We start from the raw sequence: 144179 nt of genomic DNA, 5'->3' as shown, positions 1-144179 counted from the left end.
TCTTCCATTCCAAGAAAGTTCAGGAGCAGTAAATCATAAAATGCCACTGACTATCTGATGACAACCAATACTCCGAATCAGACGTTATAGGTTAAAATTTTGCAGACTAATGTTTGAGGAGGAAAATGAAAAAAGTCTGAAATGGGGTCACATGTTATTGGGTAAAGCAAGACTCTCTAAGCCTCCCCATGGAAGAAAATGAGAGCTTAGTAAAGATGCTTCTGCATCAAGTTAGGAATTGCGGACCTGAGAGGAGATTTTCAAAGAAAAAAAAAAGAAAGAAAAAAAGAGGAAACAGGAAACATTTGTTGTACTGTGTGCCTGGAACTCTGAACAATTTTTCCAGTGAAGTATCATTTGATCCACAATTACAAAAAACCTCATTACTAGCTTTAGAAGAAGTTCTAATACTTTTTCTTTCTTTTAAATGAAGATCAATGAAAAATATATTATTGAAATGTTCAACTTCAACATTCAGATTCAACACAAAAACTAATAAAAATGTAACATACCATAAAGACACATTAATTTTGTCTAAGCGTTATAAATAATTTGAAAGTTGGGAAATGAGCTATATAGAATTTATATTCAACAACTTTTGCTATGTAACAAAGCCAAAAGCTCAGTGGCTTAAAAACAGCAACTACTCATGTAGCAAAAGATTCTACAGTCAATAATCAGGGTTGGGTTTACTTTGGTATTTCTTTTGGTCTAACTGGCTGATGTTGGTGGGGCTTGCTTTTGTGCATCTATTATTGGTTGGTGACCAAAATGGCTATTTTATGATGGTTTAACAAGGACAGTGGGATCTTTCTTTGTGTAGTCTCTCAAACTCTAGCAGCTCACCCTGAGTTAGTTAGATGGCCACAGAATTTCAAGATCAGCAAAAGTAGAAATGGCAGAGCTTCTTGGTGTCCAGGGTCAAAGCTAATATAATAACACTTCCGATATATTCTGATGGCCAAATAGGTCACAAGACAAGCTCAGATTCTACCCTTAGAGTAACTGATTCCATATCTTCCTGGGACAAGCTGTAAAATACAGTGGCCAAATTTGCTATCAAGCAGAAAATCAAATACCAGTTTTAAGATTACTTGTTACTGTTTATAATTTCAAGTCTTACTTTATAAAATATTTATTTTAAAAGGAATGAGTTTATGAAGCCTATAGATGAACTAAACTATTAAAGTTATCAGCTGAATCATGTGCATTTACTTCTTCTTCCTTGGGCAGCTCTGGTGGCACAGCGGTTTAGCACCACCTGCAGCCCAGGGTGTGATCCTGGAGACCTGGGATTGAGTTCCATAATGGGCATCCTGCGTGGGGCCTGCTTCTCTCTCTGCCTGTGTCTCTGCCTCTCTCTCTCTCTCTCTCTCTCTCTCATGAATAAATAAATAAAATCTAAAATAAATAAATAAATAAATAAATAAATAAATAAATAAATACTTATTCCTCTTCCTATTATGTGAATTAATATGTTATCCTTATTTTTTAAGGTAATTTCAAATTGGGCTACCTATTCCTTGTAGCAAAAATAACCTAGCTGAAATGTGAAGACACAGTTTTTATTTGAAAGTTGATTAATTCAAAACTAAAATTCAAATACATCTGGATCTTTGGCTATAGTCCAATCATTTTGTAAAGTAATGGGGATTAAAAGATGAGTAAAAAAGGCACAGGAGAAATATCTCCATTCAAAAAGCTCATACACAAGAAAGACAAAGACAGTGTTTAACGCCTGAGATATGGTTTATCAATGGGGAGACAACATCTCCACAGAGGAAATGAAGTTTGAGCAAACCATCAGAAAATAACTTAGAAAGTATTTTCTAAGAAATCAAGAAAGAAGGGGGTAAGGAAATGGGAAAGGAATAAAGGGGTATTTTAGGCAAAGGGAAACCATATGTAAAGGGAAATGTATATAAATGAATTTGTTATTTTCTGAGAACTACCAGTTGTCCACTTCTTACAGTTAACTCAGGGAGTGGATAGTAAAATGGAAGATGATATGACAGGAAATGTCCAGAGATATACGGGAAGGTCAAGGTAATTACTACTGACTAATGATTTGTAGATATCAAGTTCCATGATCCCATCCAAACAATAATTTTCTTAGAGAGTATCAGTTGCTCTTCACTTTGTGTGTATATGTGTTTTGTTTTGTTTTTGCTTTTGTTTTGGGCAAGGGCATTAGCTATCTCTCCAGGTACTGTTCTTACAATGTAATAGTTGTTCTAGGTGAGAAAGCAGTCGTTCACTAGAAATAATATCACAGTCACCACTTCAGATGTTTCTGGTTAAGTCTTGATGAGCTAAAATCTTATGCTAATTATATGGCATGTGCAGTTGTACATAACATAGTGAGGTTCGGTTTGAAAACAATCTGTGGTTTGTTATGATAGGTCAAAAGAACTGAAGTAGCAGTTATTAATTATATGCTTATTTAACAGAGCATTTTACAGTAGCAGATTCAGTCAGTTGTTTTTCTAATTAGTTCCCATGATGGACTGTCTTCAATCTATTTCTTTTGCTTTGATTTTCCCAAAATTGATATGTAGATACAACCACTCTTCACTGAAAGCAAATGCTTTTAAAGATATTATAAAATTATTAATGATTTTACTGTTCATTCTCTTTAATTAAAATTTTAGGAGTTGGGAAACTCACCAGAATTTTCCCTTTACATTATATTTGTTAATAATTTCTGTAATTTAAATATGCCTTTTTAAACTGTCAACTACTCTTTAGCATATTTATCTGAAATTGAAAAATACATAGATATCCTCAACAGACAAAATAATATATTAGCATAGTATATTTGAAATAAAGAGCTATTCATCAGGTTAAGTAATGAAAGGAGACATCTAAGCTAGAACTTTATGTTTATTTTAAATTACTTATAGAATTCTTTTTAAGAATGCCTAAGCTGAAAGAATCTGAAAAACAGCACAAGAAGTAACATTGCAAAGTCAATTAGTATTGGCTCATGGCCCAAATACTTTTACTTACTTAAGCAATGCTTATCTACATTTTATGTGCATTTATAAATTAAATTATGAGATATAAGAAATAAAGTGTGTATATTAATACAGTAAGAATTTCTACCTAAGTAAAGCCAGAAAAAAATTTCCCATTGGTAAAATTTATTTTTTATTTAGGTAATCTCTATACCCAACATCAGTTTTGAACTCATAATCCTGAGATCAGGTGTCACAGGACTTTATGATTGAACCAGCCAGGCACCTACCCACTGGTAAAATTTAAAAATACACATATATTTTCTTTAGATTCCAGATAATTAGTAATGAAGACTGAATTATATAGAGCATTTTAGTATATCAACTACTTTATCAATGTGTATCAACTAAGATAAGTAATAAATGATGCAGGTATTCAAATATTATAAGTAAAAGTTTAAAAGGATATGAGTAATGTTAATTTCTGTAAACTGATTATAAAGCAGAAGGCATCACTGCACACATTAAAATAAATGTAAGCCAATGTGAACTAAGGTGGACCATATGAGAAACGTGGTGGAAATTGGATAGTTTTTTTTTTTTTTTTGCTTATATAATGACAGAAGGATGTCTCATTTTTGATCCGGAAAAGAGATTTTAGTTTATTAATTGACACTTGCAGCTGTGTAAATGATCTCTTTTGCTCTGAATTAACATCTCCAGCCTAGCATTTTAAAATGGTTCTTGGGTTTGGTGCATAATTAGCATTTTTGAAGCCTACTTTGAGGAAGGGGATGGGGTGAATATCTATATGCTGGAGAGGAGGAAAAGACAAATGCTGCACCATTGCTGTCACTTGGACAACCCAATATGGATTCAATTAAAATCAGAGATGGCAGAAACCAGGTAACTATGTCATTTCTTTATTTTTTATTCCCAGAGATAGAAATAAGCTGCCTTTAATTTTTCAAGTTCTCAGAATTTCTGACTTCACCCCCACCCCAATCAGACACAACTAAATAATACAATAGACTAAACTGTTTCATAAAATTCTTTAGAATTAAATTTCTGAGTGTATTTGTGAGAAGAGGAAAGGAGGAAGGACAAGGGAGGAGGTGGTGGAGAGTGGAAGGAGGAAAAGGAAAAACTAGCCACTGCCAGCTATTCAGAGCAGCTTTTCATCAAAATTCTTCTTTTGTAAAACTTTCTTTATCCCAAGGCTTCCTCTGTTTCAGGAGCACTTCATACAATCTTTAATTCTTGCACAAGGACATTGAATCTTATTTTGTTGTTTACTCTTTCTTCTATGATGAGCTTTTGAAGGCCAAGGCTGAGCTCCGGTCATGACCATAGGCACAGTATGTAGCACAGAGAATGGCATCCGCAGGTGTTGGGTAACTGTGTGGGATGGATGGAAAGTCTGAGTGGAGGCTGCATGCCCTAGTGCTCAGCCGCGTCCTTCACTGCAGGGGTGTTCCCTCTCATTCCTGGGGGATCTTTCTAGTTCCTCTCTCATTTGGATATCAGGAGTTGTTACAAAGCTCTATACCTGGAAACATTTGTTCCCCGAATGAAAAAGTTGCTGTAAAACACAACCTAACTTCTGGAGCCCCTTCTTCCTCTTCAGGAAGTCAGACTACTGCTGGAGCTTTCCATCCCCTTCTCATGCCCTCAACTCCTGGGTGTCCATGGCCAATGATGACTCTGAAGAACCACTGGTTACAACTGAAGTTGGCTGTTGATAGGAAGTTCTAAGCCCAAGGAGGTACTTTGAGGTTGGAGTCAGGAAAGCATCAGGATCATGCTGTAAGCTTTTGCATGTATCTCTTATAATCTCTAAAACCCACTTTGCACAATGGGAGTGCATAACCCCACTTATTCACCTGTGGTTTCCTCATGTCTTTGATTTTATTTTGGGGCTGATCAGATTGTTTGTTTTCAGTATGCTACCTAAAATTCTTTCCCTCTCCAGAGAAGAAGAAACTGACCTTGAGGAGGTCACAGTACAAGTCATACCTAGAAGCCTGAGGCTAATCTGTGGCAGAATTCTGATCTGAACTGTCTGTAAATTCAGTGCTTACTCTACTGCCTGAGACTTCTAGTCCCCATTCTGCTGACAATCATTTTACCTACATGGGTTTGGTCATGTGAAATAACTTCTCTGCCTGTTCTATAAAAAAGAAGATGACAACTAGGTGATTTCTGAGGCACTGCTTCTCAAATTTTACATGAACAGAGGTCACCTTGGGATTTCATTAAAATGAGATTCTTATTTAGTAGGTCAGGGGTAGGGCCTGAGGCTCTGTATTCCTTGCAAGTTTCTAAGTGATGCTAATGCACTTGGTCCCTAGACCACAGTTCCAGCAGCAAGAATTCTTTTCTAAGAATTTCTGATTCTAGAGAGAATGGTCACTGTAGAGAGAGGAATAAAACTATCTTCTACCTACTGATCTTCCAAGTAACATTAGATATACTCTAAGCCTAAGGAACTGAAGGAGAAGAGAGAAGCCGATCAGATGCATTGTAACAGGACTGATGTACTGATGAGCAGTTCTATATCCTTAAAAGCAACTGCTATATGGGCAACAAGCTCTCATGCATGTCTTACAGCTCCCTGAATGAAATTCCAAAGACCATCTGTCTGAGACACCACTGGGATGACTTTCCATCTGTACTTAGTCTTTCCCTGCTTTGCAGTAATCACCCAGCAGCCAAAAAGCTCCAGAATCTTTAAAGACAGACACCCACACGACTCATCTCCCAAAGATTGATGATAGCAGGCAATTGAGCTAATGCTACACAACACAACATAGTATAAAGATATCATTCTAATTCAGAGCAGGGTTTGTTTGGTTTTGGGGTAATTGCTGACACACTTGGCACAGGGGAATGATGGCTATTTTTGCACATCTGCTAGAAAAAGTAAGTTTCATACACTTTTCCCTGTTTAAAAAATTCCTGTCAGCAGTACCTATAAATCACAGTATTGTGAGAGAGAAAGGGAGACAGAGTGTACAGAGGGAGTTGAAAAGAAGAACTTGGTGTTACAGACCACTGTGCCAACAAGTTCTCCGTTAACCACCACATTAGAGCAGCCACTGGGGCTGGGGCTAGAATTAAACGCAAACCACTTGAAAGCTGGGATATGAAGCAGAACCATCTTATGTTATTAAGATGTTTTGCTCCAATCTAATATTTTGAATTTTGAATTTTGCATTAGACATTAACTTATCAGTGCTTCAGGGAAGTAATGTATGAGAAAATGCCGATGCTGAGGCTGGAGGACTGTCCTATTCTGCATGTATTTTTTTTTTTTTCTTTCCTGCACATATTCTTGGTACATGGCTGCTAAATCAACAAATTACTTTTTCCTTTTTTATTGCCAGTAATCTCCTAGTCCTGAAAGTTATCATGTTTTTAAGGGCGATCCTTTTCAAAATGTCAGCAATAAAAAAAAAAAAATGCTGCTGTCTTAATTCATCTTTCCATTTTGATCTTATTTATCTTACACAAAAGAAAATACTGGTGGATGTGTTTTTGTTCCTCAAATGAAAGACCACATAAATTATTTTAATTTACATGGGAACTGTAGACCAGAGGAACTTGCCTCAGCTGGTAGTTTTTAGTATTGGGACATTTTAAGAGAGAAGAAACGGCTTCTTTGCACATCTTTTTTCTCCTCACATCCTTAGTCTTCCAAGGTAGACCTACCTCAGGCGGAAATCAGGGTCAGTATATATTTAAGAAATAGGAAGCTGGGAGTTGAGAGAAACCATTCAGCAAATATTTATATCAATTGTTAATGTAATTATTACCATATTTAAAAAAAAAAACATAGTTCTGCCAGAGTTGAAAACTTACCAATAATAAAGTTTTGAGTAGATCTTCTTACCATTCTTTTCTGAGGTGCCTGCCTGGCTTTTGACTTGTCTGTTTAGAGAATTTTCTTTTACTCTGCTGTCAGAAATTACTATAGCAAAGAAAGGTTGCCTGGGATATACTAGTTTTGTTTTCAAATGAATTCCATGAAAGGCATCTCCCCAATGACTGGCTTCTAAATGGATCCTTTGGAATGTAATCAGGAGACATAATAATGTCCATCTATACTGTTCCCCCACCATTTTATTGAGATAACCACTACTTATCTCGTAGTACAGCCAAGCATGAAATGGATACAGGGAATCATTGGATACACCTTGTCTTTAATTAGAGGATGACATAGAAGCCAAGAATTTCAGGATGTTTTAAGAAATAGCTATTTTGCTCTTCCAACTTGGGTGAATATATATGATAAACAGTTTTTTTAAGCTAAGAATAAGGCAGCTTGGGTGGCTCAGTGGTTCAGTGCCACCTTCAGCCCAGGGCATGATCCTGGAGACCTGGGATTGAGTCCCACCTTGGGTTCCCTGCATGGAGCCTGCTTTTCCCTCTGCCTGTGTCTCTGCCTCTCTCTCTCTCCCTCTCTGTGTCTCACGTGAATAAATAAATAAAATCTTTAATAAATAAATAAATAAATAAATAAATAACAATGAGCAACAGACATATCTTTTCTTTTCTTTTTATTTCCCTCCTGGATTTAGAAGCCTTACATTCAACAAAATGCAGATTTACAGTAGTGCTTTTCAATATTTCATTTAAAAGAAATTCTAATATAAGCCCCCACATAGCTGCAGAACTATTTAAAGTTCTAAACTTTTCTGGCATCATGATTAATAATTTGCTACCCTTGTATTTGATTTAAAAAAATCGATATTTTTAATTTATAAATATTAAATATTTATTTAAATATTAAAAAAATTTAAACCATAGGATTATACATGCTAATTTCTACTACAGGAGGCAATTACTATATGTAAAATATTAAAAGCATACCAATGAAATGAAATCTACCAAAAGCTTGAGGAAATCCTGAAATCAATAGAACAGAACATTAAAGATCCAAGGAAAACAAATCTCTGTATAGGGCCTTGCTGTAGTTTTTACATTATTCCAAAAGGTTTCTTTCCCTTCTTCCAAATTATGGGAAAGACAAAGCACTTGTGTTGTATGGATTGGGCATAGGAACAGATAGATCAGGGTGAGTGATTTCAAAAACTACAAGGCTCTGTCTCCATCCTCTGTTTTACTATCTGTATCCATTAGTCATTCCTCAATGCTTTACTATCCTATTATGAGAGGAAGATCCTTTGAAACCACCCTAAGAGAGGAAATATTTGGCATACAACTACCACTAGAAGGGGAATGTACAGTTATAGTCATCCTAAAATGGAAAGGACTGATACAGAACATTTCTAAGTAAGCTTGAATGAGTTAAAAAAAAAAGTGAGATGACAATAATTGTATAATAAAAATGTTGGAGCTTAATGAAACCTTAATTGGGTTATTTATTTTAGGAGCTGTTAAACAGGAAATACTAAAAACAATTTATTTAAATCAGAGCAGTAATTGATGAATGAGTCTCTAACTCAGTGAGTGGTTTTCAACATTATTTTGTGTGGTGCCTTGGGGCTCTTCAAGTGTGCTTTAGGAGGAACCACAGGCCTGTTTGGGCCGGTGTTCAGTGTCTCTTGCCTTTAGTTAAAACAAAGAAGTTTTGCTTCCAGCTATTCAAGACATTGTGTTGAAATTATATTTAATTTAAAAAATGATCTGTGGCCATTCTAGTCTAGATGATGTTGTATTCATGCTTTAAAAAAATCCTCTCTGGGATACCTGGGTAGCTCAGTGGGTTAAGCATCTGCCTTTGGCTCAGGTCATGATCTCAGGGTCCTAGGATCAAGCCTTAGGTCAGGCTCCCTGATCAGTGGGGGAGTCTGCATCTCCCTCTGCAACTCCCCTACACTTATATTCTCTCATTTTTTTCTCAGAAAACACCTCTATGATCTAAAACAAGCAGCTAGATAGGTTTTGTATCTGTTTATTCTCTATGGGGATTGGACATATTTATATGAAACTGTGCTTAGTATGTTCTTCCTGGGAACCCAGTTGGGTGGTACTTCCCAGCCTCTGTTGAAAAAAAAAAAAGTCACCATCTGATCAAGTTCTGTCAAATGCACACCACTTCCAATGAAGTGAAAGGTTTTTAAGGTTCAGCTTAAAAAATCCTATCACTTGTGACTCTCTTCCTTCACCTGGTAGCTAGTATCATTACCCAAAGTGACCCTAGAAACTAAAGATTTAAAGTGGCAAGTCTTCCACTGACACAGGTCTCCAAATAACTGAATGAGGCAGAGAAAGCCTCATCCCTGTTGCCAATAATACTTTCTGTGAGCAAGAAGTAAATGTATTTTGCAGTCATTGATGTTTTAGAGTTTCTGTTATAATAACAAGCATCATCTTAAATCACATATATAATTTGAAACATTTCTGCAAAAACCCTATAACAAACATCTACCTAACTGTGAAACTTTATAAGAATTCTGATTAAAGTCAAGAAGAATCCAAGGATGCTTTCTATGACCGCTGATATTTAAAGCTTTTTATTGTAAGCCCCAGCCAATGAAATAAAACAAGTCAAAGAAATAAAAATTATGCTTGAACAAGGCAAAAATGCCATCTATGTGCAGAAGAGCATTATTCTCAACATGAAAACTTCAATGTAGAAAGTATACAAATTAACAAAGGTAATGAAAACATCCAGTAAATTTTTCAGATTGATATAAAAATTGGTAGATTGAACTTCCAACACTGTGAAAGAATACATTTCTGTTGTGTTAAGCAACCCATTTGCAGGATTTTTGTTAGAGTAACCCTGGGAAAGTCATACCTACCTTGTCATCCTACCAACTCTGTGACAATCTGGGAAAGGAGAAAGTTTCTCTGTTGACTGACTAAAAGACTATGCTTAACACAGATCATATTGAGAAAATTTTCCTTCCATATCAATCTTTTAGATCCTCTAGGCTCTGGGAGTCGTCAGGAGACTACGATGGAAAATGCTCCAGTAAAAGAGATGCAAACCATGTCTTTGATTCAACTCTGTTATTCTGCAAAGAAGTGAAGACAAGGTGTGCAAGTAAGAAGAAGGAAGAATTGAAGTGAATCTTGCCTTCCTTTCAATAACTAAGTGTGTCACTGGAGACACATTTCAAGACTTGGAAAACCTTAGTACTATTTTATACTATTTTTCATTGTTTTAACTCATAACAGCAAAGGAGCTACATAAGTGGAAACTGTCAATCAACTAAAAAACAGTGATTGTCTCCATAGTAACCTTCACTGTCCCAATAAGTCATCATGCTTGTAAAAGTGAGGAGCTGGTGATGAGTAACAAGATCTTGCTATGTCTCAAGGAATTTTGATTTCTCAACAAGGCCAGATAGGTGGAAGGTGGATTATTCACTCAATTGAGCCCTAAGACCTCAAGGAGCAAGAGGAGGTAACATTCAATTTTATGCTGACTTACACTGATTCTCAAGGCCTAGCATTTGCATGATAGGTTCAAAATATTCCTCCAGTAATTTATAAACCATGCCATGACATATTAAATTATTCCCTAAAGTGTGATCAGCATGAGATACATTAAGAACTACAAACATAATGGTGTAAAAAATTATTAATCTCAGAATTGAAGACTATGGTTCTTTAACCTGGTTTCCTGTAAGAATTGCCTTGGAAGCCTGTTAAAAGCTTGTATTCTTTGGCCTTTCCCAGACTTAGAGTTTCAGATCCATGTGTTTTTAATGAATTTCCCATGTGTACCTGCTGCAACCATCATTGCATGGATCACCGTGTGAAAATCAAGAATTTAAAGCACGGAAAGTACTTTTGTAGTGTCATAGTACCATCTTCCCTCATTCATACAGTCTTCCCAGGTCATGTAAGTAAGGCTGTAAAAAGACTCTACAGCCATTGACTATAGTATATAGAGTGCAAGGCTAGGTGTTTTGTTGGGTTATCTCATTAATACTCAGAACAATTTTATGAAAGAGGGAGTAGCATTAGCCTTATTATAGAGTCAAGGGAAATGAGACATAGGCTATATAAAAGAATAGTGAAGTACAAAACAAGTAAGAGTTGGAACTGACATCCAAATCCAAAGCACATAATCTTTTCATAATTACCTCTAACTTCTTGGCCAGAGTAGAGAGTTCTTATGAATGAAAATGGATAAGGAAAAAGAAGAGGACAATTGTCTTCAATATAATCGGGGAATGATGGTAAAGAGTCTCTCCCCCACTGCAGGATATTAAAATATAATAATGTCTAATTTTAAGAACAAAATAAATATTGTATAAGGCTGTATGGTTTCCAGAGTGTCCACATAAAACATTTTATTAGATCCTTCCAACAAACTTCTGTGATAGGTAGGACAGATATTAACTACATTATAGATGAGAATAGGATGGCTCTCCCCCCTGCCCCAGAAAAAAAAAAAAAAAAAAAGACATTTTAAGATCACATTGACAGTGAAAACCTTTTTTTTTGTTTGTTTGTTCTTTCTCTTTTCCATGGATCCATAATATTTCCTTATTTTTCTCTGAGGAACCCATGCCTTTCTTCTTCATCAGTTACTTCAACCTCATCAAGTGTGAAGTTTGGTTTTCAGAAGCCAACACACTAGTGGAAAAGGCTTATAGTGACTGTAATAAGAACACAGATAATGGGTGTTTGATTGAGATTTGAGCTGCAGCTCTGCCTTTTAACAGCTCTATGAAAGGCTCAGCTTTACTCCCCTGTAAAATAGACATGAAACTAATATCCCACATATTAGGCAGTTGTTAGATGTATGTAAATCAGCCATCCCAGTGCCCTAAAATCATGTTTAGTAATGTCTGTCCTAGGATAGTCATCACTGTCACTGCAATTATGATGGACCTGCCCATGGACCTGCAAACAGCACGGTTGGTGGAAGGAAGATATTAGGAACCCAGGGGGTGCTATGACACAGAATCTTGAGCAGAGAGGGGGGCACCTACCATTCTCTTTTCTTTGGAAAGACAGGCTGTCATCATTCCAAGAATGGAACAGGGCCATTTGTGGGGGGCACTGAGGGTTTTTTATAGAAGTTTGGAAAGATGCCCTTTGAATACCTTTGTTCAAGGAGGCTTGAGTAACTCTGGGGCTTGCACTGCCTTTTGCTTTGTTCCTCACTTTGCGGCTCTACTGACCTAAAGCTGAGGATGAGGGCTGAGAAGCTGGGATGGAGGCTGGCTGCTTAGGGCTCATCCCAGCTTAAAAAGAAACTGATAGATGAGAGCTTTAGCTTCTTTCAAATTGTTGTAGCTTGATTCACCAGGGTAGGCAAGGATGCAGGACTGCAGGGCCACAGCTCCAACTAGGAAAACAAATTATACACTTTACTCAAACAACTTGATCTCATTATGCTTGGGCATAGAATGGGGGGAAAAACTTGACCTTAGCTCAGTGCTTTTCTTTGGTCAATGATAGGCTTTTGCTTCTTTACCTTTTAATAGCCTTTAAGAGAGTGTTTTGGTCTTGCTTTACAGTAGAGCCAACTGAGGCTCAAAGAGTTTAACTAAAGCTCTGAAGGAGTTGCAACAAATAATTATTGACTAGCATTAAAATCCATGTCTGCTTACCTGTGAAGCAACTATTTTAACTCTACTATGCTGCCTAGTATTTTGTTTGTTATAAGCCTGCTGTCTTAAATTTTCATTCACTAAAATGGAAATATAATATACAGAGCTAGAAGGATATTTTAAGCAGTGTGTCTATCCCAAAATGAAGGACTGCTTATTGTTATTCTTCAAGGGTTGAAGTATTTTGCTTCTTTCCCATTTTGATTTCAAGAATTGAGGGGACTCTCAGCAATTAGCCCCTGAAGACTTGCATATGGGCTGTGAATGGGACTCCTCCCACACTTACATGCTCCCTTTCCCTGGGGATTCAAAAGCAATGCAACAAAGTCAAGGAGAACAATGACAGGGTACACAAAGCCACCTATTTTGATTGATCTGTCTCTTTCTTCCTTCTCACTGCCAACTCCCTCTCCATACAATGCTTTACTACACACTGCATCTATAATTCCCTGCCACATAAAAATTAGTCAGGACATAATGAATTTTAGGCACAAAAGCATCTAATCCTCACAGCATCCCAGAGCCTTTACAGGGGCAATGACAGAATGTATAAAAAGGAAAATTAGCATAGCTCTTTGCTAGTCATCAGAAGCAAAGCTCATGTCCCAGGCACACATCAGAGACCCCACTTTAAATTTTTAAATTGCTTGTAGCTTTCTACCTCAAGATTTCAAAGTGGTATGACCTGAAGCTTTGAATTTAGCATAATTCCAACAAGTCAGGCTTATTGAAGAATAAATGAAAATTCTGTGCATGAGGATGACAGTGGTTCCCCTTATGAGTTTATGTACTTCTTAATTGTACTCTGGCTTTCTGTTCATGCCACTGGGTGGTCCGTGTCACCTTTGCTTAGAACTTTCCCTTCCTTCCATTCTAAACGTGCTTGATACCCAAAGGAAAAAAAATCTGGGTTTATTTAAAATTGGCTTTAGTGCTTGCATGCCTTGTATTTAAGACATTAAAATCAGGAAATTAGATAGATGCCTGCCAGCCAAGGCAATTACTTCCAGCCATTACACTTCAAGACCAAATTATTTTACTTCTTGAAACAGTTTCTCTTAATTGTTTCATGTTTTACACAGGGACATTAAGCTCAAATAGGCACTTTTTGGGGGCTTTATTGACAATGTATAGTTTGAGTTATGGGTTGTTGACAGTCTTTTTGGCAATCTTATAATTCACAATTTCTTTTCTTTCTTTCATTCGTAATTTAGTGGTGCCAGGGTCTTACCTAAAGTTTGTTTATTCTTTACAGTTGCTTCAATAAATACATATTTTAAAAATTTACAACTTGCATCTAATGGACTCAAGAATTTTCTGCTCCTGATCTTTCCTACAGCTGTGTTTTCTGATATAGTAGCCACTACTCACATGTCATTATTTAAATAATTTACTATTATTAATATTAAGCAGAATTAGAATATCACTTCCTCAGTAATACTGGCCATATATCAAGTGCTCAGTGCAGTGTGACTAGTAGCTATTTTGAATTGTCAAGATAAAGAACATTTCCATGATCATTGTACAATGTTCTGTTGTACAATACTGCTTCCAGAGTCCCTTCCAAATAATGAAGCAACAGTTTCTTCACAGAGTTATAATAGAGAGCCACCAGAATAAACCACCAAACCAAACAAAACAAAACTCTAAGCAACCTTACACTGAAGCAAGTTCATGAAACACTCATTCACTGAACTATGGGATATGGTATTTAATGGAGTTTGGGTTTGAATGTAAGCTTTGTTTATCACTGGCATTCCAATGGCCCTCCACATGTTTATTTGCATGAGGGATGATGTGGGATAGCCCATGGCAAATGACACTTGAATACATTGAGTTGAGGTCTCCAGATGCCAGCTCCTGAGGAGAGAGACTGTTATTCATAACAAGTGGAAGTTAGAATTTATAAAACCCCGAGGCACAGGGAACATACCTCTGGGACCTTAGAACAAAATAAAACTGATGGAAGCAGAGATTCCTTCCCAGTGTGCTGTTGGCACAGGGGCAGTTGGATGGATATTTGTATGAGAGACCATTGGAAACAATGGTATCCAATGAGGGAATACAGTGTCCCTTGGAACAGTTGGGTCACCATGGGGCATTGGCAACAGCCCCTGGAAAGACCTGATAAAGTAGCACCAGAGCTTCTCAGGGAACACAAAGTAAAAGACAGGTATCTAGCAGAGAGAGGGGTAACCTTGTAAAGAGTGGAAGTTGTGATGTCATACAAAAAACTGCTGAGCACCTCTCAGTGCTTAGTAGTACAAAAAAAAAATAGGATGATATATTTTAGTTTTCACCAGAGAAGGAATATGGCTTAATACATGCATTAATATTCAAATATATAGTTCCTGGTGAGGTTGAAATGAACAATAATTTAACATATTAATTTGGGGTAACATTACACTAAATTGCAAAGAGTACAATGTTCTTATTTATGTGTATGGTTGTACAATAAAGCACTGATAGGGGATGAATAACTGTTCAATGAACAATTCCCCTTCTTCTTGCTTCCATATTTTGTCTTTGAGCTACCTGGACATATAAATACCAGTGATTAATATTCTTCAACAATGGTAGGCTGAGGTGAGCTTTCTTAACTAACTCCAAACACCTGAGGGAATTAAGGAAACAGATGGAATTTGGGGATTTACAAGTACACTTGTGAACCAAAACTGTGGCTCACTCAGTGGTCAGTGACACATTATGTCCAAATATTGACCCTCTCTTCCCACTGTCCTGCTATATTATTCATTACAAGAAACCTGAGTAAACACTGGGGATTGAAATTAAAGAATTCAGTACAAGTCTGAGTCAAATAGAAAGGAAGTTAATTTCTTCCCTGATGTCCCTGAATTAAAGAATTTTTTTTTCTTTTTCCCTTTCTTTGGCATAAGGCAGTTTATGCCCTGCTCAGAAGCTGGGGCTTTTGTCTAGCTATCACCAATTACCATGTGGCTTAGGTCAAAAATCTCAGTGTTCTTACAGTTAACATGCAAATAGCAATCCTTATCTTACATGTGAAAATGTGAATGGCTAACGAGGAAAAAGAACCAAGCAGCAGATGGTATTTACTGAACATGTGCTAGGTATCAAGTACTTTTACCAAAGTACTTCTTTCCATACTTTTTTTTTTTTTTTTTTTTTTTTTTTTTAGAGAGAGAGAGAGAGAGAGGTTGGAACATGTGCATGCCAGCAGCAGGGGAGGGGCAGAAGGAGAGGAAGAGAGAGCATCTTAGGCAGCCTCCATGCTCAGCTCTACCCATGACCTTGAGGTCATGGCCTAAGCCGAAATCAAGAGTCAGATTCTTAACTGACTGAGCCACCGAGGCACCCCTACTACTTTTTTCTTAATAATCTGTGATGTGATGTGATTAAAACTTATAGTATCAGCCCTCCCAAGAATTCGGACACTCTCCTTAGCTTGGGGGACTGTAAAACAGGAGAGAGGCATTATTCACTCTATCAAAATCTAGAGTTTGGGGGGTCAATTAGGCCTTTCCTTTGTTTGCTCTTTGGAAGTTAAGGCACAGCCAGTAGGCAGCTATGTACCTAGATTTGTCCACCTACCTATAAATTTGATTCTTGAGGGAGTTACTCAAGGTTACAGCGACTATTTACAGTAGCTGTGGCAGAGCATTTGCAATAACATCTCATCTACCACTGAACAAAGACTTGCTGTGGTAGGATTGTGGTTGCACTTGGTTCTTTGGTCTCTGCTTATTTTTCCCCCATCTTTCTAAGGCTTCTGGGACTCCTCTAGTATCTTACCAATAAATTAACCTCCTGTTTAACTTAGCTAAAGTAGTTTTTATTTTTTCTTTCTGTCACCAACAACTTGATTGGTCCAATAGGAATTATCACCTATATTTTAAGAATAAGGAAACCAAGAACCCTTTAGGGAGACATGTTCACCATTGCCACTGATGTACCCACTCAGAGTTGTATAAGTGGTAGGTAGATCCATGTCTCCCCAGACTGAGTATCCTTTCAAATATACTCTGACCTTTCTTTCCTTCTTCCTCCTGTTTCACCCTTGTTCTTCTCCTAGGCTCTTCTCACCATTTCTCCTTTCCATACAAATAATTTTTAAACAGAGTAATGGACTCACATTTTATTTTTAAACAATCTGGTATTCATCTCAGTATGTGTTGGCTAAAGCTAATTCCAGATTAATATTTAGAGGCTCATAAATCCCCATTAGCTGTAGAGTATCATTCCAGGCATCTCCTGACATGAAGCAAAATATGTATTCACCTGTCCCATAAATGATCCCAAATCTTTAGCTACAATCTTCATAGGCAATCCTCACCAACAGGAGGCTCGTTGCCCACTGTCTTATAAGCATGTACTGCTCAGATAACACAATGTAATAATGAAGTATTGCTTAGCATAAATATAAAGATCAGGAACGGCGTGAAATCTTCGATCAGTTGATTCTGACTTTATTGCACATCTTTCTGAAGAGTAAAGGAGTCACTAAATATCTAATCTTGAAATAGAATGAATGTGGAAGCACTTTTAGTAACCAGATTACAAGTATTTGAAAGAAATAGGAAAACTCCAAGTGTGGGGATTGCATTATATCTGGAAAGCAAGACTCTCCTGGGCTTTATAACACAATGTGTAAAACAGGCAGAAAATACACATTCATCTGACAGCTGCTAGAGAGATGTCCAAAAAAAATGTGATGTGTCAACATATATTCACCTTTTAGCAAAGGTGTGAAGCAAAAGGGAACTATTGTGAAAGCTTGTCAGAATAGGAAGGGTTAGGGGCTGGAGTGTTTGTCACTCAGCCTCGCTACTATTACTAAATGGCAGGTAAAGAAAATAGTCTCATGCCTGTCTGAATGGGAACAGAAAAAATTATAAAGATGCTGAACAAGCAGAATTTTGATTGCAGGGAGTAAACGTGGATAAAATCCAAGGCCAGCTGTTGAACAGTGTATACTAATGCCTCCTGGGCATGAATAAATGAAGAGAGGCCAGGCTAACCCAAGTGAGGTAGGATACTCAGCTTCCATGCAGCTAAAGTGGTAAGAAAAATAAATTGCCTTTTCCTGTTGCATCAGAATGAGAAAAAAAAGTTTTTTTCCTATGATTTCACAGTGGAAGGCAAGAAGTCAGACCTCTCAGATGGTCTATGGCTCTACAGAGAACTCAATGCTCAGGTCAATATTTTTTGGAACCAGTTTCTGACTAAGATTCTCATGACAATGCCTATTGCCACTCTTCGAAAAAACTAGAAGAGATTCGGTACATATCCATCCAGTAATCTCTCAGCTTATTCCCTTTACTGGATACTGTATCACAAGAGCTTCAAGACTTCAGGTGCCCAAGATTTACTCATAGAACTTGTTAAAATGTAGATTTCAAGGCCAGAATGGGGTCCAGGAAATTACATTTTAGCAGGTACCACAGGATATTCCCACTACTGCCATTGTTGAATCCAGGCAGCTTTGAGGCTAAAGGGATCAGCTTTTCTACTTTTATTTTCCACCACTGCAACTGGCCTCCAAGGGAGTTGCTGTCCATAGCCCATCTGTTCAGGTCTCAGGCCACCAGGCACTTCTACTGACTTTTCTCACCTCCTCTCCAAGTAATGCTGCTGGAGCAGAGGCTTAGGCACTGCAAATCTTTCACTGAGTATCCCTGCCTCATAAGGTTATTCATGGAATAGTAATTTTCAAGCTAGCCTCAGAGGACCCAATTCCTGGTGCCTGTGCACCAGCTGGTGGCCAAACAAGCCTGCTTAGCAGCCTTCGGTTGAGAACAGACATTATCCTGGACTGTGAGTATCGGGTTCTTTAAGCCACTTCTTATCCTCTCTTTGTTTTAGACTTGACCCAAAGTACTTTATAGCTACCTTGGGTAGTGGCCTTTCTTCCATGTCAACTGCTATGATCAAGATACTGCCAAACTTGTTTCTGCTTTCCTCTTCAAATCTCCAAGACTGCTAATGTGTTATATATATCCTGATGTAAAGCATCTCTACATGTAAGAAAACATTTTGTTTCCCTAGGGGCTTACACTTTCCAGCTCAGCACTTCAAAAAAAAAAAAATGAGCCTTTTCCTCTCCATTTAAAAAAAATCTTGGGGCAAGTCTAGGATTGGGCAAACATGAATCATATGTCCATTTACTGGGAGAAGGAAAAGTATCTTTAACCAGGCAAAGAACAGTTGTAGAAATATCATCAGGAGTGAATTCTCATCTCAGATACCGTAATGGTGATTTCTGACAAGACTCACAGGATTCTCTGTCGAGACTAGATACTTCTCCTGCCCTTGCTGCTTCCTTTTTCCTCTCTTGTCTGCATTGGCTAAACATGGGTGCTATAGTTGACTGGGTACTTTTAGGGGAAAAGCTAGATGTTTCTCAAATACTTTTCTCTTTCTAGATTATGGTTAAAAATACATTAACTAAATACATTAATGCTTCTATGTGGCAAGCAGTGTAGATTAGCTGACCTAATTTTCACACTCAGTAGGAGAGGATGTTTTTGAGCATTTATGAAAAATAAACCAGCTGAGAGATTAAATAACTTGCCAACAGAAACATAGCTAATAAGCAGTGAATCTAAGATGTGAACTCTGTTCTTAATTTCAAATCCAATGCTCTTTCCACTACTATGCAGTTGTTTTCTATATGTGTAACACAAACACTCAAGTATAACTCCTCAAGAATAAAAAAGCTATACCCACGTCATTCAATGCATGGAAAGCTTTAATCTCAGATGTACTACATTCTCTTTGCACCTGTCCCTATATATGAAAGATATTGTTGCCATCATCCTCTACTAAACACCTATTAGGTGCTCAATTTGTATACCTCCTCCTCAGGGAAGCCTCCTTTTATCTCCCGGGACTAAGTTAGTTATCCTAACATACTTCACTCAGTGCTTTCAAACAGACTTTAAAAAGATTGCTTTAAAAGAAATTCAGAAATGCTTATATTGTTACGGTTATAAACACAGACCTACCAGATAAATGAAAACAACAACAACAACAACAAAAAAAAACTCTTAATAAAATTTAAATGTATTCTTATGGCTTTGGGTAACTTTTCCAGTGGTAGACCTACACATTGAATTAAATCGCTGCCATAAAACGAACTAGGGGTGGTGGAAGGGGAGGTAGGCGGGGGGTGGGGGTGACTGGGTGATGGGCACTGAGGTGGGCACTTGAGGGGATGAGCACTGGGTGTTATTCTATATGTTGGCAAATTGAACACCAATAAAAAATAAATTTATAAAAAAATATAAATCGCTGCCATATCTCAAGCCTCATAAAGTTGAAGAATGTGTGCTCTGGAGACCCGTTCAGTGACTTAAACAGTAACACTTGTGATGTCAATGGCATTGACACTGAAAATGAATGTGAGAATGAAAAGTAGCAGTTGAAAATTAACATCTATCACATGTTCAACACATGGAATATGTTGAAGTATAGATATGTCAGTAGGTTGGTAAATCTTACACCCTATGTAAATATTTGGATACCTTAGTTACATCATCCAAACACTATATGTTTGAGTTAGCCAAAAATAATGGCTTTTAGTGTTTATATTTTATCATGAGGGTATTAAAGCATTCCCCTAAATTAGGTGATATCTTTTATTTGTACATATGTGTGCTTTTGACAGTCTCAAGGAAAGAATCAGGGGCATCTGGGTGGTACAGTCAGTTAAGTCTCCAACTCTTCTTTCAACTCACATCATGATCTCAGGGTGGTGAGATAGAGCTCCTCCGTGGGCTCCATGCTCAACCCAGAGTCTGTTTGAGATTCTCTCTCCCCCTCTGCCCCTCCCACTTGTGCTCTCTCTCTCTCTCTCTAAAATAAATAAATAAAATTTTAAAAAGATTTTTTTTTAAAAAGGGAAGAATCAGTTCTCAAACTCCTTGCCTCCCTTTATCTCAGGAAAATATAATGAGAGCAAATCAAAACAAGATGAATGATGGAGAGCTCACTGTGTTGATTTATTAATCATCTTATGTCCATTATTCTATTTTATTCTCAGAACAACCCTAGGATATAGGTACTGTAATTATCACTATTCTGAAGATAAGAAAACTGAAACACTGAGTAAATAACTTGATGTAGGTCCCAACACCAGTAAATAAAGAGATGGGACTAGGGTCCACATCTTTCTAACTATAGAACCAAAGATCATTTCTAGTGTACTGTGTTATTATGTCATTTATGAATGTACAAGTCCTGAGAGCATCCTGGAAATTTCAACTAAACTGAGATACTTTGAAAATCTGACCTTAAGATCAAGTTTGTGAAACTAAAAGGTCTAGGGTTATCCACCAAATTTCCAATTGACTAAACATTCTATTGGCATTTGAAATTTCCTTGATGGGACACCTGGGTGGCTCAGTGGTTAAGCATCTGCCTTCAGCTCAGGGTATGATCCTAGGGTCCTGGGATCAAGTCCCACATCAGGCTCCCTGCATGGAGCCTGCTACTCCCTCTGCCTATGTCTCTGCTTCTCTCTCTCTCCATGTCTCTCATGAATGAATAAATAAAACCTTTTTTTTAAAAAAAAAAAAAAAAAGAAATTTCCTTGACATTTAAAACTATGTCTTGTTGTATCACTAGGCTTTCTCACTCACAAAGCTACTTTACACATCCATTTAAAATTTAGATGCTAATAACCAACATGTTCTTCTAATACAGTGATGGGTATGAGCCTTCAAGGACATATCAAAATTGCTTAGCCATCTGGAACCAATTTTTTTTGGTAGAATATTCCTTTCCGCAAAGAGACCTAATATGGAATAGCTCTTTCACTTGCCAAATGTGGTATCCTAAAATAAAGAGATGCAATTTCCCAAATAGAATTATGCCGGATAATTGTCAATTGCTAGCCTTAATTTGTCGATGGATTATATATACTCATTAACCAGTTCTCTTATTTATCCCCAGCCTATTTATTTTTAATGGAGGGAAAGGGTTAACCAAACAAGTTAGTAAGCTTCTCTTGCTCTTTTAATAGCAAGCAAAACTCCTCTAATTTTGGCCTCCTTGCAGCAATCTGTTACCTGTTTCTGTGAAGAAAAAGATTTAAGATTGGATTTCACACACTCAGAGATCCTGCATATTTCAAACTAAGTAATATGGGAAAGTAAACATCAAATCTGAGTTCTAGAAAATCCCGTGTGAGTATCTGAGCAAATATGAACACAATGCCATTCTAGATAACATACTGTTATCTTAGCATTCTGTTGTCATGAAATTCTACAGAGTATATTATACTCTCCTTTATAAGGAAGATGTTTATTTTTGATGTGGCTATCATTTAGTATGTAATTATGAATCTAAGTATTTTAAAATACTTAGACAAGATTACTCTCTTTTCAACCTTCTGAGTCTATATGAGTGTAGAGAAGGGGGCAGAATAAGTTTGTAATGCTTTAGGTGGAGATCTGTATGGCATGTTGGAAACTGATATTCACATCTTATGGTTGAATGGCACTCATGTTCTGTGACTAACCATCAGCTAGGTTTTGTGATTGGGTTTCATTATGCCCATACTGTCCAAAATTGTAAGTTTTACATTAATAAATACAATGCTTCTAGGGTCTACATTAAGAATGTGGGAAAATAAATTATATCATTTGTTTTACTACAAAATCCTTGTGCAAGGTGCCATTTTAAGAGCTATTATCTCCATCAGAAGATAAAGGAGATAATTAAGAAGAAAATAATTTTTCAAGAGCCTGTACTGGGGCAGCCCCGGTAGCGCAGCGGTTTAGTGCCGCCTGCAGTCCGGGGCGTGATCTGGAGATCCTGGATCGAGTCCCACGTCAGGCTTTCTGCATGGAGCCTGCTTCTCCCTCTGCCTGTGTCTCTGCCTCTCTCTCTCTCTCTCTCTCTCTCTCTCTCTCTCTGCATCTCTATGAATAAATAAATAAAATCTTTAAAAAAAATAAATTCCTTAAGAGCCTGTACTGAGAGAAATATAACAACTATGTTGGCTATTGTTTTTTGTTTTTTTTTTTTTTTTATCAGATCACACATCTTCAAATCTATTGAATCATGAGTGCTTGAAGGAGCCCCGAGTTTATGTTCAACTCCTGTTGCTATCACTGGCTTATGACAATTTAACTTTTCTAAGTTGACTTCTTCATTTGTAATATAGGATAATGATATCTCTATAATATAATTGGTGTATAAATTAAATGAGATAGCTTGGGAAAGGGTCTGTGCATAGGGCAAAGAGTCAACAAATGTTGAGTTATATGAAAAACCAGGATTTACTATTTTTACCTTGTGAGACATAACCTTCCTAAAATGCAAATAGGCAAGTGCCCTGTTTATGCAACAAACAAACAAGGACTTGCAGGAAGAGCTATCAATATCCTATAAGCAGTTTGAACGTATCATCATCATATCAGGGAGACATTAGATCAGGACTTCTGTGCCTTCTTGTCCCTTATCTCCTCAAAAAAGCCCTGCTATATGCTAAAGCAGTACCAATTCTTCCCTGACAAAATTAGTCTAAGGGACCAGAGCCACTTGCAGTAAATCTCACTAGTGAGACATTGTGACACTCTATTCTTCTCAAGCCCCACCCTTCCTCTCCAAGCTTTGCCTGAACCACGTAAGAAAAGCCTACGCAACACATGTCAAGCAAGCCACTGGATACTGATGGCTCAGAGTTGACCACAGGACAGAGACACAACACTGACTAGCATGTGAGAGGAAAGACAATCTTACAGATTAACATGCCAATGAAAATAAGTCCTCTACTTGTGATAAGCACCAAATGTTGTATATAAGTGATGAATCACTGAATTCTATGCTAGAAACTAATATTACATTGCATGTTAACTAACTGGAATTTAAATTTAAAAGTTAGAGGAAAAAATAAATCTTCATGCAAAGGTTAATCATTGATTAATAACAGCTGTGATTATAGTTATACCAAAGCCCAGGGTACTAAACAAGACTTTCACAGTGTATTTTACAGATATTTTTATTTGCATTAGTGTCTTGAATGATGGTCATCTTCCAATCTTAGAGTCCACCTCATATCACACCCTAACAAAGACTTGTGCACAAGTGAGGATGTAGGGTCAGTAGGATCATAGAGGGAGAGAACACAGTAAAGGGTTTTGCAATGAGCAGCTGACCATGACAGGGCTCCATCCCACTGGGAAACCAGTTAGGAACTGGGTAGGACACATTTCAGAATTGTCCTACAAAGAGCTGAGGAAGCAGGAATCTGGGTATTTATCTACCAAGGACTGTCACTCATTTGATGATGGTTTCCTCTGGAGGCAGTATTCAATTCAGCATTTTCAAGGTTGCTCTACCTTGGTATAGTCAACTCCTGGGGAGCTAGAGAAGGGACTAGGGACTATAAGACATATGTGTGCTTAAGGTAGAAAATGGTCATGGTGATTAATGCAGATGAACACAGGGCCAAGGGCATATATGTCTGCTACAAACACTGTATCTCAAAATATTTGAGGCAATATGATCACACATAGCCCTGTGAGAGTGCATGTGTATACATGTGCACATATGTATGTATTTTTATGATAAACACAGCTTAATGAGATAGGAGTGGTCTATGCCTCCCTTCCCTCATAGCCTATTTAATGCCCACTCATCCTTTACACCTCATTCTAATTGTCTCTTATTCAGAAAAGCCTTTCCCTATAACTAGATCAAATTTATCTTTCTTTTTGCATCCATAGAAAAATCTATTTTTCTATAGTAGTGGCACTAATTAGAATTGTACTTTTATAATGAGTTGCATGATAATTTTATTAACATTTTTCTTTCTCGTGAGGCTCTGAGTTCCTTGAAGTCAGGAACCAATGCCTACCAGAGGTCCTCATCCTTAGAATATACTAATTGAATACATAGCAAATGGATGACCCTTTTATTTTTTTTATTTTTTTAAGATTTTATTTATTTATTCATGATAGACATAGAGAGAGAGAGAGACAGAGACAGAGACAGAGACACAGGAAGAGGAAGAAGCAGGCTCCATGCCGGGAGCCCAATGCAAGACACAATCCTGGGACCCCAGGATCACGCCCTGGGCCAAAGTCAGGTGCTGAACCACTGAGCCACCCAGGGATCCCCATGACCTTTTTAAAGAGAATGTAACTTGAAGGAAATAAGGATCTGTAAGGAATTATAAATGATGCAGGAAGTACCACAATGGTAATTACAAATTTCTGTGAGAGCGTAGAGAAAGGAGACATATTCTTTCTAGCATGGAAAAAAGATAGTATTAACAGATTAGGTATTGAAGGGGAAGTGATTTGTAACTGGGCATGAAGTAGGACAACAATATCTTTAGGAGAATAAGGGAGAAAGTACGTTTTAGGAGAGAATCACGAAGGCATTAAGTCCACACTGTAATGGACCAGGGACTTTCATTAAACATATTGTTGAATATTTTGTACTTAGAATTTGCATTTATATGGTCTATCCGGGATCCCTGGGTGGCGCAGCGGTTTGGCGCCTGCCTTTGGCCCAGGGCGCGATCCTGGAGACCCGGGATCGAGTCCCACGTCGGGCTCCCGGTGCATGGAGCCTGCTTCTCCCTCTGCCTGTGTCTCTGCCTCTCTCTCTCTCTCTCTGTGACTATCATAAATAAAAAATATATATATATGGTCTATCCATACATGCATCATGTTACTGAGCCAAAGCAAATCTTGAATTATGTGTAGTTTTTAAATGACATCATAACTGTGAAAACCATCATGGAAGTGATTATCAACCAGTTTTTACCAATCCCATTAAGTGGAACACATTGCTGGGGGTCAGAATTCCCAGATCAGCTATGTAGTAAAGATTACTGTTTAATGTAACACTGTATGTTAACTATATTGGAATTAAAATTTTAAAAAGACTAAAGAGCTCCATGCCCAGGCTTGTTTAATCATGAAGCAGTTATGAAAAAGATTTTCAAAAAGGGGTGTATTCAGTAACTACTTTTATTCATATTGTTGAGAATCTTCAAAAATCATTTTCAATATGATCTAATCCTTGGATAAAGTTATTAGCTTACTGGATACAAGCAAATGAAAAAATAAATAAGTTGGACTATATCTTTGTGATTTCTGCCTGTGTTTAAATTTTCTAAGTTGCTAGGGCACCTGGGTGGCTCAGTGGTTAAGCATCTACCTTCTGCTCAGGTCATCCTAGGGTCCTAGGATCAAGCCCTGCATCAGGCTCCTTGCTCGAAAGTGAGCCTGCTTCTCCCTCTGCCCCTCTCCCCAGCTCATGCTCTCACTCTCTCAAATAAATAAATAAAATATTTTAATTAATTAATTTTCCAAATTGCTAAGAAAACAAGAAAAAACTTAATATGCCTCTCTTCTCCTTGAAACCAATGTGCTATTCTTTATATAAGAGACTGCTATTCAGTCCTGGTAATCTTGAGTAGTTATACCAAGAGAGTAAAAAATCTATCCATTCAGTCATCCTCTTGCCTTGATGACTGGCATTGTAAGTTCCAACATGGATGGTTGGCAAAGAACTATGTTCTTGGGCAGAAAACAGAACTAATAGGATTATTTCACCTGGGATCTGAACTGAAGGCTAGAAGAGAAGAAGAATAAATCATCTGAATGGTTTGACTATATAATGCATTATATTTTCCATCAAGGTATCTAAAATAAACCTGCAAGATAAATAAAAACAACTAATTGGTCTTGCAAAAACAGCCTTAAGACTATTCCCCTCATTTCTCTTTTCTACTAGATTATCACTCTTATATACTACTTATATGAAAATTCTATGGTTGGTCCTGCCTGGACAGGGTAGAAAATGCTTGAAATGCAAAACATGTTAGGAAGTACCAGAGCTGAGATTCAGACCCAGGTCTTGCCTCAAAGACCACCTTCTTTGTCCATTGAATTTAGACTATTGAACTTATTATCAGCATACTTTACCATCTTGAGTATAACCATTTGTCGTTTTGCTCACACAGTCATTTATATAAGCCTGAAGGATTTATATTGACTACTAAGGGTAATGTGCTCAAAAACTAGTATTACTAGCTTGGCATTTTAAATTATATAACATGATTGCTTATAGGAAATGCATTCCTTTTTATAGACTTATGATGCCTGCTGTGTCATGCAATTAAAAGTTCCAGAAAAGCATTCTCAGCATGTCAAATTCCTGAGGCTGATTTATAGGATTACAGCTTTTCCCCTTTGTGATTCAATTAAAGAATTTTACATTGAGCTATTATAGGGTTTAGACTCTGATCATAGATGGATGCTGAACTATTAGATTAGCATGTGATCTGATTATAAATAAACTGAATTTCTCGTTTGCAAGGGATCATAATTAAAGCTGCAGTAAAAATGGCATAAGAAGCAATTAGAAAGACCTATGTGATAGACTTCAATGGTAAAAGTGGGTAATACCAGACTGCAGTTGTTGGACTCCATAGATAAATATAAAAATGTAGACCCATGATATATGCTTTGGATTTTAATCCAGAGGTTGTATTATTATTTTTCAACTTTATTGAAGTATTACTTAATATACAGAATTCTCAGGGGTAGAACTTGACCAGGTCAATGATATGACACAAATCTTTCTCTTTTGTAGCAGCTCCCCCTTACCTATTTCACTTTCCACAGTTTCTGTTACCTGTGGTCATCTATGGTCTGGAAGCAGATAATCTTCCTGATGGGTTATCAGAAGGTCAATAAAAGCCTAAACACTACATCACACATCTATATCATTCACCTCACTTCATCTCATCAGTAAGCATTTTATCATCTCACCTCAGCACAAGGATGAGTATAGTACAATAGGTATTTTGAGAGAGGGAGATCACATTCACATCACTTTCATTACAGTATATTGTTATAATTGTTCTATTTCATTATTATTGCTAGCTTCTTACTGTGCCTATTTTGTCAATTAAACCTTATCACAGGTATGTATGTATAGAAAATGTCATAGTATATACAGGGTTTGGTACTATCTGTGGTTGCAGGCATCCAGTAAGGGTCTTAACCCTTGTAGATAAGGATCTGGAGAAAACCCAAACAAATTCTAGTTTCCAATTCTCTAATACTTAAACCTAGTCTCACATTAGCTTGAAAATTCTATTCAGTATTGCCAAGTAAAAGCACCTTAAATGATAATATATTTCTCCTTACAAATAGTCATAATAGTTTCAGACATGTCAAAAAAGGAAAAAGAAAGAGAATCACTGGCAGTAGCATCTGAGTTTGGTTAGTGGTTTATTTCAGAAGGAAATAGGTTTCTTTTTTTTGATGTTTAGTTTCATTTTTTTATATTTGATGGTGAAAAGAATTAATTCTAAATTGAATGATGTTGACTGGGCATTAAAAAATAGTGCCTACTCAAAAAAAAAAATATAGCACTTACTCTTCATGAGAGGAAGAGGGCAAAGGCAGTTGAGCATGAAGACCAAATAAATCTTTAAATGATGCAATAAAAGAAAGATAACTTAGAAATGATGTGTTTGCCATGGCCCATAGAGATGTCAAGTTCCCACCTGTGGAGATGGATAAATGTCTGCTTAATAGAGAAATATAATTTTGAAAGAATAGTGGTCCAGACCACTTACGAAAGCAACAAATGAGTGATCTACTGATAACGTAAAGGTGACACTCTTCAGTCTTTGAGGATGCTATTAGGCTGAATGTATTTCCATCAGGAGAGGATATTGCCTCATTTCAGTGTTTCATTTTCCCTTGCCTAGGCTATTGTAATCGCTTCCTAACTGGTATTTCTGACTCCTCATCTTACCACCCTCTCCAATCTATTTTTTCTGCCATCAACATAATCTTCTTAATACTCAAATCTTAAGCCATTTCCATGCTTGAAAACACTTCATAGACTCACTTCCATCCACAGAATAAAATCCAGATGGATTATCATCATAGAAAATGCATTCTGTTACCTGGCCCTCCATTACCTTTCTGGCCTCCTCACTCACCATCCTACACCTCATTAACTATGCTCTGACCATACTGAATTATTTGAGGTTCTCTTGTATGATCCATGTTTTTTACTTTCATGCTTTAGTTCATGAAATCCTCTCAGTCTGATATAAGCCTATTATGCCTAGAAGGCACTTACATATTTTTAAAGCATAGCTCCCAATGAGGCCTCTGATTTTCAATCTTATATTTAAGTGACTCTACATTTTTGTCAGATTATACTCCCCAAATCATAGAACTTTTACTACATATTCAAACTCATTGGCTTACATACATGTTGGTTCATTTCTGTATGGTGGACTAGAAATTCCATTAAAATGGCATTCTATTTTATTTATCTTCGATGTCTGGTATAAACCAAAGTTGCACATGCCCCATGAAACCTTAAATGCTTTAATTTATTAGTGTACTTAGTTGAATTTAGCTAAGTGTGAGGAGTTTAAAATATTTTATACAGATTTAGGTTTTGCCTCTTTAGTTAGGTCTAGATTGGCAGCTTAATACTAACTCAAAGTTTTCTAAATAACAAAAATACTCATTCTATTTTTTGTTTCTAGTGAAATGATGCTACAGAGAGATGACACATGTTCGTGAGGAAGTTTTATACATGGTAAAAATGCTTATTCCATCACTATGGAGAAGGTTACACTAGTGAAGAATGAGACTATACCTTCATTAAAATGAAGAGACTAGATATATAGACATCGCCCTGGACAGGGCTGAGAAACAAATGTTGAAAAAAAAAGTGGAACTATGATGTAAAACACATATGATATGCATATATATCTATGTCTATACATCTATACATGTTTGTATGTGCATCTATTGTATATATGAATGTGTGTATATATACATATATATAGAGAGAGAGAGAAGGAGGGGGAGAGAGGAAGTCAGTCCTCAATCCTCACTTTTCTAGATTTTGTATTGGTTAATTCACCTACTAGCTAAAAATCAATACTCACGGTGCTTTAATGGTTATTTACAAACACATGCAACACATCATTTGAGTTCCCAACTGACATGTTTTCAGCTGAGGTCAAACAAGACTCTGTCCTGTTGTTTCAGCTCCCATCCTGGACGTAAGCATCCTTCTTAGAGTATATTTGGTGCCATGTTTTTTACATCTTTATGCTTTCTTTTTTTCCTGGTGTTTTTATAGTTTTAATGGTCCCCAAGTGTGGTACTAACGTGCTGTCTAGTGTTCCTAAACATAAGAAGGCTATGATATGCTTCATGGAGAAAACACATGTTAGATAAATTCTGTTCAGGCATGAGTAATGGCACTGTGGGCTATGAGGTCAATATTAGTGAATTAACCATATATATATATATTTTATTTTATTTTATAAATTTATTTTTATTGGTGTTCAATTTGCCAACTTACAGAATAACACCCAGTGCTCATCCCGTCAAGTGACCCCTCAGTGCCCATCACCCAGTGACCCCCACCCCCCACTCACCTGCCCTTCCACCAACCCTACTTTGTTTCCCAGAGTTAGGAGTCTTTCATGTTCTGTCTCCCTTTCTGATATTTCCCACTCATTTTTCTCCTTTCCCCTTTATTCCCTTTCACTATTTTTTATATACCCCAAATGAATGAGACCATATAATATTTGTCCATCTCCAATTGACTTATTTCACTCAGCATAATACCCTCCAGTTCCATCCATGTCAAAGCAAATGGTGGGTATTTGTCATTTCTAATGGCTGAGTAATATTCCATTGTATACATAAACCACATCTTCTTTATCCAATCATCTTTCGATGGACACTGAGGCTCCTTCCACAGTTTGGCTATTGTGGACATTGCTGCTAGAAACATCAGTGTGCAGGTGTGCCGGCATTTCATTGCATCTGTATCTTTGGGGTAAATCCCCAAAAGTGCAATTGCTGGGTCCTAGGGCAGATCTATTTTTAACTCTTTGAGGAACCTCCACACAGTTTTCCAGAGTGGTTGCACCAGTTCACATTCCCACCAACAGTGCAGGAGGGTTCCCTTTTCTCCACATCCTCTCCAACATTTGTGGTTTCCTTCTTTGTTAATTTTCCCCATTCTCACTGGTGTGAGGTGGTATCTCATTGTGGTTTTGATTTGTGTTTCCCTGATGGCCAGTGATGCGGAGCATTTTCTCATGTGCTTGTTGGCCATGTCTATGTCTTCCTCTGTGAGATTTCTGTTCATGTCTTTTGCCCATTTCATGATTGGATTGTTTGTTTCTTTGCTGTTGAGTTTAATAAGTTCTTTATAGATCTTGGAAACTAGCCCTTTATCTGATAGGTCATTTGCAAATATCTTCTCCCATTCTATAGGTTGTCTTTGAGTTTTGTTGACGGTATCCTTTGCTGTGCAAAAGCTTATCTTGATGAAGTCCCAATAGTTCATTTTTGCTTTTCTCTTGCCTTCATTGATGAATCTTGCAAGAAGTTACTGTGGCCAAGTTCAAAAAGGGTGTTGCCTGTGTTGTCCTCTAGGATTTTGATGGAATATTGTCTCACATTAAGATCTTCCAACCATTTTGAGTTTATCTTTATGTATGGTGAAAGAGAGTGGTCTAGTTTCATTCTTCTGCATGTGGCTGTCCAGTTTTCCCAGCACCATTTATTGAAGAGACTGTCTTTTTTCCAGTGGATACTCTTCCCTCCTTTGTCGACTATTAGTTGGCCATAAAGTTGAGGGTCCACTTCTGGATTCTCTATTCTGTTCCATTGATCTATGTGTCTGTTTTTGTGCCAGTACCACACTGTCTTGATGACCACAGCTTTGTAGTACAACCTGAAATCTGGCATTGTGATGGCCCCAGCTCTGGTTTTCTTTTTTAATATTCCCCTGGCTATTCGGGGTCTTTTCTGATTCCACACAAATCTTAAAATAATTTGTGCCAAATCTCTGAAAAAAGTCCATGGTATTTTGATAGGGATTGCATTAAACGTGTAAATTGCCCTGGGTAACATTGACATTTTCACAATATTAATTCTGCCAATCCATGAGCATGGAATATTTTTCCATATCTTTGTGTCTTCCTCAATTTCTTTCAGAAGTGTTCTATAGTTTTTAGGGTATAGATCCTTTACCTCTTTGGTTAGGTTTATTCCTAGGTATCTTATGCTTTTGGGTGCAATTGTAAATGGGATTGACTCCTTAATTTCTCTTTCTTCAGTCTCATTGTTAAGGTAGAGAAATGCCACTGACTTCTGGACATTGATTTTGTATCCTGCCACACTGCCAAATTGCTGTATGAGTTCTAGCAATCTTGGGGTGGAGGCTTTTGGGTTTTCTATGTAGAGTATCATGTCATCAGTGAAGAGGGAGAGTTTGACTTCTCCTTTGCCAATTTGAATGCCTTTAATGTCTTTTTGTTGCCTGATGGCTGAGGCTAGGACTTCTAGTACTATGTTGAATAGTAGTAGTGAGAGTGGACATCCCTGTCTTGTTCCTGATCTTAGGGGAAATGGTCCCAGTGCTTCCCCATTGAGAATGATATTTGCTGTGGGCTTTTCGTAGATGGCTTTTAAGATGTTGAGGAATGTTCCCTCTATCCCTACACTCTGAAGAGTTTTGATCAGGAATGGATGCTGTATCTTGTCAAATGCTTTCTCTGCATCTAATGAGAGGATCATATAGTTCTTCTTTTTTCTCTTGCTGATATGATGAATCACATTGATTGGTTTACGAATGTTGAACCAGCCTTGCATCCCGGGGATAAATCCTACTTGGTCATGATGAATAATCTTCTTAATGTACTGTTGTATCCTATTGGCTAGTATCTTGTTGAGAATTTTTGCATCCATGTTCATCAGGGATATTGGTCTATAATTCTCCGTTTTGGTGGGGTCTTTGGTTTTGGAATTAAGGTGATGCTGGCCTCATAGAACGAATTTGGAAGTACTCCATCTCTTTCTATCTTTCCAAACAGCTTTAGGAGAATAGGTATGGTTTCTTCTTTAAACGTTTGATAGAATTCCCCAGGGAAGCCATCTGGCTCTGGACTTTTGTGTCTTGGGAGGTTTTTGATGACTGCTTCAATTTCCTCCCTGGTTATTGGCCTGTTCAGGTTTTCTATTTCTTCTAGTTTCAGTTTTGGTAGTTTGTGGCTTTCCAGGAATGCGTCCATTTCTCTAGATTGCCTAATTTATTGGCGTATAGCTGTTCATAATATGTTTTTAAAATCGTTTGTATTTCCTTGGTGTTGGTAGTGATCTCTCCTTTCTCATTCATGATTTTATTAATTTGAGTCTTCTCTCTCTTCTTTTTAATAAGGCTGGCTAATGGTTTATCTATCTTATTAATTCTTTCAAAGAACCCACTCCTGGTTTTGTTGATCTGTTCCACAGTTCTTCTGGTCTCGATTTCATTGAGTTCTGCTGGAATCTTTCTTAATTCTCTTCTTCTGCTGGGTGTAGGATCTATTTGCTGTTTTTTCTCTAGCTCCTTTATGTGTAAGGTTAGCTTTTGTATTTGAGTTCTTTCCGGTTTTTGGATGGATGCTTGTATTGCGATATATTTCCCCCTCAGGACTGCTTTTGCTGCATCCCAAAGATTTTGAACGGTTGTATCTTCATTCTCATTAGTTTCCATGAATCTTTTTAATTCTTCCTTAATTTCCTGGTTGACCCTTTCATCTTTTAGCAGGATGGTCCTTCCAAACTTCTTATTGTGATTTAGTTTGAAGTCCTTCCAAACTTCTTATTGTGATTTAGTTCTAATTTCAAGGCATTATGGTCTGAGAATACACAGGGGACAATTCCAATCTTTTGGTATCGGTTCAGACCTGATTTGTGACCTACTATGTGGTCTATTCTGGAGAAAGTTCCATGTGCACTTGAGAAGAATGTGTATTCAGTTGAGTTTGGATGTAAAGTTCTGTAGCTATCTGTGAAATCCATCTGGTCCAGTGTATCATTTAAAGCTCTTGTTTCTTTGGAGATCTTGTGTTTAGAATACCTATCGAGTGTAGAAAGCGCCAGATTGAAGTCACCAAGTATAAGTGTATTATTATCTAAGTATGTCTTAACTTTGGTTATTAATTGATATATTTGACAGCTCCCACATTCAGGGCATATACATTGATGATTGTTAAGTCCTCTTCCTGGATAGATCCTTTAAGTATGATATAGTGTCCCTCTTCATCTCTCACTACAGTCTTCGGGGTAAATTTTAGTTTATCTGATATGAGGATGGCTACCCCTGCTTTCTTTTGAGGCTCATTTGAATGGTAAATGGTTCTCCAACCTTTTATTTTCAGGCTGTAGGTGTCCTTCTGTCTAAGATGAGTCTCTTGTAGACAGCAAATAGATGGGTCCTGCTTTTTTATCCAGTCTGACACCCTGTGACTTTTGATGGGGTCATTAAGCCCATTCATGTTCAGAGTTACCATTGAAAGATATGAGTTTAGTGTCATCATGATACCTATTCAGCCCCTGTTTTTGTGGATTGTTACATTGGACTTCTTCTTAAAGAGGAATTTTAAGAGTTCCCCTTAAAATTTCTTGCAAAGCTGCTTTGGTGGTCACATATTCTTTCAGTTCCTGCCTGTCTTGGAAGCTCTTTTTCTCTCCTTCTATTCTGAATGAAAGCCTTGCTGGATAAGGTATTCTTGGCTGCATGTTCTTCTCATTTAGGACCCTGAATATATCCTTCCAGCCCTTTCTGGCCTGCCTTCCAGGTCTCTGTGGAGAGGTCTGCTGTTAATCTAATATTTCTCCCTTTATGGAGATTTCTTGTCTCTTGCTGCTTTAAGGATCTTCTCTTTATCTTTGGAATTTGCAAGCTTCACTATTAAATGTCTAGGTGTTGAGCGGTTTTTATTGATTTTGGGGGGGGGGGATCTCTCTATTTCCTGGATCTGAATGCCTGTTTCCCTTCCTAGATTAGGAAAGTTTTCAGCTAGGATTTGTTCAAATACATATTCTGGCCCTCTGTCCCTTTTGGCGCCCTCAGGAACCCCAATTAAACGTAGATTTTTCTTTCTCAGGCTGTCACTTATATCCCTTAATCTATCCTCATGATCTTTTGTCTCTTTTTTCCTCAGTTTCCCTCTTTGCCATCAACTTGTCTCTCACTCGTTCTTCCACCTCGTTAACCCTCGTTGTTAGGACCTCTAGTTTGGATTGCATCTCATTTAATTGATTTTTAATTTCTGCCTGATTAGATCTAAATTCTGCAGCCATGAAGTCTCTTGAGTCCTTTATGCTTTTTTTCTAGAGCCACCAGTAGCTGCATAATAGTGCTTCTGAATTGGCTTTCTAAATTTGGATTGTAATCCAGATTTTGTAACTCTGTGGGAGAGAGGACTGTTTCTGATTCTTTCTTTTGAGGTGAGGTTTTCCTTCTAGTCATTTTTCTCAGTGCAGAATGGCCAAAAACAAGCTGTATTGGGAAAAGGAGAAAAAGAGAGAAGAGAAAGAAGAAAAGGAAAAAAAAAGGAAAAGAAAAGAAAAAGGAGGAAAAAAAGGAGAAGAAAAGAAAAAAAGAAAAAAGTGTGTGTGTTGGGGAAGCAAACAGAAATCAAAAAACAAAAAACAAGGGGGAGTATCCTCTGATTCTGTATACTGTAAATCCCCTGACTACCCCTGGAACTTTCCAGTGCTGCTTGGTCAATAATTGATTTTTCCCCTGTCGGTCTAGCTGGTCTTCTGGGGGAGGGGCCTGCTGTGCTGATTTTCAGGTGTGAGCCTTTGGGGGAGCTGCTCTGCCCCCAGCCTGGTGCAGGGCTCAGTGGGGGTTGTTTACCCCGTGAGGCCCCAGGAGGAACAACCGCAGTGGCGGCGGCCAGCTCTGGAGCCCTGGAGTCAGCCCCCGCAGTAACTACGGAGCTCTCCGTCTGCAGGGCCTGGAGGCTCCGGGGCGGGGCCGCTGATCTCCTCAAGCTCGGGGCAGGAACGTCCTCGCTGTCCTGGGCCCTCCCGGCCTCTGCCTGTGGGGCGGGCGGGGGCGGATCCTGGGCTGTGCCCCGGCGCCCTGTGCTCCGGAGCCTGTGCTGTTGTTGGATTAGTGCTCCCGGCGGCGCAGCCCCCTCCGGGCAGCCGCCCCGAGCTCCGCGGAGCCGCCCCGAGCCCCTCCGAGCTGCTCCCGGAGCCGTGCAGCCCCCTCCGCACGGAGCCTCTTCCTCTGCCAGAGCCGCCGCCCGAGCCCCTCCGAGCTGCTCCCGGTCCAGCTGTGCCACTGCAGCCCTTCAGGGAGCTCGGCGCGCTCTCCCCGGGGGGCAGGTGTCTGTTACTGTCCCAGGGAGCCCGAGGGCATCCCCACCCTCCTGGGTCCTGCTCCACCTCCCCGCGAGCCCCTTTCCGCCCGGGAAGGTCGGTGCAGCTCCTGCGTCTCCGGGACGGGGCTCTCCTGTCCTGGGGACACTCGCCCCGGCCTCAGCCCGGCTCCTCGCGGGGCCCCTCCCCCTTGGATGCCTTTTGTTTATTTCTTTTTCCCCGTCTTCCTACCTTGATAGAAGCGTGAACTCTTCTTACTGTAGCATTCCAGCTGTTCTCTCTTTAAATCTCAGGCCAAATTCATAGGTTTTCAGGAATTTTGGTGAGGACAGGTGACTTGGGGACCCTACTCTTCCGCCATCTTGCCCCACCTCCAAATTAACCATATATATTAAAGTACCTTTATTTATTTTTTAAAGATTTTATTTATTTATATGAGAGAGAGAGAGAGAGAGGCAGAGACACAGGCCGAGGGAGAAGCAGGCTCCATGCAGGGAGCCCGATGTGGGACTCCATCCCGGCTCTCCAGAATCAGGCCCTGGGCTGAAGGCAGCGCTAAACAGCTGAGCCACCCGGGCTTCCCAACAAAGTACCTTTAAACAGAAACACACATAAAACAAGGTAAGTATTGATTTGTTGACAGAAATACTTCACTCTCCAGAGTTAGGCTCATGAAAACCTGAGTAAGGAGAATCAGCCATAGAAAACAATACTTACAAAAATTTCAAAACAATTCAAAAACAATTTATAGCATAAATGGATACAAATCTACCTAGAAATTATATAAAATTGTTTGCTGGCTATACAGTGAATTAATGATACAGTTGCCCCTAATAAACAGAGAAAGCAAATGGAACTGGAGAGGGAAAAATGATTTAAATTTTACATGTAAAGTGCCATCATTTTACTTATAAAGGATTGTACCCCCCACAAAAAGATAAATGGTTGATTAGTTCTGTTCCCACTCTCCAAGTGCAGACCCTCATCCTTTGTTTTGTTTTTTTTGTGTGTGTGTGTTTTGGCCTGGACAAAAGCACTTGCATTCTGCTTTATTAAGTCATTCATTTCTTAATATTTCATAATATTGACCATCTTTAATCTGACAGTCAAGAGCACACAGATTTAATCCCCATTGCATCTTAGCCAAATATCAGCCTCCTAAAGCTTTTCTTGTACTCCAAGGACACTGGTTAATTGTTGCTCTTGTGATGTGACTTGTACTTTCCTCTCATGTGTCATCTATAATGCCCTGCCTAATCAAATACTACCTGTTCCTCAAAACTTGGTATAATCATCCCCTCTCCCACACTCCATCCTGGTTTTGTAGCTAGTATTATGGCTCACTTTTGGTTAGTTCTTTTCTATCATTCACATTCTTTTATGAATCTATCTTCCTGTGAAAGTCGATAAGGCCCTTGAAGGCGAAGACCATGATCTCTTCCAGTAAAACTTCTAATTTGATAATTGTATTTCTGAAAACATCTACAGAAATTAAATATGTCAAAACTGAACAACTGGTTTATATGTTGTAAGGCAATTCCATTCCCAGAAAAGTAATTTTCTGTTAATTTCCAAAATTATTTCTAATAATTTGGACATAATCTTTGATAATATATTTTGCTTGTATATTTTGCATTTCCTCTATAAATTGAACTATCTATATTGACACTATAAGTGTCACTATCATAAACACCCAAGTGAAACTAAAGATTTGCTGCTTTTGTCCCTGGTGGAATAAGAGTTGGTTTTATAAGGAGGCCCTTTTCTTTGTATCCTTCTTACCATCTTACCCGATGCAGCAAGTATTGGATTTATCACTTTACTCCTTCTCTGAACTTCTTTCATATCCTTTTCCAAAAGATTAAGGACTCATTTCATCTTATTGGTGAGGTGTGGATACTATGCCAAAAATGGCAATATCTATAGGCTTTTCCTCTTGCATCTTCTGTCCTAATTGGTCATAGTTAAGCAATGGTTTGCCAGATTGCCAACTGGTAACAATGTGGGAAGTCTACTTTGCAGACCCAACTTTTCTCATGGGTGGGTTTTAAGATCTAGATGAAGAGAGATATCAAGAGGTATAAATTTTGTATCACCAAAAAAATCTGCATTCTCTAATCCAACTTTAGCAAGATTGAGATGCCCTGGACTTTGGACATTATTGAGAATCTAGCAATATCATAAATGATGCTGACCCTATACCTTTATATGCTTCTTGAATCTTGGTCTACTGTCATTGGAGGGTAATACATGGGTATACACCTGCCTCAAATCCTAAAACCTAATATTTATCATGCTAGAAAGTGTCTAAAGGCTTGACTATGGAATAAGATAGTCCTGAGTTCAAATTACTGTTCTGACACTAATAATGCTATGTTTTATTTCTTCATCTATCCATGGGGAAATTGATCTGACCTATTTTAAAGGTTATGAGGATTAAATAAGATAACTCATTTAGAATACTGTACTGCCTTTAATAATTTTTAGGTGTTTGTATTATCCTCATTGATTTGTTCTTTTGATAGTTACAGATGATGCTCTGACACTAAGGACTGAGATAAAGACTAGACCAAATCTCTTCCATACTAATCCAGTGGAAGATAGACTATAACTATACAGAGGTAAACATATTCATTATTTTTTTTAAGTTCATTGCTAAAATATTTATTGGACACCTAAGTGTTCTTACGTGCCAGGTTCTAAGTATTGGGGGCACAGCAGTGAGCAAAAACAGACAAAATATACTATCTAAGTCTAAAGATAATAAATAAGGAAAATAAACCAAATGCACACACACATATATAATATTACTCTGATAAATAAAAACAAAGTTGGGGAATAGAGAATGAAAAGTAGAGAGAGGGAGAAGGGAACACTTAGATTGTGCTATTGAGGCGTATGACCCATCAAGTACTCCAAAGCTGGCATGATCCTGAAGTACTTGAGGGACAGAAAGAAGCTCATGTAGATAGAGTATTAGAGTGAGAGCACTCTGATATTAGAGATGTAGGCAGAAGCCAAATCAGGTCAGGACTTGGAAGCCTAAATAAGAGTTTTATTTGTAGCTTAATGAAGAACCATTGGGAATTTATAATGAAGGAGTTGATGAGATCTGATCAAGCTTTGAAAACAACAACAACAAAACAAAACCATACCAAAATCTCATGGGTCTGAGAATAGATCATTGAGATAAGAATAAGTTATCAGAATCAGTATCAGTCAGGAGGTTGCTAAGTCCAGATAGAAGGGGATAGTGGTTTCTGCTGGGAAACAGTAAAGATGGACAAAATGCTAGAGGCACATTAGAGGTGAAAAATTACTTGAGTAAGGGCATGACCTTGATGCAAAAGTCTAGGTGGCATCTGTTCCATGTTCTTGATTGGACTTGCTATGGCTCCACATTTTATCATAGCTTCTGGAAAGATTTTAAACATCACTGGGTCTAATGGGATATATGTGCAGAGGGTAAAGGCCCCAGATTGTGACTTCAATCATCTAGAAAGGGGTCCCTTGTTTTGAACCCTTAAAACTGACAGAGGTTAACTGGGCACATATGTCTCCAGTGCTAGGCCCATGTCTTAATAAGGGATATGTAGACAGAGAAAAAAGTCAAGGAATTTCTATACCATCAAGTCCAAGGGACGCTCAAAAAAATGAATCTACCTAAAAATACATCTGTTGAGTCATCAAGCAGGTTCTTTCCCATCTTCATATTCATGAGAATCCTTCTTCCACATTACAAAGCAAAGATATACCTCTTGGTGACAGAACATGAGAGACTCCTAACTGCGAAACAAACGAGGGGTAGTGGAAGGGGAGGTGGGTGGGGGATGGGCTGACTGGGTGATGGGCACTGAGTGGGGCACTTGACGGGATGAGCACTGGGTGTTATACTATATGTTGGCAGATCGAGCTCCAATAAAAAAAATATACAAAAAAAAAAGACATACCTTTCAGTCATCCTAAAGCTCACCATAGTTCTTTATTTGAGGAGCACTAAACAAAGGGGCAATTTCAAATATCGGTATCTGGGACTTTTTTTTTTTTTTTTTTAATCTAGGCACTAGAAACCTGTAGAAGTTTTCCCTGTACGTATTTCCGCTAAAATACAAAGGCAGCATCATAAATGGGATCTCTCTGGGTTTGGGATTATATGAATTCACATATAGAGTGGGGAATAAGAGCAGTGAGTTTTTACTAAGCAATCTCAAGTCTTGCTTTCTCCAGAGTAAGGTAAAAAAAATGAATCTTTTTCCAGGGGATTGTTCTATTTACTTCAAAGCTGTTCATGGCATGAAAGATTTGGACTGTCATCTGAGAATCCATATGGTGGATGAAAAGGGAGTGTAGATTAGGCTGTGAGGACAATGTCCATCTCAATGACAATTGGAGACTGCTTGGCCCCACCCAGTGTCCCTCAGAGACATCCACGACTCTGCAGCTTGTGGTCTTCTGCCCAGGACCTGGAGAGTGGAGCAGCCTCTGCCTAGAACATGCCAGATTAAGGTAATTTTGAACTTTTCTGCTGTGGACTCCTGGCAATTTTTTGAAGCTTATGGACCTTTCCCAGAATGTTTCACTTCTTTCCTTTCTCTCTTCTGTCTCTCCTTCCTTCTTCCTCTTTTTCCTCAGATTCAGAATTCTGAAGTGACGTGGTATTACCTGGCAACATATTGGTTTGAGAATGCCTGATAGGGTCTATTAGCTCTGAACTAGGTTAAAAGAGGTTAAATATTTAGGACCATGTAGACACCAAGTCAGAATGATTACTCAACTAATTAGGATGATACCAATCATTAGGTAAGATGTGAGAAGCAATTAAATATCTGTTTTGTATGAACTTTTTCCATATATTGAACAAACTAAGATTGTATTTCCAAAGTTTTGATGAAAATATAAGTTAAAGCATTTGGTAATATAAGAACTGTTTATCAAAAATATTTTATTGGGATGTCTTTTGAAATTAATAACTTCACAGTTTTCTTAAAATTTTCTGACTATATTGGTTTGAAATAAGGTGCCTCTAGGTGAAAGAGTCAAAGGTATAATCAGTAGTCATTTTACCATTCTAAATTCTTTGTATTTCCAAAATTCAGGAAATGAGTTATTTTAATGACCTAGTTTTTTTTTTTTTTTTAAACTATCCTTTTTGTAAGCAATGGGGTTTCTAATTATTTGCTGTTAATAAAATTGAAGGAGGACATAATTGTGTTGCCTGTTGACATATAATTAAGAATAATTTCTGATAAGATATCACCATTTGGTCTTTTTTATTTTGAGGGGTTTATATTTCAAAAGAATTTTTGAAAAATTGATTGACATTACAATAAAGAAATTCTTTCTCCCATTCCAATATACTTGTCCATATGAATGTTTTTCTGCACAAACGTCTAAAAATTACCAAAGACATAAGATTTTGAATCTTGTCTCATTTTTGCAGTAGGTGATTTTCTTCCAAGGATATTTAAACTCATCAGAAAGAAATGGCCTATTTATTTCATTAGGAGATTACTTTCTAAAAAAAAAAATTATGCAATACATTTTTAGTAACTTGTCAAAGTCCCTAATATATTTGTGTCATTTTGTTCAATTCTTTGTTAATTACAATTGTTAGGAGGACTCAACATAGAAGGAATTATTTAATGCTTAGAGTCTTATGATAACAGAGAATTAAAAAAATTTACTAAGATTTTTGTAGCAGAAAAGAGTGAGAGTGTGATCAATAAAATCATTCAGGCATAAAAGATGATATATCAGGATGCAACTCTGTGTAAGAAGAAGAATGCAAACGCAAGTTCAAGATGGGTAAGGAGAGATGTAAAATTTATGGGTACTAAAGGAAACCTTTTTTAATGTATTTTTTATAAATTGCTGATGGTGGGGATCAAGTTACCATAGTATTTTGATTCCATAAGCTACATTTTAAAAGAAGCATATAATTCTTTTACTTTTGAAATGTCAATATTTATAACTTACTAGGAAGTGTATCATTTGCAAATTTTAAAACTCATGATGAAACTACTCAAATTTATCAGGGTAAGTGAGCAAAAAAGAGAAAACATGTATGTTGAAGGTCACTGGTCTTTGCCACCTCCAAAATCTAGAGTTCTGTGTAGGTACTCCACCTTCTTCTTAAAGAGTGGACAAGGTACAATAGCTTTTGAGGAATATATCCTTCATGTTTGAGGACATATTGTAACATGTTTAAAAACAGTAGATTTGCTGGAAATTCCATGAGGTGGTATGTTTTCCAAAGACATATATTTTAATTGTAGGCATATGTATCTGACTAAGACATCTAAGGTATGATACCTTCTGGTCTTTAGTTCATTACCTGATAGTTTTAATATAGTGGAGAGAATGCCTTCCTGGGGTTGATGATAGTGTCACAGTCCCTGTTGTCTAGATTGTGATAGAAAAAGAAGACAACTGATAAATTCCTGGAGTCATGATTTCAATAGTATTGTTCTACTGAAATAGGTTCTGCCTGGGTGAAAATTAACTCTAAAATTAGGAAAAAGTTCACGTGCCAGATCAATAATTTCATATTAAGTTCTAAGAGTGTTATTCATTTGCTCCATTAGGGCAATCATATATGGAACACTCATTTCAATTGAAGCCATCACCTGATTAAGTTCTCTATAATCCTATTATTTTGAAGAACTGTCAATCATATGCACTTGAAAAACAGAAAATAAATGAGAATTTAGAATCATCATTTCTGTATCATTCAACTCTAAGATACTTTTGCAATTGCATCAAAGTTGAAATATTTCTTCTGATTTATTGTTTATATAAGGAGGAAAATCCAGTGACTTCCATTTGCCATAATTGCTATATTACCCTTATCCTAAGTTCATGCAGCTAGATTTCTGTCAGTTACCAAGACTTTTTCGTATTACCATATACACAAGATCTGGTGAAGTGGCCAGAGTCCTCTCACCCTATCATTAAGGTGAGCACAAGCAAGAGCTTTATCACCAAGTCCTTCTACACCCCCATTCTGACTGATACACTGCTATGGTATTTTGAGTCTCAATTAGTGTTCTGCCATTTCGTGGATTCAACAGTTTCCTTTCAGTGAAGAGTTAACCAAGCCAATGGCCATGAAGAAATTTAAAAGGCTCTGAGATACACATTAAATCATGACTAGAAGTTGGCTCCACAGCTCTGTAACTCAAATTGGCCCTTTGTTCTCAGGATTTGTGAATTATTGACTTTATTTCTGGTGAATCCTTGATAGGTTAACAAGAGAGATCTCTTGATGCCAGACCATTCCCTAGACCCAGATTATCACATTCATACTGCTTTTACAATGACTACCTACTTTGTTAATGGCATTTCACTATTAGCACTTGGGGACAAAATCCCAGCCTCATTCCACTCAACTGGAGATCAGAAATCCTAAATCTTTCATAGACATTTCTGTCCTACAGATATCAGGATTTCAAAGATTGTGGTTAATTGTTTCACTTGATCGAAAGGAAAGGAGGTTTGGAACTGGTCATGAGACACGGTGGGATGCTGAATATTCTGAGATCTAATCCAGCATATCTATTACCTGTAAGCCTTGGATCCCTTATCTTCTGTCTCTCAAAGGCTTTCTGGTCATTGTTTGGTTCCACTTGTGCTGCAAATCCAGAAAGTGTTTTAATGACTGACAAATGCGCAAAGGCACACGAAATGCAGAACCTCTGGTGAGAGCACATGTATCAATTCAGTCCGATCCCAAATTTTTTTGTCCTCTCTTTGATTTCTACCTGGAAAATCCATGTCCATATATTTAATCCAAATTGTTGACAGAATATATTGAAAAAATCCTTTATTCTTTTTTCTTAAGATTTTATTTATTTATTCATGAGACACACACACACACACACACACACACACACACAGAGGCAGAGACACAGGAAGAGGGAGAAGCAGGCTCCATGCAGAGAACCTGACATGGGACTTGATCCCGGGTCTCCAGGATCACATCCCTGGTTGAAGACAGTGCTAAACTGCTAAGCCACCTGGGCTGCCCCCTCTAATTTATTCTAAACACTATCTTTTCTACTTCACTCATGTCTTCATCCAGTCATTCAGGCCATGTTGTGTTCTAATTATAATTTCCTTGTGAGAAACAATGAGTGATAGCAATATGGGAAGAATTATTAACTTTCTTCCACTAAATATGGGTGATGTTTCAATGTGGCTGGGTCATTCCTTGACTTGGTAAGTTCTATGGATTCTTCCAGATAGCCTTCTTCCAATTGTTGGGACCTCACTATTTTGTGATAAATGCCTTAAAATATTCATATGATCAATGAATATAGGCAACATAGCAGACTTAGTTGTGATATAAAATAAAACAGAAGTTTGGAATTTCATAGAATTCATTTCTATATATTCCCCACATATCATCCTCAGTGTGTACATGGATCCAACTAATTATATGATCAGTTAAATCATTTTCCTATTGCCTCTGCTGCTAATTTCCCATCTGGGAATCTAGGTTGGCAGTAGATGTTGTCTCACCACTTCTGCCTTATGTCAATCCAATAACCAATTTCATATACCCACATATCCCTGAGCATCTGTTCTCAGAAATCCAATCAACAGAAAACAACTCTGAAACACACGCGAAAAAGGATAGCTCACAGCATCCACGAAAGAGCTAGACTGTCAAACCACAAGGTGAGATAAATATGCACTTAGTCAGTTGGGTTAATACAACAACTGTGAGTAGATTTGTCTTTTCTATGTGTAGGTCTGTATACCTCCTGACAACCTTGGGGGTCTCAGGCAACTATTTCAGTTTATTTTTCAACTGGTTTGCTATATTTGTGATTTATTCTGGGGGCAAACAGGAAATGGGGGTGCATTCTGAGAATAAAGGATTTATACAACAGTTCCCATCTCTCTAATTTCTCTGCTGACTACACCATGGTTGAGTTCTTCTTTGCCCTCTTTCCTCTCATCTTTAAATTATTCTGGAGCTCTTCTGAAAAACAATCAATTTCTTTTTGATGGACTCTTCTTTAACTTGAATAGGATTTCAAGGTAGTCAGGTGTGTGCTTTGTCTCCTTTTCTTTCTATCTTCAAGAAATTCTCTACCATTTCATTTGTCATTGGGACCTGTTCTGACTTTGCAGCACAGTTATGGATTCATTTTGTATATTTCTTCTGTTATTTCAATGGAGTATTGTTAATTAATAAATGTATTATTTGCCATCTTAAATTAGATATTAAGAGCAAAAGTGTGTGTGTGTGTGTATGAGAGAGAGAGAGAGAGAGAGAGAGAGAGAGAGAACTTTGAATCTTGCTTAGTTGCTAAGAAATGAGATCACACTTCATATATGTGACAACTGTGGTTGGTTAATCTTTTCTCCTATTTTGAAGATTCTAAAAGCAAGGATAATAATCCCAAACACCTTTCACCTCAACAAGAATAGATTTATTAGATTTGTCAGAAAAGGATTAAATTAGGGCAATAAGACTATTATTATCAGCCCCAGGAAATCTTTGCTGAAGAAAACTTCTCATAATTACTTATAACTAAAAACTAGAAACCAATTAACTGGGCTACACAGGTCCATGTCCAGGAGACAGGTAGTACCTCTGTGTGGATGTTTGAGAGCTCTGAAAGAGACTATGTGATATGCAAGACAGCACTAAATGTAAGTGAGAGACACAGCTGAAAAAATAGAGACATTCATGTTAAAAAATGCTTTATAATGGAAGGAAGGTAGTTTACAGGGAGGGGGGATTATTTATTTTTAATAAATTTATTTTTTATTGGTGTTCAATTTGCCAACATACAGAATAACACCCAGTGCTCATCCCGTCTAGTGCCCACCTCAGTGCCCACCACCCAGTCACCCCCACCCCCCACCCACCTCCCCTTCCACCACCCCTAGTTCGTTTCCCAGAGTTAGGAGTCTTTCATGTTCTGTCTCCCTTTCTGATATTTCTCACTTATATTTTCTCCTTTGGGAGGGGGAATTATTAAAGCAAGAAACAAAACTATTGGGTTTTTGAAAAGGAGTGTTACAAAGGAGAGAAAAAAAGGTAAAATGTGCTTATTTCAGAGTGATCACTTCCATAACAGACTCTGTTGGGGATGCTATTTGTGGGTACAAGGCATGGGACATGGTGAAAAACTGAAGGTGGAGAATGAACAACTTGTTGAGGAGGTTTAAGTGTGAATAGGAAGAAAGAGAATAATGGCTTGTGGAAGGCAGGGTGCCAAGGGAGGTATAATTTTTTTTCTAACTTAAACTTTAATTGTTACGTAAAAGAGGAGAGATTGACTGGACTGGAAAACCAAAGACTTCCTGGTTTGTTTTGATGATCAGGGCTGGATACATTTTGGAAAGAATTATAAGACATCCAGGTGATACATTCTAAGAAAGAGACACAGAAGTTTCTACCAACTAACATAAGTTTACCAAAAACAGATCCAATTCTCTGTAGGTCCTTTTTGAAAGTTTTACTAAATCGAAGTAAAAATAGTTCAATGTCACTGGCATAGCAAAAAGCTATTAGGGAAATAATACTCACTAAAAACCAAGTAGGTAGGCAGCCCAGGTGGCTCAGCAGTTTAGTGCCTGCCTTTGGCCCAGGGCGTGATCCTGGAGAACTGGGATCGAGTCCCACATCAGGCTCCCTGCATGGAGCCTGCTTCTCCCTCTGCCTGTGTCTCTGCCTCTCTCTCTCTCTCCCTGTGTCTGTCATGAATAAATAAAATCTTAAAAAACAAAAACAAAAACAGGTAGGTGCCAGGAGCCATGACAAGCACTGTCATCTTACTGAGGGATGCATTTCATATTGCCAAGGATTTAAGATTAGGGGTATTTTAAAATTCCTTCTACATTTAAGATTTTATGGTTTTCTGTTTACCATGAACCTGTGTTTCACAAAAATGTACTTTAAACTTAAAATTAGCCATAGTCATTAACTAATTAATCATTATTTGTCAGAACACAGGTTCACCTGAGAGCATTGTGCTGTGTACACATTTACTACAGTATGCATTTATTTTTAATAAAAGTTTAACAGTTCAGAGCTTCAAATGAAAGCAAAATAAATGTGATTAGGTTGCTACACTTATTCCTAGTTCTTCACCAATTCCTCATGATTTTTTTTCTTTTCATGATTTTTATTTTTAATAAAACTCACATTTAAAAGAACTTATTTTAAAGCTCTAAAGCAGAACTCCTTATAGGTTTGAAATTCCTATTAAAGTTTTAAAGCCACATTCTGCTAATTTACACCTCCACATTGACATGAGGTAGCTGAGAAGAGGTAAAGAGGGTAAGGGGAAGGTAACTGATATTACTTTGTTAAGCTGTTAATATATGATCATCCCTTTTTTATTCCAGCTTTGAGATAGAATTGACATAATACTGTATGTTTAAATTATAAAATGTGATGACTTGATACATGTGTATGAAGTGAAATGTTTATCACAATAAGTAGTTAATACATCCTTTATTTCAATTAACTGTTGCTGTTATAATGAGAACGGTAAAGATCTACTCCCATAGCAACTTGCAAGTATGCAATATTGTCAACTGTAATCACCCTGCTATGCCTTAGATTCCTGGAATTTATCCATCTCACAGCTGAAAGTTCATACCCTTTGAACCCCATTTCCCCCATCCCCAAGCCCCTGGTTAATGACCTTTTTTAGATTCCACATATATGTGATATCATATGGTATTTGTCTTTCTCTGACTTACTACACTTAGCATGATGCCCTCAAGGTCCATTCATATTGTCACAAATGGCAGGATTTTCTTCTTTTTTATTGTTGAAATATTATATAACTATATCTATAAATATCTATCTAGATATCTCCCATATCATCTTCTTCATCCATTCATCCATAGACCAATACTTGGGTTGTTTCTGTTTCTTGGCTATTGTGAATAATACAGCAATGAACATGGGAGTGTAGATATCTCTTCGAAATAGTGATTTCAGGGGCACTTGGGTGGCTCAGTGGTTGAGTGTCTGCCTTTGGCTGAGGTCGTGATCCTGGGGTCCTAGGATCGAGTCCCACATCAGGCTCCCCGGAGGGAGCCTGCTTTTCTCTCTGCCTGTGTCTCTGCCCCTCTCTGTGTGTCTCTCACTAACAAATAAATAAAATCTTAAAAAAAATAGTGACTTCATTTCCTTTGGGTACCATACCCAGAAGTGGGATTTCTGGATCATATGGTAGTTCTATTTTTAATTCTTTTAGGAGACTTCACACTGTTTTCCATAGTTACTGTATCAATTTACATTTCCACCAACAGTGCACAAGGGTTCCCTTTTCTCCATATCTCTGGCAACATTTGCTATCTCTAGCTTTTTTGATAAACAACATCATACCAGGTGTGAAGTGATATCTAATTGTTGTTCTGATTTGCATTTCCCTAATGATTGGAGATGTTGAGCATCTTTTCATAAGCTTGTTGGCCATTTGCAGGCCTTCTTTTGAAAAAAGTCTATTCACCTTCTTTACCCATTTTTCAATCAAATTGCTATTTCACTATTGAATTCTAGGAGTTCTTTATATATTTTTTATTTTAATCCCTGATTTGATATGTGGTTTGCAAATGTTTTCTCCCATCCCCCGGTTTTTTCTTTTGTTGTACAGAAGCTTTTTAATTTGATGTAATATCATTTGTTTTTGCTTTTGTTGCTCAAGTTTAGGGTCATAACCAAAACAAAACACAACAAAACAAAACACAAAAACAAAACAAAACAAAACAAATCCCATTGCCAAGTTCAGTATCAAGGAGCTTTTTCCCTATGTTGAAATGAATGGGTTTAGGTTTTACAGTTTCATGTTGCTGAAGTTTAAGTGACTCTTAAGCTCCCACACAGCAATGAATGCATGCCTGTGTGTAGCTAATTGTTGAACATCCCAAGGGGATGGAGGGCCTCCTACTTTGCCACCTTTACAAATGTCTTGGTCTGAAACATTCTTATTACTTTTTAAATGAGAACTGCATTAGGAAGCTATCTACTTTATTATTATTTTTTTAAATTCTTATTTTAGAGAGAGAGAGAGAGAGAGAGAGAGAGAGAGAGAGAACATGCCAGGTGAAGGAAAGGCAGAGGGAGCAGCAGACTCCCTGCTGAGGGCAGTCTGTGGGGCTCTATCCCAGGACTCTGGGATCATGCCCTGAGCCGAAGGCAGACACTTAACCCATTGAGCCACCTAACACCCAGGAGGCTGTATACTTAGTTTCTCAATTAATGGTCTATTGACATAATACAGAAGCAATGAAACTTGAAGTGCAAATTGATGTCAATCACTGACATAGATCCTCTTATCTACCCTTTACTGGGTCTAGTGAAGAAGCACAGAAGCATAGAAAGGGATGTTAGGAGCAAGTAAGCAAGAGCCATACCATTGGTTTTCCTTGTTGCCATTCATGGTAAGGAAAAATAATTTCAGGTGAATTCCATGTTCTCTCACAAGTATTGAGAGGTTTACATGGGTGGTAGATTTATCAGTGAATTTATATTTCCTTAAAACTTCTGGTTAATCTAATTGCTGTGCATCTGTGTATGTGTGTATTGAATGATTTGAATTGGAGAATATGGTCCTAGTAAATGCTTAGTAATATATGTGGAGTTCCTAGATAGTGTCATAGAAATGGATAGCTACACTGATTTACAAGGATATATTTTAAGTTGATTGTGATTGATAAGTGATTCTTACAGAAATGGTTGAATTGTAATAATGGATGATATTAAACAATGAGACATTTAATATTGTGACAGCCAATATTTTAACACAGAGAACTAATACTACCTACAGCAGTGCCAGACTCTGGGCTTGTGGCTTTATGTTTATACTTCCATAAACCTCATAACAACCCTGGAAAGATGGTCATGGTATTATTTTTATGGGATTAATTTCTGAAGCACAGATTATTTAAGTGTTATTTTTCAATATTATTTGCCTAGTTAAAAAAAAAATGTGTGCCCTGGTTTGAACCCTGAAATCAAGCTTCAAACTTCACACTTTTTTTTTTTTTTCATTTTTCAAGGCTATCAATACTTGCACTTTGCCCACATTGGGGAGGAATGATACACATCATAATTGTGAAAGTGACATCTACCACTCTGTGGTTCTGAATCATTGCTGATGCCAAAGCCTTTATTCTTATTCCTTTCAAATATTTACAAGATAATAAAGGCACAGGTCTGTTCATCAGAATTCTTTGTCTGAGATATGCAGACTGAATGATACGTAAATATGAAATGCTTGTATCTTGGTGATTTCCTTTTTTTTAATTTAATATTTCTTTTTTTAAATTTATTTATGATAGTCACACAGAGAGAAAGAGAGAGGCAGAGACACAGGCAGAGGGAGAAGCAGGCTCCATGCACCGGGAGCCTGACGTGGGATTCGATCCCGGGTCTCCAGGATCGCGCCCTGGGCCAAAGGCAGGCGCCAAACCGCTGCGCCACCAAGGGATCCCCTCTTGGTGATTTCCTAACCTCAGTTCTTAGCTACATTGTTATTGTTGACTTGTTCTTAGTGATTTTTAGAGCTGGTTACTTCTAAATCTCTCTCATATACTAATAGTTATAATAACCAACATTTTTTGAGCATTTACCAAACCAGGCACCATTTTAAGTTCTTATTGATTTGATTAATCATCATACAAACTCTAGGAGTTCATGGTTTGAGGTGAATGAAGCACATCACCAGTGTTGCCTATACAGAATCTTAACCAATGCACTTTTGCTCTTTCCCCTGAACTCCTCCGCCCTGTGTATGCAGAAGCATACTAATGATACTACTGGGAACCCACTGGAGTGGGATGCTATTTATTCTTTAGATATGTTAGTTTGCATAAGGTTAGGTGAGGGATGCATATTTACTATAATTTTAGGGTTCTAATTGTATCAATTTTTTCTATTATCAAACAGCTCAAGCACACATTAAATAATATACTTACCCACTACCAATAATTATTTCACATTATTCACCTATAATCTCACTTTTAATTAAAGGAACAGTGTTTTATAGATAAAGCCAAAGCCCCATCCCTCCAATCGATTTTCCAGCCTTTTGCCTCCACAGATAACTATTCTTGCTTGTATATATCATCCCACATATACTTTTATACTTTTATTGCATAGGCATGTATTTTAAAACTTGATATAAATTATGTCATAACATTACTGTCATTTTGCAATTTGCTTTATCACCAGAATTCTAGTTCTAAACTTTCCTATTTTTACATAGAGCTGAGACTTTTTAATCACAGAAAAGTGTTCTATTATAAATAAATCATAGTGTACTTATTTATTCCCTTACTGAAAAAGTTCTATCACCAACAACACCTTGCCTTTAAACATTACTGCAGTAAATATCCCTGGACACATGCTCAAAAAGGTCTCTAGGGAAGGCAGAAAGAAATAGAATTGATCATAAAATATGCATGTATTCCTTTTGTAGAGATTTTCTCAGTTTTTGTCCAAAGTGGTAGTACCAACTTATACCCCCATCAGCAATGTAGAACAATCTCAATATCTACTTGTTATTGTGAACACTTTTAATCAAATGTTAATTTTAACAGTACCGTGTATATGAAATGCTATGATTTTAGTATGCAATTTCCTGATTAAGAAAAACATTGGGTATCTTTCCATTTCTTTCTTAGTAATTCAACATTGTTTCTAGGTAAGTTATACATTTACCTATGTGACCAGTTAGTTTCTACTGACTGGATCATTTATTTTTCCTCTCTGTTACATATATTCTGTTTACAAGTCATCTGTTGTATGTTTCACTAGTAATGTCTCTCTCCACTTTATTTATGGTGTTCTTTAACATATAAGATATATTAATTTTAAATGTCCCTTATAAAAGCTTTCATTTATGTTTTTGAATTTTTGTAATATGTCAAAATCCTATCAATTATCAAGTACCCATTCTCATGCCTTACTCCTTTACTTCTTATTAGACTTCTTATCTGTTTGTACTGACCATTTTCTTAGTATTTTAAACTTTTCAAGCTATTAATGCCTAAAAATCTAAGTTTCTCCTTATTCTTCAAAAGAGTCTTTGATTTTTTTTCTCTTTACAATTCTATATGCATTTTAGGATCCACTTGTCAAGTTTTATTTAAACATAACTTTATTGGGATTGTTATCTCAATTACTTTATAATCATAGTAATTGGAGGTCAAAAAACATCTTTAGGATATTGAGTATTTCTATCCATAAACAAGATACTTCTTTTGATTTATTTACAGTTTCTATATAAAGTAGTTTTTTAAGTATAACTAGTTTTTGATGTACAACAGTGTTTAACAGTTTTATACATTATACAGTGCTCACTGTTATGTGAAGTAATTTTATCAAAACATTTGAAGATATAAATATACAATTGAATAAATTAACAACCCAGCTAAAAAGCAGTCATTGCTAACTAAAATGAATTTAAGATATAAGGGCAAATAATTTATTGGTGGGCACTGAGGTGGGCACTTGACGGGATGAGCACTGGGTGTTATTCTGCATGTTGGCAAATTGAACACCAATAAAAAATAAATTTATTATTTAAAAAAAACTAAACAGATTTTTAAAACCAGAAAACAGTTGTTAAGCTCTCCTTGTGGCTTACAAAAGCTTTTACAGTATATACAGATAGTGGGAAATGCTTATTTTTGACCACTTTGATTGCAGAGCAACTCCATTAATATAGAAGACATAATTTATTTAATTTATTTTTAAAATATTTTATTTATTAATTCATGGAGAGACACAGAGAGAGAGAGAGAGAGAGAGAGACTGAGAGAGAGGCAGACACACAGGCAGAGGGAGAAGCAGGCTCCATGCAGGGAACCCAATATGGGACTCGATCCCAGGTCTCCAGGATCACGCCCTGGGCTGAGGGCAGGCATTAAACCACTGAGCCACCCAGGGATCCCAGGAGACATAATTTAAAAATTCAAGAAGACTGTGTCAAAGAAGGGCAGTCATTATATGGAATAAAATAAGTCATAAATTTAAAGCAAAACTCAAAAATAATTAAACGCAATAAAACTACTAAAAAAGACAAAAATATTTCAATCCATTCCTGGAATGAAAGGCTTCAAATAGTCATTTTTGACTATTTCATTATTGTGACCAGTTGGTCATACTGACTAAATGTTTTCCATGGTTTCATCTGGTTCATTTTCTTGTTCATGTCTCACACTGTAAATTTCTTTACATATCTGTCTCCTGGAGACATCTGTCTCCTACACATATTGCTCTGTGCTTCTTTCTTCTCATGTAAATTTATATTACTGCCTTCCCTTTCAAATATTTCCAAATATTGCCCCTTTTGGGACCCCCATTCCATGATAAACACAATCCCATGCATTCTCAACTTTTGACTAACAAGTGCATATTATTAAAACATGCCTTTTACCTGAAGACATAATTTTCATTGTAATACATTTCATCTGCTACTACTTCCAATCCTTCCAGCACATTGTTATTTTTATTCTACTTTGTACACCAGCCTCCCCCTTTTTAATGAGATATAATTGATGTATGACATTATATCACCAAGTAGGTGAAAGAACTATATACTGAAAACCATAAGATATTTATGAAAGAAATTGAAGACACACGTAAATGGAAAGATATCCTATGCTAGTGGAATGGGAGAATACTGTTAAAATGTCCATTCTATCCAAAGCAATCTACAGATTTAATTATCAAAATTTCAAAGGCATTTTTCACAGAAATACAACAATCCTAAAATATGCATAGAACCACAAAAGACCCTGATTAGCCAAAGCAAGTTGGAGAAAGAACACAGCTGGAGGCAATCGTGCTTCCTGATTTCAAACTACATTATAAAGCTATACTAATCAAAATACTATGGTATTGGCATAAAAACAAACACAGAGATATTAATGGAACAGAATAGAGAGCCCAGAAGTAAACCCACACATATATTGTCAATTAACTTATGACCAAGGAATCAAGAATATAAGATGGCGAAAAGATGGTCTCTTCACAAGATGGTGCTAGATAAACTGGTCAGCCATACGAAAATAACGAAAATAGGCCACTCTCTTACACCATACACAAAAACCAACTCAAAATCAACGAAAGACTTGAATGTAAGGCCAGAAACCATAAAACTCCTAAAAGAAAACATTAGGCACTGAGCTCCTTGACATCAGTCTTGGTGATGATTTTTTTAAATCTAATACCAAACCCAAGTAATAAAACCAAAAATAAACAAGTGAACTATATCAAACTAAAAAGCTTCCGAACAGCAAAGAAAACCATCAACAAAGTGAAAAGGCAGCCTACTGAATAGGAGAAAATATTTTCAAGTCGTATGTTTAACAAGGGATTAATATCCAAAAAATATTTTTAAAAACACACATATAACTCAATAGCAAAAACAATTTGATTGAAAAACAGGCAGAGGATCTTCTATTTTCTCTCAGTCTGTTAGGATCCTTTTATATTCCCTTTTTCTCCAACCAGGCTAAAATTAGAAGTCCATCACTTTACTCTCTTGCCAATATTCCCAGATTTTAAACCTATTGTGCTTCATTCAGATACACCTTACAAAGTTTTCAGGTCAGTATCAATTTTCAGCTTGGAATTCACTTGCTTTCTTTTTTGCTACCCTCACACTCCTTGAATACCTGGGAAAATCATGTTCTTCAACCTCAGGTCCTCACACAACTCAGAATTCAACCACAGAGTCACAATTAGCCCTTTTCCCAAAATAGCAGTTTTTATAAACCTTTTCCAGTATCTTTAAAACTCCAATGCTATCCTCTCCACTTTGAGCATATAACTTTGTGACCCATTTTACTCATATATGTAATGTATAATAAACATTCACCATTACACCAGTTTCAAGTGTACAATATAGCAATTCAACATCTTCATACATTGTGAAATGATCACTACAGTAAATCCAGTTAATATTAATTAAATATTAAATATTTTAATTAATTAATTAATTATGCGGTATATGCTGGGCACCACCATTCTGGGCACCACATCCTAAAGGTCCATTTATTCCATAACTGGAAATCTGTACCCTGCAAGTCCCCCACCCCGTATTATGCCTGGGTTTCAACATCTTTAACTTACCTGCATTTTACTTTTTCTCTTTTCTATGTCAGTGAAGAGGTAGCTTCATTTTCCTAATCCAGTGGTTCTCAAACCTAATGTGCATCAGAAAAGACCTGACGCTCAATAAAACAGTGATTTATTGGTCCTACACCCAACAATTCTGAATTAGTAGGTCTTGGGGTCTTGGGTCCTGAGACTTTAAGAAGCCCCAGCTGACGCTGAAGCTGCTTCTCTAGAGACCACTGCTCTAAGGTAATTCTTCACTAGAATTATCCCTTTTTGCCCCTTCAGGGATGTTTCTTCAATCTTTTCCAATAATTCCCAAACTTTCCTTTACTGGCTTCTTCCCATTGTCATGCACATATCCTCAAGTAACTTATAAAAAAAAAATTCATGCTTATACTCCTTTAAAGTTATCTTCCCACCACCTCCTTCTTTTTGCAACTACATTTTCTGAACAAATTCTTTATATTTATTACCAATATTTTAATCTACTTATCCCACTACTAAAAGCAGGTTAGTATGTAAAGCAGTAAGTAAAGCGTGACACACCCACTCTTTGCTGACGTTACCAAAGAATTACTTAGTAGAAAATCCAGTGGGCACATTTCAGTTCTCACAGTCACCGGAGTATTGGCACTTACCCAATTCCTTCTCAAAAAACTTGGCTTTAACTTTTCTGATTTTCCTCCTGCCTTTTTTCCCCCATTCTGATTAATCTTCTTTTGGAATCAGCCACTGCCATTGCTTCACTGTCTATTTTGTAAGGCATTCCATGTTTTTTGTTGTTGTTGTTGTTTTAAGATTTTATTTATTTATTTGAGACACAGAGAGTCAGAGACACAGGCAGAGGAAGAAGCAGGCTTCATTCAGGGAGCCGGATGCAGGACTGGATCCTGTGACCCGGGGGACCACGCCCAGAGCCAAAGACGGCGCTCAACCGCTGAGCCACCCAGGCATATGGCATTCCATGGTTTTCAATTGCTATTGACATGCTGAAGTCTCAAAATCCAGGCTGGATCTGTCTCTTTACTGCAGGATGCCAATGGGATCAGTGTGATTGCTTTTCCTTAAAGGGATATATAGGACTGTACTCTCACGGGTGGAGGGAAACTCCTCTCAGAGAAATAGGGGAAGAAGGTATGGGGTCTTGAAAAAGATAGGTTTGTGGATCTGGGAAGATGAGATTTCATTTAGTCAAACTGAAGTGGGAAGGAGAACACAGTAGTGGGTAGGAACATGAAATTATAATTTTTGAAACAATTTTACATGATTTTTTTTTAAGAATCTGAGGCAGAAAATGTTAAATTATTAATGTTTATCAATCTGGCTTTGTAATTTTCTACTGTCTTGCCTTAGTTCATAGATGCACATGAGAATGTTGATGACTGGGCTTCATTTGAGGGTAAGGTTTTTGAAAATCAGGTTCAAGAAAATAAGCAAGTGACAGAGTAAATGAAACTATTTACAGTAGGGTGACTATAATTTTGAGTCATAGATTCTAAGCTGAGCAAAAGGGAAGGATATACAAGAGAAGATCAAGGAATAGAGAGAAAATATCAAATAAGCTTGATGCCCTTATGAATGTAATAATTATTGCTTTGGGCTGCTTGGGCAACTCAGAAGACAGAGGGTTGTGGTTAAGGACTAAGTGACTTCATGACTTCAGGTAGTTTACATGTGCTAGGAAAGGACCTTTAAAGTATGTTAGGATGTAGGAAAATGCAGTTGAAGACGGCATCTGGGAGCTCGATGCCAGGTGTCACATTCTCATCAAACAAACCTAGAATGATGACAGAAGTTGCAGAAGATATAAAACTGTGAATGAAATGCTAACATGTTCAATAAATGAGGTGCAGGCATGGTGGTAAACAGGTCTGCAGATGATTACTATTAAGAGACAAGTGGGTTAAAACTAGATGAGTCTCAAATGAACAAGGTTTTTGCTCAGGTGAGAGTATTTAACTGGAAACAGCAATTGGGAGTTTGGGGAACTCTGACTTTACTTCTAGGTCTATATATATATATATATATATATATATATATATATATATATATATATATATATATAAAATCCCAACTTAACTTCATGGAAGGAAAGTGGTATCTTCTGAAAACTCTAGGTTTAAGTCATATCATGATGGAAGGAAACTTTGAAGGAAGATGAGATACAAAGGATTATATGATTGTTGGCTGTAATGATGCCAGCAGAAGAATTTGGGAGGGAAGTTTTAGTTAATAAAGGGAATATAAAGAATAGTTTGGGAATGGGAATTGGGGAATTTAGGATATAATAGATAACAAAAGAGATGTGTATTTTTGGCATAATTCACAGGGACATAAGACGTGGTGGATATAATACTGATGGGATCTTATAGCAGAGACAGTATTAGATATAAGGTTTTAGTGATTTACTGCAGGTAGGTCTGGATTTTTTACCCCATCTGGCTCTTGCTACAGGCTTTATGCAAGACATGCATGAAAGAAAGCTTCCTTCTATATACTCTTGTTCTCAGCCCCATCAAATTCCATTATTTTTTTCACCTTGTTTCCATGGAAATGCAGTTTACAACGTGTTATAATAATAAAGCTCACATGTATTCCATATCATTCTAAATTTCTTCCAGCTGGTATTCTAACCACTTCTAGCAAGAAAGTTGCTGTGGTTTATTTTATAAGGGACTGCTTGTTTCATTTTCTACTGTGCCTGAGATAACCCCCAAGACAATAAATTCCAATAGGTTGAAATATTTCCAAATTCAGGTAGCCAGTATATTCACTTAAACATAGAAAGTTGAGTGATATTTTTTTCCAAGTTCAGAAATTTTCCAAATTCCATATGACATAATATTCAATTTAAGATATTAACCAGCCTATAAAGCTATCATCTTTGATAGGTCTATATTTTCATATACCCATTAAAATAATTATACTAAAGCCAAAGTATTAAAAATGTGATTAACTATACAGAAGATTCATAAATTTGAAGTCTGTACATGATTTAGTATGGCTTGCAGAATGATCAAGGAATTGAGCACTATACATATCAAGTATGAAAAAGCACAGACAGGGGGTTGAAATGATGTGTTTTCAGTAAAGCCAACTAGTTAAATGGGTTGTTCTCTCGGGTATTATAATTCACTTGTCCTTTTGTGCTTCTCAATATAGTTCTCTTATTTTCTTTCCTTCCATCCCTCATTTTTCTCTCAATTTTCCTGATTCTTTGCCTTCTTGATTATGTATTTCAATTTGAGTGGAAGACTGTTTCAAAAACATTTCAATTATACCTTCTGGTCAAATCTGTCAGTTGCAGTAAAGGCTAAATTCTGGCTAATTTGACAATACTCAAATACACAAAGTGTAGAAATAAAAAAAAAATAAAAAAAAAAAACAAAGTGTAGAAATAGTAAAACTTCATAGAAAGCCAGATTATAGAATTGAGTTTGCCTATGGAACCTATTTGATGGAAAAGAAGCATTTATTATAAGTGAGAGTGTGAAAGGTGATAGTGAGAAGTCAATGCTTGTTGAAGCATATCTAAGATAGCTTTTGATCATCATTGGAGAAAGATTTGTGGACATGACAGGATCTCTTTGGATCCTGGTTGAAGAGAAGTTTGGAAAGAACAAGCTAGTGGGGAGGGCTGTACTTACAGGTTACTGAATGAATGGATAATTAAATGACTGATGGACTAAATGACTTTGAAGTGCCCCAAATATTCAAGGCACTGACGAGGTACATTGCCACATCATCATTTCATGCCTCGGGTGATCCTCACCAAAACCTTGTAAATCAGTGATACCCTGATTCATTAAAAACAAAGCAACAAAAAACCCATAAGCTCAGAAAGGGTTTACATGCTGCCTATATCACAAAATTAGAAAGAAGTATAACTGAGATTCACCTAGGTCCTCTGATTTCTATTCTAAATGTTTCCTTTCTTTACCAAGACAGCAAGGCATGAGGGACAAGTTCAGACATGATAAGCTACTAGTTCAAAATAGGTTTTCTTTGCAGAGATGAAAAACAAGAATATTCAATACCTAAGCATAAAAAGTAAATAATGAAACTGGATGAATTAAAAAGTAAAAATTAAAGATAAAGCACCAATTTGAGGCTTCCATGGCAAAATATATCCTTTTTCTTACTAAATGGCATATTCTCTTTTACACATATATAAGCCTTATATATTATAATTAGTATTTATAGAATTGCTTTAAATCAAGCTATATTTTGTTAGGAGCATTTTTAGTTGAACTGGGTTCTTTCATTTCTATCCTTTTCATTGATCCATACCTGAGAGCATTTCTCCAGAATGTTCTACAGAAACTATGTTGCTAGATTTACTCTGGGGAAAAACAAGGTTTATGGACAGATAAATTTGAGGATCACTATTTATTTATAATCTTTCTTATTTTTTTAAATTTTTATTTATTTATGATAGTCACCCAGAGAGAGAGAGAGAGAGAGAGAAAGAGGCAGAGACACAGGCAGAGGGAGAAGCAGGCTCCATGCACCGGGAGCCCGATGTGGGATTCGATCCCGGGTCTCCAGGATCGCGCCCTGGGCCAAAGGCAGGCGCTAAACCGCTGCGCCACCCAGGGATCCCATAATCTTTCTTATTTTTATAGATTCACAATGCACAGCAGCATAGCATAACTGCAAAATCCTGCATTAATGTCACGTTTAATTCTGTTTAAATCAGTCAAGTATATTAGATCATAGAATCCTTCATTATTTCCTTTTTAACTGTAATAATTATAAACATCACAGCCAGTTTTCCACAGAAACAATTTCAGAAATGCAAGGTTGACAAACTAATCATATGATATCCATTACTATGATATATTCATAGTTATCATTAGGCAAAGGGACATATGGCAACTAAGTGTTGTAGGATCTATGATACCACTTAAACAGAAAAGAAAGGTTTGAAAGAGAAGTAGATTGCAAATTTACATGTGACTCAAGAGCCCTGATCAGATGGTCCCTATAAATGTGAGGCTGGTTACTCCCACAAGCACTAAGATATTTATCATGCTACCTACATTGCTCTGGGGAGAAAGGATACTGCCTTTGCAAATTCAGCAATATCATCATAGCCTCCCTTTCCCAGTCTCATTTCCCTTCCTGTAAGAATCAAACACTTAATATTCACACATTCTGTAAGCATTCATTGAGGTTTTTTGTTTTGTTTTGTTTTTAGATTTTATTTATTTATTATTGGGAGACACACAGAGAGAGGCAGAGACATAGGCAGAGGGAGAAGCAGGCTCCCTTTGGAGAGCTCGACACAGGACTCGATCCCAGGACCCCAGGATCATGACAGGAGCCAAAGGCAGATGCTCAACCACTGAGCCACCCAGGTGCCCCACTCACTGAGTTTCTATTAGTTAAATGGCATATTCTAACTACTGGAGACACCAACAGAATAGCATTAATTCCCCACCTTTGTAAACCCCACAATCTAGTAGAAGAGAGACAAGGCTGCCAAAGCTTTCAGTGTAATGTGATAAATGCTGTGTAGGGGTAAGTATAGGCAGAGGATTATTGGTGAAGGACATCTAATCCATCCTGGTTACATCAGGACAAATTTCTAAGTGCTGCTTGTTCAGTAGCAAATGATGAGTTACATGCAGCAAACAGATGAGAGAAACTAAAAGTTTCCAGATATAGACCAATTCATAAGAAATAGTATACAGGCACAAAAAAAGCACAGTGCATTTAGCAAAAGGCAAGATATGGAAATGTATGTTTCTGTGCATGTGGGCTATGTGGGATTCAGTAATGTGGCTACAGAATTGGGTATGGATCAGATTACCCAACATCTTCTACACGAAATTAAGAAGCTGGGAGCTGTTACTAAAGACTTCAATAAACTACAAAAGCTTTTAAGCATTAGAGATCATATAGTAGCAATATAGACAAAAGACAAATGAAAGACTGGAGATCATTACAGAAATCTTGGTAAGAAGAGATAAAGAACCCAACCGAGGTAGTGATATAGATACATACATACATACATACATAGGCACTGAAGTAGACGCTATAGAAAATTAAATTGCCTAACTTTTCAGCTTCCCCAGTAGGCCACCTGTGGGAAAGCACAGTGCATTCTACATAGTATACTTGGATTTTAAAGAGGGTTAATAATAATAACTGAAAATTTAAAGCTTACACCTAGCTATAATGCTATATTTAGACACAAAAGTATTATATTATTGTATCAAGCACACTCCACTGATAATTATTCATTTTACTTTTCTGATAGCTGACCCAAATTTGTGTGTGTGTGTGTGTGTGTGTGTGTATAAATGGCAGGCAATGAGAGACATCAGGTAAATTTTAACCTACTTTTTAGGTTAAAAGTATACATCTGATATTAATTCCATTTCAAAACTGCCATGGCTCTTTTTATTGTTGAAAGGTAGAGTCTGATAACACTAACAATATGCTAGGAAACTAACATTTATTAGTTTTTTATTGTGTACCAGTCACTATTATAAATCATGCCTGCATTTTTTGGTAGCTGCTACTAAGTAAGAAGTGATAGATTTGGAAGGTGTACAAATAATTCATCCCTTAAATATTAAGGAAATACAGATCATCATTTTCTGTCCAAAAAAGAAATCTCTGACTCCCTACATGTATAGAAAGGAGAAAAGTCTGTTGTAACTACATTTTTTTTTTTGTCTTGGAGCATTTGCATGTTTTCTTTTGTAAAACAGTCTTCTCCTTCACCTTTTCTTATTTGATATTTATGATTAATGTGTTTTAAGCTACATGTCATCTATTGATACTGGGTATTGGTGAAAGAACCATGATGATCTAAGTAAAACCCTTGGTGTCAAGATGTTAGTGCCAAATAAATCTCTTAGGTGGTTTTCAGAGAGATAAATGTATTGATACTGTATACCACAAGGAGAAAGAACTGTTAAGAAGATAAAATCCAAGTGTTCTGCCCAAGGACAAATGTCTCCAAATTGTGAGGGAAGGTTTTATTTAGAGTCTCATTTTCTTACTTCTAATAATGTCACTGCCTCTTATGGGGCTGGGATTGTTATACTGACATAAAAGAAGGCTGGGTCTGGAAAATATAAGATAGAGAAAGGCCATAAGCTTATAACTTAGTCCAAATTTATTTTGTCAAGCTGACCTTGAAACTACTGATTATTTCTAAAGTATTTATGTCGATCACTATTCTAAAACCAGAGGCCTTAACGATCAAGAGAGAAGTAAGTCTCAATCCCAACAAAAATACAAAGTTTGATGTTAGAGTTGTCTCTTTCCTTGTCAATTATACTAATATATAAATAGGTTATAGATGATCATTTTAAGAGGAAATTGTCATAAAAATGGTCTGGACTAGGACTGTCTAGCAAAGTTTGCTTATCACCATGAATGTTTAAAGAGAATTCAGGACATTTCATCATACCAGGATATTTTAGAGATGGAAGGAAGCACTGCCTTTGCTCCTCAAAAGCCTATAATCTATTATTTAAAATGTTTCTGAAATTTTTGTGAAGATAAAGCCACAAGGAAGGGGGAAATATACTAAAAACTTCATGCATACATTCAAAGACACATTACTGATATTCTTTTCTCTAAGTACATTCATGTGATATTTTTCTACTGACAATATTTCTATACTTAGTAAAAGAATTTAACAGGCCAAATCATGGCCTATCTTTGACTAACCATTTTAAAGACATATGTACGTAATTTTTTAAAAGGACTATTATAATGATTTCATATCCATGATGAAAAATACTTCAAGCAATTTGTTCTGCTCATTTTATGTATTATATGAATGAATCTTAGATTTGTGATATAATTCTATTTACAAGATAGCTTCTTTAAGGACTTTAGCTATAGTTATGTGGTGTGGGTAGAAAAATAAGCTGGAGTGTTTATTAATAATACAGATTTCCAGCTTCATCCCCAGAGAGTCTGATTCGTCAGGTCTGGGCTGAATCTTAGGAGCATATATTTTTAACAAACTCTTCACATGGTTCTGATACAAGTATTTCTTGATACACACCTTGAAAAACATGATCTAATGAGATAAATTACTTACTCTCTTCTGAGCTCCAGAAGACCAATGTTAATAAGATACTTCGAAGTTGGTTGATAATAGGAGATTTGTTCACCTCAAGTTTTATGTGATTAAAACAATCAAAGAGGCAAGGGACAAAAGAAGTCAAGATCAAAAAGACCAGACCAGAATTCTGCTGAAGCGGTGACTTAAAGTGAAAATGATAGAGAAGAGGGAAGCCAAGGTCTGAGTATGTTGAATGGTCTAGAGTTAGAAAATACATGAAACTGGGAAATTTGGGAAATCACATCACAAATAAGATACACATGAAGAGCATCTGTGTTTATGCAGTTAGTATGTCTTCAAAGAAAATACAGCAGACACAAGAGAAGTGTGTTGGAACTCTGTTATTTTGTCAGTGGTTTTGGCCCTGGTGGTAAATGGTGGTAATAAGGGGTGGTGCTCTCTGAATGGTGATAGAACATTAATGAGTTTGCATGAAAGGAAATGCTGAACAAATGCTACTATAGACAGAACAGTTAGGCACTTATTATTTTTATGATATTTGAAATAAGTGGATATATAAAATAGTATTGAATAGTTTTTTTGAAAGGAAAGATTCTAGTGAAATTCTGATAAGCCAGAGAAGAGTTTCATCTATAGGCAACATTTAACAGCTGCAACATGGCTTGGATGAACAGAGAGCAAGAGTATTTCTATCTTATTTTGCCTACATTAAACTTTAAAAATATGCTTTCAACCATTTTGTGACATTTATTTATTTATTTCCCTGAACTTGGTAAGCAGCTCCAAGCTGGAGCTGGAAAGCATGCCTTTCTGGGCATTTCTATTTTTTTGCAATATATTTCTAATATATTTCTAATGTGGAGGTGCCTTGTTTGAGAATTGATAAAGTCCTCTGAATACACATGACACATGACATTGCATACTTTTTTCAGACTCTCAATACTTTTCATTGTATAATAAATACAATTTCATTTATTTTAGTTTAAACATATTTACAAAGTCCTTTCATGTTCTAGGAACTTTTCTAAGGTGTTACAAACACTAACACATTTCATCCTTATAACCTCCCCCTGTATTAAGTACTTCTATTTTCCCATGTTTTATAGATGAGAAACTCAAGCACAGTGAGGTTACCTAACTCTTAAGATCACAGATGTCAATCTGTAAAACTTGATTTAGCCTCAAGTACAATGGTTCCAGCATCCATACTCTCAACTACATTACTGCCCTGCCTCTCCACCCTTGATAATATGGTAGTTTTCAGTATTAGCAGAAGTTCATTGAAGAAGGTAGAGATTAACAGATAAGAATTGTGCTTGACAGCAGAATGTTTGTGAATCTTCCTGGAGGGAGATCTTACTTCTCACCCTCTTAAAGGTAGGCATGACCATAAGAATTGCTTTGATCAATAAAATGTGAACAGAAATGGGAAATGTCACTTCTGAGCATAAATATTTAAAGCTTGTATTCAATTCTGCACCCTCCCTTTACTTTCTGCGATGATCTAGAAAGCATGTACTTGGTAAAAAATAACATAAGATCAAAGTAACTTAGAATATGGAGCCACCATATAGTGTATAATTGCCCTGGAAAGGGAATACTAAGCCACTGAGATTGTGGAATTATTTCTCCTTATGGCATAACAGACTAGTACTTCTCAACCAGGAGTGATTTTGACACCCAAAGAATATTTGACAATGTCTAGAGATAGTTTTGATTGCCAACAACTGGGGAAAGGATTAATATTGGCATATACTGGGCAAAGGCTAGGGATGTGCCACCAGACATCCTATATTGAACAGTATAGGCCCCACAATAAAAAAGCATCAGGTCCAAATAGTGCTTTATGATCGAGAAACCTGATCAAGCATATTCTAACACACATTATTGCCTCAAAGTAAGCATGAGAATGTGTGAAGTAGCTATAATAAAGCTGTGATGATCACTCACATTATAAGGTGACTATACTTTAAGCCACACATACCATTTCCCCCCTACAAGTAGCAACCAAGTACAGCTTACCCATATAACCTTCCCAAACCTTCCTTCATAAACAAACATTATTCATCTTTACTCAGAAAACTCCTGCCTATGTGCTTTCCATCAAAATCCTCTGAGTTTGTTTTTCAAAGCAGTCTGGCTCTTAAGAGACCTTGCACAAATGCAAATTACCAGTCACCAGCACAAACATTCTAGGTTAAGTAAAGTTGGCAGCCATGGGAGATACATTTTTCTCCTGTGACTGACTGTTGTCAATTACAATTAGGAAGGTAAATTGTCTGTGTTTGGAAAAAAGATTTTTTTAAGGGAAACCTATCAATTGCTGTCTGGCATCTGAGATTTATTCTTATTTCCACTGTTTCTAAAGAAGCTGCCTAATGCCTGTGCTATAGAAACCAATGGTTCATTGAAAATGGAAAGAATTGAGCCACTCTCTTTGGGACCAACCCAAAGGAAATGTTCTTGACGTAGCATCTATTGAATTATACCCAGAAGACTGCTATGAAATTCTGCTTCTACAGCTTCAAAAAACTAAATCTCTGGGATTTTCAGATATCAAGAACAGGTTTTGGCAAACTTTTTCTGATAAGGACCATGTAGTAAATATTTTAGATTTTTTTTATAAATTTATTTTTTATTGGTGTTCAATTTGTCAACATATAGAATAATACCCAGTGCTCATCCCGTCAAGTGCCCACCTCAGTGCCCGTCATCCAGTCACCCCCACCCCCCGCCGACCTCCCCTTCCACCACCCCTAGTTCATTTCCCAGAGTTAGGAGTCTTTCATGTTCTGAATATTTTAGATTTTTGTAGGCTGCACAGTTTTTGCTGGAATCACTCAACACTGCTGTTTTAGCATAAAAGTAGCCAAAGAAAATGGATAAACTAATGGTTGCAGATGTGTTGCAACACTTTAATTTGCAAAATTAGGTGATAGGTTAGATTTGGCCTATCAATGGTAGTTTGCTGACTCTTGTTTTAGAGAATATTATCCTAGAGGTGATCGTCTGTCTAAACTTCTTGACAACTGCCAAGTCTAAGCAGAAGATGTGAAAAAAAAAGGAACAAATGTTCACCTGATTTCTATTATGTGTCAGGAGCTGTGCCAGGGATGTTACTAAGCATCTTACAATCCACAGGACAACCCTGTACAATAGAGAATTATCTAGGGATGCCTGGGTAGCTCAGTGGTTGAGCATCTGCCTTCAGCCCAGGGCGTGATCCTGGAGTCCCAGAATCAAGTCCCACATCGGGCTGCCTGCATGGAACCTGTTTCTCTTTCTGCTCACGTCTCTGCCTCTCTCTCTTAAAAAAAGAGAGAGAGGATTATCTAGATAAAAACATCAGTATTGGTGATGTTGAAACTCTACACCTTGCTACAGAATGTGGTCCAAAATCTGGCAGCATCATTGTCAACTGACAGTGTGTTAAAAATGGAGAATCTCAAGCTCTATCAAGATTTCTGAACCATTTTAATTAGACCCTTGGTGATGTCTGTACACAATGAAGTTTGGTACACACTGTTCCCACCTGGCATAAATAACATGAGCCCCTAGAAGACAGTAACATTATTAGGAAAATGAGCATCAGGAAGGTCCAAAACTTGCTCAAGTTCACCTAACTGGTTTGAGATAGGAACTTGAAGCCATCTTTCTGACTTCAGAAATTACATTCTGTCTATTGTGCCAAATTGCCTCCATGACCAATATCTAAAAAAAAAAACAAAAACAAAAACAAAAAAACACAAAACAAAAGCTATCTTTAAATCATTGAAATCTCCACTAGAGTTTAGGAAGTATATATTTGATATTTCATGTGTACTTTTACATTTACATTTAATGATTTTACATATATTAATGTGTACCTACTGTAGGTGCCATAACCTTTTCCAATAAAGAGAAATGAAGATATTGCTTTCATGGGGAAAATCTCCCTGACACTTCAGGAACCAAGTATGATTATTTGTGTAACAACTGAATACAGAAAACTCCAGATGCTATCTGTTAACAAGAAGTGGAAAGATCAAAGTCAGAGTCAGATGGATTGAAGTTCAAATTCTAACTTCATGGCATTGACCAAATTATGTAACTGAGTTGGGATGACCCGTTGTGTAGTGTTGTTATAAAAACACAATTAGGTAACAGTGATTAGACATCACTTTCTGAATGTCTCATGTGGACTGAATTGCTCTCTCATGAAGGAAAATAATGATTTGAAAGACTCCCTTAAAATAGTATAGCAACTTCTCCCAGAAAGAGTTTTATATTAAAAGGCAACACTCTACCTGAGCCCTCCTTGCACCTGTCCTATTCAGTGGAAAATACAATAGCAATGCTTGTATCTAATGAATAACTTTGTTGTGCAAGGAAGATCTGTTTAAAGTCACCATCTATCTTGCAACAGGACTTGGAACATAGTTCACAATGTCACAAGATATGGTGTAGAGAACAGATTTTATCGAAGAACTTTATAAAACCAGCATTAACAAAAAGAGGGAAATGATTCCTTATATGCCTGAATAGCTGGGGAGAGAAATTCTAGAACCAAAGTATTCTATTGGTTATGTCAAGAATAAATCATTTTGGGAAGAGGAGAAGTTGCTTTCTTTTCTCATGGAAAAAAAGTGAAGACACATTTGTCAGTTAAGAAAAAAACACCATGTAGGTTTCAGCAGTCTGGGTTTAGATGCTAGCTTTTTACAAGAACTGTATAGTAAAGCCAGACAAATTCAGGAGACCTTTGGGCCTGAAGAATATTGAAGCTCCTTCAGCCAGAGAAAGTTATTTTTTCCTGGGAGGTGTTTAGTTCAGATATGCACCCACCCCCAGCCAGATGGACAGGGGCCTTCAGGTCCCTGATACCTCATTGTCCAAGATCCCCATGGGAGTCACCAAAGGCAATTTAGAGAACCCTGTTTGTTGTAACACAGACATAATTTCAAGCATCAGACATAACATCTGAACTAATATTGTTGCACAATCTAACTTCCAAAATCTTTCAACACCATGAAACAGCAAATATTTCCTTCACTGCCACATACTACTCTTCAGAGTGTTCATGAATGAGCACTTGTAATCTGCAGAAGGGCCACTTATGAATCTACTCAGGTGTTACCATGCACTTCCTTTGCAAAATAAAATGAAGTAGTGTTTGTTCACTTATTCATTCATGTAAAAGCCAAATATCTTCCCAAATATTTGTAGTGCCAGACATAGTGATATACACTGGGGATATAAAGATAAAACATCTCCTGACTATGAAATTAGAAATTTAGCATGCATAACTTGTAAATTTCTTTAGAGGTCAAAATGAGCATGAATTAAAGCATTGTTTTAAAAAATCAATAGAGCAGAGACCCTATCAAAGAATATAAGCATAATATATACTAACATTTTTTTGCATATTTAGCTAACTTAAATAAGTTTTGGATGCACATGGTGACCTTAAAAATAGGTAGAACAGGATATACCTTCTATTAGCTATCTTTCCATTTCCCTCTTCTAAGAATACAAAATATGTACTATCTATAAATTTCGTTAAATCAATCATAAATATGTTAACCACTGAACGGAACATGCCGTCAGTAATACTGTACTTTTAATTAGTTTTAAATGTTGGATTACCAAGGACCTTATTAATATAGATTAATTTCTGGCAGAATAAATTCTACTACTTTGTGTCAACCATTAGTTCATTTTTTCAACAAACAGAATATTACCAGTTGCCTTGGTCTTTTTAGAGACCTATTTTGGAAGTCCTTCAGTGTTACTTTGAAGTTCTCACTCACAGTAGCGTGGTGGCTGAGTAGGCCATGCTTTCAATCTGGGGAAAGAAAATAAACCTACGATTCTATTGAAACCATGACCCACTTAGCTCACGTTCAAGGAGCTGGTTAAGTTGAAAGAAAAAAATAGTCCAGGGATGAAAATCTAAATTTGAAAAAAAATTAATTTTTTTAAAAGTTTAAAAATGTTTCTTAAATACATGCAACCCTCGTTTAAAAATCACATTCTTTTCTGCTTACTTCCTTCATTTCTGCAGCTTCCTGGTGCCTTGTTCTTCATGACTTCCCCTCCCATCCCTGCTCCAAATATCTGTAACTAGCCCTAGCCTTATCTCTCTCTTGCTTTCTCTTTTTTTCCTGCTACTCTATGATAATTTTATTTCCCTTTTCCCACTTTTCAATGTTTTTTGCCCCCTCCCCTTGCTTAAAAAAAAATTAAAGACTATTATGGCAATGATAGAAAGCTTCTGATATGGGAATGGGAGAATGGGAGGCTAGGAAACAAAAGAGGTCAAGTTGAGCCTAGTTTGGAGGCCAAAGAAAAAGAAAGACTGGGGGCATTCATATGAATTTTCTTGTTCCATAATAAAATGTGCAGTTTTGAAGACTCTTAGAAATGCTTTAATTTGAATAAAGATTTTGGAATAGCATTGGGTAAATGTTGGGTAGCATTTAAATATTGTGAGTCTGGTTTAGCCACTAATAACATTATGCAGTTACTGCTTCCCAGTTCAATGCCAGTTAGCCTTAATGTTTCCCAATTCAAATTAAATGATTTTTACTTGGACTTTTGCTATCATAAGGCTTTGTACTACCCAAGCTACAGGGTACTTCTCTAATCCAAATGGCTAGACTTAATCATGCCTATGACGAGAAAACAACATTGAAAATGGAGCATGGAATAGGTTTGTCTTGAAATACATTTAACTCTACGCTCAGATACAGAGGTGGTCTGACCATCAATGCAGGCTGGACTGAGTTGGCCTCAGATGGCCTTTGTTTCTGAAAGCTGGCAAACTGGCTACCTACTATGCTTTCTCTCTGCTGGTTAAAAGCATTTCAGTGGCCTAGGACTACTATGATTTTACTGACCAGGCAGTAGTTTATCATTGGATAATGTTTATCTTTAGCTATAAGATCTTCAGGAAATCTTAGTACACAGCTCTTTTAGTATACACACATGCTTCCTGGGTGCAGGCTTACTCTCACTCTTGACCAGGAGTGACTTCATTTCCTCCCTATGCCTCCTGATACCTAGACTTGGTCAAGACCCGCCTTCTTCCAGTCTGGAGCCTAACCTACTTTCTTATGTCAGGATATATAACACTTCTTGCTTTGGAAAACTCCACCATATTTCTGGTGTATGAAATAATCTTCATACATACCCGTCACTCCTGAATGCTCAATATTACTCCATCTTTGAATTCTTGAGGATTATCTTAATTCCTAGGACAACAGTAGGTATTCAATAAATATTGGTTGAGCCAAGTAGAACTGAATTATAAAGAAGATGGCAGTCCATGGAAGCACTTCATACCTTGTTAGCTAATAAGAAAGAGACATCATTTTCTAGCATTTCCCCCTCCACAATACTTTATAGACTTTGTGGAGTAGGAGATACAAATGCTATGAACTATAATCAAAGTGGTGAGTGCTGTAATGCAGATTTAAATCTATAAACAATGTTCACTGAACACGGTAGAGAATGATTCATATTGGGAAGTAGAATAGAAAAGGACACTGGCAACACTTGGTCTTGAAGTTGGAGCTGCCTTTTGTTAGGGTAAAAGGGCCAGCTATGGAGCACATGGAAAGAGTGTGTTTGGAGAGAAGCAGCAGTTTGAACATGTTAATGGCCCTACTGGAAGGAGAAAACAACCTCAAAGTGCTGCTGTCTGGATTGAAGAAGCTAACATGCACAGAAGACACTTTATGGCAACTCAGAGCAGGAGCTTGGTAATTGTTGAATGAACCTGTGTTACATGACTTGTGTTGCCTCCTCCCTACTGCCTCCCTTTTCTGGAGGTTAAGCTCTCAGTAGTAAACAAAGGGCCAGTGAAGTTTTCTATATACCCGGCTTTTAAAAACCTGGCCAACGCCGAATCCCAGTAAAACCAAAAAAGGAATGGCAGATCACAGAGGCTTCTTTTAAAGAACACAGGGTTTGAAGCTGGTGATTGAATCAGAATACAACAAATGGTTGAAAACTAGAGTACTGGAATAACTAGAGTTCTTACAAAAAGAAAGAGATTCAGTCATACAGCAAGCAATAGATTAAAAAAAAATAAGATTTTGGAGAAGGAATTTTTACTTAGTATGTATATGTTGACTCAAAGCAGAATATATTTTTCAGGCCAGATATTTAAGGTGCACTATTCAAAGGCAGCTAATAAGAGAAATTTTATTTTATTCTTTAGCTTCTTAGCCCATGGACTTTAAAGGATATAGAGCACATTGATGTTTTGGGTCAAGAGACTCTAAATATGTTGTTCAAACGCTTTATTATATGTTGTTCCTATGTACATTTTATTGAGATAATTAAATATTCAGTGAGAAGAGAGTATAGTTATTATAGACCACTTACCATCTAAAATTATATATCAGAATGAACAGATCATACTGCTGAGATCATCTAGTTAGCTCTCCTAATCCTGACGCCTTTAAAGACCCAGAGTACATGCAGGAGGTAGAGTTCATCTCTTTTTAGCCAGTTTACATTATTCCACTCAGTGTCCTTGGAAAATAAATGTACCCTTTTTATGTGGATTTAAATGTGCACTCAGAATAGAAAATTGCATGTGTATTCTGTGGAAACAAATAGCATTCTGCAGTTAAATACACTTCTTTGTTACTATGCTCCCCACATAAGTACAAACATTCATTTTGTTTTAAAAATGTCCCTCCATAAATGGCTTTTTTTTTTTTTTTTACCTGCAGTGTAGTCACAGGGAAGAACCAGAGTGAAAGGCTTTCCACACAAAATGTTTTTTATTCAAAGGCAATAAGGTATATATGTGGCTATTTTGCCAAACTGTTTTACGAGACTTCTGTTTTTATCCCAGCTCCATGAACTTCACAGAAATACTTTGCTTGGTGCAGAGAAAATTCCGATTTCATGCTTGGAAGAATTTTATCAAATATTTATGAACACAAAATGGTTATTCCTGCTCTACACGTGCATATCATTAATACACATACACACGTGCACACACACACTTTCAGTACTCCCATGTCCTGATGGAGATAAGCAGCTGAAAACTATTTCACATGAATTATCCAAGAGGACATTTTTTGTACAATAAATGCAACCTTTGCACTCTATTCCTTTCAAACTCAAGATGGACATTTAGTTTATAGCTACAGGTATCCCATAAATAAAATAAGATTAAAATGAGTGCATGGTACCAGTCAAATATTTTCTGCTTAACCATCTGGTTAAGCAACTAGTTAATGAGGGGTCAAAGCCTTGCAGGTTCATATGACTAAAACTCATGCCGGTTCAATTGTTGATGCAATAAATGGCTGAAAGCATGAGGAAATTGTGATGTTTGGGTAAGAACAAGGAATTAAAAATATATGAATGTATGTACACATGACTATCATGCCCTACTCATGCTTGCCACATCAATGTCCTTAAAATGCAGTCTGGACAACCTCAGTCACAGTGTCAAGTAGGAACTTGAAAATTCAAGTCCTGGTATTCTATCACAAACCAACTGAATGAGAAGCTCTGGGTGTAGAGCCCGGCCACCTGTGTTACACTAAACCCTTCAGGTAATGGTAGGAAATCCTAAAGTTCTAGAACTACTGCTTTCTTAGAGGGCACTGAAGATAGTTTCTCTTTTTTATATATTTTTTAATCGAAGTTTTTTTTTGCCAACATATAGTATAACTGGGAAAATTGGACAGCCATGTACAGAAGAATGAAACTAGACCATTCTCTTACACCATACACAAAGATAAACTCAAAATGGATGAAAGATCTAAATGTGAGACAAGAATCCATCAAAATCCTAGAGGAGAACACAGGCAACACCCTTTTTGAACTTGGCCACAGCAACTTCTTATATCTATGAAGGCAAGGGTAACAAAAGGGAAACAAAAGCAAAAATGAACTATTGGGACTTAAGATAAAAAGCGTCTGCACAGCAAAAGAAACAGTCAATGAAGATAGTTTCTGTACAAGTCAATCCTTCAAGGCCTTCTTGTAATTACCTCCTTAAAAATTACTTGACCAGTGCCTCAGTGGCTGAGTCAGTTAAGTGTCCAAATCTCCTGGTTTCAGCCCCACATTGGGCTCCCTACAAAGCAGGGAATCTGCTCCTCTCTCTTCCCCTCCCCCCTGCTCATGCTCTTTCTCTCAAAAAAATAAATGAAATCTTTAGGAAAAAAATCACTTGAACCCAAATCCCTGCTTAGGATCTGCTTTGAAGATAATCCAAATTAAGACAATGCACTTACATTGTGTCAACACATACACACACACATGCATACACACACACAGGCATGATAGTCCTAATAACATGCAGAGTTGTTTTGAAATAAAATGTATTTTTCATGTTTGTTTTTCTTACTTAAATCTGAGTCCTGTAAGGACAAAGCATATCAGGTATAATTCATCTTTCTATCTCCTGGACCTAGGAAAGTGCCTGGCAAATAACAGCTCTTCAAAGAATGTTTGTGAAATTAATATATAAATGGATAAAATTGATAGCTTTTAAAATATTTAATTAATATTGATGATTATAAGTATATCAAAGGTCACAACTGAACCAAAAAATGCTTAGAGTTGCCAGTAAACAGCTCTAGGCATTCTAACACAGTAAAAACCAATAAGAAATATATATATCATCATAATGCCATTGAAGAATATGTAAACTATTTCTGAGAATCGACAGTGAACTGTGAGTGTATTGGGACTCCTGTCTTCTGAGTTCAAGTTATGTATTTCTGTGTTTGACAGAAATGCTGTTTTGTATTCATACTGGAACATTTGTTGCTGAAAATGTAAGTGTTTGAAGTATTTATAAAGTTATTTTTCACATAGGAACTGAGATTTCAAGGTTAGAACCATTTATCCCCATGGAGAGAAGATATAAATGAAAACATTACCAAAACTCACAGTGTGGATGAAGGTCATGGCAACATTGCTGTGTCAAATAAAGAAAAAAAAATAACTTGAAATTATTTTGTGTAAATGGGAATGTCCCCATTGTGAGAAGCTAGTTATTTCTGCAGTACAGTCTGTGTGGCACAAATCTCCATTCACTACTTGCTAGTTTTGATTTTTATAACACTTTAAATGGGTACAGTAATTTATAGCTGGTGCCCAGAATATCTCTCTTAGAGAGAGATACGTCTTACGAAGAAAAGTATTATTATCTATATTTCTTCTCTTGCATTAATTTTCTTTTGGTTATTGCAAACATTAAAGGGAAATATATGGGCAGTGTAATTATCATACTTAATACTTTCCAGAAATACTGTATATTGAATTTGAAATAGGCTAGGGAGCTTATTAGGCAATTGCTAAAACTTGCAGAGCTCCACCACATCTATTTTTTCTAAAGTATATAAAATCAACTGAAACTGAATTCTTTTTAGTAAAACTTGGGACAGTCTAAGTCTCCTTCATTCCAAAGATAATATCCTAGGCTCTGATTTAGAGTTGTTTTGTGGAGAATGAACAGAAAGAGGCTAGTAAGGTTCCCTATTTGGAACTTAATAAATTTATTAAATTTAATTCCTCATTCTTTCTCCTGTGTCTCCAGTTGTTTGTATCACTCCTCATCCCTTTTTATTCATTTTTCTTGCACACCTATTAGAATGCATGTCTCTGTGCTGCTTTGATATCCTCCATTGTTCTACTTGCAGAGAGGTTTTCATCTTATCCTAGATCCTGGAAATTACCTTGCCCTTGTATTTTACCCTCTTGTTTATTTTTTTAAATTTAGCTTAATCTTAAATTCCAGTATACTTAGCATACAGTGATGTATTAGTTTCAGATATACAACATAGTGATTCAACAATTCCATCACCCAGTGCTCAAAAATATGGAATGCTTCAGGAATTTGTGTGTTATCTTTGCTCAGAGGCCATGCTAATCCTCTCTATAACATTACAATTTAAGTATATGTTCTGCCAAATGAGAACTTAACCTTTTGTTTGAAAAGCTACAGGCAAGTGGCTATGAGAATACAGCTTTAATCTTCTCACCTTAAAAACAACAACAAAGTGGTAATAACATGAGTTAAAGAATATGTTAACTAACCTTACTGTAGTAAAAATTTATCAACATATACATGTATCAAATCATCACAGCCTACACCTTAAACTTACTAGTGTTTTGTATCAATTATATCTCAAAGCCGAAAAAGTCACTTTAAGTCAAACTTTTGAACGAAAGCTTTCTCTTTTTTTTCTTTTTAAGATTTTATTTATTTATTCATGACAGACACACAGAGAGAGGCAGAGACATAGGCAGAGGGAGAAGCAGGCTCCCCCCAGGGAACCTGATCTGGGACTTGATCTGAGTCCTGGGATCATGACCTGAGCCAAAGGCAGATGCTCAACCACTGAACAACCCAGGTGCACCTTAAGTCAGACTTTTAAAAACAAACAAATAAACAAATAGCTAATTGGATTGCAATCTCCCATTTCCTTGTTGGTGAGACTTCTAAACAAGATTAGGAATTTGTTTATATTTATTTTCTCTGATAGCCATGGCAACTCATTCATTTTTCATAAATATTATACAAAAACAAGAACATTTTCATAATTAAGAGGTAAGAAAATGAATCACACAGAGAATCTACATAAGCTCTTCCCTTCAATGATAGAGTTCTACAACAAATATTTTTGCAAGGAGGGAAAAAACAGGTGGCAATTTTTTCACTTCATATTTGCTGGCTCACTCATTGGGGAGTATTTAGAATACTTTGGTTTGTCAATTGGAAAATTAAATTTTTCCAATTTAGCATTTGCTGTAAAAGATCATATTTTGGGCCCAAAACTGAGCTGTAAGTTTTGAAGAGATACATGCTCTGAATTATTTTTCTTCTTTGACATGGAATGACTGAGAAAACTTACACCAAAGGATTGCAGTTAAGCCAAATGAAATTTGTCCTCCCCTGGAAAAGAAATGATGTGGGAAAAACACTTCTCCTTTAATTTGCAGCAAGTACTGTAAATTAAAAAGGAAGATCTCAGTGTGAGGTTGCTGGTATTCTGTTGTAAAAAGTAAAAAGAAAGAAAGAAAAAAAAAAAACATCCCATCAGGTCTTTTGGATGAGTGGAAAAAAAAATGGGACAATGAAATGTGTGTAAAACTTACAAAGTGCTTTTGGAAGTTGGAGATCACAGATTTTACAGGTGAATATCAAGATAGTAGAAAATAAATCTCAGTAGACTGGCAGGTGAGCTTAATGAAGTAACAGATGATGAATCAATATTTATCAACTTAATTATCAGTTAATGAACCTTTTGATTGAGAATCACCAGCCAGATGAAGTAATGGCAGACAGATATGTCAAGTTCAGAGTAGTGGGAATATCAGCATTAGAATAAAAGTGTCTCTACTACCTGTAGAGATACAAACAGGGACATAAAGCATTGTGAAAAGGCTTTGTACTCTATAAAATGATTTTTATAAGAATTAGTTGGCCATGGTATAATTGTTGTTTTGTTTTGTTTTCCTTTGTTTCAGTCCTTCTTTTGGTAAAGACATAAGACATTTTTTTTTTTTTTTTTTTAAGACATAAGACCTTGATAGACATTGCTAATTTAAGATCTTTGGACAGGGTGTTTTGTTTTTGTTTTATTTTGTGTTGCTGTTGTTATTTGGTGAGTGTGCCCAGTCTCTGGAGGAAGTGGGAAGCATAACTACAAAACTACTTTATTCGGGTTATATCTAAAATAAAATCAATGGGAACTTCCGAATAATTTGTTAGGAAGTGACCAAATATTACTGTGTGTGGTAAACTTATATAAACTTCTTCACAGAACTGGAAGAGATAACCAATATATGGTAAAATGCTGAATGACTTAAATAAATTAAGCAAAGCAGTCCAAACAATTTTGAACTAAAAGTTCACTTATACAACAACCAAATAATTGTCTTGATAATATTTGCTTAATCTAAATTACTATTTAATCATCCTTTACTGAAATTTCACTCATGTAAATACAAAACAGCATAGCATACAAGAAACCAACAGGACTGCAAATGGCTGAAAGGATCTGGGTAACCTAAAATTTGAACAAGAAGCTTTCAGAGAATTTTAGAGATATTCCCACTACCTAATATTCCCTTGGTCATGCCCACTTGTGAATGGATCCCACGTTTAGAAAAATCTTGCTTGCCAAACTACATTGTTCAGGGAATATTTAATTTGTTTCTCCTTTTTATTAATAGAAAACAAGTAACAAATATCTGAGATAACCAGTTTTCCTATAGTGAATAGGTACAATTCTACCCCAAAGCAAAGGAACCCAACATTTTAATTAGTCGGTACAGCTGGATCTTGAATAAAGGTACAATTTTCATTAGTGTTTTGGACATTTTCAAAATTTCTTAAAGCCCCATATCCAATTACTCTTGCTCTAGGAAATTTAGGGTCTCAGATACCCTCAGCTGTAAAGAGATCTTTGGACCCCAGAGAACAATTAATAAGTAACAATAGTTGCAACAACAGTAAAGCCCAGCCAAAATCCTTAATTAGGTTTTTATTGAACTCCAGAATACAATTTATTTTTCTAATAAACAGAGTACATTTTAATATGTTTGGCATTTTATTGTTCTACTTACCTTTCAGTTGTGCAATTTTATTTTATTAAGCTATGATATTTTTAGCCTCTAACACAGTTACCTCCCTACCTAAAGTACATCCCCAGAAGCAATTACTTCTTTAATTAGCCTTGACTCATTAATCTCTGCCTCTAACACTTTGATATCAAGTGGAGGGGGACTTCCCACCCACTTGTACAGTATAATACACACATCACAATAAATTTCTCTTGATTTCTTCACCTTAGTTAATCTTTAAAAATTTTAATAGAATTTATTTAGAAAATTTAGTTTCATAGTAAATAGAGCACACAGTACAGAGATTTCCCATAAAACCACTACCCCCCACACACATGCACAGCCACCGCCCCATTATCAATATCCCCCAACAGAATGTACATTTGTTACAATTGACAAATCTACATTGATCTGCATTGCAGCATCATAATCACTCATAGTTTATATTAGGATTCACTCTTGGTGCTGTACATTCTGAGGATTTGGACAAATTATATAGTGACATGTATCTACTATTATAGCATCATACAGAGTAGTTTCATGACCCTAGAAATCCTCTATGCCTCACTATTCACCCCTTTTGTCCCCATAACTCCTGGCAATTCCTTAACTTTTCTACATAGTTTGCCTTTTCATGTAGGATATCATGTAGTTGAAATAATATGGTCTGTAGCCTTTTCGATGGGCTTCTTTCACTTTTAGTAATATGCATTTAAGTTTCCTCCATAACATTACAGCTCCTGATAGTTGTTTTTGTTATTGTTTGTTTATTTTTAGTGCTGAATAGTATCCCATTGTCTGGATGTATCACAGGGTTTTATACATTCACCTAATGAAGGATATTTTGGTTGCTTTTAAGTTTGCCAATTATGAATAAAGCTACTATAAACATCAATGTGCAGGCCATTTAGATGACCATACTATATGACTCATATCTATATCTATGCCTATATCTATACCTTTATCTACATCTCTATCTATCTATCTATCTATCTATCTATCTATCTATCTATCATCTATCTATATGTGATCTTCATCCTCTGTCCCCAGCTCACAAATCCCAATACCCTTGAAATTTCCTGAGCTGATATGAGCAATGAGAGCATCTTTTGTTATAATATTTAGTCTTTTATCATTAGTTCCTGAAAATGCTTCAAAGCCATAATGGCGAAATAGATGTCTTCTAATTCATAACAAGCATGTTTCAACCACAAGTGAGCTTATATTAATGAGATGATTTTTGGAAATGCCTTTAAGATGGGAGCTGTTGCCAGGTGAACCAACCTTGAAGAGGGTTAGAACTTTCAGGCCTATCCCCTGATTTCTGAAAGGGTAGAAGGGCTGGAGGTTGAATCAATCACCAATGGCCAGTGATTTAATCAATAATGCGCATATAATGAAGCCTCCTTAGAAAAACCAAAAAGAGGGATCCCTGGGTGGCTCAGCAGTTTAGTGCCTGCCTTTGGCCCAGGGTTTGATCCTGGAGACCTGGGATCAAGTCCCATATCAGGCCCCCTGCATGGAGCCTGCTTCTCCCTCTGCCTGTGTCTCTGCCTCTCTCTCTGTCTCTCATGAATAAATAAATAAAATCTTAAAAAAACAAAACAAAACAAAACAAAACAAAAGGAGGGTGTTCAGAGAGCTTCTGGGTTGGGAAACAAGAAAATTACCCATGGCACCATACCAGGCCCCAAACTCTGCAAGGACAGAAATTATTTTGTTCAGGAATTTGACCTATATACTTCTTCAACTGGCTACTGATTTGTATTCTTTAATGTCCTTTGTAATAAACTGGTAATCTAGTGGATTTCCTGAGATCTGTGGGCTTCATTAGCTAATTCATTAAACCCACGCTGAGGGTTGTGGAAACCTTCAATCTGTATAGCTTGTCGGTTTGAAGCACAGGTAACAACCTAGGCTTGCAACTGGTACCTGAGGTAGAAAAGCAGTCTTTTAAGACTGAGCCCTTAACTAGTGGACTCTGATGCTATCTCCTGGCAGGCTTAGGGTACAGAACTCTCAGGTGAAAAAATAATAGTCCTATTGTTAATTGTATTTATGAGAGAGAAAGAGAACATGGGCGAGGGGCAGGGGTAGAGGGAGAGGGGAGAAGCAGACTCCCTCCTGAGCAGGGAGTCCAATGGGGGCTTCATCCCAGGACCCTGAAATCATGACCTAAGCTAACAACAGATAGTTAAGCAACTGAGCCACTCAGGCACCCCTCTATTTTTTTTTTTTAAGGAATCTCCATACTTTTTTTCCATAATAGTTGTAAAAATTTACATTTCTACCACTTGGTGCACAAGGATTCCCCCTTTCACCATATCCTTGCCAAAACGTATCTTGTGCCTTTTTGATACTAACCATTCTAACAGATAAGAAGAGGTGAATGTTTTTGAGTTTTATGAGTTTCTCTGATGACTACTGATATTGAGCATCTTTTCAAATCTGGGGGAAATTTATATGGGCTCTTTGGAGAAAAGACTATTCAGTTCCTCTGGCATTTTTATTTTTATTTTTAAAGATTTTAGAGATGGTGGGGCAAGGTGGCAGAGGAGTGGGGTCCCTGTCCCCACCAACTTACCTAGATAACTTTCAAGTCATTCTGAAAACCTACAAATTCAACCTGAGATTTAAAGAGAGGACAGCTGGAATGCTACAGAGAGAAGAGTTTTCACTTCTAACAAGGTAGGATAAATAAAAGATAAAAAATAATCCAGTAGGGGAGAGGCCCCACGAGGAGCCAGGCTAAGGCCAGGCAGCAGTGAGAACCTCTCAGAGCAGGAAAGCCCAGCCCTGGGGAAGCAGGAACTTTAAAAATCTGCACTGGACTGAAAGGCACTCAGCAGGAAATGAAGATACAACCGTTCAAAATATTTGGGATGCAGCAAAAGCAGTCCTGAGAGGGAAATACATTGCAATACAAGCATCCTTCAAAAAATTGGAAAAAACTAAAATACACAAGCTAACCTTGCAAGTAAAGGAACTGGAGAAAGAACAGCAATTACAACCTACTCCAAGTAGAAGAAGAGAGTTAATAAAGATTTGAGCAGAACTCAATGAAATAGACACCAGAAGAATTGTAGAACAGATCAACAAAACCAGGATTTGGTTCTTTGAAAGAATTAATAAGATAGATAAACCATTAGCCAGTCTTATTAAAAACAACAGAGAAAATATTCAAATTAGAATCACAGATGAAAAAGGAGAGATCACAACCAATACCAAGGAAATACAAACGATTTTAAAAACATATTATGGGCATCTATATGTGAATAAATTAGGCAATCTAGAAGAAATGGATGCATTTCTGGAAAACCACAAACTACCAAAACTGGAACAGGAAGAAATAGAAAACCTGAACAGGCCAATAACCAGGGAGGAAATTGAAGCAGTCATCCAAAACCTCCCAAGACACAAAAGTCCAGGGCCAAATAGCTTCTCAGGGGAGTTCTATCAAACATTTAAAGAAGAAACAATACCTATTCTACTAAAGCTGTTCTGAAAGATAGAAAGGGATGGAATACTTCCAAACTCATTCTATGAGATCAGCATCACCTTAATTCCAAAACCAAAGACCCCACCAAAAAAGAGAATTATAGACAAATATCCCTGATGAACACAGATGCAAAAATTCTCAACAAGAGACTAGCCAATAGGATCCAACAGTACATTAAGAAGATTATTCACCATGACCAAGTGGGATTTATCCCCGGGATGCAAGGCTGGTTCAACACTGGTATAACAATCAACATGATAGATCATATCAACAAGAGAAAAAACAAGAACCATATGATCCTCTCAATAGATACAGAGAAAGCATTTGACAAAATACAGCATCCGTTCCTGATCAAAACTCTTCAGAGTGTAGGGATAGGGGGAACATTCCTCAGCATCTTAAAAGCCATCTACGAAAAGCCCACAGCAAATATTCTCAATGGGTAAACACTGGGAGTCTTTCCCCTAAGATCAGGAACATGACAGGGATGTCCACTCTCACCACTGCTATTCAACATAGTACTGGAAGTCCTAGCCTCAGCAATCAGGCAACAAAAAGAAATAAAAGGCATTCAAATTGACAAAGAAGAAGTCAAACTCTCCCTCTTTGCAGATGATATGATACTCTACATAGAAAACCCAAAAGACTCCACCCCAAGATTGCTAGAACTCATACAGCAATTCGGCAGTGTTGCAGGACACAAAATCAACACCCAGAAATCAGTGGCATTTCTCTACACTAACAATGAGACTTAAGAAATAGAAATTAAGGAGTCAATCCCATTTACAGTTGCACCCAAAAGTATAAGATACCTAGGAATAAACCTAACCAAAGAGGTAAAGGATCTATACCCTAAAAACTATAGAACACTTCTGAAAGAAATTGAGGAAGACACAAAGAGATGGAAAAATATCCATGCTCATGGATTGGAAGAATTAATATTGTGAAAATGTCAATGTTACCCAGGGAATTTACACGGTTAATGCAATCCCTATCAAAATACCATGGACTTTCTTCAGAGATTTGGAACAAATCATCTTAAGATTTGTGTGGAATCAGAAAAAAACCTGAATAGCCAGGGGAATATTAAAAAAGAAAACCAGAGCTGGGGGCATCACAATGCCAGATTTCAGGTTGTACTACAAAGCTGTGGTCATCAAGACAGTGTGGTACTGGCACAAAAACAGACACATAGATCAATGGAACAGAATAGAGAACCCAGAAATGGGCCCTCAACTCTATGGTCAACTAATATTTGATAAAGGAGGAAAGACTATCCACTGGAAAAATACAGTCTCTTCAGTAAATAGTGCTGGGAAAATTGGACAGCCACATGCAGAAGAATGAAACTAGACCATTCTCTTCCACTATACACAAAGATAAACTCAAAATGGATGAAAGATCTAAATGTGAGACAAGAATCCATCAAAATCCTAGAGGAGAGCACAGGTGACACCCTTTTTGAACTTGGCCACAGCAACTTCATGCAAGATACATCTATGAAGGCAAGGGAAACAAAGCAAAAATGAACTATTGGGACTTAAGATAAAAATCTTCTGCACAGGAAAAGAAACAATCAGCAAAACTAAAAGACAACCTACAGAATGGGAGAAGATATTTGCAAATGACATATCAGATAAAGGGCTAGTATGGAAGATCTATAAAGAACTTATTTTGTTTTAAAGATTTTATTTATTCATAGAGACACAGAGATAGAGAGAGGCAGAGACACAGGCAGAGGGAGAAGCAGGCTCCATGCAAGGAGTCCAACATGGGACTCAACCTCGGGTCTCCAGGATCATGCCCTGGACTGAAGGTGGCGCTAATTCGCTGAGCCATACGGGCTGCCCTATAGAGAACTTACTAACTCAACAGCAAAGGAACAAACAATCCAATCATGAAATGGGCAAAAGACATGAACAGAAATTTCACCAAAGAAGACATAGACATGGCCAAAAAGCACATGAGAAAATGCCCCGCATCACTTGCCATCAGGGAAATACAAATCAAAACCACAGTAAGATAACACCTCACACCAATGAGAATGGTGAAAATTAACAAGACAGGAAACAACAAATGTTGGAGAAGATGTGGAGAAAGGGGAACCCTCCTGCACTGTTGGTGGCAATGTGAACTGGTGCAGCCACTCTGGAAAAATGTGTGGAGGTTCCTCAGAGCTAAAAATAGAACTACCCTACAACCCAGCAGTTGCACTGCTGGGGATTTACCCCAAAGATACAGATGCAGTGAAAGAGCAGGATACCTGCACCCCAATGTTTATAGCAGCAATGTCCACAATAGCCAAACTATGGAAGGAGCCTCAGTGTCCATCGAAAGATGAATGGATAAAGAAGATGTGGTTTATGTATACAATGGCATATTAGCCATTAGAAATGACGAATACCCACCATTTTATTCAAGGTGGATGGAGCTGGAGGGTATTATGCTGAGTGAAGTAAGTCAATCGGAGAAGGACAAACATTATATGGTCTCATTCATTTGGGGAATATAAAAAATAGTGAAAGGAAATAAAGGGGAAAGGAGAGAAAATGAGTGGGAAATATCAGTGAGGGTGACAGAACATGAGAGACACCTAACTCTCAGAAACGAACAAGGAGTAGTGGAAAGGGAGGTGGGCAGGGGGATGGGGCGACCGGGTGATGGGCACTGAGGGGGGCACCTGACGGGATGAGCACTGGGTGTTATGCTATATGTTGGCAAATTGAACTCCAATAAAAAAAAATACAAAAAAGAAAGAAAGAAAGAGAGAGAGAAAGAAATAAAAAAAGAAAGAATGAAAGAAAAAAGAAAAAGAAAGAAAGAAAAAAGATTTTATTAATTTGAGAGACAAAGAACATAAGTAGGGGGTGGGGAAGGGTGGAGGGGCAGAGGAGAGGGACAAGTAGTCTGCTCAGCAGGTAGTCTGATGCAGGGCTTGATCCAAGGACCCCAGGGATCATGATCTCAGCCAAAGGCAGATACTTAATGGACTGAGCCACCCAGAAGCCCCTCCTCTGGCATTTTTAAAATCAGATTATTTTTATTTCCTTTTTGAGTTGTATTATATGTTTTGGAGATTAAACCCTTACCAGGTATATGATTTTTAAATATTTTCTCCCATTCACCGAGCATTTTTTTCCATTTTGTTGCTTCTTTTGCTTTTTAGTTTGATGTAATCTCATTTATTTATTTTAGCTTTACTTTCCTTGGCTTTTCATGTCATATCCAAAAAGTCATTCCAATACTAACATCAAAAACCTTTTTCCTTTTTTAATTCTCTACGTTTTGCAGTTTCAGGTCTTTAATCCATTTCAAATTAATTTTGAGTCACATGGAAATCCCTGGGTGGCTCAGAAGTCTAGCACATGACTTTGGCCCCAGGGCATGATTCTGGAGATCCGAGATTGAGTTCCACATCAGGATCCCTGCATACAGCCTACTTCTCCCTCGGCCTGTGTCTCCACCTCTCTGTCTCTCTGTATCTCTCATAAATAAATAAATGAAATCTTAAAAACAATTTTTTTGAGTTGTATAATGTAGGAATTCAATTTCATTTTTTTGCAAGTGATTTTCCAGTTTTTCCTATGCCATTTATGGAAAAGATCATTCTTTGCACTTAGCACTCTTGTCATACATTTATTTCTAAGCTCTCCATTCTGTTCCATTGGTGATCTATATGTCTGTTTTTATGCTAGTACAATAGTGTTTCAAAGAGTATAGTTTTGTAATATTGTTTGAAATGAGGAAGTGTGATGCCTCCCACTTTTTCTTCAAAATTTTTTTTAAATTTATCTGTTTGAGAGAGAGAGGGAGAGAGAGAGAGAGAGCTGGAGCACAGAGGGAGAGGGAGAAGCAGACTCCCAGCTGAGCAAAGAGCCCTACTCAGGGCTTGATCCTAGGACCCTGAGATCATGACCTAAGCAGAAGGCAGATGTCACCCAAGGGCCCCATCTCCCACTTTTTCTTACATTCATGATTGCTTTGTCTATTCAGAGACATACTTTTGTGTACTCCCAGACATATTTTGGCTTTTTTTTTTTTTTTTTGTGACAAATGCCATTGGAACTTTTGATAAGAATTTACAGACAGCTTTGTGTAGTACAGATATTTTTACATTATCTTCCAATCTGTGAACACAGGGTATATTTCCATTTATTTTTGTGTTCTTTATTTTTTTCATCAAAATATTACAGTTTTCAGCGTACAGATCTTTTATCTCCTTGGGTAAATTTATTCCTAAGCATTTTTTTGATGCTATTATAAGTAGAATTGCTTTCTTTTTTCTTTTCCAGATATTTAATTGTTAGTGTTTAGGAATACAACTAATTTTTGTATGTTGCTTTTGAATTCTGCAGTTTTACTTAATTTATTAGTTATAACAGTTATATGGTGGATTTCTATGCATAAGATTATATCTCAAACAAAGAGAATTTTACTTCTTCCTTTACAATTTTATTTCTTTTTCTTGCTAATTGCTCTGGCTAGGTCTTCCAGTACAATGTTGAACGGGAGAGGTGTGAGTGAGGATCCTTTTCTTTTTTCTGATCTTAAAGAAAAAAAATGTTTAACCTCTCACTATTAAGTATGATGTTAGCAGTGAACTTGTTATACATGGCCTTTATTATGTTGAAATACATTCCTCTGCAGTTTGTTGAGCATTGTTTCATGAAAGGAAATTGAATTTTATGTGAATAAATATCACATTTATTGATTTGTGTGTGTTGAGCCATCCTTGCATCCCAGCAATAAATATCACTTGGTCATAGCATATGATCCTTTTATTTTGTTGATTTTGGTTGGCTAATATTTTGTTGAGAATTTTAGTAATTATGTTCATCAAGTTTATTGACTGGTAGTTTTCTTTTCTTGTTCTGTCTTTGCCTGACTTTGATTATCAAGATAATGCTGCCCTCTTAAGTGAGTTTGGGAGTGTTCATGCCTTTTCAGTTTTTTAGATAAGTTTGAGAACTGGTGTTAATTCATTAAATTTTCAGGGGCATCTGTGTGGCTCAGTAATTGAGTGTCTGCCTTTAGCTCAGGTGATGATTCTGGGGTCCTGGGATTGAGTCCCACATCAGGCTCCCCATAGGGAGCCTGCTTCTCTCTCTGCCTATGTCTCTGCCTCTCTCTGCGTGTCTCTCACGAAAAAATAAAATCAATAATAATAATAATAATAATAATAATTCATTAAATTTTCAGTAGAATTCATCAGTGAAGTCATCTGGCCCTGGACTTTTCTTTATTAGGAGGTTTCTTATTATGATTCAATTTCCTTAGTTATTATTGGCCTGTTCAGATTTGCTACTTTATGATTCAATCTTGGTTGGGTGTATGATTCTAGGAATTTATATATTTCCTTTGGTTTATCCAATTTGTTGTCTTATAATTGTTTATAGAAGTCTCTTACGATTATTGTATTTCTGTGGTATTATAATTCCCCTTCTTTCATTTTTGATTTTGAGTTTTCTCTTTTTTCTTAGTTATTATAGGTAAGGTTTGTTAATTTCTGTATCTTCAATAAAATCAACTTTTAGTTTCATTAAGTTTTTAAATTCTCTGGTCTTTGTTTTTTTGAGCCTGATCTTTGTTATTTTGTATGCTAAATTGGGCTTAGTTTCTTCTTGTCTTTTTTAGTTTAAAAAACTTGTGAGAAGTTAGGTTGTTTATTTGAGATCTTTGTTTCCTGATATAGACATTTATTGTGATAAAATACCCTTTTACATTAGCTTTTGCTGCATCTACAGGTCTTGTGGTGTTGACCTTCCATTTTCATTTCTCTTAACATATTTGGACTTTTCCAGTTTTCCTCCTGTTATTGATATCTAGTTTTATACAATTGTGGCTGGAAAATATCCTTAGTATTATTTCAAACTTCTTAAATTTGCTAAGCCTTGTTTTGTGACCTATCATATAATCTATCCTGGAGAACGTCCCATGTGTGTTTGAGAAAAATGTGTATTCTGCCTCTGCTGGATGGAAATGTTCTGTTTGTATCTGTTAGGTCAATTTAGTTTAAAGTATAGTTCAAGTCAAACATTTCCTTATTGATTTACTGTCTGGGTGAGTTAACCATTGTTGAAGGTGAGGTATTGAAGTCAGAAAAATGATAGGCCAACAAGATCTCTCTTGGCCCTGAGCTGTACCACCTTGGAGGAGGATTGATGTGGGTAAAGTCAAACTTTCCCTTTTACCTTCTCCAGTGCATCCAAACTCATACATTTTTGTTCCAACACTGTGCTGGAGCTTTTCCATTGGAAACCTGGACTTCATCAAAGACTCTCTGGTCCATAGGTGATTGTCTAAGACAGGGTTCTCCAGGGACTCCTGAGCCATAGCTGAATGGGGCTGAAGCCAGTTCACAGGCCACTCTACGGTCCACAGCCAAGACCAAGGTCTTTATGGCTATTACTAAACGCCCGAGTGGGTGAGAGTCCTCATGGGTCCCTTGGCATGTGCTCTCGAATCTCATAGCACCCAAAGAGGTACAATTATATGTGAATAGATGCCAAATTTTTGTCACTGGAAGGGGGACATGAATGAGTCTTGTTTAACCATGTTAAACACAATATCTCTGATATCACGAATCTCCATTTCTTTAGTTCTTTCATTTTATTCATGAGGGTTGTGCTGTTTCCCTCATAGAGATCCTATACATATTTTATCTTTGGGTGTGCTAATGTAAATGATACTGTATTTTTAATTTCTAATTTCAGTTATTTCCTAGTATATTAAAAAAAATTGCCCTTTGTATATTAACCCTGTATCCTGCAACCTTGGTATAATATGCTATTAGTTCTAGGATTTTTTTTTTTTTTTGTCAATTCTAACAGATTTTCTACACAGATAGTCAATGTCATATGTGAACAAAGAGTTTTATTTCTTCCTTCCCAACATGTATACTATTATTTTCTTGTCTTGTTACAACAGTGAATTCCAGTACAGTGTTGGAAAGGAGTGGTGATTCTTAGGTTTTTCCCAAATGAACGGCGGAGAAATTAAAAAAAAAAAAATGGCAGAGCCAGGCAGTAGGTTTGATAGTGCTTAATGGGGAGTGCTCCTGGGCTAGGTTCTGTGACTCAGAGGAGCTTGAGTCAGGGAAGTCCTGCCCAGGCAAACCGCAGGGGGTGCTATAAAGAGTTTTCGGTGGGAAGATGGGGGCAGGGTGCATTCCGATTAGGGCAAGTGTTACAGGTCTTTGTAAGCTAAGTTAGGGTAGGGAGATAAGGTGGTGTTGGCGGGGGTGGGGGGGGTGGGGGGGGTGGGGGGGGTGGGGGGGGTTGGGTGGGGGGAGATGGTGGTAGGGTGGCATTCCAGTTAGGGCAAGGGTTACAGGTCTTTGTCTGCTAAGTTAGGGTAGGGCAGCAAGGCGGCCTTATTGGAAGGCTGCTGGCCTGGGGTTGCTGTTTTGAGGTCCCCAGTCTTGCCAGCCCAACAGTGATAGGGAACATTCTTTTTTTGTTCCTGATCTTAGGCAAAAAGTTCTGAGTTTCTTGCCATTAAATATAATGTTAGCTGTTGATTTTGTATAGATATTAATTATCAAACTGAGTAAGTTTCTGTCTGTACTTTCTAAGATAATGTTTTAAGCATTATTCCTGTGATTTGTGGCATGATAAATAGGGTGCTCTTGCTAGAAAAAGAGAAAGAGACAAAGGGAGATCTCATTATATCTCTTGGGTGCTTGATTCTTTCTCTTAACCCATTATTAATTACTACCATAACACTTTATATGTTTCCTGTAAGGGATTTGACACCTTGTTGCATATATATATATATATATATATATATATATATATATATATATATATTATTTGTCCTCAATATCTCATGCAGAATTTTACCACAGTTGGTATGCAGAACATTTTGTTTTTTTTTTTGAGGACTTATTCCTACCTAATAACTGAGTGAAATGATAAAGTCTAATAACAAAATATACAGTAGAGAATTGACGATTGTATCACTGATGGTTGTAGTAGGCTATTTTCCCAATTATTGTTGTTCTATATTTGCAGGAAAAAGCTGATCATATATTGGCAGCCTCTAGTAATTTATTACTTCTGAAACTTGTTCACAGTGAACCAAGTTATCTCAATAATAATTCCAATAGCTCTTACATAGCTTGAGCCAGAGAATCAAATAATTCACTTATGCTCTTTGGAGTTAATTTTTTATTTATACTAGTAGGAAGTATACCAAAGAGAAAAATAATTCTCCATTTTTGCAGTTTCGCACGAGTTCACATCAAGGTTCTCAACAAAGCACTAAGAGATACATCATTCTATCACTAGATTGTTGCTATCTTTTTAGCCAATAAGAATGCTACTCAGATACCTGATGAATAATAAAACATAAATGTTATATCATTTATGGCCACTAAGGACTGTGGTATTATTATTTCAATTTGCAAAGTGTGGAAACTTAAAAACAGAGAAGTTAGCTGAATATTTGATAGTTTCACAGTTTATTACTGAAGTAAGTATAATAAATATAAAATGAGCTTGGTTCTCCCCTTCTTTCTGTTCAAGTGGCAAACATAGTGGCATAAACCTATTAAAGACTTTCCTCCAAAATTTTACGGCAGCAGGGCCTCATTAATGATTAAAGAATTATCAAGTAGAATACTTAATCATCTTGGATAGTAATATTCCTTAACATACATATATAGGAAATTCCAGGTAAGAGCTAGAACTTAGATAAATATTGTTAGTGAAAGCATGCTGACATTAATTTCCCCCAGTCACCCAAGGTATGAAGTGAAAAAAGGTTTATAGCTAATCAACTGAGGTTTATAAGGCTAACTCTATCATACTAATTTCTTTCTAAACAATATTTACAAACTGTTTGTATCAGTTAACATGTCCCAGAAAATTAGGATTATCTCATGGAAGATTTTTGTAGCCTGTTAATTAAAAAATATTGTGTGTGTATGTGTGTGTGTTTCCTTAAATCAAAGAGGTGGAACAGAATAGTCTAATGATAAAGAAAAATAGTATGATGTAGAGACAAATCTAGTTTTAAATCTTGACTCTTCCATATGCTTGCTGCATGACTTTGGGTAAATTCTTTAATTCATCTGAGAATCAACTTTATAGTTTCAAAATGGGTTTCATATAGTTCTTAACTCACAGGATTATTGCGAGAATTAAATTAATCTAATAAGTTGCTCAGCAGAGTGCCTGATACATCATCAATATGGAGTGAATGTTACATAGAATCATTACCAAAATCACAGTATCAACAACATCAAAATTACCTAGTAATAAACTTAAGAAATACAGAGCTCACCTTACATCCCAAAACTCAACAGAAGGACACAAAGGAAAATTTTAAGACATGAAGAGAGGAACCATATTCCTACAAGGAAAGTCTCAATAGTGTAGAGTTGTGGGTTATCCCCAAACTCATTTAAAATCTATCAACATTATTTCATTTTATAGATATCAAAATTCCTTTTAAATTTTATCATAAAAATGAGTTCTCTTCCTATAAAATCATCCAAGATAATCATTAGAAATTTCAGCTCATTAGGGCTGCTATAATACCATGGACTGAGTGTATTATAAATAATCAAATATTATTTCTCATAGTTGTGGAGGACAGAAAATCCAAGATCAAGCACTGGCAGATATGGTGTCTGGTGAAGACCACTTCCTGGATGGCTGTCTTTTTACAATGCTCTTACATGCTGCAAAGAGCAAGAGAGTTTCTTGAGTCTCTTTTATCAGAATGACATAAAATTATAATAATGTAAGAATCACATGCATGAGTGCTTCACCTTCATAATCTGAATCAGTTCATTGAAAGCCCCACCTCCTAATACCATCATCATACGAGTTAGGATTTCAATATATGAATTTCAAGAGGACATAAACACTTAGACCATAGCATAAATGTAATAAAAATGTTGTGTAACTGGTGGATTAAATAAGAACTTTGTTTCAGAGTACACAGTGTAAGGGAAGAGTGGCCCCAGGGATAGCAAGAAGCATAGGATAGGACCTATTCCTGGCAGAGGGCCCAACACTGATCATTCACATTTATACCTCTCAGGTCCCTATTGAAAATACTCTGAATTCAATGGATAAAAGTCCTTGAAACCTCTACAGGCTTATGCTTCCTCCTAGACCCATAAACCTTTCATGATCTCTTCTCCACTTTTCTACTCCTTTCCAAGACTGAAGAAATACTTTCTTTAATCAGAATAGTGGGGGAGAGGTTTGGTAAAGGTTTGTGGGAAGGCCTGTTTTCCACCCACATGTTCCCCCAAACAGTTGTGTTGTCCCTGGTCTTTAAATATTTAAACATTTTGAAATTAAAAGTAAAAGCTTACCAGGCTCTTTCAAGATTCATGCTGTTACATTCCTTTTTCAGGATAAGGAGCACAGAACAGATCATCTTCTCAAAGAGGAATGGAAACAAAGAAGGAAGAAAGAATCAGAAAAATGACTAATATATAAACAACATTCAACCACAAAAAATATGTGTTATTAACAGCTCTCTTTTCATTAATTACTGGAAAGTACATAGTAACCATTCCAAAGGGTTCAAAGATCCACAGCTGCAGAATTTCCTTGCTGTACCTAGAGACCAGGCAGCTGTTTGTGTTTCAGATAGCTAGGAATCACTCTTTTCTCATTTCTCCACTTTTACTTGCTTTTCTCTCTCCTTCTGTGTTTTCGCTGGTGTCCTCTCCCCTGGGGGCACTATGCAACACTTTATTATTTTTTTTTTTTAGATTTTATTTATTTATTTTATTCGTAAAAGAGAGAGAGAGACCGGCAGAGACACATGCAGAGGGAGAAGCAGGCTCCACGCAGGGAGCCCATCTCAGGACTCAATCTCAGCACTCCAGGATCACGCCCTGGGCCAAAGGCAGGTGCTCAACTGCTGAGCCACCCAGGGATCCCCAACATTTTTTTTTAAAAGGCAGAAATTCTAAAAACAGAACAAAACCATACAAAAACAAAATAACAACTCCCCCCCCCCCAAATCGTCCCCCACCAACCCCCCCAAAAAACTGTAGTAGGATTCTCTGGGAAAAAATAATACAAAGAAATTCTAAAATAAAATTAAATAAATAAAATAAAATATAAATTATTCTCCATAACATATATACACATATATGGAACACTCACTGATGGAATAGTAAGCCAGATATTTTTATATTTAAAACTCTCAACAACTCTTTAAAGTAAAATGAATAGCCTTGTTTTTCAGAAGAGGGAAAAATGTCTGTGAGGTTAAATGCATTGGGCCCTTTTAAGCCAGCGATTCAGCTGTTAAGTGACATGATCAGCATTTCTCTGTAGACCTTTCTGTCCTCAAATCCCACACTTCTGAGGGAATGGTGTGCTTCCACTCACTAACATTCACTACTTCATAATTTTGCATAAAGTTTCCTGCTTGTGGAAACACTTTGACAAGGTCTCTGAGTCTTCAGTTCTCAATTTTAATAGAATAAAAAGTCTTCTGACAGCCTCCAAGACAGCTGCTTTTCTACAATGGAGGCAACTTGGTGCTCTCCTCCCAGTCTTGTCATACAGAGTGGTTTCCAGATCTCTGTTACGGTTTTTCCCTTCAACAGACTTGGGCTGCATGTCCTTTTCAAGGATGTGTGTGTGTGTGTGTGTGTGTGTGTGTATGTGCACATGCACACAAGGATGCAGAAATCAGTTGGCAAACAGAGAAAGGATATTGATTGGCAGACAGTGAGGATCAATAATTGAAACTGGATTATCTGGCATCAAACACACCCCATCTGCCATGTCTCTCTTTTACATCCCTACTATTGCTACTTTTACCTTCTAATGCTGTTGTGGCATTCTGTTAATTTCCTTATGTCATTGTGTCTAAATTAAGATGTATGTTGGAAAATGGGAAGCTATTGTATTACAAGTTCAATTGCTGATATTTTCTTCCTTTGACAAATCCCGATTTGCTTTCCAGCACTGTCACGTATGTTCTGGTTTGGTTTTTCTTCTTTCCATTTTCTCACTTTAAAATGAGCAATAGTCTTTTTTCCATCAGAGTATTGATTTTGCTTTTAAAAAGACCTCCCTGTTCCATTATCCCTCCTGATCAATTCGGACCATTTTGCATGAGAATGTTTTCCTTTTTCTTACCATACAAAATGTCTTTGTTCTTATTTCACTTTCCTCTATATGTCATTTGTGGAGCTTTTAATTATATCCCCTGAGTTTATTTTGAAAGGTGTTGGTTTGGTTTAAAAAAAAAAAAATCAGGCCACTTGACAATTTCAATTTCTTTTTTTGATGTGAGATTTTGTTTATTTATTGGACACATATTTGTTGTACCAGGCCTCATAGACAGTGCTGAGGTTAAAAGAATTAAAGCGAAATTAAAAATATTGAATATTATTACAATTAATGTATGTTAAGTTGTCACCAAAGCCAGGCAGTATACAGAAGGGCTTTGTGACTTTTAAAGTAATAAAATAGACATTTATTGAGTGTTTACATCCTAGGGAATTGCTGTGTTGTTCATATGAATATCATATATCATTCTCAAAAACACTCTATGATGTAGCTACTGCATTTTATTCCCATTTTCAAATGAGACACTAAGGCAAAGGAGAAACTAAATGACTTGCTCAGAGATGGTACGTGACAGAGTCAGGATTCCAAGCCTCTTAACCACTACACTTTTCTCTAGGTATTGTAGTATTATTATTGCCATTGTGTATTTTTGCTTTACAATCTAAAAAGCAAGTAATAGATCAAAATCCACCAGAAGAAAACACTCAAATTTTCATTGACCTACAGAGTTTACCTGTGGAAAGTTCAATCCATCTTCCCCAGGATCTACTTAACTAGTCAAGACCAAAAAAAAAAAAAAAATCCTCAAGGACATTAATTTGCTACTGCTTTGCTCCACCTCATAGCTCTTTTAACATATCACAGTCACCAGGTTTTGGATAAGCTGCTGTACTAAAGGATTCAAAGGAGGAGTAAAAGGCTCAGTTTTTACCCCCTCCTTTTTTCTTTCTAATTTTGCCTTAAAGTGGTATATCTTTATTATTCTTTAATAATACTTGGTTTTAGAAATTCCTCCTGCCCCATATCTCACACTATGCTAGGTACAAGGACCACTATAATAACTATGACTTTGTAACCTGTACTAGCTAACATTTTAATATTTTTTAATTTGCCTTTGAAGTAGTTCTCACTGCAGTCTTTCAAACCCTATTATTAGACAAGTTACTTGATGATAGGGAATCTTCCTGTCTTTCACCAATATCCTTCAATGTCTTTTTCAGAGTAGGAACTTAGGAAATGTTTGTTTAAATGAATTGAAAGAAATTGACCTCCAGTAATGGCTAATAGTTCACAAAAATTACTATTATATATTCCTTAAAGTGTACTTTTGTGCAGAGGTTTGAGGATCTGGGCAGATAGTTGACAAATGTAGCCCTACATAGATTCATTCAGGTTTCTTATCATGTCTTCCTAGTCAAAAAATTTTTTTCTAATACTTTTTAATTGAATTTACATATCACAAAATGCACATATTTTAAGTGCAGAGTTCATTAAGTAAAAGCTTAACATATATATCACCTCAACTATGGTTTACAATGTTTCCATGATCCTAGAAACTTTGTGCCTCTTTATTTAGTCAATCTGCTCCCCTGACCAGAAGCATTCATTGATCCAATTTCTGTCTTCATGAATTTATTTTACCTATTGTAAACTTCACATAAATGCAATTCTACAACATGTACTCTTTTGAGTAAGACTTTCTAACTCAGCATTATAATTTTGAAATTTATTAGTGCTGCCATATGTTTCAATAGTTGTTCCTTTCACTGCTAAGTAGCATTACATTGCATTATATCACATTGAACTACAATGTGTTTATTAATTTCCAGTGTTTATGAACATTCCAGTTGTTTCCAGGTTTTCACATGATTTATAAATCTCTTCTGACGTTTCTAGTATCAATCTTTAAGGGGACATACATTATCATTTTCTCTTGGGTAGGGGCATGGGAATGGAATTGCTGAGTCATAGTGTAGTTACATGTTTCATTTTAAAGAAAAAAATATAACTGCCAAATAGTTTTTCAAAGGGTTGTAATACTTTACGCTACCATCAACAACAGATGAGAGTTCTGGTTATTTCACAGTCTCTCTAAAATTTAATATTGCCAGTTTTTGAAAACCATTTTTGTGGGTTTGTATTTCACTAATGACTAATAGCAGTGTATGTCATTTATATTATACTGGTTCTTCCCATATCTTCTTTTGTAAAGTACCCACTCAATTTTTTCCTTGATATTTGTCCATAGTATTGATTTGTAGGTGTCTTCACATATTCCCCCCATATATTCTTTGCAGATATATGTATTGCATTTTTTTTTCTTCCAGTCTGTGGCTTGCCTTTTTATTTTCTAAATAAACTTTGAAGAAGAGAAGTTTTTCATTCTGATGAATTATTATTTTTTTACACAATATATACAGCATATCAAATTACAAATTATGGGAAAATTGAAAACAAAATAATTAAAAACAAACCAAGGACAAGGCTTGTAGCTACCTGATGCTATAAGACCTGTATATGATATCAGAACTAGGACACACATTTAAGTTTCCTATAAACCAAAACAAAGAGAAAATATTAAAAAGCTCTATTAGATAAGGGAAGATACAAGGTAAGTGGAATCATTCTTGGAATTGAATCTTATAGGAAATTCCTCCCAATGGGTGGTCATAAAGGATACCGTAGCACTGTCGTAGGGAGTATTTTAACATTCTTTTAACTAAATGGAGTAACCAAGTGAACCCCCTCTCTGTTTTCTCCACTTTTTTTTTTCTTGCTTCATAAAGTCTTTGAAGGCTGGCCTCCTTGAGTTCCCTCTCCTGGACTTTCTTGCACTTTGACAGAAACCAACAAAAAAGCAAAGGCAGAGTAGAAATAGTTCAGAGTCCTGATTTACTCTCCTCCCACCATGCAGGGCCTATGGTTCCAGCAGCAACTATATTCCTTAACTTCAGGCAAGAGCTCCTGTGGTAGCCTTCTCCCATACCTATAGCTCTTCCATGGTTCTGGTAACAACATTTTCTCCCTTACTCCTCCATATCCAGTCATGTATTGCTATCCTTTGTTGGTTCTTTTAATCCTTGCCCACTATAAAGTTCCTTCCCAGGATCTCTTCCATAAAATCTTTGGAATTACCTTTTTTTTTTTTTTCCTGCCAGGAATAATAGCTAGTCTATACAGTTCCTTCTTGTAATGTCCTTCAATGTAGGAATTGAACCAGAATGCCAAGGATAATTTATCAAAAACAATTCCACAATGTTGTGCATGAATCTCTGGTTGTTTTCAATAATCCACGAATAAAATTTACACTATCTCTAAAAAAATGGATCAACTCCTGTTTTTCAGAATAAAATACTAATATTCTAAGATGTACAAGCAATGCATCAGAGGTTCAGAAACCACAGAACAAGAAAACCCTATCCAAAACACTGTTTTCTCTCAACCATATATTTGTTTTTTTTTTTTTAATTTTTGTGTTTTGTCACATACATGTCGAAACAGAAGCTATTTGTATATTTTCATGTTGGCACAACACTGAAGTTATCTTTTCATGTTGGTTTTTGTTGTTCTACTTCACAGAGGGTCACTGGAAATATTTGTGGGTTTACGTTATCTGGAAATTGATGAACATTTTGACGATAAATGTGCAGGATTTGAGACTCCTATGGCCAACAGATAGAAATGATTAGTTTCTTAGGAAGTCTAATAAGACTGAAAAGAGGCAAATATTCTTAAATTTCAACTACTTGAATATTTAAGTCTCATTCAGATGAGATGTGTATATTATTTATTAGAGCAATGTCTTAGAGCTGATTCAGTATATCTACAGATCTGCAGTTCAATGTGGCATTTTGGTCATTAATTTTCTCTGCCTGCTGACTCCTTCATGACACTGTTTCCTAAGGAAATCAGTCCTTTGGCCTCACCTTGGACTGGAAACCTTGATAAGAGCATGAGAACAACCTTCTTGGAGATATTGTTAGTTTGCTTGAGTATTTTTTCTGCTCATTTTCCTCCTTTTCTCTCTTAAATGAGTTTCTCATGAGTAATAGTTATGCAACTGAATATCTATCATAAAATATTGGTGTATCATTGCCAACCTCTTTTAATACTTGGATTAGTTTTCTAGGGCTGTGGTAATAAAGTATCATAAATTGAGTGTCTTAAACAATAGGAACTTATTGTCTCACAGTTCTGGAGTCTAGAAGTCCATGTTGCCTCTGAAGGCACTAGGGAAGAATGTGCTCCAGGTATCTCCGTGACTGTGATGTTTAAGTCCAATCACAGAATGTTCTTCTTATGTGTCCACATTTCCTCATTTTGTAAGGACAACAGTCATCTTAGATTAAGGGCCCACCCTATTCCATTCTGATCCTAACTAATATCTTTGCAACAACCCTATTCCTGACTTCAACACACGAATTTGGGGAGAACACAATTCAACCCCAAACATTAGTGCACTAATTAAAATAATTTTCTTTATACTATCTGTTCAGATGCCTCCTGTGCACTGTTAAAATCCTATTTGTATTTCATTTGTATTTGTTAGTTTTGAATGACTGTATTGTGATTCCTTTTTTTAAATCAATGTTCCATAATAGAAATATAATTTTAATAAGATAATTTAGAATTATTTAAATATTTGATAATAGTATCTTTTGAAAATATATGACTAGAAATAGAGATATCAGGGTTTGAGTAGCATAGAATAGTTACCTTCAACTTGCCTCAAGAAGCAATTAGCTGTATCAAGCACATTGTTTATGTACATGGTGAATCAATTTCTACTATCTTAAGTTCCTATTGAAGAATAATTTGATGCTATGGGAAGATCCAGCAAGTCTTTTAAGCCATTAGGTTACTAGAAATAATTTAATAATTCAGTGTACTAAATGGCATCTGCCAGGTTTGAAAGAGTGTCTGATATCACCCCTAAGGTGTGTTAGCTATATTCTTTTTGGAAACTACCAAGGATTTGGCTGTCTTTGAAGAAAATTTTGAACATAAATTGGAAAACACAATTCCATGATCCTTTTGATCATACTATTATAAAATTCATGATAATATGAGACTTTCTGGGAAAAATAAAGGAAAAGAGTACAAGCTATTCATTACAATCTCTTCCCTTTTGATTTATTTTAATGAGTTAGTTGAAGCAATTGTTGCCTAGTTGTTGTTGCTGTTTTACAAGCACATCTTAAAAGAATGGTCACTTTATTGACTTTGTTTTAGAAAAATGATAAATGCTCATTTGAAAAGAATCCCAGCAAATACAGAAGTGAGAGGGAAAGAAAAGAAAAAGAAAAAAAAGAAAAGAAAAGAAAAGAAAAAAGAAATGATAATAGGAAGGACATACATAGATAAATAAATGAAATTAATATAACACTGTATGTGTGTATGTTAAATACACTGTAATTAAAATAAAAATAAATAAGATATAGAGAAAAAGCCATTATACTTAGTGACTGATTAGATAAATTCATAAGAAAGAATGAATGAACTAACGAATGAAATAAAGAAAGAGCAAAGCAAAAGCCAGTGCTAAGCCCTAGACAGACATCATTTCTTTCCATTTTGGAGAGGTCAATGATTTGTCATCATAGCAATAGATGCTTACTCTCTAGTTACAGCTTTATCTCCCCCGCTTGTGGCAAATCTGCAGGCATTATCATTTGTGGGTTTGAAGCATGCCTGATTTGTTGACATCCGATATTGCTGATCATTAGATCACTCACTTTATGGTAAAGAAATAGGAGTAAAAGCTTCATTCTCATAAAAATCACTGCTATTCCCATATGCCTCATTATCCAAAAAGGGACAGCTTGATAGAATAGTAAAATGGTGTGCTAAAGGATTGACCAGGGTGCCATCTTGGAGGCAAGACTCCATGAGGTTAGGATGCCATCCCACAAGATGGGATATATATTTTTATCAACAGGGCTAGAAGGTAACTTCTAAACCTGAATTCTTATTCTAGGAAGCAAGACATACAGGTGATACTGACATCATCACCACTATACCTATAATCCATTTAAGTACTTTTTTGCTTTCTATACCAACAAAGTTGTTCTGGGTGGGCTAGAAACCCTAGTCTCATGATAGAAGCACAGTTCTATTAAATTAGGAGCTAACACCTGGCCTTTTGGACTCTTTCCTGGCCATTTTAGACTGTTCAAACAACAGAGATGTAGGAGTTGGGTGATTTATTCGAGTACTTTGGAGAATTTGGATGCCATCACACAGTAAGAGACTATGGCTGGAATCCCAAGGAAACACTGGATTATCTGTTACTCTCCTGCCCACTAGTTCTGGACAGTGGAAAATTACAACAATCTAGATTCCAAAGACCTAGGACCTAGATTCCCCAGTTATATGGTCTGAATATTTGTGCCCCCCCCCCATTATATGCTGAAACCTAATTCCCAATATGAATGGTGTTTGGAAGTGGGGTCTCTATGAAGTAATTAGGTCATGAGGGCAGAGCTTCATGGGTGGAATTGATGCCATTATAAAATATACCCCAGGGAGATTCCATGTCCCTTCTACCACATGAGGACACAGTGAGAACATCCCTCTATGAACCAGGAGGCAGGCCCTCAGTAGATACAGAATCTGCTGGCACCCTGATCTTGGATGTCCCAGACTCCAGAATTGTGAGAAATACATTTCTGATGTTATTAAGCCACCCAGCTTGTGCTATTTTGTTAAAACAGCATAAACAGACTAAGGCAACAGTATTGAAAATCTGGTCAAGAATCTGTCTAGCAGGGATGCTATCAGAGTAGCATGGGAAGTAGTAGGGAAGCCATGAAATGGGTGATTGGAGAAGGAAAGCTGATGATCAAATTAAGCCCTGGCAACAGATAATAGACGAGATACAGAAGTCAGGACTGTAATAGCTATATTTTAGGTTAATATTTTTGCTTCTCTCTTTGCTCAATTATTTAAAAGGCACTAATAATGAGAAAAGACTTTTAGTTTCTATTGGAACTATGAAAGAATTGACACCATTCTGTGATAATAAATGATGAGACTTTGGCTACTCTTATCCGGACAAAAGACAAGAGTAGATGCTAAAGTCAAACAGATGGACTGAGATGGACATTTTCTGTCGGTCTTTCCAGACCCTGTCTTCTCCACTCTTTTTTGGTCCTGGAAGGCTCATTTGTCTGGACAGTATCAATGAGCTTCCTTCACTCTGCTTCCATGTTGGTTCAGCCAACAGAAAACAGCAGCAGAATCTCAAGGGGAGTAGACATGCAAGGTTAGGACCTATACTTCTAACTTTCTGATAGAAAGGTTGTGTCCCTCTTCTGAAAGCCACACTCCTATCAGGCAGCCATCCTTTGCGATACTCCTTCCCTCTTCTTACCCCTTTAGGTCATGAGGGGCAATATCTTCCCCTTTTCTTCTCCTCTCCATGGCTAGCCCCTATCCTTGTGGGCTTTCCCTAACTTTGCTCATATTTTTGTAAATAATGTCTTTTTTAAAAGATTTTATTTATTTATGAGAGAGAGAGAGACAGGCAGAGACACAGGCAGAGGGAGAAACAAGCTTTCTGAGGAGAGCCTGATGTGGAACTCGATCCCAGGACCCCAGGATCACACCCTGAGCCAAAGGCAGACGCTCAACTGCTGAGCCACCCAAGAATCCTGTAAATAATGTCTTTTATTAAATTCTTCTCAATTACCTTCATTCTACCACGCCTTCTGTTTCTTGCCAGGATCCCCCCACAGATGCAATATGTGAGTTATGAAAGACCTGAAATTTCATCTTTCCTGTCTGTTCTCTTTGCATTTCTAACATAATCTGTCTAGGAAGAAAGGTTTGTGCATTTGTGTTATGTTTACATGGCAAACAGAATATTTATGTCCCATTTATATTTGAGAGTACTTGTCTTCTATATAATTCTGTAAATACAAATAAGAAATAAGGGAGTGGTTTTCAGAATAAATCCCATTGGCAAATATTTATTAGACATGAACATGTAGATGTGCTGTACAAGGATGCTATTCAATATGCAGGAACAATAGGAGTCACTGTCAGAATTCTTGGGTTCAAATTCTAAGATTTCCTTTTTTTCTTTCCATTTTATTTTATTTTATTTTTTATTAATTTTTTGTTGTTGTTGGCAGAAGAAACCAGAGGCTGCCTTTGGCAAATACTGTTGGAAATAATGTTCTTGGGATGCCTGGGTAACTGAGTGTTTGAGCATCTGCCTTTTGCTCGGGGCGTGATCCTGGAGTCCTAGGATCGAGTCCCACATCAGGCTCCCTGCATGAAGCCTGCTTCTCCCTCTGCCTGTGTCTCTGCCTCTCTCTGTGTGTCTGTCATAAATAAATAAATAAAATCTTAAAAAAAAAAAAGAAAATAATGTTCTTGCATTACGGCAGGAAGGAAATCAATGTCCAATTCACACATTTTATTCAGAGCCCAACCAGATATTTTCTTATAGTTCTGAAGGGCTTGTAAAACCACAGTAACTCTGCCACCATTACTTTACTACGTCAGTTCATGGCTCCCATACTGCTTATGATTCATGTGTCTCCAATGAAAAACCAATACTGTGCTAAATACAGTTTAGCCTGTTTTTGTTTTCATATACGTTAATAGTGTTAAAAGATAAACTGGGGCATATTTAAAATTTTAAGCAAAAATTAATTCAGATCAGGCAACATCCAATCTAGTAGACAGAAAAGAAGTTCAAGTTGCTGAACAAAATGTAATATGTTTATAGGCAGAAAGGAACAGGAACAAGGAAGTTATACTAAGCAAAAAAGTGGGTTGGTTGTTGCAAGATTTCTTCCCTTTAAGGGATGGTAAGGACCTATTAGGCAGATTACCTAACTAGTGCTGATCAGGGATTATTTATCATCTATCTATCTATCTATCTATCTATCTATCTATCTATCTACCTATCATCTATTTATTTATCTATCCATTTATTTATCTGGAGAGAGAGAGAACAGGCAGAGGGAGACTTTTGTTTTGTTTTTAAATATTTTATTTATTTGAGAGAGAGAGGGGAAATGAGTGGTGGGAGGGGCAGAGGGGAGAGGTAGAGGGACAAGCAAGGTCCTTCCTGAGCAAGGAAACTGCTCAGGTCTCAATCCTTAAACCCAGGGAGGAACCTTGAATCCCAGGACCCCAGAACCATGACCTGAGCTGAAGGCAGATGCTTAACCAACTGACCCACCCAGGCACCCCATTGCTGACTGGTTTAAGATTTCATTTCTGAGAGAGACATAACTGTAATTAAGTTCAGTCTGTTTGGTGACATAGGGCTCAGCAGAAGCCATTCCATTTTAGGCCTGTTGTTTGTTGTTGTTGTTGTCTTATTTTTAACAATACCTCTCCCCGTTTTGATCAGACTCTCAGCCTGAGACTTGTAATAAAAAGTTTAAGTTATCACTACTCCCTGCTATCACTCTGGAGTTTTCATAGTTTTTGCTGAATCTCTGCATGGTATTAACAGGTCATGAGATCAGGTTCACATTCTTTAATGTGATCATTGTTTTTGTTCCTTTTCTGATGTTCTATTCTTAGGGAAATCATTTGCTTGGTGGTTAGTGGTAGAAACGTGCACTTTTTTTCCCCTTTCAAACATGCATTTAAGACTTCTGAGTGAAAACAATATGCCAAGAGACCAGTATGATAATTGAAAGAGGGAAAATTTCCAGTGACTGTACTTCAGAGCCATGGTCTCTATGACCCAAACCAATCAGAATAAATTAGTCAAAAAAAGACCCATTTGAAGGAGTCGCTCTTGTTTTTTTTTCTAAAGATTTTATTTATTTATTCATGAGACACACAGAGAGAAAGGCAGAGATACAGGCAGAGGGAGGAATAGGCTCCCTGTGGGGAACCTGATGTGGGAGTGGATCCCAGGACCCTGGGATCAGGACCTGAGCTAAAGACAGATGCTCAACCACTGAGCCACACAGACATTCCGAAGGAGTCACTCTTTTAAGCTGACTTGTTCAGTGATCTTATGTAGCCGAGTCTCAGCTTTACTAAGTGTTAATCGAAGTGCAACAAGTGGTGCTGACCATAGCACAGACGTCTTTTTGCTCAGCAAAAATAATAATCAAGGGCTATCATCAAGAACCACTTGGATAGGTTTAGAGATCTTCCTTGGGCTATTGCTTTAGCAGCAGATTCTGAAATATCTTTAAGAGTTAAGGGCAGGTTCCTAATCATAGCTTCATTTGCACTTACTCCTAGGCATCTGCCAAAAAGAAGCACATTTTGAGTCACAAATATCTCCTGGTGATTGCCGTTTGAGTCTGTGGCTTGGGAATAAAAAGGTGATAGCCATGGAGGCCAATATAATGTAAGGGTCTGTAGACTACACAGTTTTATTCTTATTTTCCCTGCCTTGTATCCCCTTCTTTGTAGAGAGCCCAGATGCAAAGTTCTCCAAGTTTGGGGTTGTTAGCCAAAGAAATGGACCCCAGGGTTAAGTAGTTCCAACATGATAGAGAGAAGGCTGAGTTTGTTCCAAAGAAACTGAGGCATTGGAAATTCTGGAGATGTTTGTGATGGGCAGAGCTATATCTCAAAGTCATTTGGACGTAGGATTACACACACACACACACACACACACACACACTCCCCTTGCGATGGCCTGCTATGTCCCGGGACGGAGAAAAGCAAAAGATAGACAAGAGAATCATAAATACCTGCATGGTGTAAGAATTAGCAAAAGGATAGTCAGAAAGGGAAGGAGGAATGGAAAAAAATGTTTTGATCTGACATCTTGGGAAAAGCAATCTGCCTCAATGGGAGCTAGTTCTCTTCCTAGCCAATTTGATTTTGAGGTCTCCGGCATTGGCACAGGACCAGATGTCAAGTGGAGCCTTCTTCAGTTGTGAAATATCCATCCAAGTTTTGACACTTTGTAATTTGGCAACAACAGTGTTGGTATAATGTTATCAGTTATAATTCCAGTTATTATCTTAAAATGTTATGTGTCAGAAAAATACCATATTTACTTGTCAATTCCATTATAATGAATTCTCATGAGATCTTTAAGAATGGGCCTTTTAAAGTCTTTCATTATTTACAGGCAGTGTTTTACTCTGATGCTTTTACAAAAGTAATTTTCATAAAAAGCACCCAAGTACTCTTGACATTGATATGGCTGGATTAGCTGCTATTTGATTTGAATCAATTTTTGCTCAAACTCTTAAAGACTTTTAATGTGCCTCAGTTTATCTGTTAATCTAATACATATGAAAATAAAAATAGGCTAAACTATATTTAGCACAATATTGATTTTTTTTGTTGGAGACAAACAACTCAAACAAGCAGTATGAGGGCCATGAACTTTTATAGCTCTTTGCTTACTTAAGAAAACCCAATATTCTGGGGGATCCCTGGGTGGCTCAGCAGTTTAGTTCCTGCCTTCGGCCCAGGGTGTCATCCTGGAGTGCTGCGTAGTGCTCCCTGCATGGAGCCTGCTTCTCCCTCTGCCTGTGTCTCTGCCTCTCTTTCTCTCTCTCTCTCTCTCTCTCTCTCTGTGCCTCTCATGAATAAACAAATAAAATCTTAAGAAAAAAAAAGAAAACCCAGTATTCTCAGTATTAAAAGAGCGAGGTTTTGTTCACACCTATGTAACCTTCTGTATTTGCCTTTAACATCTTCTATAACCATTTTCATTAAGTAGTTAATTATTATTTCATAATGATCAGTAATCCTATTTATTCAAATATTCAAACCTTTTGATGTTCTAAAAATCAAATTCTAAATAGAGTCTGACAGGAGATCCTAGAGTATGAGTCTTTCCCTGTCTGACTTATTTCACTTAGCATATCTTCAGCATCCATCCACATTGTTGCAAATTGTAAGACCTCCTTGTATTTTTTAAGAATGAATAATATTATTATATTATTATAATAATATTATAATATATAATTATATAATTAATATTATATTAATAATATCTATTTTATGTATACACACACTCCACAACTCCTTTATCCATTCATCCATCAATGGACATGTAGGCTGTTTCCATATTTTGTCTATTGAAAATAATGCTGCTATGAACTGGAGACTGCAGATATATTTTTTAAAAGATTTATTTATTAGAAAGAGAGAGCAAGTGGGGGGAGGGCAGAAGGAGAGGGAGAGAGAGAGAGAGAATATCAAGTAGACTCCCTGCTAAGTGTGGAGCCTGATGTGGGGCTCGATCTCATAACCCTGAGATCATGACCTGGGCTGAAACCAAGTCAGCCGCTCAACCAACTGAGCCACCCAGGTGCCCCTCATTGTGGTTTTAATTTGCATTTTCCTAATGATTAGTGATGTTAAGCATCTTTTCACATATCTATTGGCCTTTCATATATCTTCTTTGGAGAAATGTCAGATCCGTTGCCGATTCTTAAAATTGGGTTATTTGGTTTTTTTGCTAGGGTTTTAGGAGTTCTTTATGTATTTTGGACATTTATTCTTATTAGATATATGGTTGGCAATCTCCACCTCCTCCCCCATTCCATAGCTTGTTTCCTCATCTTGTTGATGGCTCTTTTTGCTGCAGAAGCTTTTTAGTTTGATGTGGTACCACTTGTTTATCTTCACTTTTGTAGCTCATGCTTTAGGTGTTCTATATTTCTGGGAGTATACATGTTTAGTTTTCTTTAAGCCATTATATAGAGCTATTTACGTATGAATTTTGGCAATTCAACCCAGAGGTAGAAAAAACTGCATATTATAACATGCATATCTAAATATACATGAATATACAGATACAGAAACTTTATAGTTTTTATTTGAATATTTTAGCCAAAAGACAGGTATAATAATGCCAAACTCACTACTTTATGAAAGAATAGTGGGATGTAAATTGTGTTTCTGGAAGATGGAATAAGTTAAATTTGCCTGATCAGATGGAATTTTTTTTTTTTTAAACTAATGTTTGTGAAAGAGACCTGTAAGATTTTTAAAAGGCCTAGTTTCAAAATAGTCTCTCTCTTTCTCTTTTCCCTCTGATAAGAACCACCCTGATTCCTGGAGAACACCAGGTAGATAGAATACTTACATCTCAAAAGCACAGCGGGAGAAGGCAAGTTCCACCAAGAAGGACTTTTGTTCCCTAAATCCAGATGTTTTACAATATCTGCAAGCTTTTTGAAATGAATAGAGAAGGTTTGGGGATTGGTAAAAAAAAAAAAAAAATAGGTGGGCTTTGAATTATTTCTAGGATCCCATTTCTATTCTTGGAAAAACTAGATTTGTAAGACAAATACAGTTGTTTCTAATTCCTCGAAAAGAATTGGGTTGCAACCTGCATGGTATCAAATGACTTCTCCACTGATCCACTATATTGTCTTCAGTCTGCTTCTTTATATTAGGAAGAAGATCTTAAATAAAGACGGAAATCAAAAGATTCCTATGTTTTAGACTTAGAGCTTTGTGTCCTTGGAATGTTTTAGCAAATCCTCACCAAGGTTTCGAATGTTTTCCTTTATCTCTAGGCACATAGTCCATTTCTAGATTAGGGACAGAAAAAGTTCCCATCAAGCTCTATCAGCTTCCCATGTGGCCAACTTCTGACCATGGAACACTTTAAAAAGAAATCTTTTCAAGTATCTTCTCGGGTTTCAGCCAGGACAAACAGCAAATATTCCTGGCGGCACTGCACAACCCCCCCCCCCCCCCCCCCCCCCGCGCAAATGCATGGAGGCAAAAGACACCGCCCTCCCACTTTCAAAGATAAAACCACAAGATGGACTTTGGCAAGTCCTTTGAGAGCTGGCAACACGCACAGGACCCCAGCCAGAAGGAGCATAATCCACATTCCTGCCCGCCGGGAGCTCGCCCCAGATGGGGCGCCTCCCACCTCTCTGGATGGTCATCTTTTGGGGGCCTCTCCATCTGCGACCAAGACACGTTCTAAGGGGAACCCTGGGTGGCTCAGCGGTTTAGCGCCTGCCTTTGGCCCAGGGCGTGATCCTGGAGACCCGGGATCGAGTCCCACGTCGGGCTCCCGGTGCATGGAGCCTGCTTCTCCCTCTGCCTGTGTCTCTGCCTCTCTCTCTCTCTGTCTCTGTGACTATCATAAATAAAAAAAAAAAAAAAAAAAAAAAAAAAAAAGACACGTTCTAAGGACACAAAATGAGCCAAACAACAAAGCAACGGTTGTCTCCGGGAGGGCAAGGATGGGCAACCAGTGGGTACCCCAAAGCAAAGGGCGTCATAATTCAAAGATCCAAGTCTTGCCAATGTTTTTGTCTGACAGTCTGAGTTTGCAAAGAAGGAGGACATGTGAAATTTTACCTTTCCTTTCTTGCCCGGAGACTACAGGCAGAGAGATCAAGGTGGGAGGGAGAGCTGACTTCGGGAAGAATTCTTTCCTCCCCGAGGCTTCTGTGTCTTCTCAGGATCCCGCCTGCAGGCACTGGAGTGAGTAGGGAGCCCCGGTAGGCCTTATCCCGGCCACCGGGAACCACAGAAGAGGAAAATTAATTCTTCCTTTATTCTTTATGGCGAGAGCGCTTGGCGGAGACCTCGTTTACTCCAGGGCATCTCATAAATGAAGAAGTTTGTGCAGGTGAAAAGTTCTCCACGGTGGCCACGGCAATTCAAGATTACCTTTGGGAAGGCTAGCCTGCTTGTTCAGGCTTGCAATGAAATTGTATTCACCGGATGCCTCACGCCGGTGCCGGTCCAGCGTAAGGCAGACCCAACCCAGCCGGGACCCACCCCTTCCTGGTTTCCGAGTGGACCCAGAACGACGGACTCCATACGGTTTCTACGTCGGACCCGGTCCAGCCCCACATCCGGTCTGGTTTCTCAGTCAGACCAAGACTTCCGGTTTCTCCGTCTGAGGCTGGGCGACCTCGACTTCCTGAGTTTGAACGCGACCCAGTCAGACCGCAGACCCAGCGGGTCTCTAAATTGGACCCAGTCCAACTGCAGACCCGGTCTGGTTTCTCAGTCGGACCAAGACTTCCGGTTTCCACGTCAGAGGCCGTGTGACCTTGACTCCCCGGGTTTCTGAGTCGGGCCCGGTCTGACCCGAGACCCAGTGGGTGTCTAAGTCACACCCGGTTCCGAAAAGGCAAATGGCCAGAGTCTGAAAGCGCCTCCCACGGAGCTGCGGAGCCAGGATCCCAGCGCGACTCCCACCCCGGAGGCAGCAGGAAAGCTGCGGGCTCAGGGGGCGCCCCAGGTCGGTGCGGCCCAGGTCGGTGCCCTGGTGACCCCTGCCCCTGGCGGCTGCGTTGGGTATTGCAAGGTTACGCTCCTCTCAGGGTGGTCAGGGGTCTTATCCAGCAGATGACCTAACTAGGGCTCAGCAGGCAATTTCTGATTGACTGGCCTAAGATTTCATTTCTGGGGAGCCATAACTGCCTTTAAGTCTTGGTTTGCTGATGTTAGGGCTTAACCAAAGCAGCCCTGCTTTGGGCCTGTTGTTTTGTTTTAAACGACAGATCAGCTCATAGGTTTTAGTATACAGGGGAAATACAGAATTTCTTTCTTTTTTTTTTTAAGATCTAATTTATTTATTTATTTATGAGACACACAGTGAGAGAGGCAGAGACACAGGCAGAGGCAGAAATAGGCTCCATGCAGGGAGCCCGATGTGGGACTGGATCCCAGGACTCCAGGGTGACGCCCTGGGCTAAACTGCTGAGCCGCTGAGTCACCCAGGGATCCCCCAAAATACAGAATTCCTGGCTTTATATATAGCATTGTATTTTTCTGGATTTAATCCACATTCAAGTTTAACTTCTAAACACACACGATTGACATTCCGCACAGGCAAAACATCTCTACATCCTTAATGCCTGCTGCAGTTCTTGGTAAAGAGTAGGGACTCTGTAAATGTTTACTGAATTTCAGGGTTAAGTGTTTTTTTTTGTTTGTTTGTTTTTGTTTTTGTTTTTTATGATGGCCCGTATATGCCCATATTTTAAAAGTCCTATTTATTTTAAATAAATTTGAAATTTGATAAGATAGATCAAGCAGCGAGCAACAAGTCTAAGCAATCAAACTGAGCCTCCTTGCATAAGCTTGCAGAATCAGAATGTAAGTAAGAGTGTCAGGAATGGCTTGTAAATGTGTAAATCTTAAAACTAAGAGGACCTGCATTCAGATCTCCTCCTTTCTATTGGTATATAGCTATGAGCTCTGCCCTTGAAGCCAGGCAACTGATACTCTGATTGCTTTTCAAATTGAAAGCCTCACCTGCTGTTTGCAAACGTGTTCTCTTCTCTTTTGCCCCGTTATTGAACAAACAGGCATTGATTTCTATCTTCTTTTTTTTTTAAAGCAACAACATCCCACAGATATTAGATACAACCTTGCCTGCTTAGTGGAGGGTTTAAATGAGAGTCATTTTAAAAAAAAAGAAAGAAGAAAAGAAGAAAGAAAGAAAGAAAGAAAAAGAAAGAAAGAAAGAAAGAAAGAAAAGAAAGAGAGAAAGAAGAAAGAAAGAAAGAAAAAGAAAGAAAGAAGAAAGAAAGAAAGAAAGAAAGAAAGAAAGAAAGAAAGAAAGAAAGAAAGAGAAAAGAAAAAAAAAAGCCTACAAAACTAATTCCTGCACACTCCGTTGGTAGATTCCTGTTACGAAAATAATGAATCTGGTGTGACAGATGGAATAGGTTTAACTCACTAATTATTAATACACAGCTTCCTAGGGAGGAAAATATGTTGGAAGGTATTTATGACAGTATTACAGTGGAAGCAGTGAGGCAAACAGACATATCAAAGGTGGCTGATGATACCTACACTTAGTAAGCAAAGCTGAACTCTTCTTTTGGATGAAGATCAGCACTTATGTAGGAAATGTGTAAAAGGAAAGGAAAAGAAACTTGACATCACTGTCAAAAACAGAGCAGATCATGCTTATGGTGCTGAGCACTAGTGAGCCACATATTAAGTGGTATGTTACTAGTATTTATTTCAAAATATGTGTCTCACTTGAATTGTTATTGTACTGTACATATTTATTTATCTTAAAGTACTCTTAGCGTATGAATTTAGAAATAAGTGCATGGAAAGGGAATAAAAGTTGAGAGATTGAAAGAGAGACAAATTGATGACAACAGGAAAGACACTACCTCAAAATTCTCTGAATTTATTAAATATTTCGTGATTCATTCATCTACTCACTGAAACATTAAATCAATGACACGTTTATTGATTTATACCTTGTACTTTTCCTTGAGTATTATGTTTCTAGTTGTTCTGCATAAGCAGCTCTGATAACTTTACAGGTATACAGATATGAATAAATCATTACAGGGGTATATTTATTCATGACTAATACTAATACGCAAGAAAATTATATACTCATGGTTAAACAAACAAAAATACCATACAAAATTTGTAGACAGGACTTGATTTTATTACAAAGCTATCGCCAGCAGAAGGGGAGAGAGCGCAGACCAAATCTCAATGCTCAGGAATCCCTAACTCTGTGGGAGATTATAGATCATCTATGTTTGCTAATTGGCTTTACCGAAAGGAAAAGTAAATTTCCTCATTTTTCACATATCTTCATGATCAGAGGTGGTGACAACTTGGGGCAACTTATATGACCTCTCCACAGAAACTGAGAAACAGGAGCACTATATTCTTTGATATTTCAAAGAAATGGTTCCCAAGTTCTTGAACAAGACATTCTGGGGTTGTAAAACTGGCAAGAAAGTTTCTAAAAATGTTTATATTTCAAAGGGATAGAGAAATGATTTGTAATCACAAGTTTGTAAAATAAATGCTCTAGGAAAAGGAAGGTCAGGAGCTTATAGTTCGGAAGAAGTCAGTCAAACTGAGGGAGATGTCAAGACTGTCCTGGTTACCATACAGTCTGTCCAGCTTTGATGCCAAAACATTAAGTGTTCTATTTGATGCAAAATGCAACATGAGGCATGGTTTTGACTGTAAGTCATAATCTTCATTGACCAAAACAACTGCTTGTTTTGGAATATAGCAGCAAGCCACTGACAAACAGTATCTTGCAAAAAAACAAATACAATTAGAAAGAAGGAGAAGGGAATAGCATTTGTTGAGATTTTTCACGTTCCAGACCCTGCACTATGTGCTGTGTATGCGTTAACACTAACCCTGGTGTGTTGGTAATTGTGTGTGTTTAACAGATTGGGACAGTGAGGTTCTCGTGGGGTTTGCCTGATGTCTCAAAGTAGAATAGTTGTCAGAGTTGATATTTGGGTTTAATTTTGTCTGGTTTCCAAACACCATAAAGCATTTAATGATTCTACCTTTTAAAAGCATAGAGTTGCAGACTGAGAAATGAACAGTTTCAGTTGGATAGGAATTGACAGGATTGACAGAATCTTGAGAGTGAGGATGAGAGAAGGTAGCCTTATCCTGTAGCTCTTGTGAGTGGTAGAGATAGCTGGCATTTCTATTCCACCTCACATTAAATTCTTCTAGGAAATTAATCCATCCCTGTTTCTACTGTATGTGATTAAGCATCAGAGAGATGAATGTTTTTTAAAAGAAAAATAAGTTCATGGTATTGTATTCCAGATACTTTGGCAAAAGATTTTACATTAATGGATTGTACTCAACGAGATTTCCAAACAGTTGGGTATGTCCACATGATGTTATACTCTAGGAGAAACAGGTCATTGAGGAGTCTGAGGAAATGGACATACAGGCCAACTGTGCATTTTCCTGGAAATAGAATGGCTTCAACACCCCAGGGACCTGTTTTTCAGGTCTGCCTTCTTTCCTTTCTTCCTTCCCACATGGCAACAGTATATACAGTCATGATTTCTCTGCCTTCTACTTGTCATCAGTGAATGTTGTGGCTTCACATTAACAGAACTTTGGAGAAGAAGCAGAAACCTCAGTCCAGTATTACATAATCCTAGATTTTCAGGATATATTCTGATAATTAGCTTATTTTTATCTAAAAGTTTGGTATTGCAGAATATATATATATATATATGCATATATATATGTATATAGACTATATATCTGTAGACATGTATATATATAGAGAGAGACATATGTATATGATGGGGGAGAGGCTGAGTGAGAGAGAGAGAAACTGAGAGAGATTATAGATATTTATCAGTCCTCCTGAGAAAACTCTTGAAAATACCAGACAAAGAATAGTAAACTTCTACCACACCAGAGAATATTTTAAAGTTTTTCTTTCCTTAAAAATAAAGGTCTTAAAAATGCATTTATTGAAATATAAACCAGTAGAGAAAGTCATGCAAATCTTAAATGTAGAGGCCAAGAAGCTGTCACAAAGTCAATAAATCTTACAGACAGTAGTCAGGCCAAGTGTTTACAGCATCCCAGATCTCCCACTGTGTCCTCTTTCAGTCAGAATCCCTGCCTTGGTACACTAGGCAACCCTGATTTCCTGTATCCCATATGAGTTTCAGTTCCTGTGAAAGCCAGTCTAGTTTCAGTACGTCTTTACTCCTGGTGTGTAAACTTTTGGTTCTTAACCCACTAGGGTCCTGGGGTAATGGGTCTGAGCGTCTTTTCTTTTTTTTTTTTTTTTAAGATTTTTAAAAATTTATTCATGAGGGACAGAGAGAGAGAGAGAGAGAGAGAGAGAGAGGCAGAGACATAGGCAGAGGGAGAAGCAGCCTCCCTGTGGATGTGGGACTCAATCCCCAGATCCTAGGATCACACCTGAGTCGAAGGCAGACGTTCAACCACTGAGCCATCCAGGCATCCCTGAGCTTGTTTTCATACCCCAAAGGTCTGTCTACAACTCTACTCAACTTCTCAGCTGTTAAGCTGCCTCTTCCAGATGTCCTAGAAGAAAATAGCTCCAAATACTGGGCTTTTTATCCCTTGTCTCTAGTATCTTTTCCAGTCATTCCTCATTGTCTTATTACCACTCTGATGCTTTTGAGCAGAGTTTTTAAATTCAAATTTTCTTTTCATTTTCAGTGCGCAGGTGGGCACAAGCTACTTATTTTACCATTACCAGCAGCAGAACTCCCTTTCACAGACATTTATGCCACCCTCATAACACCATTTGACATTGGAATAGGATATTTGTGTATGTCTGTGTGTGTGCCAACAAGGAAATAGATTTAGAAAGGTTAAGCAATTTTTCCAACATTATATGCCTAGTAAATAGATGTCCTAGTCTTTCGCTCTATACACATGACTTTAATTTGCCTCTGAGAAGGGCATTCAAGAGTTTGAAAATACACTGGCTTCTAGTCACTCTCACAGGGCAGTCTTCATGTTAACATACCTTATTGGCACTTTACAAATAAAACCCCTTGAAATCTGAGCAGGATATAATCATTCATTACTAACTTTTGTCTCTGTAACACAGATTTAGTTTCACCAAAACCTTTCGATTATAGATTATTTTCAAGCATCCTTTAATTGAATTGGGGGTATGGCATCTTAGAGCCGATAGAACACTTTTCTTTTTGATTATTTTCCTCAGAAAGACTCAAATCAGCTTAATGTTTAAAATTGTGAGCTCCTGAGCTGGAATACCTTGACTCAATTTTGGTTCTGCTGCTTACTCTGGATTTTGCGTGAGTTAACACGTCACCTTTGTGAGCCTCAGTTTCCTTAGTGGCACAATGAAGCCAGTGAAAGTTCCTGTCACTCAGAAACATTGTGAGATCAAGTGTCTGCCCTGAGAACATTGGCAGAATGCTCAGTACATGTTTAGCACTTAATAAATATTTGCTATTGTTTTAATTTTATAGTTCCTTGAAGTCAGTGTTTATTATTTTGAGATCTCCAGTTTACTGTGTTTTTTATTGTTTCATAATTGTTTTTTATTGTTTTTTAATTGTTTCATATTGTTGGGTTAGACCAACTTGGCTGGGGTTATGGTGTGAAGATGAAATCTTTCAGAAGTTAGCAAAACTACATGTAGTCAATGCATGAAGTAAAAAACTTGCTACCATTGACTTTTTTTTAAAGATTTTATTTATTTATTCATGAGAGACACACAGAGAGAGAGGCAGAGATATAGGCAGAGGGAGAAGCAGGCTCCATGCAGGGAGCCCGATGTGGGACTCGATCCCAGGACTCCAGGAGCACACCCTGAGCCAAAGGCAGACGCTGAGTCAGGCTTCCCTGACTTTTCTTTCAAAGAGACTCTTGGTTCTTTTCAGTACGTGGGCAAAAATTGTAGGCTGTAACCGAAGTTCTTTATATATCCAGCCACAAAGAGACAAGTGGTTTCCCTCATTACTTAATTTATTTCATCACAGACCATCAGGAGATGGTCTGTATACAGTCCTGTATACATCAGGAGAAATGTCTGCTTTAGGGGGAATTGTGCTTGATTTTTCTGCTTTGTGATAGGTGCTGTTGCAACCAGTGAAGGAAGGGGAATTGTCCATTTTTAAAGGATATTGGATAATAACATAGGATATTGTCTAAATATTATCAGTTAATTCAACATTTGCAAATAATTTCTAGTACTTTTGGCATCTATCAGCCTTTAAAGCACATGTGGCTACCTGAACTCTCAAATACTTTACTGGCTGGTTGGTTTAGTGAGCAGATTGGTTTGTCTGGATTACATTTTCCATCTCCCCAATATAAGTACCTAGGTTGATTTTATAGAAAAAGCTCTGCTTATATTTTATTGTTGACATACTTAGCAAGGCTGGACCAAAAGGGAAAATTTCTTCTTTTTTGTTCTGAAAGTATCTGTACGGGCAAGGTCTGCTCTACCTCCTCTCTATTATACACAGACCTCTATGTCTTTGACATTCCCCAAGGAGACAAACATAAAGAAGCGAAATATATATACTACATCTTCTTTATCTATTCATCTGTCAAAGGACATCATGGATTATAAGGGAAAAGAGGGGAACTGAGTGGGAAAAATTAGAGAGGGAGACAAACCATGAGAGACTCCTAACTCTGGAAAACAAAGGGTTGCAGAAGGGGAGGTGGGCGGGGTTTGGGGTAACTGGGTGATGGGCACGGAGGAGGGCATTTGATGGAATGAGCACTGGGTGTTATACTAAATGTTGGCAAATCAAACTTAAATAAAAACAAACAACAACAACAACAAAAAAGAGCAAGGAAAAAGGAAAAAAAAAGCAAAAGAGAACTCATTGGAAAACTCAGGACCTTGTCTGGCCAACCCCTTCAACTACACATCCTTCCTTCCTTTTCTTTTTTTTTAAGATTTTATTTATTTATTCATGAGAGACACACAGAGAGAGGCAGAGACTCAGGGAAAGGGAGAAGCAGGCTTCCTATAAGGAGCCCGATATGGGACTCAATCCCAGATCCCGGGATCACACTCTGAGCCAAAGGTAGCCACTCAACTGCTGAGCCACCCAGGCATCCCACATCCTTCCTTCCTAACAGATAAAAAGGAGCTCCAATGCTCTGGGAAATTTGATGTACTTTCCTGTGTCTTTCTCAAGGTCAAATTGCAGTACTCATGCACTATCATCCACTTTACCTCCCTTACTGTTTCTTAATGCCCACACACCCATTCTGTTATTAATAACAAAGTATAATCTCCCTTTTTAAGCACTAATAAAATAGTGGCAGTGGCACAGCCTAGTGGATGAGATTGAAGGATACAGAGTCAAAAGATGGTTAAGATCTTGCTCTCCTCTTCACTAGCTCTGTGACCTTGGGGTTATTAATTTCCTTCCCCTGGCCTCGGGTTTATAATCTAGAAACTAATGGGAAGTAATTGTAGCCACTCTACAGAGTTTATGTGAGCATTAAATGAGATAATGCACATAAAACACTTAGTATATAGTATGGGAACAGTAAATCCTCAACAAAGGGCAAGTATTATAATTAGAAGTCCCAGCCTGCTATATCAAAAGGAGATGAAGCTTTCTTGATTTGAACCCTAGTCACATTATTTCCCTCATTTTTCACATCTGTTAAATTAGAGTGATAAACCCCACACCTAAGGGCTGTTAGGTGAAACATTTAGTCTGACACTCAAGATCATAAAATTCATAGGGTTAGGAATGAAAAGGATAAGACATGCGTAAGTATTTTTCTTAGATCATAACTTAATAAATTGAACTTCCCTTATCCTTCCACAAATATAGTTAATTTTATCTTGTGGTACCCCTGGAATTAAAATCCCCCTAGTAAGTTGTTCATCCATGATCAATAGCTAAATTTGCAAATTGGACTTTGGATTGCAAGACCACTGAGAATTACTACTTAGGTCCCAGCTAGAGGAGTCTAACGGAGACTTTCACAGGGGACAGAGGCAGTTGATGAAACTTCTCCATGTGTTCTTCTCAATTGAGCTGGCTGTTTAATTGATTCTAAAATCAATTTTCAATTAGTGGTGCTTTGGCATTTCATATTAGCTATTAAAATTGTGAGGAAGGATAAAAAGAAAAGCATGTGATTTAGTAATTGCTTTTGCCTACCTCAAAAACACAATGGAAACTAAAAGTTAGAGATACTGTTGCAATATGATGCATTGCAAAAGAATGCAATGCTTTAAAACACATAAGGAACTGGGGTAGATTTACTTGCAGGTGGAATGGATGTCAGCTGGCTGCCCTGATAATTACCTATTCTTTCCTTGTGTTATCTTCCATTCTTCAGCATTCAAATCCAGCATACTCTCCTGTTTTTACTCTAAAAATTTTGAGAAAAAAGAGAGGAAGGATTTAAAAGAGAAAAATGAAAATGAAACAGGTCTAGGTTTATAAGATATGACAGGGGGTTTGTCTTTGAAAGTCTCACTTTGGGCCTTTGTATCACAAAACGTATGACCCAGCATATGCCTCTAAAGCAGAGTAAAGAGCCACCTCTCTTTCAAAAAAAAGAGATATCCTTGTTCACATATTCATGAACCAGATTGTTTACAATCTTGGCAATTCTGCAAACCCCACAGTGCTACGGTTTGTGTGCTAGGTTTGAATCAATCAGAAGTTGTTCAAACCAGAGGGAGCACAGAATTTGAAAGAATTCCTTAGCAGCAGTAACTATAGCCCAGATCAGGAAGATTGTTCCTCAAGGCATCTTTATTCATATGTATATAGGATCAGTCCAGACCGGCTGGTGGAAAGTACAAAACTACTTTATTAATAAGAATATTTAGGTTATTCATATATCACGTATTTATTTTTTCTAAATATTTCTATTAGTAAAGTTTTCCTATACTTTATATATGTACACACATATATAAAGTTCTTATATACACATATAAACTTCTTAATATATATGTATTTGAGGTATATATAAAATAATTCTGTTTTATATATCCCTTAGTGGAGGTCTTATAGGAAGTTGCTTCTTATATTCCTTTTTTAGCTTGCATTTCCTGTCTTTCTTTTCTGCCCATCCAAGCAGGTAAAACTGTGATGGAGGTAGGCAAAAATCGGTATCACAAAAACTTTGGGGCCATTAGGCATAAACTTAAGTAAACAAAGACACAGTTGTCACTTTGGAAAGGTAGATAATTCCTTATATTGCATCACTAAGAAAGCCTTATACAGTGTCTGGCACTTAGTAGGTGCTAATTATTGTCAACGAATGAATACTGAATGAAAGTGATCTTTAGAGAATGGTTGGATCCAGGTGTCTGCCTGGATTACTCTGCACCCATAAGCGTATAAACACATTTCCTTTCCCCACTTCCAGAGGAGAGCACTGCTGTGCAACTCTCCATATCAGTTTTCATGGGCTAGTTGGCTGTCAGTTTGATGCACATTCTAACTGCAAGCAGAGCAGCATGAGCATGTCAATAAGGCCCTATCAAACAAGTTCACACTCATGAACATCACAAAGAGAAATGTCTTTCATGTTTTCGGTCTACCAGTGGTTTTCTCCTTCTGCAGATTATGCTGACCACTCAGCCCAGACTGTCCAGTACATGGAATGTGTGGCAGCTAATGTGTGTTTTGAAGTTTTAAGCCAGTCTATTCCTGCAAATGTTCAGTGGGTCCCAGTCATGAGAACCAAAGAGAATTAAATATGCATATTTATTTATTTTGCCTGACAGGTTCATCATCATATTTTCAAATTTTAATTTCCCATCACAAAACTAACACCATATAAACAAAAAGTTATTGAGTTAAATAAGAGAAAATCAGTGCAATGGAAATATCAATCAAAGATTTTTGCCTGGGGTAATACCATTGTATGCCATTTGAAAATTTGTTTAGCAAACATATTTAGGAATGTCTAATCTAAACTACTAATGTAATGGCTAATTGAGAAGAGTCTCAGGAGATATATTGAACTGTAAAGTAAAATCAGTCTCATTTTACAAACCTTATACAAATGGCTTTAAAATCATGAGATTCACTCTCCATAGGGCACACGAGAAAAATAATCTCATAAATTTACATACATATATTTAGTACATAGCTGGATGACTAGAACTTCCTGTGTCATTGCTAAAAACAACACATATCATAAGTCCTACCATAATAAAATATAATGGTGCTTTCAACATTTAATGTTAATCTTCACAGTTATGCAAATTAAGAATCAGTATGTTCACATGTGTTTTTGTTGTTGTTTTGTTTTGCTTCACATGTTTTCAGATGAGAAAACTAAGTTCAGAGTTCCTTTAGCTTGCCTGCTGTGGCATAGTGGCTCAAGAGCACAGCCAGTAGTCTAGCAGTAAGATGCAGCAATCATGGATTTTTATTTAAAAATTTTCTCTTTCCTCTGCCATACAAACCTTAACAGTGGGAAGAAACTATGTTGTTTCCTTTGGGGAAATATAGGGTGATTATTCATACTATTTGGATTCCAATTGTAAAAGTGTTGCACTGCATCTTTGGATGGGAACCTAGAGACCTAACAGCAGAATTCCCAAAATAAGTCTTTCTGCCCAGTAGCTATGTTCAGTGCTCTTATTCTGTTTACTTAGGGAAGGCATTTCTCCCTGTATTTGCTGACTGCTCTTTCTAAGTAAAGACACTTAACAAGGAAATAATGGCCCCATGGGTGAAAATCATAAAATGGAAAACCCCAAGGCATGTACATTTTATTACATTAGATTAAAGACACACCATCTACCATAATCCATCCAGTAAACAAAGGAGAAGCAAGCAAGAATGCTAAGCGAATCTTTTTTATTAAGAAAATAGCTTTATCAGTTCTATAATGTTCATTAAATTAATATATATTTATTGTAGAAATTTGTATAATAAAAAAACCCCGACAAAACTGTATAAAACTCACCCAAAACACTAGCTAAAAATAAGCATTCTTTTACATTTTTCTAATGTCTTCAAATAATTTTTTTTAAACCTGAGATTAGACCCTGTGTACTGTTTTGTAGTTTGGTTTTTAATTACTAATATAAATTGAGAATTTTTTCTTTTATTATGTGTTCTTATAAAGAATTCTAACATTTGCCTATTACTGTGTCATATGTATAATGTAACTAATTCCTTATTATTATTCATTTTGATGACTCCTATTTCATGAAATTAACAGTTTGATAAACAATTTTCTATATAAATGTTAGAAAGGGAATTCTCCGTCTAAAAGGACTATGTACTTTTTAAGGAGTTGTGAGACATGTAGTCAGATACGTAAAGCCTTTCTAGACATATTAAACCAATGTGCTGCATGTGTATAAGTGTGTTAACCCACAGCCATTCTAGTATTAGATATTTGCATTAAAAATAGTTTGAGAAGGTGATATCTGGTGTCTTAATATTTTATATTTACTTGACATTGAGCTTGATTATTACATATATTTGTAGATGTACACATTTTTTATTGGACATTTAAAATTTTTTCCTAATGGGAATGTTTATCTTTTTATATTGATTCCAGGAGCTATTTAGATATTAGGACTAATTTATATGTTAGGACTAATAATCCTCAGGTTGTTATTATATTGCAAATATTTTCTCCAGGTTTTGTCTTTTCCATTTTATTTGCCTTTTTATGCACTAATACATGATTTTCTCTCTTACTTGAAATCTTAAAAAGTCTCCTTAACTTGATATACATACACACATGAATACACATATCCAAGGAAGTGGAAAAATATTTTTTTTTTTTTTTTGGAAAAATATTGCAATATGCTAGTATCCATATTAGTAAGTATAAAGTTGTCCACAACATTCCCTAATTATCCTTTCATTATCTGTAAACTCTGTAGTGATGTCACTTCTCTTATTCCTATTATTGGTAACTTGTGCTTTCTCTTTCTTTTGTTTTGCCTGATCAGTCTGGCTTTGGGGTTTCATCAGTTTTATTCTTGTCAAAGAATTAACTTCGGTTTTAAAAGCAAGCACTAGAAAAAGTATTAATGGATTAATAGTACATGGTATAAAATGCTCAAAAAAGAACCAACTAGCACCATATACAAAATAGTAACTAACACAGCTCTATAAAAAAATTACTCAGGCTTGTTTTTAGAAGAAATAATTGGTCAACACTGTCAGGATTATTAAATAGTAGTATATATAGTGCTTTTGGTTTTATTTATTTATTTTTTTAAAGCAACTCTGCATTAAGGGGAAGCATGTAGGAGAGTTTAGCATAAGAATATGTGAAGAATTCAGGATAAAGACATTTGAATTATAAAGGTACTGTTATTTAGCATTGATGGATCAGTCAGGTGTGGTAATATTTCCAAAAGACCTTCAGAGAAAGCTACTTCCACTCTTTGAATAAAAATCATTAATGTTACCTCGAAAAATATTAGAGAAATTCTGTAGAAGAGTTTAGATTATATTTCCCTTGAAAAAATAATAATAACAAAAGGAAACGTCAACAGATTGTGAAAGTGTAAATTAGTACAATTCCTTTGAAATAAACATTTTGGCAATATGTGATTCAAACAAGTATTAATACTTTGATCTGGCAATTCTCAGTCTGGGAATCTTTCCTGAGGAAATAAACTGAAATGAAGAAAAATCTTTATGCCAAAAAAATATGTTTATTGTAGCGACATTGTTTTTTAATTGTGAAAATTCGAAGACAACTCTTTGCCCCAAGATACAGCAATAGTTAAATTAATTGGCTTATCCAGTCATTTGAGTACAATATAATCATTGAAATGTTTACAAGGACCATATAATAACTTTGAAAATGCTTGTAAAATAATGTTGAGTAAGTTAAGAAGGATTATGCACAGTCAATTATAATTCTTAATAAGTAAATGCAGATAAGAAGGACCCAGCAAGTCCACATATTAATGGTATTCATTTTAAAGGAGGATGGAATGGTAGAAAACAAAACAGTAGTTATAGAATAGGGACTGGAATCTAAACTAGTCAGCATGTGTTATCTGTGTCTCATTGTGTTATATGTAACTTAGGTAAGGAACTTGGTATGGTCTTTTCCTTAATTTCCTCAACTTTTTGAAATGAGGGATAAAATCAGTGTTATATCATAAGAGTAACTGTTTTACTAAGTTGTTGTATTAAATGAACTATTTAGAACAGTACCTAAACTGAAATAAATGCTATGCAAATACTAGCTATAGTTTGGGTGACAGATGATGTGTATTTCTGTATTGCATTTTCTGTATTTTTAATTAGTAATATTTTTATAATGAAATCACAGCAGATAACTAGCAGAAACTCGCTTATCAAAAATTCCTGCATTCTGTTTTCTATATTCAAATCAGTGGGTGTGAGGAAAAAGCTAGAGAATTCTGGTTTCCAAATTTAGCTCCAATAGCAAGAGGATTTACAAATTTTATGCTCAACTTGACAGAACTGCTGCATGCTTCCTTCTCTACCTGTGTGGTATTCTTACTTTCTCCATCAGCACAGTCAGGCAAACATAATCAAACTTTCATAGATTAGCTTATGTCAATTATTGATTGTCCTGGTTTATTTATTTTTTATTTTTTTTTAAATTTTTTTATTTATTTACTTATGATAGTCACAGAGAGAGAGAGAGAGAGAGGGAGGCAGAGACACAGGCAGAGGGAGAAGCAGGCTCCATGCATCGGGAGCCTGATATGGGATTCGATCCCGGGTCTCCAGGATCGCGCCCCGGGCCAAAGGCAGGCGCCAAACCGCTGCGCCACCCAGGGATCCCGATTGTCCTGGTTTATAAACATCAAAACAATATTGAAAAAAACCAGAAAATCAAATTCAAATTGCTTGGGTTCAGTGTTTTTGACATCATAATTTGTGAAATATTTAATAGCTCTAAGAGCAACTTTTCTTATTCAGTAAATGCACCATCATCCAAAATGTCTTTTGCCCACAAATCAAAAAAAAAAAATGTGTATTTTTATTGGATAAGCTAGAAGATTATGAAATTTAAATATAATGATATATGGCCAACTTATATATGGTAGATAAAGGAAACTCTTTCAAAAGCCTTAGAATACAGTGCTTATTTAACTGGAATGAATTTTTACTGATTTATCAGTCCCTTCCACTTAACGGTTCTACTGTTACCATTATTTAATATTCTTTCCTAACACCCATCAACCATGTTCACATAAAAGTCCACAACTTTTAAGGAGAATATTTCTAAGAACCATTTTAATTGCAAATAGGAAAAAAAAGCAACTCAAGTAGACTTTAAAAAAAGGCATCTATCAGTTTACATAGTTTAAAACTACAGAATTAGTTTTGATTTTAGGCACAACTGAATGCAGAATCTCACACAATCCGTCAGTACCAAGTAATTGTTGGTGTTTTTTTTTTTTTTTTTTTTGCTAATTTTTGCTGTACATTTCTTTTAAAAAAATTTTTTAGGACTTTTAAAAAATTTATTCACGAGAGAGAGGGGGGTGGGGTGGGGTGGGGTGGTGTGGGGGCAGAGACACAGGCAGAGGGAGAAGCAGACTCCATGCAGGGAGCCTGATGTGGGACTCCATCCCGGGTCTCCAGGATCAGGCCTTGGGCTGAAGGTGGCGCTAAACCACTGAGCCACCTGGGCTGCCCTTGCTGTATGTTTCTAAGTTTTTGCTATATCCATAGGCAGGCTACCTTCTCGTTCACAAACTACCTCTTCACAGTCCATGTTGACATTCTATTTGCTTCAAGTCCAGAGAACAAAAGCCTATTTTTCTAAATTTTTAGCATTTGGTCTTATTGGCTATGGTTGGTCTTGCTTGGGTCACATGCCTTTTGCTAAACAATCACTAAGGACAAGATTACAGGAAATATACCAAATGGACAAATCTGCGACACTCTCCAACCCTGGAATTGGAAGATGTCCAACCCATGCAAACTATAAAAACAGAGTCAATAAGAAGTTGCTTTTCCATTTAAATTAGGGTACTGTTATGAAGAAGCAGTAATGTGTGTGAAGGGACATATTTAAATATTAAAAGTACACAGTAGTAAGATAATAAATTATATGTGCACACTGTGTGTGTGGGTATAAAAGAAGATATGTATGTATCTTTTTAGATAGATGAGTAGGTAGATAGATGATGCAGATATTTGTATATACATTGATAGGACTCAACTTGTTAAAGTATAATTATGATACAACTTAATTATTTTTTTCCTACCAGTACCTTCAGACATGCACTGTTGGGGCACCTGGGTGGCTCAGTCTGTTAAGCATATGACTCTTGATTTTGGCTCAAGTCATGATCTCAGGGTCCGGAGATTGAGCCCAGTGTCAGGCTCTGCACTTAGCATTGAATCTGCTTGTCCCTCTCCCTCTGCTCTTCCCCCCACTTGTGTTCTCTCTGTCTCTTTCACAAGTAGGTAAGTAAGTAAGTAAATAAATAAATAGAATCTTTAAAACAAAACAAAGCATGCACTGTTGAATCTCTTTTCCAGTCTCTCAATATTTTGGATGGGTCTCATAACTTGGTAGTTCTTTTTAAATAATAATATAGTCTCACTTTTTAGGTTTTAAAATCTAGTCTAAATTACATTGAATCACCACTTCCATTTTTCATCCAATTCAGTGATCTTCACATTCTCTTAGCACAGGCCTGATGTTGGCCTGGATGTCTGTAGAGAGAAAGTAAGTGGAGATTTGTTCTTCCCTCTTACCCCTCATCTTTCCACGTCCTGCTTCAGGTTCCATTAGAGTTGGAAAGATGAAGATGACAATGAAAACAAGGATTAAAAGTACTTTCTACTTGTTATACACTACTTTGCTCTTATGCCCTCTGTTAATCTCACCATTGACTCTTTCAGAGGATCCTGGAGGATTATTTGGTAGCCTCATTCCCATTCATACTTCATCCTTTTCTGATAGGAGAGGCACTGGATCTCTTCCATGACCCAAGACCCTCTGCTCTTACACACAGGGGATTGTCTCTAGCTTCTCTCTGCTACAATTTTCTCCCCCTATCAGGCAATCCTCTTGTAGGAATAATTTTTAAGAGGTCTCACACAGTTATTTCTTTAGTATCTCCTGGGCCTATAGAAAACATTGTATATCCCTGCCTTGTCAGAAGATCTTGGCTGCTTACTCCTTTGGCCTTCCTCTCTCAGTATCTTACTCTACTATGTGTCTCCTCTAGCCAGCCTCCAGGGTTTAGTCTTCTCTGGGTGAGAAAGCTGTGAGCCATCTCATGTACTTCTCTGTCTTCCCTGAATTTCTCCAAATCTGGGAGATGTAGGTTACTTTGTCCCAGAATCTCACTCCCTAAGCTCTGCTTTACCCCCTCAGTGTCAGGAAAGCTCACAAAAGTCCAGTTGTGGAGTAAGATGATGGTCTCTGTTCTTTGCAGCCAGTTTCATCTCAATGAATGTTTCTTTGGGAGCTTAGTCTCTTGCCTAGGAGTGGTAGTGGGTAGTACCTCCCTTTCTATCAGTAGGTGAAAGGAAAATGACACGGACTCTCACCTCCTATACATTCTCCAGCTTCAATGAATTCCTCTTCAAATATCTTATTTTATTATTTTACAGTCTGGATAAATCATATGAGTGTTTGAAGGGCTGCTGTAATCTCTTCCAGTAAATCTCACCTGGATGTGTCTAGAACATGTATTTAGAAATGGGAAAGCTGTATTTATCTTTCATTGTTTTCAGCTTGGGAGCTTCAGTGGAAATTCTGAAATGACAGGAAAACTATGCTTTTCCATCAAGATAGTTATATGATACCTTTCACATTAATTAACATAAGAAAAATGCAAAAGATTTTCTTGAATGGACTCCTCACAATAGCACTTTGAGGTAGGCACCATTCACTGTCCTTTCGACGGGAAAACGAACCACAGGGACTATGACTGCTTTCTCAAGCCCACAGCTATGGTTTCCCCAATTTCCAACTTCTGTTTTCCTCCATTCAAACACTTTCAATATCTTTAATGTATGGACTTGATGATATACTATGAGTAATGTAAATTCTACATTTGTGTCTGTTTTTAACAACTTAAATGATTCTATGTCTGCTTCATGTGTGTATGTGTTTATGCAGTTAATTTGCTTTGTGTTATTTTTGATTCTACTGTTTGGAAAACTTTTGGTCACATTGTACTTAGTACATGTTTAATGGGGTTTCTGTAGGAAATCACTCACTTATTTTGTAACCAAAGTTTAAATATAGTTCTTTAATCAATTTTTTTAAATCAGAATTTGTTCATGAATAATGGTGGTAAATGAAGAACCCCCATGGCAAAAAGCGACATACCTTGTTTGTATCCAGTCTGGTTAGAACCAAGGCAGAAAACGATGGCTTGTATCAATTGGGTTGTGTTTTTCTATATGAGAAAAAGAGCAGCTGGAAACTTCTTGCCCAACATGATACCAAGCAGAACCCCATTTTAACCCTTCCTTCAGAAACCTGTACACAATGCCCCTAAGTCAGCAGAGGGTAGGCTGACTAGGCAAGTCAGCGCTCTGGCAGGCTGCAGTGTCAGAATGCCAGGGGTTGACAAGACATCCCAGGGGACATTCTTTATTTGAAAAGGTGGTGGCAACAGTGCTGTCACAGAAAGGACCTGTCAGTCATGGGCAGAGCCACACACCCAGCTTGCATTCCTGTACACTTGGAATTTTAGATATTGCTTTATATCTACACCATCTGTAGATCTTCGCACTATACCTGTTAATGGAACAATTGCCAAATAGAAATGAGAGATTAAAAAAATCCTCTTCTTTGGTCTGAAACACTCATTACATATAAGCTAAGAAATCCATTCCTGACTGCTTTTTACCACTGGCTTTATAGTGGGGGATTACTACAATTCTTATTATTGTGTTTCTCTGGCTGACTCTTTTTCTCAGCAATTTTTGTAACTGTCCTACACATGGGTCATTGTTTTCTCTGCTGGGAGGTGGTATGGCTCTGTGGGAAATACTGGAAAATGTTGGATGTTAACTGTGTCTTCTGAGCTATGGGGACACATAAATGATACTTTAAGTGCATTGATAATAATTAGAATAAGAGGGAGCTCAGTGTAAGGAAGGAAAGAAGCAGAGAAGGAGTGGTTGCATTGTGTAGTACAGTATGTGAATAAAGGCAGGAGATAAAAGTATTATGTGACAAGTCTTGCAGCTGTGTCCCTAACTTTGTGATGGAGAAAAAGCTGATTTGAGGGAGTGTGGGAGGAAGCAGAAGGAAATAAGGGATAGGCTGAGTTTGCTGAGACCTGCCAGAGTAACATGGTGCCTTGTGATGAGAAGTTATCATGGGTACCACTAAACTGTTTGGCAAATGTATTGGGATGGGAGTCTGAAAAATACCACTGGAGTGCATATAGATTTTGTGCTGACCTCCATCAGGCTGAGTCAGTAAAACTGCTGAGCCAGTAAAATATCTCTAAGTCTTTGTAAAATAACATACAAAACTCCAGAATAGTCAATGTATTTGGGACTGTGGTGGCAAGTTTGGTGGTGAAATTCAATATCCACAGCAATGGGCTCCAAGCCTTTTGAAGACAAAAGTACGTTTGAAGACAAAAATACTATAATTAAGTGAAGACATATTAAATTGTTTTGAGCAGGTATCTATAGTATATATATATATATATACACACACACATATATATATGCATATATTTATGAATTTAATATATGCGCTATTACTATGTTAGGAATATTATAAAATAATATAAAACGGTAAAGGATGAAATATATATGTGTATGTTAGAAAGATTTATGTCATCGCCCTCATTCCACTTTGAAGAACACTGGAAATTTCTCTTCAATTGAAATCACTTTCAAATCTGTTATCTTCGATGGTTACCAGGTTAGGTAAGGCCATTAATATTTTTTCTCATTTACAAATGAGACAATCTCTATGTTGGCAGTTTAAAAATAGTCTATTCTAGTTTATACAAATGGATATGGCTTGCCCATTCAGACTAGCACTAGGAATTTATGAAATTCCACAATAGAAGTCAGCATGCCAAATCTGGAATTTCTGCAGGACATCTCACCTTTTCTCATTTATTTGTACTTCCTTTGTTTCTTTTTCTAAGAACCTCTCCCTCCACAATTAGCTCTGCAGATTGAAGACACATGCACATTATCCTTGCTATTTAAGCTGATATTCAGCTTTCTGTTCTCTGATTTCCCACATTGTATCAAAAGGCTACTGGGCTTTTCGCCCCTATGAAAATGAGTAAGTAAATTGAACAGCTCTCCTTTTCCCCATCATGCAGAAAGGGACACTCACAAAAGAGGCTTGCCCAGGATTTCAATTTCACATAATAGTGCAACCCTTTTCTTTGCAGCTATTGGGGATATGTTGAGGTTGTATATACTCTATGTATTATAGAGTTTTTCATACTTTTCCCAAAATGAGTGTTGTCTCTGATCACTGCAACTCAAAGCTGGTCCATGTATTTTTGTTTTTCTCAAAACTTTCTTTATCATACACTTTTTCTTTCTCTGACACTAAATTTCAGGATGAATATTAAACATCTCTTTTTTTCTTCTTGCTTATTACTACCATCTTTGGGATGCTGTAGAACAAATTATCAGATACCCAGCCATGTTTTAATTTTATTTTACTGTGAGAACATACTCAGTTGCATTTTTAGAAGCTTTAATCCTGGTATGACTGACCTTTAAGAAATGATGCCACCATTTACTTAATTTTTACATACTGGAGATTTCAATGGATTTTTTTGTGTATGTGTTCTCATTTAGTCTTAGCAATAGCCCTGTAGGATTCACATTAAGATCTACATTTTAAAACTCTGAACACTAAAGCTTATAGACTTGTCATATTTGCTTAATGTCAGAGTGAGGTAGTAGTAAGAGGTAGGGTGAGTTTGATATTCAAACCCAGATCAGGTTGACTTAGTTGCTTATTATTTTAATCCTTTGCTATCATGCCTCTAGACAAACTGTTTTATTTATTTTTCTCATTTTATATTCTATTCTGCTGTGTATTGCTGGATATAGTTCAAGTATAATCCTATTGAAATTATCCCAGAAATATTACATAAGACAGAGTCAACCAGTATAACCCAGATTTAGGTGTTTATTTGGATGTCAGTATTGTCCCGGACTATGGTACTCAACTGGTATCTTAGCATTAGAAAGTATCCCAGAAAATGTGTCACCTCATTAATCTAGCTTCCTACTTTATAATTTATATTTTTTTGTGGATAACATAATAGGTCCAAAAAATTGACTATGTTCATTGGCTGCAAAGATTTCACTAATTAGCAGAGAGAGAACATCCATAGAGTTATTTTAAAAGTCATCTGCTGATAGTGCCAATTTTTTTTAAAGTAGGCTCCATGCCCAATATGGGGCTTGAGCTCATGACCTCGAGATCAAGAGTCATATGCTCTACTGACTGATCCAGCCAGGCGCCCCCAATAGTGCCTTCTCAATTGGCATATTGTTGAATATTTGTCAGAGGTAGAGAAAAATGGATTGATTAATTTACTGACAATGCAAAGGTTGTAAAGATTATACTAGTCTTTGTGTAATTATTTGCATAATAAATATAATTATATATGTTTAAAGTATATGGCATGATGACTTGATACACATATACACTGTGAAGTTTATAAGTTAGCATATCCATCACTTCACATAGTTGCCATTTTATAAATGAATGTGTAGTAAAAATGCTTCTTAAGTTTTGTTTTTAAAACGTTAAAGTTAAAAAGCATTTTAACTTTCGTTTTCTGGATTTAGTTCCAAGGTAATGCTATCTTCACTGTATGATTGATGACATTTTCTCTAGCTTACCATCTTGTTTCATCTTCAGTACTCCAGTTATCTGTCTGGCAGGTGAGTCTGCATGTGGTGCATGTGACATATATCTTGTTTCTCCAGTACTATCCTCACTTGGCTAAAGGCAATGGAAAACTTGTCTACTTCTTTGTATTCACAGTGACTGGTACAGAGCTTTGCATGAAGTAGGCTGTTATCAAATGTCCATTGAATTGCTGAAATGAATTCCAGTAGTATTTTTGGAAGGTTGAGTGCACAGAGTTTTCAGAGCATGCTGCCAATAACTACTTATGAGATCACAGACAAATCACCATCTCTTTGAGGCTGAATTTTATTTGTAAAATTCATGTGTTACACAAAATGCTCCCAAAGGATGCATTTAGCTCTACTGGCCATATAAAATATTACCCAGACTGGGATATTTTTAAGAGTAAAAGTGGATGCCATTAGAAATTACACCAAGAAAAGAGGCTAAAATCCAGTACTGTAATATACAACCAAGGCATCTGATCATACTATTTCTAGCTCATAAATTCTGAAGTTTTGTAATTCTCCATTTTTTCATTTTTAGTTTATAATATTAGCAATTAAGAATATAGAATTTATGTTCCTCCACTTGGCTTATTTCATTTAACATAATGTTCGCAAATATTGTATGATCTTATTCATATGTGGGATCTTTAAAAAAAAAAAGTAAAATTCATAGAAACAGAGATAGAATGGTAGTTGCCAAGGACTGGTAGTCAGGAGATAATGGTCAAAAGGTACAAACATTCAGTTATAAGATTAGTAAGTTCTAGGAATCTGATATATAGCCTAGTAAACTATAGTTAATAATACTGTATTATGTAACTGAAATCTGCTAAGAGATCTTCAACATTCTTACTACACACAAAATGCTAACTTGTGTGAAGTGATGGATGCATTAACTTGATTGTGGCAACAATTTCACGATGTATGTTTATATGAAATCATCATGTCATATACTTTAAATATATGTGACTTTATTTTTCAAGTATACTCAGTAAAGCTGGAAAAAAAAGAACATAGAATTAGCAATCTGAACGTCCTGAGCAGTTTATAAACACTGATCTTGGGCAAATTTTTTAAATCTTCTTTGAGTCTCTATTTCTTCCATGTATGAGAAAAAGTAATAATATTGTGTTGTCTCACATGGTTATAACAAGAATACAATAAAATTAGATCTATAAAAAGATGAACATAGTGATTGGCACATAATAACCAAAATGAATGGCAAGAGTTATTACTTTACTACTGTCGTTATTCAAGTTACTACAATAATAAAAATTAGTATTTTTCTTTGGTTGGACAGCCAGTGTCACTGGTCTTTACATTTCATCATTGGCTGAACATATTACTTAATTTGATCTGCATATTACAATTTCATATATTGATTTGAAACAGTGCCAGTTGTTGGGCAAAATATGCTACTTACTCCACCTTAAGATAATTTGTTAAACTTCTCATTGTCTGTCCAAATCATACATTGTAGTTTCGGCCTATGGTGACCACTGTCATGATCAGCTTTGAAAAAATGTTTCCTTTTGAAGCACACTTCTTTTTGTACTTGTTTCCAAGTTCCTTTGTGAAAGAACTCCACCAATCCATTGGGCAAAGCTAACTGTAGGCCCTGTCAGCCACCACAGAGAAGTGAATGATTACATAGTCTGGATTAAAGTAGTCAAAGAACTACAAATCTAGTGAATCAGATACCTCAGCTTATATCAAAAAGGAACTTCTGGAAATGAGCCTTTGTGCGAAACAGTCTTCAAAAGGAATTTTATGAGATAGGACTTTATAAAAGAAGAATACCATGAACACTGATTGTGCAGAAGTGATGTATATTTCTTGTAAAATTTTCTAGTGCATTGACTTTGTTCTTTACTATTACTCTGAGAATGCTGAACTCCTGAGTGTTGGTGCTATAAATCTTCAATAGCAAGAAAGGATATCAATCAATAAATACTTAACAACAGTATAAATTATGTATAAAAGAATAAGTGAGTATTTCAGGGAAACCCAAAGGCTAATGGGCTCTGCTTACAAAATGTCATAAAGGCTAAACATCCTGAATTTGTTCAAGTAGGGCTACATTACCCAAGAGAAATAATCCTTACAAAATCAACATATCACAGTTTGGGAATGATTTTTAAAAAAACAATGGGTGATATGCATGAAAATCACTTAGTAGCTATAATCAAAATGTCTTTAAGTATATAACCTATAATATACTCTTTAATCAGAATTTGGCTTGTACAGTGTAAAGCAGTTTGGATAAACTGTATAAGAGTTTTAATGAGAGTTTATATCTCACTATTCAAAGTACCTTTACTGAGTTTTACTATTGAAATTATACTATAATTGATTCATTTGTCTTTTAATGCTTAATCTAGTTTACTGTACATAGATTACTAATCATTTCTTAGAACCATTATTTTTAATGTTTTTTTTGAATAATCAAAACAACACATAGGTAAAATTATGATCTAATAATGAAGGATTTCAAAGAAAGCAATTCTATACTGTCCAGTTATACCTATGTAATATGACTTTATATTTTCTCTATATTTACTTTGGAGATCTGACAAATTATAAATTCTAAATAGAAACGTTAGACATATCTACTTGCTTTCCTAATGTGGAAAATCCCACTCCATTTGGAGTACTCCAAAACCATTTAGTCATAGCAGTTTCTTAGTGCATAGTACTAAAGGCCTCTGAAAGAAATGGCCATGGATGGAAAAGACAAGAAACTAAAAACCAAAATGACATACTGTCTTTAAATTGAAGTACTGCCATCCCTTCCATAATTCATTTTAAATGGTTGTAATGTAATTTGCTTTTGAAGAAAACTTACTTAGGAAACCTGACGTAGTCACACGGGTGCTTGCTTTGATTTTATTTTTATAGATGATTATTCAACTTCCACTTAACTATAGATGCTTTAAGATTGGCATTATGTGTAACTGAAGGCATAGCATTAGACAGAGAACGTACTGTTAATTTCTATGCCATCTTTTTTCTGTATGATGACAGGCTAGAAATCCAGCAAGTTGAAATAAAGTCTCAAAAATCCTGTTAGCAAAGAAACTGGCAAAGGTTTTGGCATAAGTGAGCAAGTAAACAAACTCAGGTTCTTTGCAGGTCCCTAAGTTAGCATTGTCTGTGAGTTCATTTTCATTAGCTGCTCTATTCAAGTTTACGGTTATACCTAATTTTGACCTAACACTTGATAGAAGACTAATAGTATGTCAGTATATGTCAGGAATTAGCCAACTACTGCCCAAAGGCCAAATCCAGCCTGTAGGCTATCATTGTAAATAAATTAATATTAGGGCACAGCCATCCCTTAGTTGTGTTACCTACCTATCACTTTACAACATTGAATAGTTTCCACAGAAACTGTATAAATATTGCTTCCCTGGAACTTGGCAAAAATGATTGCTGATCTTTGATGCAAAATAACCAAATCATAGATTATTAGGATAGGAAGAATAAATTTCTCAAGTGACAAAAGAGAAAATTGAAACCAAAGAAAGTAACCTCTTCACAAAGCTGGTTTTAGAAGGTTGTTATGGTACGTTTTGCAGTCACATGAACACCTTTGGAAACAAATGTTCCTACAATGTGTTACATTCACCATGGCGATGGCAGATTTAATATTTAATTACAGTAATTATCTCAGCCCTTCTTAAACTTTTTGCATTCCTTCCTCTAGATAGATAGTTGCTCCCTTTGTTGCTATGTTGTGTATACATTTTATTATAAATTTGCAAGTCTATAATATAGAAAAATTAACAAATATACCTTTGTTGCTATATTGTGTATATATTTTATTATAAATTTTCTAATGTATCTCTTTTGGAGGAATGTTGTGAGGCATATGTTATATGGTACAATAAGCGTCAGCGTAGATCAAAGAATAGAGTGGTTTCTAAGGGATTCAGGAACTGAATGCAAAATTTTTGCTGCCATCCCCAGAAATATTTAAACGAATTCTCTTCAAATTACTGTTGGAAAAGAAGTGTAACTAAGTACGTGGTGATTTAATAGCTACAGTTTTGCCCTTTCAAATGTTGACTCCCAGAGTAAATTTCAGTAATGCCTTTGTAAAGCATTCTAATAATCATCAGTGACTTTTGTAGCTGTTATCTCCATGGCTCCAACATGGTTTAGAATTTGTTTTGAAAATTGTATACTCTTAGATTAATCTCCCAAGTGAGTTAGATATATGTTATAAGCTGACTTGACAGATGGAGAAAAAGTAGGATGTGTTGCTTCATTCTGCTTTGCAATGGTCAGAACAGCAAATGTGTGGCAGAACTGGAGTTAAGAATTTATAACTCCTAGGATCCCTGGGTGGCTCAGCGGTTTAGTGCATGCCTTCAGCCCAGGGCATGATCCTGGAGACCCGGGATCGAGTTCTCTGCCAGGCTCCCTGTGTGGAGACTGCTTCTCCCTCTGCCTGTGTCTCTGCCTCTCCTCTCTCTCTCTCTGTGTATCTCATGAATGAATAAATAAAATCTTTTAGAAACAAGAATTTATAACTCCTTGGTCAGAATTTATACTCCTCAGTTATACCTGTTATAAGGTCCAAGAAAAACATTGTGTTCACACATTCTTAAATTGTTCTTTACATTTGATTATCCAGTAAAAATTATTATGAAAGTGTTTAGTAGGTAATAATAAATTTCTTGAAACTAATAATATTATTGAAAAGAGAAAAGCTATAACTGTATTTATTACTCATAAAGTAATTATAACATATTAACTAATATTATTTTACAATTTTATTTATTTAAATATTTTGTACAAATAACACAAGTATAGGGAGATTGTACACACGCACATTCACACATATTAACGTGTGCAGTTCAGTGATTTATCACAAAGTCTGCCGTCATATGGTTCAAGAACTAGAATATTTCCAGGATTCAGGAGTCTCCCCTATGCTTTTACTTTTTTCCAAAGACAGCCCCATGCTTATCTGTACGGTAATCCATTAGTTTTTTGTTTTGTTTTTTTTTTTAAGATCTATTTATTTATTTATTCAGAGAGAGGGAAAGAGAGGCAGAGACACAGGCAGAGAGAGAAGGAGGCTCCATGCAGGGAGCCCGACGTGTGACTCGATCCCAGGTCTACAGGATCACACTCCGGGCTGCAGGCAGCGCTAAACCGCTGGCTACCAGGGCTGCCCCATTAGTTTGGTTTTACCTAATGTGCTAAACACTGTGAGTTTGCTTGTTTTCTAAATTTTATATGAATGAAATCATGCAACAGATTTTTGTGAAATTTTGTGAAATGCTTTGTGCATTTGCATTGTTACATAGTATTGAGTTATATGAATATAGCACATTTTGTATACACTATACACTATATGGAAAGATACAGTTATTTCCAGTATGGGGATATTATGAATAATGCTCCTATGAAAATTTTGCCCATTTATTTCATGCACATATGTATGCTTTCTTGTTAGGCAGATAATGAGTGATGGAACTAAGGGTCTATGCGCATGGCTTTAATTCAATATTGGTAGATAATACAAAATTATTTTCTAAAGGGACTCTACATTTATGGCTCTCCCAGAATTGTTAAGGGTTGTCATGGTCCTCAACCTCTCTGGCACCTGCTATTACTTTCTCATTTGTTCATTCTGATGGATGTGTAGTGGTATCTCAATATGCTTTTAACTTCCCATTCTCACTTTTTTTTTTTTTAGGGAGACTGAGCACTTATATTTATTGGCCATTTGTATAGTCCCTTTTATGAAAGATATTCAATATTCAGTCTTATTGTGAGATGATTTTGTTGTTGTTGTTATACAGAAGATCTTTCTATATTCTGGAAGTAGTTCTTTTATGTATGTATAGCACACATATCATCCATCACTCTGTGAATCACTGGCTATATTTCTTAAGGCTAATTTTTTTTTTAATAAAGAGAACTTAAAAATTTAATATGATTAAATTGACCAATATTTCATTTTTCAATGAGTTGTTTTTGTTGTTCTTGTTCTGTTTACTAGGTCTTTCCCGACTTTAAGACTTTAAAATATTCTATATTAACTTATAGATACTTAATTTTTCTTCTATTTCAATTTAAATTGCTATAATTCAAATTGAAATTTTATATAGAGTGTGAGATAGAGGTTAATTTCCTTTTAAAAATTATAGTTATTCCATATAGTATTGTCTTGGTACAGTTTCTTTGGAGGGGAGTGCTGATTTTCCCAACTATTTTGCCATTATATTTTTATCATATATCACATGGCCATATGTACATTGGACTTTAATTCTATTCTTTTGATCAGTTTGTTTATTCTTGAAAAATATCTCACTCGCTTAGCTCTTGAATTTTATAATAAGCCTTGTTATCTGATACAGCAAATCTTTCCCCCTTGTTCTTTTTATTCAAACATATTTAGGCCACCCTTAACCATTGGGTTTCTATACATTTTATTATTACTATTATTATTATTATTATTATTATTAATTATTCATGTCTCAATGTCATGTTTTTTTTAAGATTTTATTTATTTATTCATGAGAGACAGAGAGAGAGAGAGAGGCAGAGACACAGGCAGAGGGAGAAGCAGTCTCCATGCAGGGAACCTGAAGTGGAACTCGATTCTGGGTCTCCAGGATCAGGCCCTGTGTTGAAGGCTGCGCTAAACTGCTGAGCCACCCGGGCTGCCCGGGTTTCTATACATTTTAAAATCATCTTGTCAGATTTTAAAACTAAAAGTTCATGGGCTTTTATTTTAAATTAACTTTTCATAGAAGTAGGACATATTAAAAAAATATAAACTGTTCAGTTAGATTAATTTTTACCCGGTAAATATACCCATTTAATAACTACCCCAAATAAAAAAAAATAGACTGTTACCAGTATATCAGAAGCTCCCTTAGAGTTAATAACATCCTGTAGAGAAAACCACTAGTTTGATTTCATCACTACGATATTAATTTCTCCTACTCTTGGGCTTTCTTTTTTGCTCATGAGCAAATATATGATGTATCTAGGTGTATTTATTTTGTTTTTATTTTTGTTTCATTTTGTTTGCTTGTGTTTCTTGCATTTAGCCTGGTTAGTGTTTGCTGACCTTTTAAATCTCTGGGTTGATGTCTGTGATCATATTTGGAAAATTATCTGCTGGTATTTTTTCATATTATTTTACCTGTTCCATTTTCTTTCTCCTTTTCATGTGAGGCCCTAGTTCCATGTATATCTTTCTTTCTTTTTATTTTTTTAACATTTATTTATTTATTCATGAGAAATACAGAGAGAGGCAGAGACATAGGCAGAGGGAGTAGCAGGCTCCCTGTGAGGAGCCTGATGTGGGACTTGATTCTGGGACGTGGGGATCATGCCCTGGGCCGAAGGCAAATGCTCAATCTCTGAGCCACCTGGGCGTCCTCATGTATATCTTTCTACCCTGTCTTTATGTCTCTTTCCTCTATTTTCTTTCTTATGCTCCAATCTATGCTTTCTCTCCTGCCCTATCTTTTAATTCAATAATCTACTTCTTGTTGAGGCTAATCTAATTTTAGAATAAGTTATTGCAAATATTTCATGTTTTTCCTTTTAAGTCTTTTTCATGTTATCTAATAAAATTATTCATGTTTTCTTAAATATTTTATAGTTTAAAGAAATATTCCTGTCCGATAACTCTAATATCAGGATCACTTATTGGTTCTTTATTTTACTTGGGGAGAGGGGAGATTGTCCTTTTGTCCTATCTCGGCTTGTCTGGCAATTTGTATTGAATGCCAACCACTGAATATGGATAATTGTAGAGGGTCAGGATGATAATCTTTTTTTTTTTCTCCAGAAAGGGATTAAGAAGAAAAAATCCTGGAAAGCAGATATGTGAGGATAGAGTGTTGCAGATGGTTTCCTCTTCTAAAATAAGCCTTATTCCTAATATTTAACTTTTGAGTTTCCACCAATAGCCGAGGGCTATTATCAAGTTTCTTCCACCACTCTTGGTTTTGAATCTACACCTTTGTCTCCCAAACACTGCAAGATTCCTAAAATTTCTACTTAGCAATTTGCTACCTACCTAGTTCTGTCTGCTTGGTTAAATACTTCAAAGGAAACAGGTTGGGCATTTTTCTCTACTCTAGGATCTTAGCTTATCACATCTGAGCTCTAACTTCCATATCTGGAGTCCAGTTGGGCTACTGCAAGCCCTAAGCTGCTGAATCTTGCTTGGCATCTATTTCTTGTACTGAGAATCAGCAAATGCCCATCTTGGCCCTCTCAAATCCTGGCTCTTTTAAGTCTTCAAATATTATTGTTTGTTTTCAGCTTTCAAAACCATTCTGAGTTGAAGAGTCAGTGTGGTAGAGACTTGTCAAGACCAGAAGCTGAAGCTTCTTACCTATAATCTAGATCACATCCTCTCCCCCGATCTCAAGCACTTCACTGACTTTAAAAATAATCCTTTTACTTTCCTTGCTTTTGAGTCTTCCCCATTCTATATGCTCCTTCTCATAAATTCTTTGACAAGTCAAAACCTCTCTAGTTTTAAACATCTGCTTTTTTTTTAAATGCTCCAGTATCAGCAATACCCTTTGACTCTCCCCATTTCCTCCACTTCCATTTATTCCTCAAAAAAATCCATCTGGCTTCCAATCCCCTGACTCTATTGAATTGTCTCTAGTTAGTATTACCAGTTACCTATTTGATGCTAAATAACTTACTAGTGTTCTGATTTATTTTTCTTGATTAGTAATTGGATTTTTTTTTTTTTTTAAAGAAAGCGAGCACGAGTGCATGCCGCAAGATGGAGAGGGGGAGAGAGAGAAGCCTCTCAAGCTGACTCCATGCCCAGCACAGAGCCCAACATAGGCTCAGCCTCACTACCCTGAGATCATGACCTGAGCTGAAGCCAAGAGTCGAACACTTAACTGACTGAACCATCCAGGTTTCCCAGCTGTCAGTTTTTAACAATGAGCTACTCTTTATCTCAAAATATTGCTGCTCTCTGGATATTGCTTCCCCAGTAGTGTTCTCCAAATCTATGTCTTACTTCTCTGATAGCTCTTTCAGTTTTCTTTGTGAATTCTAACTAATCTTCCTATCTCATTGTTTTAAATCTGCTCTTACTTTCTGATACTTCATCCATATAAAATATAAAATAATGTGTTCTCTGTATCTTTTCTCTCTCCCATCATATTGATGGCAGCATACTGTATATATTCTTCCTTTTTTTCCCTACTCAGTATAATTTGAGATTCATTAATCTTGCTAATTAATTTCACTATTATATGTTATTAAAATTCCACACTTTATTAATTTTCTCATAGATGAACTTGGATTTTTAAAATATTTTTTCCTTTACAAACAATACTGATATAAATGTTCTTCTACATGTCATCTGATACACATACATAAACAGGTATACACTTATTTTTTAGGCATATACTTATAATAGCAATTGTTATATTATGTAATATAAATACTTTCAATTTTACAAACGAATTCCAAAGTGAATTTTTAAATTAATGTACCAGCTTTCTCTTTTATCAGTATTATTGTCAGTGTTCCTGTTGTCTTTTTGTTCTACATCCTGACCAACATTTGGTGTTCTCTTTTAATCTTCACTTAATCCTCTTTAATCCATCATTGCTCTTCCCATGTCTTAAATGCTGGTATTTTTACTCATTACTTTTTAAAGTCACTCTGACATCATTCACAGATGATAAAATCCTTTCCCATTGCTATACTTACCATGTAAGTTTTTATGACTATCAATACATACTTTCAGCTCAGACTTTCCTGCTCTAAGTTTTATACTCATTTCTAATTTTCTGATACCTTCACTTGGATATCTTACAAACAGTGGAATTTCATTTTGTCCAAAAGTGAAGTCATGTATCTTACTCACTCATAATTGCTCTTCTTCTTATGATATCCAACTCAATAAATTATACCACTATACATCAAGTCACCCCAACGATCTGAACATTATCTCTAATTTCTCTCGTTGTTCAGATTACATTCAGTTAATCACCAAGTCTTCTTTGTTTTATCTATAACTGTTTTAACTGGTTCTCTAATCCATTTACTTCTCTACCTCTCTGCTGAAAATAATCTGCTTTCAGACATAAATAACTCCCAGACATCAGTCATTTATGATAGTGCAGGGGGACATCCTTGTGGGGGATGTGCCCTAACCACATCCTAGTGGAAAAAAGTAGTATTTTATTATTCTTATAAACTGAAAAAAATGGTGATAAAGTATAGAAAATTAGCTACATAAATAAACTTAAGTTGAGATATATTAATGTTATGATATTTAAAAGTCACAATGGATTCATAAGGATGACAAAACTAAGTAAAGAAAAATGCAGACTGTCTTGGTGTAACATGCATGGTACTGGCATTTTAATCAAAGCATCGAGCTACTCTTGCCTTGCCCTGGCTATCTTGTTTGCACTTGATTAAATGCTTATACAGTTTTGCAAACTTAACTTTATGTGTTTCTTACTATCCTTTGATAGTTCAGTATTTTGGCTGTCTTTATTTTTTACTCCCAAAATATGACTAATTGCAATTTATTACAAAACAAAAAGTCTCTTTCCTTGAATCTTTCTGGCAAGCTCTCAGTAATTATGCTTTCCTAACAGCCTGAAACCACTGGTTTCTGTCTTCTTAGTGCTCTACTTCAGTTCTTTCATTCTCATTCTTATTCCATACTCTCCAAAGAAACATCTGAATACAATTTATCTTCCCACATATGTCTATTTTCAGGGATAAAAATGAACTAATCATACAAGAATATTTTGTCTTCATATCAATGAATAATTTATAGTGAGATTTCACAATGCATTATTCATTGATTTTTGATTTATGTATCCTGTTGATATATATAATTATATATGAATATATATACATATATACACGAATACACACACAGTTATAAACACACATATGTACACATACACTATTGAGAGTAAAATGGATTCTCTCACCACTCATGTACTCTTGTTGTATTACCTGTATTATTTAGAGCATATAATACTAGCTATTTCAACAAACAGATCCCCAAATCTTAGTGATTTAATCCAACTGAAGTTCATTTCATGGTTATGTAAATCCAATGGGGTGAGCTTCTGTATAAACTTTTAAGATGCCACAGGCCAGTCTGAGATGTATTCATCTTCTGGCTGCCCAAGACGAATCTTGTATATAAGTTCCCTTGCTTATTAAACCTGCTACCTACCAAAAAGAAAACAAAAATTCAATAGGGTATGTTCTAATATCACCAAGGGCTCCAGGGACTTCCATTGGATCCACCACTGGATTCATTTGGAAGATAAAGGGTATGAGGGTGTAAATGATTGCATGTGAAGGTTTTGATTTTAATTTATTTTTTTAATGGGTCAAGAACAGAAATGACATATATCAGTTCCACTGTAGTTAAATTGGCCAAAACTGCATGAGAAGTTGGCAAGTATTATCTGGTTTGTACAAAGGAAGAAAGGGGAATGAGCCAATCTCTGCCACAATAGAAAAGCAGTAGGCATTTGCTTCAATGTGGATAGAACTGGAGGGTGTTATGCTGAGTGAAGTAAGCCAATTGGAGAAGGACAAACATTATATGGTCTCATTCATTCGGGGAATATAAAAAAATAGTGAAAGGGGAAAGGAGAGAAAATGAGTGGGAAATATCAGTGAGGGTGACAGAACAGGAGAGACTCCTAACTCTGGGAAACAAACAAGGGGTATTGGAAGGTGGGCATGGGGATGGGGTGACTGACAGGCACTGAGGGGCACACTTGATGGGATGAGCACTGGGTGTTATGCTATATGTTGGCAAATTGAACTCCAATAAAAAAATATACAAAAAAAAAAAAAAAAGAAAAAATCAGTAGGCAGGACTCTTAATTGTGTTAAATCATCCACCCCATCCATCCTATATTCTTACATCATAATTTCCACTTAAAACTCAACATATATTTACATTACTCTGGATTGTATTCTGTTTCCTGTGTTTTATATCACCTTATATTTTCTTGGCCTCAGAAAATCAGTTACTAATTACTTGCTAAATAATAAAGATTATACAATATACATACAATATATATATAGTTTGTGCTAACAAACTAACTCCTGGACATCAAAGACTTTACTCATTAGGTTTATTATGAAATGTATTATTTTCTATGAGTTGTTCAGAAAATATATTTATATGTAGATATTTGTATCCATGTGGTGGTGTCTACCTAGAAAAGCAGAAGAGGATTAGTAATCCAAGCCTAAAAAAAAAAGGACTAGGAAAACACCATGGTAGAAGACCAAATTATTCTCCTTGATTTTGACAATGATCAGATTCACAGGATTTGCTATTTCACTTTCCTTTGTTGACTTTGTCTAACTCCGTCACCAATTTTAGCTCATCAAATGTTTACACATGTATAGAAAAAAAACTTTGTTGGAATTTAAAGTAATCAAGATATAGCTTGGGGGGGGGGGGATGATTGCTATTATAATAGCTCCCTAGTCTAAATGTATTCTGAAAATAATATGTAGTTTCAGTAAATCATGAAACAAACTTCAGTGTGCTGTAAATAAATCTTTGATTGTTTTTAGTGTTTCATGAAGTTTTTTCTCTCCCAAAACTATTTTCTTAAAAAAATATGCCTTCCAAATTTCCCTTCATACTGTCACCAGAGTGATCTACCTGATATATAGATTTGATTATATTATTTCTCTTCAAAGAAACTTTTAGTGGCTCCATATGGTAACAAAATGATACGAAACCTCTATAATCCTGTCTCTTGATAGTCTATGTTTTACATGTCATAATCAATAGACTTGAATTACTTACAGTCAGAACAGACTATTATGTTGAATTTTCCTGCTATTGTTCATGCTGTTCTCTTTATTTAAAATTTCTTTTCCCCTTGACTGACTTCCTAATTCCTACTGGTCTTTCACAACATAGGTGCCACCTTCCCAAAGAAGCTTTGTCTTATCCTCCTCACGTAGGTTGAGTAATGTTTTCCTTTATTTATGTTCCCTGTGTAATGTCATCACTTTGTTTTGGAATTATTTTCTAATGGGTCTCCCTGTTTTCTAAACTATAAACTCTTAGAAAATAAGAAAGGAATCATTAATTTATCATATCTTATCTATAGTAATGTTCCTAATACCTACAGAGTTAGTACTTAGTTAATGTTATTTATTGAATTGAACTGAATAGAAACATAAAAAATCATAGGACATGGAAATACTGTTCAACATTACAAAGATTATTGAAATCTCTATTTATTACCTAAATAATGCAGAGATCCATATACCTATGACTTAAAAGACAACAATAGTCATAATTTGGATTCTGATTTCCAAAATCAACAGCAATTCTTTGGCAGAATAATTGTTGTATCAGGTCCCCCTGGGACAAACTTGCTTTCGTTTGAAAATATAATAGTTTAAATTCTCTCTAATCTGTTTTACAAATAACACTATGAGTTGACCCAGTCTTTTATTTAAGAATATCAGAAAGTAAAATCAGATATCTATTGGGATCAAGACTCATTGCCTAAAATAGACACAAAGGTGGGTGCCTAAAATCTCTTACTCTTTGGAAAGACACACATAATATTTATGTACACTTATGTACATCGTAATACAGTGGGAGATATATTTCTTTTGAAAGGTGTCAGGTTATCACTTGCCAATCACTACTGTCTTAGCCAGGATCATCTAGGTTGTGTTGTGCTAACAAACTAACTCCTGGACATCAAAGACTTTACTCATTAGGTTTATTTCTCATTCATACTAATTGTCCAATTCACATCAGCAGAGTGCTTGCTGTACACAGTCTCTCAGGTACCCAGGCTGATGCATATTCCACCAAGATGGATGTTCTTCTGCCTGCTGAGGCAAGAAGGATCATGCATAGGATTCTCACACTATTTTCATATTCTTTGACATCAAGTGGCATACATTACTTGCACTTACAGCCATTGGCCAGAACTGGTGAGATTGAGCTAGGGAATCTGGGGGAATATATGAAATAAATTGGGATTGTTACTAAATCTGCCGCAGCTATCAAATAAGGTCTCTGGAACAATAACCGGTATTTTAGAGGGTTTCTTTCAGCAGCAGATGCTGCTTACTGTATCCTATTCTTGTACTATAAATAATCAATACACATCTATAAAGAGAATATTGAGAATAAAGGAAATGCTAGACTTGGGGGTCACAACAACTTTGTGAATAAAAATTTAATTTGTTAAAAAAACGTTATTTAATAAGCTCCATGAAACATGAAAGGAGGAAGGATATAGGACCTAGGCAGACTGGTGTTCAAATGTAGCATCTTTACATGACTTGAGACAAGTCCTTTCACTTCTTGAAGCCTCATCATCCTCATTTGTAGAATGTGGTTACTTTTACTTATTTCTCAAAATTAAAGGGAGGAGAATGATGTGCCTAGAATAACATTGTAGAAATGTAACAAATAGAAGTTACATGGACTATTCCCATCTTTACTCTTGTCCCCTTCTGCTCAACAATATCAGCAACCAAAACGTGAAGGTGTCTTTCAGTGAGCACACAGTTAAGGGGAAAGACGGGCAAGGTACAGTGCCCAGCTGAATATATTGCAATGCAATGAGTACCCTAGTAGAGGTAGCCACTTTTAGAATCCAGAGTTAAGAATCATTCATTGGGAGAGAGTGAGCACTATGTAGATAAAGGGAAAGTCAGGAACATTTCAATGATGAATATAAGTAAAATAACTAGACACAGAAAATAGGTATAGTAATTTATAACACATGAAAATGCTATAATATTAAATATGATGAAGTATATAAAGTACCCAGAAGAGTGCTTGGCATAATGCTAGCAATCATTATATGATTATTATTAATATTCTTTAAAATGTAAGGTTTTTACTATATAATCTTTGCAAAAAATCTTCATTATTATTACTATTATTATTTTATTTTATTTTTTCATTTTTTGAGTCAATCTGCTTTAGGCTCTAGACATTGATTGGCACACAACATTGATTGGCATACAACATTGATATTCAGACTTTGTAAAAAACCACATAAATCTTTCTTCCTAGAAAAAATTCTAGAGAAACTCAATATATAGGACTGGTAACTACATACCTGCTTAAGTCAAAGTGGGCATGAGAGAGAAGGAGTCCTGTTAATTGGCCTTTGCATATCTTGCT

At 36.5% G+C, this 144179-nt stretch overlaps 2 long non-coding RNA genes and 1 other non-coding gene across 3 annotated transcripts; all 3 read right to left on the bottom strand.

The window, feature by feature from the left end:
• Nucleotides 1–36109: 36109 nt before the first annotated feature.
• LOC140606502 (uncharacterized) lies at nucleotides 36110–108156 on the bottom strand. The gene is made up of 4 exons (XR_012008853.1): nucleotides 107253–108156; nucleotides 106015–106099; nucleotides 91247–91311; nucleotides 36110–36260 (listed from the first exon to the last, which is right to left on the bottom strand). It is a non-coding gene; the product is annotated as an uncharacterized lncRNA (long non-coding RNA).
• On the bottom strand, nucleotides 36280–55659 carry LOC140606503 (uncharacterized). The gene is made up of 5 exons (XR_012008854.1): nucleotides 55411–55659; nucleotides 54785–54858; nucleotides 43229–43297; nucleotides 42002–42069; nucleotides 36280–37721 (listed from the first exon to the last, which is right to left on the bottom strand). It is a non-coding gene; the product is annotated as an uncharacterized lncRNA (long non-coding RNA).
• Nucleotides 74662–74767, bottom strand: LOC140607607 (U6 spliceosomal RNA). The gene has a single exon (XR_012009573.1). It is a non-coding gene; the product is annotated as a U6 spliceosomal RNA (small nuclear RNA).
• Nucleotides 108157–144179: the final 36023 nt, after the last annotated feature.

Source organism: Canis lupus, chromosome 16 (assembly GCF_048164855.1).
Source record: "Canis lupus baileyi chromosome 16, mCanLup2.hap1, whole genome shotgun sequence".
Lineage (NCBI taxonomy): Eukaryota > Metazoa > Chordata > Mammalia > Carnivora > Canidae > Canis > Canis lupus.
The sequence above is the reverse complement of the archived record's forward strand: the minus strand, read 5'-3'. Positions and strand labels throughout refer to the sequence as shown.